The sequence below is a fragment of the Cannabis sativa genome, chromosome 8 (assembly GCF_029168945.1).
Source record: "Cannabis sativa cultivar Pink pepper isolate KNU-18-1 chromosome 8, ASM2916894v1, whole genome shotgun sequence".
NCBI classification, from domain to species: Eukaryota; Viridiplantae; Streptophyta; class Magnoliopsida; order Rosales; family Cannabaceae; genus Cannabis; species Cannabis sativa.
Window position 1 is genome coordinate 40482028 of NC_083608.1, and position 144179 is coordinate 40626206.

Sequence of the window (144179 nt, forward strand, 5' to 3'; positions counted from 1 at the left end):
AAAATGAACAATGAAAGGAGGAGTCTTCATCATCAGCCTAATAATTAAAGAAAAAGTACATGATTTGTTACGTATATATTAGAAGAAAAAATACATATCTTTGTATCCTTATCATATTATTAGGAGGAATTATCTAAAATAACTTATTTTTAATTTATTTGAATATATTTCAATATTCTTATTTATACATGTTTTCTTTTTTTTTTTTCTTCTTTTTTCCCATTTTTTATATTCTTTTTCTCTTTTTCTTTCTCTCTTTATTATTTGCCTCTCTTCTCTTAAATTTTAAAAATAATTTCTATCACTTTATTACTCTGATGACCCTACAAAAAATACCATTGTAATTTACTTTTTAATGTTAACATTTTAGATGTGGAAAATATATATTTTTTACTATTTCCAAAAAAAATCATTTAGTTACTAGTATATTGATTAGTTACTATTTTATAATTTTTTTAAAAAATATTTGTTAACATTTATTTTAGAATTTTGTTAACTGAATTATATTATATTATATATACAATAATTAATTAGCTTTCAAATAACAATAATATATATAAAATAATTAGTATATAAAATAGTAACTTGTTATCTTATGACAAATTAGTTTTGAAATTATTTTTTAATACTACTGTTATAATCTACCAAAAAATATAACTTACAAATAACTAACTAGTTACTAAGATGTATATAAACAAGTTTTTAAAGAATAACCAAAATATATCTCAATTTATAAATATGATATAAAAATAAAGTTTATTATATAAAGGTAACTAATTTTTTTTTTCATGTAATACTATTAATAATTAAAAAGTTAATTGGAAAAAAAAGGAAAACATAAAAAATGTCAAAAAGTATCAGAAAACACTAAACTTAACTGACGTGACAAGTCAATAAAAATAATAATGGTATTATTGTAAATTAGATATAAATAATGAAATATTGTAGACTTCTCTATTATTTGAGTACTATTAAGTATTTAAGGAAAATTTTAGCAAAAAAAAATGTATATTTGAGGAGTGTTAATTACAATCTCTTTATTATAATTTTTTAGTCAACTTTTAAGCCCCAAAATCAATGTAAGAATATGTTTCATAGTAGTATTAGTTATGTTTATAATATTATCCTATAAATTTTTAAAAAATGTCGAATATTTATATATATTATCGAAAACAGAACTCTTGATATTCCAGTTTACACGCATGTTTAAGAAATTTTAAACCTATTTTCGACACTGTAAACTATTCGAAATTTTTCAAAAAATTACATGAATAGTGTTGTAACTATAGCGAACACTGTCATGATTTTTTTTTAAAAAAAAATAATATTTCAACATGTATTTTCAAGGAACAGAGAAGTTGTTTAAGAGATTGTAATAAAACTTTTATGATAACAATCCTCTTACAAATTATATATTTGAATTTGATAGCTTTATTAATAATTTATGTGTAAAACATTCATGAAAATAGAATTTTGATAAGTGGGAATTTAATTGTTATAAAAATATTTAAATTTATTTTAAATAAAAATTTAAAAAATAAATTTCATTTTAGGAGATTACCATATGTACGTACTTTTGGAATTTTTTTTTCTAGTTTAATTACATCTTTTTTCTGTTTTTCATTTTTATATTTTGCTTATTTATTTTAACATTAAAATATAATATATATATATATTTCATTTTTATTATATTTTACTCCTTAAACCAATTTTCCCTTATATTTCATTATCAAATATATGTCTTTCCCATGATGTTTTAACATAAAGGGGTAACATTAATATATATATATAGGGTGGGACTATGGTACAACATGTCATTATGTCCCTATGGGTAAGGAAGGTTTTTGAGCCTTTGATTGTGCATCAGACGATCATAATGGGCTAAGGTATATATTAGTATTATAAATGTTAGGGCACTAGATAATTTGCTAACTTTTTTTTCTTTTATATATATATATATATATATTTATAAAATTTATTTGTCTTTGATTATTTTTTTGAAAGCCTTTATTTATTTATTTCATTAAGGGAGTTTGATTGTATTGTCCTTGAAACTTTTTTTTTTTTTGGGTATGATTAAAATAATTTTTGACCAAAGCAATAAGTGGGAAAAAAATTAGGGTTTGTCGTTCTTAAATCTATAACTATTTGGGGTCGCCTTTTTTGTATTAAATGTATTTTTATAATTTTTATTGGCTAATTTATTATATTTGGCAATTTCGCTAAAACTTTTAACTTAATTTTTAAATTTAGAGCTATATTGCATCTCAGCCCCAAACAAAATAGGTATGTTTGCAATTGCAACCCAAATAAAATCTCAAAATTCAGCCTGAGTGGCACGGTGGCGAGCCCTCAGCTCCTCTGCTTGCACGAAATGCATGGCTAGAAATAGGGGTGTACGTTAGTCGGTTTATGCTATATTTTATTCAATCCAATGTAAAGATCGGGTTGCAAAAATCTAAGTGCAACCCACCCAATTAAGAAAAAAAATAGTAAGCCGCCCAATAAAATTGGTCGGTTTAGTCAGGTTAACCGGTCTAAACAGACCACTAAAATTTTTTGTTAATTTTTTATTTTTATATTCAGTTGTTATATTTTAGTTAATTGTAATAATGAGATAAATATATATATAAATTGAATTTAAAGTTCAAATCAACTACCATGAAAATAAACATATTAGTTTCAACTTGATATTTTTTAAGTAGTCATATAAATTATATAATATATAAATGTATATCATAAAAATGTAAAAGTATATATATATATAAAAAAAAAGAATAAACTCTTTTAATCGGGTAGGTAGAGTTAGTTCGGATTGATTAGGCTAGTAGTAGTTGGTATTATTTTCAACCCGCCCAAATAAAAATTGGGTGGATTATATTTTCATCAGATTTTTTAGTTTGTATTTTTTATCAAATTATCTTAATTTAGTTTAGGTAGATAATTTATATTCGAGAGTATTAAAAAGTTTTGCACATACCCTTTCCACTAGCTATAATATATGAATAATCAGCTACTATAATCTAACAAAATACATCTACACACACATTTATTTAACTTGTAATTGGTCTATTTTCTTTCCTCATAGCATGAGGACAAAACTAGAGGACCCACGGTAGATTTACCCTATATATATATATATATATATATTTATAGCTGAATTTGATTTCACTAACTGCAACTTTGAGCTCTAACACATTTTGACCTTTTTGTTTTTTCTTTTTTTGGACTTTGCTCAAATATTTGATCATATGTTTAAACAATTAAAAAAGAGAAGTGACATTAAAAATAGAATCTAGTACTTTTGTGTTTAGATGCCTCCCATATAATAGACATTTGAGGCTTCGGACATCACCCTAAGGGAGACATGCTAGGAGGGATGTCCAAAACCTCAATGGCTATGGGAGACATTTAAAGTCCCTGGCAAAGCATTTGTTACACTATGAAATAGTGTAAGGGTTTATTAGTAATTTGTAAAGGGTGTGAATTACTGTAAATATGTAATTGTATAGCTATTATGGGATATGGATTGAGTAAATAGAACTTTGGTTCAATTGAGAATTTAGCACTGACTTGAAGAGCATTTCAGAGATTTGTCCTGTCTCGAAGAGAACTATTATCTAACAGCATCTCTCATATTTTTTCATTTGCACACAGGAGAAGTACACAACAACAAGAGATCTCCCACTACAAGCAGAGGAGGCTCGCGGAAGGGTGCGAAAATCACATCTAAAATTAATCTTAATATTTGAGGGATGTAAGGTTAAACTTATTTCTTCATATGATTAGAATCACATGTTTTTTTTTTTTTGGAGATTTACTGGAATTTCATGTGTTTCAGGAGAAAAAATTATGTAAATTTTAGATTTAGGCACATTGAACCTTGGGGAATTGTTCTAAAAAAACAAAGAAAACCAAAATAGAAAGGAACGAATGCGTATAAAATTTTAACATGATGGGATGACTATATATTCTTATTATTATTGCCTCGGATAGTACATAATATATGAGGAGAGGAGTAACTATATAGTTATAATAAATTAGCTATATATAGTCCCATCACGTAGGGTAATGGTGCACCTAACGATTGAGTATGAAGTTGATCTTTCATAGTATATAGTCTCCATAACAGCAAAGCCTCTATTGAATCTGAAATAGCCTGTCCCTGAAACCACAGACACTTCTCTATACCTCTCATTTTGACGGCTAACACCTTGAAGCTCCAAAGTGCTACCATCGTATTCCCTATTGGTGAACACTATTGACAGTAACACACTCACACTAGACCCATCTAAAGCCGATGTTACAAGCACTCCTTGTGCTCGACCAACCTCGTTTGAGTTTCTACTTGGGGTTTCCGTGATTGGATCATCAACAGCAAAAATGGTGCCGAACGAGTTGAATGACCACTCCTTGCCCTTGATGCCAATCACTGGAACAACCGTAGCATTGGCATTGCTCGACCCATAATCTTGCAAGAAGAATACTAAGCTGGTTTGGTTTTGATTTTGTTTTTGTTTTTGAGTCTCACATTTGCATAATGTTATTATTATTAGCAAATACGTGAACATTATTATTAGTTTAGAATTAGTAGGTGGGCTTGAAAATGCACCCGGTGGCGCCATTGCATTAAGATATAATTATAAGTAAGGATGATGAGGTTATTGTTTTGGGAGTGGCTCTATTTATTTGAGATTAGTGGGGACGGTTAAGTTGGTAAATTATAAAGTGGTATTTTTTATTAATTAATTGCCAATAAACGTTATATCATGAGGTTGGGCTTCTCTCGTGAAACCATATGAAAATTGCAAGTTAATTAGTCCAAATGGACCGGATATGAAAAGCTGACGATGAACGTGACATGGAGACCAGGGGTCACGGCATCAAGCAAGGAAAGGATTATACATTAAAATTGTTATTGTGAAATTGGTCAGTCAATGTGACTAGATTTTTGCGTTATTTTATAGGCATGCAGGAATGCTGTGAATGATTTTTAGTTTTGTTAAAAAATGGGGTACGATTTTTTTTTATTATTAATTAAAAGTTATTTCTTTTTTAAATATATAAATAGAATTATCATTTTTTGGAAACAATTATTTCTCCTTTATTTTTTTCTTCCATTTTTTCCCTTCTTCTCTCTTTTTATTTATCTTCCTCTTTTCATATTTTTTTTTTATTTTATTTTATTCTTCTATATTTTCCGTACATTTTTTTCTCTTACATTTTTTTTTGTTAGAAAGTAGATTTAAAATACATATGGATCTTAAATTTATGTCAAGTATCAAGATTACTCTATGAATTAATAAGATGAAAAACATACCTAATTCCATAATATTAGATATAATATAAAATGAGATGATGGGTATATAGGTATATGGTCTTGCACAAACTATTCTTCATCCCTATGGGTTCTCACTTAGGAATTGAAGAGAATAGTGTTGAGATTAGCCTTGAGGACCAAACTCTATATGTTCTTTATATTACACATTACAAAAATACCAAATAAAATGTTTATTGGGCTTGTTTAATTAGATCTCTTATTTAGTCCAATTTAGAATATTAGTTCAAATAAATTGTCTTAATTTATAAGAATTTTTATATGTAGCACCTTATTATATATATCTAAATTTCAAAAGGGAAATTTTATTTACACTCCAAAAAATTCTAAAGGCACCCCATTTTGATAATTTTTATTTTATACAAAATTTATATTTTTAATTGTATTAATTTTTTTTTAATTTTTTCTTTCAATTTATATTCTTAAAAAATATGCCTATCAAACAAAAATAAAGTGTATTTTAAATATTATGAAAAAAATTAAAATAAAAAATTATGTGAATTTTTTTTAGAAAAAAAAAATACACATGAGTTAGAAAAAATTATGAAAATAAAATCAAAATAAGTATTAAAATTAACATAAAATAATTTGAAGAATTTTTTTTTAAAAAAATATTAAGAGTAATTTTTAAAAATTATTTAAATTTATATATTTTATTAATAATATGGTGTATTTATAAGTTTAAGGGGTGCAAATAGAACTCCCCATTTCAAAAATAACTTTAACATCAAATTTAAGTTTCCTTTAAGTATTATTAACGTTTTTTCCTTTAAGTATTATTAACGTTTTTTTAATAGGTGAGCATATTTCAATACATGACCAAATATTTTTCTTTAAGCCTTGATTCTTTTTGTTTCTTCATTGTATTCTCTCTTTTCTATTTCTCAATCTTTTTTTTTTTACTTTTGAAAATAATTTATGGCCACATTGTTATTCAGTTGACTCTAAAAAAATACCATTGTGATTTATTCTTTAATGTAAATATTTCAAGATGTGTGAAGCATATGTCTTTTTGCTATTTCTAGAAAATAAACTATTTGGTTACTAATATAGTAATTAGTTACTGTTTTATCATTTTTTTTAAATCTTAGTTAACATTCATTCATAAATAGTATGGAAGGTAACATAAATATTGTTACACAAAAGAAAAAAATATAACATAAAATTCTTAATCAACATAATAAAAACTAAAAATCAATATATAGTTTTAACATAACTAATTTAAAAATTGAATATTATGTACAAGAGATACTTTTATTTAAAGTGGATCATTTTATGGAAAGTAACCAATTGGTATATTATCGAAATCATAATTAATTTAAATATTACTATAAAGTGTACTATAAAGTAACCAATTGGTTATCGAAATCATTTTTTTTATTTTTTGACACTCATCAATGAAGACAATGTTGTTGTTGATTTGCCAAAATTAAAAAAAAAAAAAAATTATTATCAACAACGACTATGTTGTTGTTGATATTATTAATTGTCAACGACATTAAAAGTCGTTGTTGATAATGTTTTTGCCGATGAATTATTTTCAACGATTTTTTACCAACAAAATATCCTCATTAATAGGTAATACTTACGAAAAATGAGCTTTTCACCAACGAAATTTATCCTAATTGATGCACATATTTCTTGTAGTACATGTACACTGATGTTTTTGTGAGTAAAACCTTAGTGGTTAGAAAAGGAGGAGGAAGACAATAACAAATTTGGTGGAAAAATTAATGAAGAAGAAGTAATGAAGGTTGAAGTTATTGAAGAAATGGTGAATAAATGTATAACTATCCAAAGAATTTTTTAGTAACTGCCGCATAACATCATCCCATAACTAATAGGTCCTTCATAAAATAATCCAATCCAATTCTCACGATTCAATCTAATCCGTAAAGTGTGGATATCCGTACTTGTGAGCAGATTGGATTGGATTGGAAAATCTAAAATTCAGACTTGCGTGCCAATTGGATATTATTAATTAACATGTATAACTATCTAATCCAATTCACATATATTTATATATATATTTTAAAATATATACATACAATTATTATTTTAATGTAAAATAATTATAATTTAAAAATTTAATATATATGATACAAATATATTTTAAAACATAATAGATCAAATGTATAAAATATAGTTTTAAAAAAAAATTAACATTTTTTTTACATGCAATTTTTTTTAATTTATTTGAATTTGTTATTTTTTATTATTTTTATTTTAAATTATTATTGGAGACATAAAAGAACAATAGGTTTTTTTTATTTTTTTATTTTGCTGTTAGTAGTTATGTAAAATATATATTTTCTTAGTAAATATTAAATAATTAAATCTTAAAAATGAACTAATTCAAAATAACTCATCTAATCCGTACTTTTGGAAATCAGATTGGATTAAATTTGAGTTATTGTGCATAGGGCTGCACATTTGGACCCGCACACCCGAAAAACCCGAACACCCGCCCCGACCCGCGCTGCCAAAAAAACCGACCACCGAAAAACCCGTATAGTCGGGTCGGGTTGAACCCGAAAAAGCCTAAAACGGGTTTCGGGTTCGGGTGTGGATAAACAGCTTTTATTTGGTCGGGTTGTAACCCGAAACCCGTAACTTTTATTTTTTTTTTTGAAAAAAAAATAATATAAATAATACAGTAATTACATAATGTGCAGCCCCACCATGAACTCTCTCAATGCAATTTTCTCACTACGTTGACTGCCACGTGAAATCTGTAAGGCTTAACTTGTAAGGCTTAACCAATTCTGATACCAAAACGTTTTCTTCTCCAAGGGCGGCGACTGGTTCTCTTCTCCGGCGACTGGTGGCGACTGCCGTGCGGCTGACTGTTCGACAGTCCGCCCGTGACCGGCGAGATTCGAGGTGTTAATACTCATATATTATATATATGTTATTAACGTATTATTATATATATTATATACTTAAATAATTACTTATATATTATTATATTATATAAGAATAGTATGAACAGTATTTATTATATTATATAAATACTGATATATTAACTATAAAAAAAAATCCATGTTAAAAATAAAAAAAAAATGGTATTTTTAAAAATTAAATTTTATTTCAGCCTATAAATTAAATATTCGGGCTTAGCCCAATAGGACCCGAACCCGACCACACCCAACCCGAAAAACTCGACCCGAAACCCGGCGCACCCGCACACCCGAACACCGGGTTCGGTAGTGCATTTCCAAGACCCGAAGCCCGAAAACCCGAACCCGAAACCCCGAAAACCCAAAAACCCGACCCGTGTGCATCCCTAATTGTGCAGATTAGATTGGATCGAAAATATGAAATCTCCACACTTAGTGCGAATCGGATGCGCTATGAGCAAATTAAATAGTATGGATTGAATTGAATGAATACCCCTAATAACTGATGCAGAACAATATAATGTGAAAACATCCTCACAATTAGGGATGGAAATTGGGCGGTAATAGGCAGGGAATGCTCCCTCAGTCTCCATCCCCGTTAAATATATTACCCATCTCCGTCTCCATCCCGACATATTCCTCATCGAAGGCGGACGGGAAATCCCCAATGGGGCAGGTAATACTCACATGGGACCTATTTATTTTAAAATAAAATGAAATTATGAATAAAAAAAAGTATATTATATAAAATTTAAAATATTATATATGTTTTTTATATATTGGGGGAGATGAATTTAAACTTGGGACCTCCTTTCTATGAGAAGTGTGGAACTATTAAGTTATGCATATGAGCATAAAATATTATAAATGTCAATAATTTAAAGTTGATAATGTTATTTAAAATAAAATGAAAATATTTAAATTTTAGGATATTGGCGACAAACTAATCGAACTTTATATTGTTTAACACTTAACTACAAAAATTGAAATTTTGGTGGCAAAATTACCTAAACCCCCTTTATGTTAAATATTTGCCCATTCCGTCCAAAAGACTATGTTAAGTGTCACAGTGGACATGCCACAGTATACACAAGTGTACACATGATAAATTTTTAGTGGTCCACGTAATTTTAATTATTAAAATGCTATAAAAAATAAAAAAAATAGTTTTAAAAAATAATTATAAAAAATATATTTTTTCTTTTTCTTTTTATTTTTCTTTTCTTTTTTCCTTTTTCTTTTCTTTTTTATTACAAAAATTATTTTTTTCCCTTTTTTATCTTTTATAGAAATATCAAAATTATTACAAAATATGAAAAATAAATACATTAAATATTAAAATAAATAATAAATTAATTCTCTTTTTTTCTTTTTATCCCCTTTCCTTTTCCATTTCGCCTACAAGTCTCTCTTTTCATAATCTCGTGCGACGCCTCTATCCCCCCGATGAAGCCATCACCGATCCTCCAAACCCAGATTCGCGGTCCCAACTCTCTCTGGAACTTACTCGATTTACCCTAGGAACCTTGAGCCCATCTCTTTTTTGCATTTTAAATAATAATTTTTAAAATTAATTTTTTTCTTATTTTTATAATATTTTAATAATTAAAATTACGTGGACCACTAAAAAGTTATCATGTGTACACTTGTGTATACTGTGACATGTCCACCATGGTTCTTAACATAGTATTTTGAACGAAAGAGGTAAATAGCTAACATAAAGGGGATTTTGGTAGTTTTGTCACTTACATTTCAATTTTTGTAGTTAAGTGTTAAAAAATGTAAAATTCGAATAGTTTTGCCGCCAATATCCTTTAAATTTTACTAACAATAAACTACAAGACACATAAAGATAATGTATAATAATTTAAAATAATATTATATAAAACAAAAGGGAATTACCTCATATACTGTTTTTTTAACTTTTTTTTTTTTTTTTTCAAATTTACGGTTTGAGTTTTTAAAGTGGTTAGCGTTGCAATAGGAGTTTCCATGTAAAATTTCGTAAAATTGCAAAAAAAATTGTTTTGAAGTATAAAAATGAAAAAACTCCTAAAAATGGGTCCCTGTCGGGCCGAGGGTTGCTGTTCCCATCAACGTATGTTTAACAATCGGGGATAGAAAGTTGTCCCCATCTTGATCTCATTTCCTATTTAGGCGAGAAATCCCTGGAGACCCATATCTACTGGTGCAATTTCTATCCCTACTCACAACAAAAAGTTCTTTTCTCTCTTCTATCTTTTACTTATTATTGATGCGCATTAAAATAATTACTGATTTATCATGATCTCTTTTCTTTTTTTCTCTCTCTTGTTTTTTTCTATTTTTTGATTTCTATAAAACTAAATAGTAATTATAAGGAAATTCGAGATTTTGGTATTGTAAAATGGAAATAGAAAATATAGTTACCATAAATAATAATAAATTACAAATATAATATAATAAAAAAGGAATAATTATAAAATTTAAACACACTAATTCTTTTCAAAATGTGATATTTTTCTTATCAATGTAATATGTTTTTTTCTTAACAATTACTGTAAAAAAAAAGTAATGTCTTAATTAATTTAATTAATAATTCCCCTTTTATAATGACTCTTACTGCAAAAAAAAAAAAAAAAAATCTTATTTTCTAACAATTTCTTTAGAAAAAATCATAATAAAAGGATTTACTTCTCAATGTTTAACTGTTTTTTTTTTTTTTTTAAAAAAAAAAGAAGTTATTATAGCTGTCCGAGAGTCAAAACTCATACATAAATGTAATGTCCTTATATATCTCGCTTGTTGACCCAATACCAACCATTAGTTTATTTTTCCTTTTCTGATTTTTGTTTTGTGCATTGTTTTCTTTCACATGGAGCATTATTGATTTGGGTCTAATATGTCCGTGAATTCTTATTGATTTTCCCTAAGAAATGCTGGTTTTGGCTAGACTAGCTGAAGTTTTAACAATGAATTTGTTTGTACTAATTCTTGTTATTTTTATTTTGGATGGAAGAAGCTTGACTATGGCGTCAAAAGAGAGGATTGTTTCGAAAATGGGTGAAAAGGAAATGACCCTTGATACGGTGAGAGACTCGTTGATTAGACAAGAAGATACAATCATATTTAGTTTGATTGAAAGAGCAAAGTTTCCAATGAATTCCCCTACTTACCAAGAACCCAAGTCTTGCGTTGGATTTTGTGGTTCTTTGATTCGTTTCTTTGTCAATGAAACAGAATCCCTCCAGGCTAAGGTAATAATTCCAAAAAGCATATTATTATATCTTTTTCTTGATATACATATATAGTTTGTTTGAAACACAAAAACACAAAAGAATGATACATTTTGTCGATTAGTTTATCAATAATAACTTAAGTGAGTACAAACAAAGCCAAACATGAGTCGTCACTGTTTGAAATTATTATCCAAAATGTTTATGGAAGCTGACTAGTAATTTATTACAGGCTGGTAGGTATCAAAATCCTGAAGAGAATGCCTTCTTTCCTGATCATTTACCACCCTCATTGGTGCCACCATATGCCTTTCCACCGGTAAATTATTTATTATTATTAGTTAATACCTTGGTGAGTCAATTAATAGTATATAAAAAATATTTTGGATTCTTATAATAAACTTGGACCGTAGGTACTGCATCGTGCAGGGGCTTCAATCAATGTGAACAACAAAATTTGGGATATATATTTCAAGCAATTGCTTCCTTTGTTTATTATATCGGGTGATGATGGAAACTATGCATCGACTGCCTCTAGTGACCTCAATTGCTTACAGGTAAGGTTGTTTAACTTTTCCTTTTTATTGGGCAAATACCTATTTTTCATCTGAATCATGATTTTATATCTATAAATATTTATAACCGAACAGTTTTATGCAACAAAATTTCTTTCACAATTTAATGTGTCGTCGAAATATCTCAATTCTACAAAATCATTTCAAACATGTGATTTAGTATCATTACCTATACTTTTCTTGCTAAAGAAAAACACATGCATAAATTATAGTAAAGTCAATTTTTTAGAATATTAGTTGTATATGAACTCTTAGAACTAATGTTTTGTTTGTATATATATGCTTAGCATCAATAAACTCAATTCAGCTAACTTCAATTAGTTAAATAAATAACTATGTCAGTATACCCACATTAACAAACTGCTTAAAGAAAAAGTGAACAGCGAGAGGTAACATAAAAGACAAATTTGCAGTGGTGCTATATATAGTCACTACTACAAAAAGTACAATTACCGTCAGTTTTTAAGTGTCATTTAAAGAATTTACGTCGGTTTTTTAAACCGACGTATATACCGTAGTCGCAAATAGTTTTTTTAGCGTCATTTTTGAAATGTCGCAAAAAACTATTATCTTCATTTAAAAACCGACGCAAAATATACAAACTTCTTTTTTATCTTCTGCGTCGGTTTAGAAATGACGCAAAATTATTTGTAGCATTTCCAAACCGTCACGAAAAACTTATACCGTCAGTTCTAAAATGATAGATAAATTGCTGAAATATTTTTTTTTTCATCTATTACGTCAGTTATAAAATGAAGCATAAATGTAGGTAAAGAAAAATTGTAATTTCATACAATTTTCTCCACCTACATTATCAAATTTTAAAATAATTTTATATAATAGTAAATACATAATACAACAAATTATATCCCATTTTACACATCCAAGAAAAAAATTCAAATAAATTTTTACAGTAGATATATAATAATGATGATAAAATAATAAAAATAGGACAATGTTTGGTCATGATCAAGACAATATATATAAACAATTAGTCTAAAAATAAAATCTCGAATAAACAAAAACAATATATGTTTTCATTTATTGATCTCGAAACTACACAAATTAAACTAAGAAAGTAATTAATTAAAAAAAACAAGAGAGAGCTAGAAATTCCTAGTGCTGAGTATCCAATTAACATGATCATCATCTAATTGCTTTATTTTAATAGCCTCATGTAATCTAGATGCCTCTAAATTGGCAATAGCAGAATCCACCTCATCTCTGTCATACCTAAATGAGCTCACTACAGCCACTAGAAGCTATAGAAAAACATACAAATTACTTTACAATAGATAAGCATTGAGTATTTGAGAAAGGCCTAAAGGGGTGTTTTGTTTTCACCTTTGCTAGTGAAGAAGGAGAAACATTTGATGCAATATCTTCCTCTAAAGAACAATGAAGAAGAGAAGTGTAAGCTTGCCTCACTCCCACCGAATGGTCAGGAGATGATGCACATGACATCTCAACTATCATTTTGAGATGCTCAACACTTTTCTTACTGTTTTCCAAGGCTTCCCGGGCTAATTTCGCGTCCCTTTCGCAAGGATCATATGTCCACAAAATAATCGCTTTCTGTTTCAAAAGATTGGGAGATATTTTTATTAAGCCATTCCAAATTAAAATAGCTGTAACAAAGTTCAAACCAGAACCACATTCTAATTGATTTGTTCATAATATTCCCTTTCATTGTTTTATTCCCTTTTCACCTTATCTTTTCATAGGGAAAACCAAAACAAATATTCTATTTGAACCATCATTATCTTTTTCCCAATTGATCATTTATCAAAACCCAACTTCAGTAACAAGGAAAGAATAAAAAAGTATTAACAAATAACATAGAAAATCACCAAGAACATATGAAAATTATAAACTTAGTATAGTATCATATATACAAGAAATTGAATTAAAGAAACTTGTTTTTTTAAAAAATAAAAAATAAAGAGCAGCATAAATTGAGAGTCAACCCAAAACCCCATCAAAGCAAGGAACAATAAGTATAGCAGAGGAAAAACAACCGAGAAAAGAAGATGCACCTGTGAAATTAAGCAGTGGAAAGTGCAGGAAAACAAGTTTGCCATCCTTAAACCTCCAAAAGATGCCAACTTCCACTTATTGGAACAATGAAGCATTAACATTTGCTGAATAATAATAAAAATTACAAGTAACTTTGAATGTATTTAAAATTCAATGTAACAACCAGGATGTACAGAAGTTGAAAGACATGATGAAATTAATGCATACACATATCAATTTAATAATTAATGAAAATAATACATGCAAAAAATTAATCAACCCCTTATTACCCTTATTACTTATGTGTGTCTACAAAAATAACCAACAACAACAATATAAGAAAAATGAAGTAAACATATGTAAGAAAATATGAAAGCCAATTTAAACCAAACAGCTAAAAGCAAAAGGCTTTCAAGCTTTCCTATAATTACCAAGAGATAATTATTTTCTTACTTAGTTTTTTCCTTAATAAACCTTCAGTTAAATCCTAAAATCTGGGATCATCCCTTGAGATATCTAATAAACAGAATAGCAGGGTGATTGTATATGCCAAGATTCATTCAATTAGGAGTAATCTTTCTTTATTCCACCAGTTCATAAATTAGCTATAAATTGTGCTATAGAAATAGTACATAAAAAATATAGACATTATATTGAAATTTTGGTAAAAAGAAAGAGAACCAAGCAATAGCAATTCCAAGGTAAGGAATACATTTGCAGAGAACCTGTTTTCCTCTTTTATTATAATAACTAACATATCCTGAACCTTGGCAACTTCTATATTTTCCAGTCCCCGTTATGAATTTTCTTTTCTTTTTTTTTTTTTGAAAATAAAATATCAATAACTATCATTCCACCTGAGTAAATTGTTCAAAACATTCACATGGAGCAATTGCTACAACTGCGGACAGCTTCATGGCACTGACACTCACAGTTTAAAAAATTGCAGATCGACTGAATAAGATAATCAAAACAAATATAAAATCCTTAGATTATGAATTTTCGATGCTTAAAGCCCAACGCTTTTTCAAATGCTTAATTATTCACTCATTATATTCCATTGAAATTTCTTCAATGACTATCATTAAGCATAAAAAGGAATATAAAAGCCAGCCCTAATTCAATATATACATATTCATAAAATCATTTCCTATAGAACTCACATAGCGAAAAACAGAAAAAGGAAGAGATTAGAAAGGACCTTGATTTGGTAGTGTTTGAGTTTTTGGTTTCGGCAGTCATTGCCATCATCGGCCGAAGTAAGACGTTGCTTGGCAGCCATGTCAGAAGAGCCATTAATAATGGAAGAGACGTAAGTAGAGGTTGTGGTGGCCACTGAATCAATTGCTGCTCTCCATGCGACATCTCCATCTTCCTCACCACTGCTACTATCACTCGGGTCTCCCATTACGAATTGATGACTCAGTTCAGATTGCCAGCGGCGACTCAGTTCCGATTGGCGAAGCTACCGCCTACCTAAAACCGTCAGCAGCAGTGGAAATAACAAGATGACAGAGAGACGAAGACGAAGGCTCAAGTGGGCGATTTTGAAGAAGACGAAGGGGCAGCCTGTTGATCGCCAGAGCAAGGTCGAAGAGGATGAGGGCTAGGTCGAAGAACATCTCATTTGGGATTTAGGGATATTTTAATGCTAGTTGCATTGGTTTCTCTCTCTCTCAATTGTATTTAGCGTCATTTTTTAAACCTCGCATATATATACATTCGGCGAGTGTTACCCACAGACGCAAATTGTAAAGCAGTTTTTAAAATTTTTTGCTTTATTGCGTCTGTTTGTTTTATACCATCGTTTATAAAACGACGCGAATCATATATTATTAGCGTCATTTATAAATAGACGGGTCAAATTATTGGGTACTATTCACGTCGGTCAACGCTATGAATAGTAGCGTTGACCGACGTAAATAGTGTAATTTGTAGTAGTGAGTTCAAATTGAAGAATTTGGCCATAACAAAAGTTTGAGGGGAACTTTAGTAAAAAACTTATAAGACAAAACTCTACATGAATAGTTCATTTAAATGGATATATTTTGTTTTGTCTTTAGCTAGAAAATGACAATGTAAGATAGTGGTTCTTATTACTCGCTGCAGGCTATCTCTAGAAGGATTCATTATGGAAAATTTGTAGCTGAGGTGAAATACAAGGATGCCCCACATGACTATGAACCCGCAATTCGTGCTAAGGTACGTACATTTGAATCTATTATAAGTTAACTATAGACCAAGATATGCAATTCATTGTATTTTGACTGTGGTTATAGAGAACAATAATTTAGCATTATCACATGATTATACGGCATGCATGTATCTAATTTTAATTAAATTGAAAAATAATCCAGGATAGGGATGCACTGATGAAACTGTTAACATTTAAAGCTGTGGAAGAGACTGTGAAGAAGAGGGTTGAGAAGAAGGCAATGATATTTGGGGAAGAGGTAACCACAAACACTACTTGCACAGAAAGCAATGAGGGAAATCACAAGATTGATCCACCATTAGTTTCTCGTCTCTATGATGAATGGATAATGCCTCTTACTAAATTTGTTCAAGTTGAGTACCTTCTACGTCGCCTCGATTAGTGTATAATAAGTTTAACAATAAATTTAATTACATAAGGTACTTGTATCTTCCGTTTTTATATAATAACCGAATACATAACTCCACCTTCGATTTTGGTATTTTTAAACATATGTTATCGGCTCAAATGACTTCGGTTGCGAATTTTAATAAAATCCGAAGAACAACTGGCCTAAAAATCGAAGATAAAGGCCCTTTTTCTAGTTGTGAATTATGATCCTTATAAAGTATTGTCTTTCATTTGATGATAACATGATTTTAATGAAGCTCCTTTAAAGAGTTCAGATAAAAAATAAAGAAAAATTTACATAATAAACTAAAAATTATAAAACTAATCGGTATAAAAAAAGTTTATGTTTACACTTTGAATTTTTTATTTATAAAAATATCTTTTTAATAAAAATAATAAATTCAATTTTTTTTATTATTTTATAGTATATTTATAATTGAGATTATTTTGCTGTTTATTTTGTTTGTTAAATTTATTTATAGTTAATATATAGTAGTCGTAAAATTGTGTTTTTTTTTTTTGGTAAATGAGCCACTTGCACTTCTCCAAACTTTACAAAAGTGGGACTTTACAATACAAAGGCTTACAACAAACTCCAAACAAACACAATCTCATTTAATAGACTATGAAACCAACTCATTTTATTTACATTGATTCCTTTCAACCCACTATAAAAAATTCTATTGTACATCAATTTTAACTTTTTTTTGAAAGTAAACTCAATCATACACACCCAACCCTCCCAATAAGCTACATTCCGCGCACGCCATGCGTTGTAACTTTATGAAATTTTACAAAATAAAAAGTAAAATGTGTGAGTGAATGGAGTCCCAAAAATAATTTTCTTTTAAAGATTGTCGCTGAAACAATTAAGTAATTATTTAAAATTGTTGGAAAAATTAGTATTCTCCATGATTTATAATAGTGCCTAAAAAATTAGACGACGTTCTTCATTAAGAATGCAAAAAAAAAAAAAAAAAAAAAAAACGGGGATTATGCCCGACAATTTAAAACCGTCGGGTATAGTATAGGTGACGGTTTTAGGGTTTAGGGCCAATTAAAAAATCTTCACCTATTTGTCACATTTTCCACGTGCCCACTTTTTTTTTTTTTTTTTTTTTTTTTTTTTATCTCGTACATGTCTACATATTTCTTCTCACCTATTTCCTCTCCATTTTTCATACCCTAAAACGAAAATCTTAACTCTCCAAAACCCCACCCACGCCTCCGCACCATTACCCTCCTCTCTCGCCGTCTTCCTCCTCTCTCGATCTCTCTTTTTTTTTTTTTTGTCTCACTCGTCCATCGATCTGTTAGGTTTTATGCCCTAAATAAAACTCCATTTCAATGTAATCTATTTTATTCAACATCAATAAAGAAACAGAAGTATTTTTCATTCATTTGTGTATGTTTTGGTTCACTTTATCAATTGCTTGTCTATTTGATTTATAAATTCATCTTAAACCCTTTTCACATACTTGATCATGTTTATTGTGCTGTCATCACATTGGAAAGTAAACATGACTATGTGAATAAAGTTTCCTAGATTTATCAGACACAGGGTTTTACTGATATGATAATCTACAACAAGAGTTTACTTGTATTTGGAGAAATACTATGTTCTTTCCAGAACATTGGTTAAAGTAAAGCTCAGGTTGGATGCATGAAGTATGCATCGGAAGGGACCGATATTGAACTTCGACTTAGATTTAATTAAACTTACCGTAGAATCTATTCAAGTCAATATCGCCAAGTTGATCCTAGATCAAATGATCTTAATCCTGTTATGATTAGGCTCAATCTTGAAAGGCTATTCGTGTTCCTTGAATTGTTAGTTAAGCCTACTTTTAGGTCAGGGTGATACGTACTTTTTGGGAACACGGTAGTGCAATTGAGTGGGAGCGCTAGCATAAACATGGAATCTATAGCTTCTATCTGGCGAATAGTAAGCAAAGGATGATCTCCTTCGAGCTTGACCAAACGATGGATAACATTAGGATCATTGATCACATTAGGATTATAACAATGGATAACTAATCATGTGTCTATATGGTGGAACATATAGAGCATTCTATATACTGAGAGTGCAATTCTAAGTTTTATGCGTGAATTCAACGAAGAATTAATAAGTTAGTGAATTTTAGTGCTAAATTCTTGATCTACTTATTGGAAGCTCGGTTATATAGACCCATGGTCCCCCCACTAGTTGAGATAATATTATTTGTAAGACTCATGTAATTGGTTTTGATTAATCAATTATAATTCACGAATTAGACTATGTCTATTTGTGAAATTTTCACTAAGTAAGGGCGAAATTGTAAAGAAAGAGTTAAGAGGGGCATATTTGTTAATTATGATACTTTGTATGGTTCAATTAATAAATATGATAAATGACAATATTATTTAATAATTATTTATAGTTATTAAATAGTTAGAATTGGCATTTAAATGATTGAATTAGGAAATTGGCATTTTTGAGAAAATCAGATACAAAAGGTGTTAAAATTGCAAAATTGCAAAAAGCAAGGCCCAGTCCACTAAGCCATGGCCGGCCACCTTTGTAGGCTTTTTAAGTTGATTTTTTCATTATTTTAATGTCATATAATTCAAATCTAACCCTAGTGGAATGCTATAAATAGATAGTGAAGGCTTCAGGAAAATCACACTTTCTGAATCAGAAAAACCTGAGCCTCCTCTCTCTCTTCTCTAGCCGCCACTCTCTCTCTCTCTCTCTCTTCTTCCTTAGAATTTCGAAATTACCTTAGTGATTAGAGTAGTGCCCACACACATCAAGCAATACCTCAATCATAGTGAGAAAGATCGTGAAGAAAGATCATCAGCAAAGGAGATTCAGCATCAAGGATTCAGAGAAAGAGATCCAGGTTCAGATCTTGATAATACTCTGCTACAGAAAGGATTCAAGGGTTAGAGATCTGAACGGAATGAGTCATTTAATTCCGCTGCACCCAATGTAAGGTTTCTTAAACTTTATATGTGTTTAATTTATCGTTTTAGAAAGTTCTTATTTAGGATGTTAATAAACATACTTGTGAGTAGATCTAAGATCCTGGTAAAATAATTTCCAACACGATCTACACCCACCCTCCTCCCATCGGTCTCCCTCTCCTCTCCGTTGCATACGTCGAATCACCACTACCTCCTGTCAATGTCTCTCTCATATCTCTGTCTCATACATCGGACTACTACCACCACCTCCCGTCCGTCTCCCTCTCTCTCTTTCTCTCTCTTCGAGCTTGGTATAAATACATTTATTTATTTATATATTTTTATTTATTTATTATATATATTTATTTTATTATTGTATAAATTTAATGTGTTTTAAAGTTAGTTGTTATTGTAATAAAATTAATTAGTTGTTTTATTTTAATTTAGGTAAAATTATAAAACTAATGCAGGAAAAAAATTAGAGAAAATACATATTTTTCTGCCATTAATGGCAGAAAAGTATGTATTTTTTTTTTATTTTTTTTACATTCCCGACGGTTTGAAACCGTCGCCAATAACATGGTATAGACGACAGTTTTAAACTGTCGGGAAGTTCACATTAGCGACGGTATTTAACCTTCGCCTATTTCGCTCGTTTTGCGACGGTCATATAGGCGACGGTTATAGAAACCGACGGAAATAATTTAAACAACTATTCAAAAACGTCGAGAAAAACCATATTTTTGTACTAGTGAAGGGTCAGAAAGATCTTCGAGGGGGTTTCTTTGCTACATCATCTACTGAATCTAGCTTCTTTGATTAGTTAGATTCGTAGACTTCACATATGACCACAGAACTAGATTGATCGTCATTCGACATCTTTGAAACAGAGAAAGATTAGGCAAGAAAATACTGATCTAAAGAACAAGAGAGGAAAGCACAAAGCTGATCGAGGCACCAGCTCTGGTTTAGGAGTTCGCCAGAGAAGAAAACAAAAAAACACGACGAACATGTCGAAGAAGAATCAAGATCTAGAGAAAGCTTTTCTTTCCCGCTCTGATACCATAGTATGGATTAGAAAGAAGACGAGAGAAACATTTTATTGAGTAAATTGAATGAATGAAATTACATGAATAAAAAACAGAATAAAACCAGCCTATATTCTATATATAGGTTGTGACCAAAGATCAATTAAACTGACTTAATTAACTAATTAGTCTTAATTTGTGAATTAGTTAATAACAAGAACAAGGAGACGAAACTAACATTATAACTGTAACTACTTTTTGACAGTAGGGACAAATATATAGTAACGGAAATAATAGAAGCAATTCTTGTTAATTGAGTAATAAAATGTTGTTGGAAAGCAATTGCTTGATGACTGTAATTACTAATAAGATTAGACACACCAAAGAAGAGAGTGCTGATAAAACTAGCATTAATGCATCTGATATCCCACTCTTCACCTCCTCACCATACTCCGTCGCTGCTAAGGCCAACAAAGTCAAAGGAAATGAGTAAGCCCACCATGCCACATTGAATTTCCTCATTGATTTCTTGAACAATGTCGGTCTTGAAACCTGTTGTACCATCAATTCACTTATTCAAAGTTATTAAAATAACCCAAGCAAAGAAAAAAAAAAGTTATTAAAATAGCAGACACATATAGATGATCACATTCACATTTATGAATAATATAGTAATTATATATATAATTAACGTACCAATGACATAAAAAGAAAAAGAGAGAGGAAGAATAGCATCTTGGAAGTATAGTCAAACTTTCCACAAATGGAGGCCCAAGCCAAGCTTCCCATGCTAGGAGCACCAATGAACAAGAAAAACACCGGCTTCAACATCACCGGGAGAGCGTTATCTCCACAAAACCTTTGATAAAGCGTAACGAATAGGACCAAATAGTGAGCCATGCCTAACGAAAACATGCACAAACCGCACTCAATCCACCCCATTTGCGCCGCGGCTCGAGCCGCCACCAAGTTCCCTATCACCGACAGCTGGCTCGAAGGGTTGGCTACCGTTGATAGAAACCTCTTCCCTTTGGTAGTGAACCACTGGCCATAGATCTTAATATCGAGTATTACTATTGGGATTACCAACACCCACCAAAACACTAGGTAGTAGTAGTAATACAAATTCTCATTTGGCTTGATGAACGGTGAGGATTGAAGCAAGAGAAGCCAAGAAATCCAGGGAGCAAATAGGTAGTTAACCCCCACATGGTGTAAGAACTCGGCTTTGACAATTTCGAAATGAAGAAAACATCTGAGGAGGTAGAGAAGTGATTGAGATAGTAACGTGAAAAGGGCTGAAGACCATAGAAGAATAATGAAGACCCTGCTGGAGGAGGGTACCATGTGGAATAATACTCGTTGTAAAGAATGAACGTCGTCGTTTTGCTCTAGTAAGATTTTCCATAACAAGGCTTGGCTGCTTAGAGAGAGACTTATCCGAAAGTAACCAGCATGAGATCTGGTTAAGATTGTTGTTGACCGTGTCAACCTCTTGTTGGTAGTGATGATGTTATTAGGCTTCGGTTTTTCTAACTCATTGGGTACTTCTACAACGTGCTCGATCTGGGTTTGTGTTATTTTTTGTTCCATTTGCGTTTAACGTTTTAATTTTCTTTCTCTAATTTTATATGGGAACTTATTTGGAACTTGGAAACTGAAGAGAAGGCTTTATTATGGGGCTCGATGCGGCTGTTTCAAACAAAAAAAAATTGGCGGCTCTTTTTCTTTTATTCTTTTCTCGTTTTATTTTATGGGAACTTGTTTTGAAGCCTTTACAGCTAGAGCAAGGCAGTAATAGCACCATTTATTCGGGCTCAAGTTTTTCAGATTGATTCTTTTTCTTTTTTTTGATTGGATGACAAGCTACCCCGTATATGCGTATCCCATGTTATTATATGTTTTCTTGATGGAAGTGTCCATCATATTAAGTTATCAACAGTATACCTTTTAATCGTCAAATTGACCTATTTGTAATTGACACCAAAACACAGTTTTTTTTTACGAATTTTTACATCAAAAATAAAAAAAATTAACTTTTATTACAATTCAAATTTTTTTACTCAACCAACTTATCTTTTCAATTTCTTTTCTTCTTCTTCTTCTTCTTTTCATTTTCAGCTACATATTTAAACTTCCTCACATGATGATTTAAAGAAGAAATATCTCCAAAAACAAAAAAAAATTAAAATATCACAATCTTCAACTGCTATTGAAGAATCAGCCCCAATTTTTTTTGTCTCTCTTTTTTTCTACAATTTTCTAAATATAACTCGTTCTTCATCTTCTCCATCTCCTTGTGTAAAAAAGTTTAAATTACAAGCCCTAAAACTTCAAAAATAGGGTTGAAATCTATCACCAAAAAAGGGAAATGGAAAGAAAAAATGAAATTAAATGATGGTTTTTCTTATGATAATTTTGTTGAGGCGCACATACCCAAATAGGGGAGGCTTCTACTAAGAAGAAATCTAATATCGTTAAAGGAGAGAAAATCGAGGGGAGTCCTGTTGTTGTTGGTTAAAAGGGAAGAATCAAAATTCTCGTTTGATTGAGGTTTGATATGGCATACAAGTTTAAATCAACTGCTATGCAACTATTTAAAAATCAATATGCGCAATGTATTAAAGAAAACATTTCTTCTTGTATGAGTTTTGAAAAAACTTACAAAAAAAAAAAAAAGAAAGTCAAATAAATTTCCTTTTAATATATTGTAGAACATATATCTAAGAATACTCTATTCAAGAATAACTTCTAATTTATTTTAAAAAAAAAATAAGTCCCAATTTGAGCTAGTTATAAATAAGAATAACCTCTAAATTATAATTAGTTATATATTCTTTAAGTCTCATATTAACAAAGTATACATCTATATAAAAATAATTACATTTCAATAATTTATGTACATGTATTTTATAAATTTATGTATGTTTTATTCTAAATTGTAATATATGTGTAAATATTATATTTACTCAAAACAATTCTATTATAATATAGTATTAAGGATTATTTATTGTTATTGTAGTTTAAAATGATATTTTTTAGGTTTTGAATTTTTTTTTCTAGTATAACTCTATTTACTTATAACCTCTCAATTAGAATATAATTTACTTGATCCCAAGTGTATTCTTAGATAGAGGTTCTACTGTATAATTGCTTGGATGTAGAAGAATAGGCTTGGATCGTCATTTATCTCAACGGTTAGTAATCTTTTTTCACTTAATATTTCAGTTGCAGTTGAGTATTTTTTTTTTTTTTGTTGCATTCCAACACTTGTTTCAACTTGTGTATAAGTTCTTCATATTTTTCAATCCCTTGAGATGAATTCTTCACTAACTTTATAATTTACACAATTTATTACTTGATCAAACTACCCATTGTAAAATATGAGAAATAGAATTACCTCCCTTTCCTGACATTTTTTGAAAATTCATTTATAGTGAGTCTACTATGAGAAAACTGTCATGCAATAGTTACATCTGTTGTGAGCCAGCTAATATAAAACCACAAAATAACTAATAATTTCACATATTTAATACAAACGAATAATACAACAATCGTGTTTTATCTGTTCAGATCACGTATTTGACAATTCCAAGCCTTGTTTTTATAATACTATGATATTGTAGTAGCAAAATTATTATTCAACTAACGTATAACTTAATTGCAATGAGAAATATTATATGTGAATGTGTATCTATAAGAAACTATTTGTCAATTTTTTGTTGTCAGTAACTGATAATTACTTGTACCTTAATAGTAATATGTGGAGAAACAACTATTAGACCTCTGTAAACCAACTTTATATCAACTAATTTAGTAAATTAATAAAACTAAATATGTTATAAAAGTTTCTTTGAAGAGCTTTATATTGCATGACATTAATATGTAATACTTGCAAATATGATAAAATTCATTCTTATCAATTTATAATAATTGATATTTCAATTTTTAGAGAGTTAGCAAAATGTTTATGCAACTATTATGAAACATTAAAAATCAGAACAGTGTTTCCACGTATCTAACTCTATCTACATATATATTCGTGATTTAATATATGAACAAATTCACCATTAGAATTCTAGAAAATAACGAAAATGCATCGAGAGAAACATTTAATTATAGTATTGATATAATTTTTTTTTTTTTTTGGATTATATTGAGTTGAATTGTTTGGGAATTTCAATTCAACTTTTTGACATCTCTACATTTCATGGATCTAAAAATTGAAGTCAGGACATTCAAACATTCAAAAAATTTTGCAGAACACAAATTTAGATTTATACAAAGATTCACAGGAATGAAAAGTTAGAAAACTTACTCACTGTTGATACAATGATTGGGGATGGAGGTTCCAAAGAAACATCCGCACATTACTTGATCGAAGAAAAAAGCTCAAAAACTTGGAAATTCTATCTCAATTTTTGCTCTGAACACTCAAGAAACGTAAAGTATATAATAAGATTTTTTGAGATATTTACAGGCAAAGTAAAAAAAAAGGGGAAAATTTTGGGAATTAATTTTGAAATGAATGGTTTTTCCTTGCCAAAAACCCAAAAACCTCATTTTTTCTTAAAAATTATTTGGAGAAACGTGTAATCATTAGCACAATCCCCTAAGATATGGTTTTCAAGGAAAAATTTATCATGAAAAAAATTTGAAGGGACAGACTGACGATTTGATTCGACTCGACAGGTCGCTTTGGAAGGCAGCTCATGAACACGCGTCACATACCTGAGCAAGGTGTAAAGTCATGAATTCCCCGTACGACCAAAAGTCCCCATGCGGAATTGGAGAAAAATATTATCCCAAAAATTATCCTGATGACATAGCATAAAGCGACAAGGCACGTGGTAAATATGAAGAGGTTAAAAGGATGAGAGGCCTTTGAGAAGATTTTCCAGACGATATTGGTCAGCAGTATTGATTAGATAGATCCTTCCAGTACCAGGCATGTGCTGGACGGAGCATACCGACCAATAATCTGAACAATCAAAGAATCATCTCACAAAAAATGACCAACCAGTATACCTCGCGAGAGAAAGTGTCCAAATTCATTCCAACACTTATTTCCTTCCAAATAGGCCAATCAATATTCCTATCATTGAGGGATTGCGAGAATCAGGAGAAATGAGAGGATTTTGTGGGATTGACTCATTCAAATATTAAATACTTTATTCTGTAATTAAATATAAATATGCTACATCTTTTCCCTATAAATATTGGATCATATTCACTATTCAGGGAGGGAATTCTGTATTCTCTAGAGAGCTATTGTGTTGCCAAAATATTTGTAACCTTCAGAGATACCAAGAAACTAACTTGACTAGGTTCATGTGATCTTTTTATTCTCCAAAAAAATACAACAAAATAGGAGTATGTTATTACCGATTTAGGGGCCAAACCTCTATAAATTTGGTGTCATTTACAACTTTTTGACAATCTTTATTCCTTAATTATGTGTATTATCGTTTTACTAATTGCACGTTGTTGACTAAAAATGAAGTCAACACACTTCTAAGTGAAAAAAAAAAAATTAAACCACTGAAACTACACCTCTACCAATGATACCCCCAATATTTTTGATAAAAAGTAGGGTCCATTCCATCAGGTCGAGAAGCTTTTCAGGACGCATTTGAAAAAGGGCCATCTTTACCTCATCATACAACACTGACATGATTAATTTAAAGTTGTAATCACTTGTAATCGAAAAGACTCATAAACTCCACTATTTCCTCCCACATAGACTCCAAAGTTGAAAATATTTGTAAAATAATCTAGCACAGCATCAGGTAAACTAGTTTACCAATCCACCCAATTTTCATTATTTCCTTTGAGTGATATAATCTGATTATTCCTACACCTAAAACTAACAGTGACATGGAAGTATTTACTATTTTGGTCTCTGACCTACGACCATAATTTTTTTGATCACTGTTTTTAGAAAACCTCTCGATGGGGCAAGACTCCTGATCGAGTTGCATTTCTCGATCACTAGATAATGATATATCAAAGGCCTGATGATTGGAGGCTTTTCAAAAAAAAAATACTTCAATCTTCCTTTGCTCTTGATAAAAATGAATACCTTTTTCATCAGTTCTTTGCTTTAACTGATTTAACTTCTTATTACAATCCTTGATGTGCTCTCTGAATTTTCTAGTGGCTTACTTACCCCATTTCTGAAGCTCTTCTCCACATAAATGAATTTTCTCTTGAAATGATAACCCCACATGAGTATCCCAAACATTTTGAATTATTTTTTCGCGCATTAAATCACCTATCCAAGCATTCTTGAATCATAATTTTGACATTTGCATAAGAGTTATTGTGAAGTGCAATTCTAGCAATAACAGAGTATGATGATGAAGTCTCCAAATTAAATAATTTAGCTAGACGAAATAAAGTAATCCAATCATGATTGACAACCTTCCAAATGAACTTCCACCCATGAAACTTTTCTATTATCACTCTCCCTACTGTATTAATACCCATTTAATTCTAAATCCAACAACCCACAATCATGAAAAATTTGTTGAAAACCATTCACTAACCAATTAAGGTAAGATTGATCTACTTTCTTATCATAATGACTGGCCAGAATGTTAAAATTCCCAATTAAACACCAATGCAAAATTCATTCCTTATGAAGTTTATACATAAAATTCTATGTTTCTCTTCTGAGACTTCAGTTGATTTTGCCATAAATCTAGGTCAATCTATACGCACTATACCCTACAGCAGTGATCAGTAAATCAATATAATTTTGTGAATACCCCAACAACCAAACCTTCTCATAAAATCTCCATAGAAAATCCCATCCCCCACTATACCCTTGGGCGGTGACTGAAAAACAACCCTCAAAACCCAACTAATATTTTAAAGCTTTTGTTATCCCAAATTTTTATTGATACACGTGACTTCCTAGCAGGCAGTCAAGTGTCCAGTGGGGTCTAGCTTAGACGTTACTAATGACTAATTATCTTGGGGCTCAAGAACATATAGCTCCAGGAAGAAGATAGACTCCCAGAAGGTCATCCTAATCCTATAGAGCACTTGGATATGATTTGAATATGCTTGAGCCTCCGGGAAGAATCGAGACGTCTGGATCCCCTTATCGCGTGTGGTCTCAACTTGTGTCAGACCATTCCTAGTGATAGTATTGTTACATGTCCCCTTCGTACAAGCAGCGAAATTAGTTTACCACCAAAAGCAAATATTCTTAGGGATTCTCCCCATTCCTTTTTTGACACACACATTTCCCAACCACAGACAGACAGCTCACACCCATAACAGTCCCATCAGCCACAGACAGGTATGGTCTTGTCTCACTAAACCCCTACATTGGGCCTAGATAACAAGCCTACAATGGAGAAAAATTCCCTTCTTAAGGAAACAACCCTTAGTGATTATAGCTGGAAGAGGGAACGAGCCTAATTTCCATCCAAAACTCCATTCATTCCTCTATAAATAGGGTTCAAACACCATTGTAAAAGGGGATCGAGACTTGAAAACAAAGAAAAGACTGCCAAAATATCCCTGTAAAAATATCATTATTGTAACATTTCAACGTGAATACAAGTGACTCCTGGACCAAGCTCTTTAACACTCCAACTATATTAAAATATGATCACACAAACACATTTATTACTAATTATAAATTGTTTAATAAGTTGTCAAAAAACTTGGTCAAAAGCTTTAATCTTCACTTTATGACATAATGTCTCATGCAAAAAGAAAAAAAAAATAGGCTTCTTTTGAACAGAATGTTCTTTTAGGAATGAACAATCTGTTGGTTCCCAAGCCCACATAAGTTCCAATACAACACACTTATTGATATAGGCGAACCCCATTGAAAATCCCCACCTCCAATAAATTTTTGGGGTAAGTTGAAAAATACCTCTTTCATTAATCAATTAATTAAATTTACCTATAATTTTATATTTATTTGAAATATACCTCTTTTTATATGTATTGTACCCAAAATACCCTCACATAAGAGAGTCACATGGAGAGTATCTTGAAGTGACAGGAGCAAAATTGGTACAATATTTAAAAAAAAAGGTAAAAATGATAGATTTTAAAAAAGAGGGTAAAAATAAAAGAAGACAATATAAAAAGGGTATAGAGTGTAATTTCCTCTAAATTTTTTGAGTTGTTATCTATGGACTGAACTGATCTCCCTTTTCCTAACCCATTAAGTCTTCAAATCTCTCAACCTCCTCATTGTTGGGCCTACGTCGTTTTTTTTTTTTTTTTATGAAATGACCAAACAATTTTATTTAATAAAAGGGGTATTTTCATAAAATTTGGAAAAATTAAAGTTAGTTTAGATAAATATAGTAAGAATTTAATAGGAAAAAATATAGTATTTAAAATAAAAACTTAACATATATGGGATTGAATTACCATAAAAGATATTAAAATTTCTTTCATATTTTTTTTAAAAAAAAAAATAAAACAAATGAAACTACAGTGATCGCCGAAGTTGTCACCAGTGTTCATCTAATCCAATCCGCACTTTTTTGGTCAAAAAACATCCAATCGCACTAAGTGCGGATTTCATATTTTGGATCCAATCCGATCCGCATAACAGTTTAAATCCAATCCAATCTGCCTGCAATAGTGCGGATTGGATCAGTTGTTTTTTTAATGATAAATTATTTAATATATTGTAGAAAAAAATTAAAGAAAAGAATATTGTTTCTTAATCTCCAACAATAATCTATTTCCATATCTATTTATATATAAATCAAACCAATATACATATATGTCAATATTTATGTACTCATCTTTAGATTTACACTAAAATATATATGTATTAATTACTAAAATAAATAAGTTAGTATATATATTTAAATTTATGTGTATGTATTTATGTGAATAAGAATAACTTTTTTTGGTTTTTTTTATTATAAAACAAATAAAATACACCAACTCAATATATTATTAAAAAATATTAAGAAATTAGAAGTTTGTGTCTTTTTTTTTTAATATTACTAGAAAATTAATATATATATATTATATTATAATTTTTTAAAAATATATATAATTGTGCAGATTAGATTGGATCGGTTACTTTTTAAGGTCAAACAACATCCAATCAGCACAACTGCGGATTTTAGATTTTTCAATCCAATCCGCGCAAGTGCGGATACCTGCATTTTGCGGATTGGATTGGATTGGATCGTGCGGATTGGATTGAATCGGATACTTAGTGAACACCCCTAGCTTTCGGTACCAGAAAAGTCGCTGAAGTAGCTGTCGGTGTCGGAAAAGTCGTCGGAGTTGTTGCCGACGCCATAAAAGTTGTCAGAATTGGCATTGTCGTCGGAAAAATCTCCGAAAAAAATCACCAAGAAACTGGTTTCTTCATCAAGAAATTAGTTTCTTCTTCAAGAAATTTCTTGGTAATTTTTCCAGCGACTATGCCGATTCTGATGACTTTTCTGAAGTTTGTTGTCGGTGTTAAAAAAGTCGTCGGAGTAGCTGCCAGTGTCAGAAAAGTCGTCAAAATTGACTTTGTCATTGGAAAAATCACCAAGAAAGTGATTTTTCATCAAGAAACTAGTTTTTTGGTGATTTTTTCAGTGATTTTTTTGGCGATAATGCCAATTCCGACGAATTTTCTGGCGTCGACAACAACTCCAACGAATTTTTCCGACACCGGCAGCAAACTCCGGCAACTTTTTCGGCACTAATGACAATTAAAACTACCTAAACAAATAAAAACATTAAATATATGATTTAAAAACTTAGTTTACATATATATGACATATCAAATACCATAAAAAGACCTTAAAACAAAAAAAAAAATTACTATATAAATTGATCAAATTTAAAAAATGTCATATTTAACATAAGAACTTTTAAAATTTCACAATAAGTGTAATTTCCTCTTAATAAAATCCCCTGTCCGACATCCTTTCCTCTAGAAACATTTTTTTAAATCAGTTGACTTCCTGTATTTATAAACCCACGTTTTTCTCATGAATTTCCTCCATCTTATCCACCACACTTTTCCATATTAAGACCACAATTATTGTAGCTGGCATTTGCATCTTCTTCCATTAATTCATTACCGTCAAAGTCTGATTCAAATACTATATTCAAACGTTCCATATTTGGTAAATAACTCTCCTGTGTCGGCCATTGTTCTCTTGTTCCCATCCTCAACCACTTTGCACTCTCATCCACGAGCCATATGGCTTTACAATTTTCTCTATTGGTAATTATTCAAATAAACGAGACATAACTTTTCAGCATGCCCTATTAATCTACAAATGTAACAGAATATTGGAATGTGCTCATATTTAAAATAAATCCAAAACCAATCATTGCCTTCCTGTTGTGTCTTTATCCTCTGAGGCAGAGGTTTATTGATATTTAAAGTGACTCGTACTCGTATGAATTCCCTTCAAACTCTTATAAGGTTCTTATCATATTCAACAAAATTTCAAGATGATTACCAACATCATTGGCTACTCACTTTGACATGAAACCTGATCGTAAATCAAAGATCAAAGTATCAATAACAACAGAGTGTGGGTTCTCTCCTTCGTTTAATCGTTTCATGAGCAACTTTTTACATTAAAAGTTGACGACAATACTAATCTCATGGTTAAATTGAAATAGATATTTGTTATTCTCTAACATCTTAATGAGAAGAACTCATTTACTTGGTTTTCATAGTGACGCCAACTGATGCTGCTTAATATCAAAATCAATCGCACCTTCAGTCAAAAACTTACCAACCAAACACTATCTCGTGTCCACCCCCTTAGAGGCCTCCAAAGTATAATAAGCTACCAAATCCTCTTCCTCATCGTACTACATACAAAGTTTAGTACATTGACAGTCAAAATCTGCCATCCCTAGGCTACTAGAAACCATAACAACCAAATAAAGAAAAATAAGAAAACCAACACCAAACCACAACCACAGTTTAACAAAGACAAAAAGACCCTATAAAAAGACAAGACCATATTTTAATTGTACGCTTCTTGAGTGATTATTTTGATTTATTGGGTTAGGCCATCTACAATGCTCGTATCCTCAAGAAGCTTAAGTAGCCCTACCATTTAATTTCAACCAAACAGATTTTTTAAAAAAATAAAAAATGAATTGACAAGAGTGTTTTATTTATCCCGGACAACAACTTCCCTCTCTTCCACATCACCTTCACTTAGGACCCCACAAGCCACAATGTTAGCTACCCCCACTGTTCATGCCATTTGGATACCAAGGCTAGTGGCCTATTCCTTGAAATGAGAAACGAGACAAGTTTTGGAATGATCAATCAGGATGGAAAAATTTTAAACTTATGAAGGATGGAGGTACGCAGTTAGCTACGTTTAATGGGTATACATATTTTTAACCATTGCATTTGAAAATTTAACCAAATATTGCATATATTCTGACTACAAATTCACATTGAACGAAAGCCAATTGTAAAGATTAATCACTGCCTTCCTATTGCTCTCTTTAATAACGTCATATCTAAGATACCCTCAGACAATGCTAGAAAGAGCTTTTCTTGTTTACTTCCGTCTGAAAATTCTTCACATGCTCTTTTTGTTATCATGCTGAGGGTTTTGGTCAATTGACTCTAGCTGGTTCCGAAGGTTTTGATTTTCCTCTAACAAGTGATCATATTCCATAAGCAATCCTTCAGACTGTTTTCTAAGTGCCTCAACTTTAGCTTCAGATGCCTTTGCCTCCCCTGTTTTCGCCTCACACTCAGACTCCAGCTTCTTGATCCTTCCCCTCAGTGTAACCATATCTTGTTCCAATGTCTTAAGCTCCTCTGCACTACTATTTTTCCCATCCTCGTGACTTCGGTTTTGTTTCCTTGCAGCTTCCATAGTCTTCCTCAGTAATCGAAGTTCTCTAATGTAATGATGTAGTCTATCAATCATCAAAGAGAGGAATAGCATGAATCCTGTAGTACGCAATAACATTGAGCAAACATAAGAATGGTTAAATCACAACAAAGCAAAATGTCAATATTACTGCAGCCTCATGCATTGCTTATGATTGATAGTGAAGGACTTTAATGACTATTATCAATATAACAAATGCCAATGAAGGGTGTTCTCGATCGTGATTCTCTTGTGTCATATCAAGAATTCAACACACGGATGAAGTTCCTTTCTCTAACTAGATAACATAAAGTGGTTTCTATGGCCATATGATTGCTTATATATATTATATAATAAGATCATACAGCAAGGTCAAAGTGGATAAACCACAAGGTCCTATGAAAATGAAAGGCGGCACTACTACAACTACTACATCTCCATGTAAAACTTCAATAGAAACAAATAAGTGGATGCATCAGTAAAAGTGACAACAAATTTCAATGATTTAATCAATCAGCTCAGTCCAACATAATCTTCAATGAAAGAGCCCTCATAGATCATAAAATGGTAAAATGTCTCTAAAATTTCAATGCACTCTATTATATTTAGTAGGAGTTGATGGCTCATGGCGAAGAGATCCATATTTTCGACCTCTAGAAAGTGTTGATTTGGCTAAGAGTAGCAATCAGGCATCTACTCTTCCATGAATGAAACAACTATATTGCAAAGCCACAAGTTGACACAAACACGTACTTTCATCACCTCGTTAACGAAGATGAAACGCATTTTTAAAATCGTAACTACACTTCTTTTGTCGCAGTAAAATCAAAATTAACTAAGAAAAGATACCCAAAAGACATATATGACTCCCGAGCTTCTAATCCTTATGCAACTAAGCTTTGTGTAGAGCCATATTAAGTTGCAGAGACTAAAGGTTAAGCTTGTTATTTCTATTTATACACCCCCAAAACCAGAAACATATAAAAAGTAACCAAATACAAGGCTAAATCCGCTCATTATTTGAAAAGGAAGGGAAAATCATTACCCATGAGAGAAGCTTCCAACATGTGCCTGGCCATAAGAACCTGGTCAGTCGGATTAACGGCACCAGCCTCGATCGTGCTGTTTTGGATGTTGACAATACTGTAGACGCTGAAGCTGAGCAGAACGAAGACAGTCATGGCGACGGTCTTGACCATTACGGGACCTCTGCCTCGCTTAATCTTATCCAAAGCCATGAGAACCAGCTTCCTCAAAGGGGTTTTGAAAACTAAGGTCAGAATCAGCACCATTTCGGTGAGGATCACCATGTACAGAAGCTCTATCATTGTTTTGTGATGAAACCCTAGATCTGAACGACAGAAAAAGCAGAGAGAGAAGAGAGAGATCGAGGGATGTGAGATTTTTGAGTGTTGGGACTACGCCTAACGCCTGTACCTGCGTGCCACCGCTACTGCCTTGATGTGTAGTGTGAGTTCCGATGGATTTGTTTTATCCTCTGTGGTTGGATCCATTTCAGTTTTTTTAACGGACCATTTGAATTTTACCACGTCAATAAAATTCTTCTCCTATACTTAGTATTTGTCCCAAAAATAGGTTTTTTTTTTTTTGGTAATTGGATATGATTTTGATTGAAATTTATCAAAAACAAGTCGGAACAATTAGTAGACTAGACTTTTTTTTTTTTCTTTCAATCTAATTTAGCATTTTAATAATTTTTCTTGCCGACAATGTTGAATTAAATTAATGGCAAATTAGTAGCCAAACTCAGCATATTTTAATGTTGATCTTTGTGTGGCCATACTTATTTAATTTTATTTTTTTTTATAAATTCAAAGCATCAGTTAAAGTTTTATCATTAAATACTAAATGTATAGTTATTATATATACTTATATGTATCTCACATGTTTTCATTAATTTTGAGAATTTACTGTCACGTATATACAATGTAAGTTTTTAACAATTGGCATCTTTATCGGTGCATACAAAAACATCCCAATTGGTATAAAATCCCAAAGCAAAAACTGTCAAAGCTGATACGCAAAGTTATAATGCATAAAAATATGTTAAGTTGTCTCGTCCTCACCACCACAAAGTAGACACCACAGATCATTGATTGGAATTCTAGTAGCTAAGGTCACACGAAAAGTAAGGATGTTAGACAAAATACTTCACCAAAGAACTTTATATTGAAAAAAATAATATCATGATTGTATTATTAATTTACGAGATTGAGATTGAGAGTACTTAGAGAGTTGTGGCAGCGGAATTAATGATCTCGTTCCGTTTACTACTCAAATCTTTGATTCTTATATATAGTAAAGTGTCACCAAGTATTGAACCCTACTCTTTAAACAAACGCGAACACTATCTCTTTCTTCATAGTCTTACACAAAGATCAAGGTACTAAGTCGAATAGTGTGCAAATATTTCCTCAATTACACTACATGAAAAATTAGAGAAGGAAGAAAATGGAGAGTGGGCGGCGGGTATAGAAGGAATTGGAGAGAATTTTCACTTCAATAATAAGTGCATTGAATAGAGTAAAAAACGGTTCTTCAAAACCTTAAATTTATAGCTAAAAGATGAGACAATATATAGGAAAAGAGCTTAATTTCTAAGAAATTAGTTAATTAAATAATTAAGAAAAATAAAAGATCAAATTGCTTGGTCACCAAGCAATCCCTATAGCTGAAATTTAATATAGACAGAGCTATTGGATATTGCTCTTTACTTCTTCAATGCTCATTCAACACAAAGTGTCTTCTTTTTTTTTTTTTTTTTTTTTTTTTTATCATAACTAATTTATTTCTTTTTTAATTTAATAATTACTAAATTATTAAATAAAAGCGTAATTTAAATATTTTTTATTATCTTAACAACAAACATCATAACTAATAAAATTACCCTTTTATTAATTTATCTTCTTCTATTTTTCTATTTTCTCTAAGTATAAAAATTCTCATAATTGACAACTAAGCCCACTAAGAGATTAAAATACATTATTATATTGACATTAGGTCGATTAGGTGAGGCCTGATTTGTGAGATACTCATCGTCCGTACGGTACCATTTGATAGTGACAGGTGGGCATGCGCTGTCAACAGTGTACAATATATGTCATGGTAGTGGACATTGGACAAAAATATATGTAGCTTTTTATGTTATCCGCCTTTCTCAAGTCTGGTGTAGGTCCCTAATTTTATGGGATTTGGTATTAGAGGGGTGCCATGTAAGACAACATTCGGACACCTCTTCAATCGCCTATTCTGGATTACCATGTGAGAGTATCATGATATGTTCTATTAAGCATTTCTTTCTCTGGGTGAGATAACCTTCTGGAATCTAAAAATGCTCGGCTTTATGAAGATCTGATCTAGCTTGTCATTTGATCCGAAGTCATGGTTGGACTACATTGTGGGCTGACTTATTGGCCTAATTGGGCATGTGAATAGGCCTATCTTGGTTGATTTTTTTAACCTTGAAAGTACATGTGTCGCCTTTATGGAAACATGTATAACATTTACCCCCAAGCCTTCGGGACTCAAGAGTTGCAGAGGCTTCCAGCTGTCCTCTGGATCCCCTTAGTGCCCAGGACCATGAAAAGCTTGTGCCCTACGAAATTCCATAGCAATGGGTCGCGGATTGTGGCTGACCTTTCAATTTCTATGAGTGGAGTACACATGTTGCTAATTTATTACATCTGTGCACACCACGCGACTTGGGGAAGCGTGTTAAATCTCGAATCACAAAACGACGCCTAGTCGCTTCAATGAAACTTCAGAGGCAAATGTCATCATTAATAACACTCAATCTTTTACATGGAAATCAATGGAAACCTTTGGTATTCTTGGACCGTTGGATCTTAATAAATGTGTTTTCTCAAATGCAATATGAGTCGTCGGATCATGAGCATGCGGATCACTACCTTGTATATAAATGGGGCAAAAGTCGACTAGTTACCACTTTTTCTATTTCAGCCTTTTGAGCACAAATTTTTTGAGAGAAAAATCAGACCAATAACTCAGAAACTTTTTTTGGTGAATGTCTGACGTAGCCACTGAGTGTTGGGAAGTTTTTACCATGATCTAGATTTACTAACAAGTATGTTGAATTAACATCCTAAATATGAATATCTCTAAAATAACAAAATTAAACACATAAGAGTTTAAAAAACCTTACATTGGTTGCAGCGGAATATAATCTCCTTTCACTCAGATCTTTAATCCTTGTTCCTTTCTGTCCCAGAGTATTAACAAGATCTAAGCCTGGATCTCTTTCTATCCTTTGATTTGGTTACCACCGTCTTACTCACTATGATTGAGTACTTGACTTGCTATGTGTGGGCATGGCACTCTTTCACTAAGGGTTCGAATATGATGAAGAACAATGAAGGAGGTGAAATCACTATGGAAGGAACTCTCTCATCTACTAGTTGTCTGACATAGAAAACTAGGTTTGATTTGGTTGAAGACATCAAGTGGATGAGTGAGAGCATCATGTTCCTTTTATAGTATTTAAACTAGGGCTTAGAGCTAAATTATATGGATTAAAAAAGAATAAAATATTGGGCAAAAATCAACACTAGGGCCGGCCATGTAATGGACCATTCTCTAGTTACAATTTTGCCACTTTATTTCAACCACTTATTCTTCATTCAACAATACCATATTTTCGAATTCAATCCTATAAATGTCAAAACTATTTATTTAATAATTATAATTAATTATTGAATACAATTACCATTTATGTTATTTATTAATTAGACCATACAAAGTCTCCTACTTAATAAATTGACCCCAAAACCTCTTTTCTTCGCAATTAAGCCCTTGCTTAGTGAAAATTGATAAACAAGACATAGTCTAATTTTAAAATTATAATTGATTAATTAAAATCAATTAACTGAGTCTGCAAGTAGTATTATCTCAACTAGTGAGGGGACCATGGACCTATATAACCGAGCTTTCAATAAGTAGATCATGAATTTACCAAGTAAATTGCCTAACTTATTAATTCTGCCTTGTGCCACTATAGATTTGGAATTGAATAACACTCTCAATTATATAGAACGCCCTATATGTACCACAATATAGATACGTTATGATTATCCATTGTTACAATCCTAATAGTCGAAGATCATCTATAGATGATCTACACTGAATAGGGACAAATTTACCATTCTACCCTTCAACGTATTTTATCCTTAAAATACTTAGTCACCTATAAATGATACTTCAGTAAACTAATATAATAACTGAAATGAGGTCTCAATCATTTATTTCTATTCAGCCAAGCTCGAAGGAAATCATCGTTTCACTTCTAAATACTTATGAAAGCTATAGATTCCATATCTATAATCAGTGCTCCCACTCAATTGAACTATCATGTTCCCAATATGTAAATATCCGCCAGAACTATTAGTTAGAATTCACGAACAACTTGAAGAACATAAATAATACAACTAAGCTTAGCCTAACCATATCAGGATTAAGATCTATAGACCTAAGATCAACAATTGATATTGACTTAGAAAGATATAACGGTAAGTTTATGATATCTTATCCAAGTTCAATATCGGTCCCTTCCAATGCATACTCCATACATCCGATACTGGTAAACTTTTCCAATGCCCTGGAAAGAACATAACATTTATCTAAGGTGTAAGTATACCTTAGGGGTGTTCATTAGATCACATCCAATGGATTTGGATCCATCCAATCCAATCCAATTATTTATTGGATATTCGATTTTTTTTATCCGATCCAATCCAATTGAATTGAGTCATCCGATCCGATCCGATCCAATGGATGTATTGGATTGGATCAGTTCCATCCATTGGATGCTTTAACTGGTTTTTTATTAGATTGGATTGGATCCATCCAATGGATCCCATGGATGAATCCAATCCATTTTAACCACTATTTAGGCTAATTTCATTAAGATATATATATATATATATACTATACATTATCACGTTATCATGTTAGTCTAAATCCAGTAAACTGACAAATCATGGGAATTAAACTTTTGAACATATAATCATGATTATATTCTACTGTGCTGACAACACTATAATCATGACAAATATATATATATATGTTCTGGACTTAATAGAATTTATACATTAAACATAATCATGAAACAAGTCATGTGAACTATGCAACATAAAACGATTTCTGATATTTTATTAATTAGTAAATCTGATTATATTGAAATAGATTTTATTTAGGGCACAAAACCCAACACTGAGCTTCACGACCGTCTTCTCCAACTGCGATCGAAGTTATTTCCAGATGCAGCCCCAACTTCAGAGACTTATACACCACATGTACCGTGGTTGTCAAACTTCTACGAGAACAACGACGAGTTGGTAAGACGTCTCCAAAATTTCCAAGCGAGGTTGCATTCGGTACCTAGAAACTCAACACCCCTAGTCTCTACTTTACCAAGTAAGTACTTTCGTCCTAAACTAGTAGTTTAACCTTTTTTTCTGCAGTTAAGTTCTGGGTAGAAATTATATGTTGCTCACCATGCATTTTGGGTTTTTGGATAGATTTTTCAGTTGAATGCTCTGCCGTGTAAGACGATGTTTAAAATAGTTCGTCGCAGAGCTTAGGATGTGATAGGAGTGATTAAACTTAGGAACTCTTCTCTGCCTTAGGAAAATTAGGACTTTGTGAATGTCGTTTTTCCCTATTTTGCAATACGAATAAATAAGTGAGGTTCGACAAGGTTTATGAAAGCATTGTCGTGATTGGTTTCTTTTGTCAGAGATCCTTGTGTCGGATGGTTTAACCCTTGACCCCTTTTTTATTTTTATGTTCTCGATCTATCATCCTAGATCATTTTCCAATTTGCTCCCACATGTAAGGTCCGACGAGGACCTCACTAAGCAATTATTAGAGAGGATTCTCTTGTTCCCTTGCTATTTTCTTTAGTGTGGGTACTGACTGCTTGGCTTCCTTTTTTGATTTTCAATCATGGTCAATGAAAATGTGCCCTTTGACCAGATCTGGAATGACCAAGAGGAGGAACAAGCTCCAACCGATGAAGATCCGACTCTCTAGGAAAGCAATCCATCTCACTGGGAGATGGATCATATCAAAAAAAAAAAATTCTAGAATCACCGAATTTTGGAAGGTTTCCAAGAGAAGTGCAATCTCCAGAACTCTCCAGAACATCCCATGCTTGTTCTGGAGTAGGCTTTGTTAGCCCAAGATATGTTTGCAAGAAGGGGGTGAATTGAAAATTTAAACTAATTTCAAAATTTAAAAACTCCAAAGACAATTCATGCAAATATTCAAATTTAATGCAATCACATAGATAAACACAAGTATAAACAAATAACAAACTTGAAATGTAAAGAATTTAGAGATAGAAATCGCAAACTCTCGACTTTTGTAAGGTTCAGTAGAACTAAGTCACCTACGTCTTTGGTCTTTGAAGCTATGGAACTAGCTTTGAGTTCAACTATCGAGCCAAGTTGACGAACTTGACTAACCCTTACAACTGAGAATTTTTCACCAAGGTTTTTTCCAAACCTCTCACAATAGTTTTCTTTCAAGGACTATCAACCTCATCGGATTATTGAAGTGCCAATCTCACTAACCGAGTTGTTTTTCCATTGGTGTCAAATTCACCTCAACCAATAGTTTTCCAAAAGACTATCAACATCTTTGGATTGTTAAAGTGTCAATCTCACTCTATTCAGGTTGTTTACAAAATCGGTGTCAACCTCACCTACAATCGAATTTTTTTTCTACCGTTGTCAATCTCACCTCTCAATACATAGCAAACTCTCTCTAACAAGATGAAATACAATGTGAAATCCTAAAGAGAATTGCAAAGACACTAGAGAAGACATGAACAAGGCTGGCTCAAGTGTGTGTAGTTGGAGTGTTTATGAAAGAATGATGCCAAGTAAGTTTAGAACACTTTTAGAGATGTAATATGATCAATACTAACTCAACCAACCTTAATTTTTGAGAGGAAATAGAGTTTATAAAACTAGCCGCTTTTATCTGTTGGGTACAAAAACCTAAGAAAATTTACTCCCATTCGAAATCCAAAAATTCAAATCTGTCCCAACTGGTCGTCTGATTGCCATCTGAAAGCCAGATAAGGGGCAGTGGCAAAAGTCTTAATTTTTTGACTTAAAATGTGCATAACTCTTTGCTCTTTTAACCAATTTCAAAAATTTCAATTGTGCTCTCTTAAATTATATGTGATCTTAAAAATCAAGTTAGAAAAATTATATATAATTTTTATGAAATAACATGTCGCATAAGTTAGTGATTCAAATTTTAAACTTTTAAACCCTAATATGCTATACAAATCACTTTAACAAGACTAAACTAAACCTATATTATTTGATTGTGTGTAATATTGATGTAAATGAACTTCCCAGCTCCATTTGCATCTTTAGATCCAAAGTTGACTTTTATTAAAAGTTGACTTTGACTTTCAGTTTGACTTTTGACTTTTAGCTCTTAAAATCTTCTTTTGGATAGGGTGTTGAGTTCTTGATCTCTTGATAAAACTTTTGCTCTTATGAAGTATGAAATAGTTGAAATACTTGTTGAATCCATTTATTTGATTATGTTTGACTTTATCGAGCAAATATTAATACTTTATAAATTGCTTACAAAATGATTAAGAAATGATTTGTAACAAATTATAATAAAATATTTATTTATCATCAAAATAAATAAGTGATTTGATGATATCAAAATATTTGATTATTTTAAAAAAAAAAATAATAAATTTAAACTAGTTGAGTTTAGCTCCCCCTTAATGTCAAAAGAATCATGTTAATACTTGAAAACATGATATGATTAATGTCAAAATAATCAACTCAAATATTTCTTCCCTTTTGATTTTATCAAAAAGAGTGGCATAGGAAGCAAAGTCAAACAAATATACTTCTCCTCCTTAATATACAAGGTATCACTTATACCAATTAAGCACAATAGGTAAAGAGAAACTTCAAAATGCATAAAAAAATAAAAATTTATATAGTCAAAATAATTTAAACATTCAATCTACTAAAAATCATATCCAAAACCATGAAAGCATGAGAGACAAGTAAATAATAGCGTAGTTATAATTTTAAATCTTTACCCATATCTCGAGTATGATAAAACAAATATTTTTATGCACTTATATCAATTAAAAGAAAAAAATTGTAACTTTTTGCTAAGTATTTTAAAAAATTAAACAAAAGCAACATATGTACCAAGAATGAGTTGAACCCAAACCAGAACCCTAGACCCGACCCCGACATAAACCCAAACCTCAACCTACCCTTGAACTCGAACCCAGAACGCCAAACCTGGCCCCATCCCCCACCCAGACCAAGATCCAACCCCAAACCCCGACCCAAAACTAGACCCGAGTCAGAATTAGAATCAAGTTTAATAAAGATAAAATAATTTTACATAAACTAGTAATACAAGTCAATACCAAATATAATATTATATTAAATAATATTAATACAATACAATGCAATCCAATATAATATCACACAATACAATACAAACATATTAAATAAATCTTAAATAGCATAAATAATAATTTTTAACGAGCATAAAAGTAGAGGAAGATAAAACATATAGGATTACTCGCATCAAATTCTCTATTTTTTTTTTTTGTCCACATTAAAATATTATATTTCACAATATATATCAATTCATTTTGAATATAATTTATACAAAAAAAAAAAAACAAGCATTGAATAGTACTTCACATGAGAAGCTTTACATTGATCCAAAAAGAAATTTAAAATACATCATGACAACTTTTAGCCATTTTAAGATGCAATTTAAAAAAAGCTAATTAGAATTTTTTTAAACTTTTTTTGCCATTAAAAATTCTCCCTGAACTATTAAGATTATTAGATTTAACGACTTTTATCTAATTTTAGTAAAAAAAAAAAAACTTTTCTCTAATGGATGAAAATTCAAGAATCATGATTTAGTACATATTAAAGTTTGAAGAACATGATTTGACAAATATCAAAATCTAAGAAGCATGATTTAATACATAAACAATCACTGAAACAGTAAAATTGAATGAAATTTGACAAAATTACTTAAATCTAACAATCTCAATAATTTAGGGAAAATTTTTAACAGCCAAAAAAGTTCAGTGGACATAATTTGGTATATGTCAAAGTTCGAGGAAAAAAAAATCCTAATTAGCCTTTAAAAAATGCTAATGTGAGTGCTATGTAGTTAAAACACATTTTGCAAAAGACAAATTTCTCAAGCCGATATGCTTTATCACCACAATTCGCACCCAATCACAAAAAATTGTACTTGTGACCCGAACTACAAAGAAAAATTAAATGTTTTCAAGATTCTTGGCCACTTAAATGCAACAACGCATCAAAAGAAAAAACTATATACTTACTGTGCAACGAACTAAACTATAAGCCAAAAGATGATAGGGTTCACCACTACCTAATGCCTAAGGGTGTACGGATAATTCTCTCAGGTGAAAAGAAATCTCATGTCTGCTTCTGTTAATTTTCCCAAAGCTGCTGAGCAACCACCAACAGTACTGTCAAAAGGCAAAAAGCAATGGGTCATTCTATGTGGGGAAAACATATCACGCATCACAAAACTTGCATAACAAATTAATCTTTACCCTTCAAACACTAGTTCCTTCTTTTCTTGCAGCTTCAGAATTCTTTCCTCAATTGTATTCTCTATAACGAATCTAACAATTCTGTACAGAGAGACAGATTTTAGAGAACAAAAGAAAGAGGTTAGCTTAAGTGAATATAATATTATATGATCTTAAAAAAAAAGCACAAATGCCACCTTATTGGCTTATACTGTCCTATACGGTGAATTCTATCTTGTGCTTGCCGCTCGACAGCAGGGTTCCACCATGGATCCATCATGAAAACCTATAGTGACCCAAAAATATGGGTCATTTAGTCCATTTGTATTCAAGTTGTAAGAATTACAAAGACGAAGGCAAATTCATAATTATTATTTGAAAAGGCTAGGAAATCTTCTATTTGTCAGATGGATGATATAAAACTTACATGTGATGCAACAGTAAGATTGAGAGCAACGCCTCCAGCTTTGAGACTCATAAGAAAAATCTTGCATTCTGGATCTTCAATAAATTTCTTAATAGCAACATTCCTGGCAACCATAGTCATGCTTCCATTCAACTGAACACATTTTATACCGGACTGCACAAGGTCCATCAGACTGACATAATTAATATGGCAGTTACTCAAAGGGATTTTCTTAAGAGCTCTTTAAGAATTTTTTTAGTACTACCTTCTCGAGGGAGTAGTTTATGAGATCCAAGAATGATGTGAACTGGCTGAAAACTATTCCTTTTGCGGAACCATCCTTCTCAATCATGAACCTGATTTCTTCTCTCTGCATCCCACATACTTAACTTAGTAACATGCAAAAAGCCACAAAACTGAAAAGCAGCATCCATACAAAAAACATAGCAGATAAAAGGCCTTCTAGTCCAGCAACATCAAATGAACAAAAAAACAGACTTGTACACGCAATGCCTGTTATCAGTAAAAAGATTTCAACGTAAGATTTGTAAGAAATAATGTACACAAGATGGTGTAAGCTAACAATTTTGCCACTGGAATCATGTCACCAATTTTGTCCCTAAATATATCCCAAAAATAAATGATAATAAAACCATGTTATCTGCAAACAATTAAATCATAACGATTACAAGTAACGAAATGCAATTAACACCAGCCAAACAGCTAAAGTTGATAGTTGGATGTTATCTATTTATATAAATATATTTATAACATCTAATTTTATTGTTAGTGTTAAGATACACTGGCGATTTAAAACCGTCCTCATGCCATAAAATATTCTGGGCAGCAAAACTACTAAATATAACAGGATGAAAAAAACTATCCAAGTAATTTTAAAAGAGACATAATATACATGAATACTTGTCAAATCACGTAGCAGCATAGTTATTAGGTATACATAGAACACTGTCACATCAACTAAAGAATTTCAAGTCAATACATAATTGATAAAAGTTATACACATACCAGAGCCTCAATTTTTGTGCTTGTTTGAAAATTGTCAAGTTGAACTCTGTTTAGAATACTTGATGCCCTGAAGCCCTTTATTGTAGTTTTACTGGTGTGATTCCCATTATCTGCATTTGATGTCAAATCTACAGTAAGCAATTTCGAACAAGATGGGCATGAGACTTGTCCTAAGGAAGCAGCGTAATCAATCAAACAAGCTTTGCAGAAGGCATGTTCACAAGAGGTAACCTGAAAAATAGAGGAAAAGTTCACGCAAAACTCAGTAACACTAAAAAGCAACATTTAAAATAAAAATATACACTACTCTAGGACTTAAAAAAGTAATAAAAAAAAAAAGTAACCTATTTCACACACACACAAAAAAAGGAAATCAACAAATAAACATTTAACTTCTTTTCAGAAAAGTAACCTGTTAACAACTATTCGTCAAATACTTCAACATTTCAAACCAAAAAACATAAGTTAAACTAACCATAAAAATTGTATAAATTATCTTTGAATTAATCTAACTAATCTGTATCTACTTAGTTCTTTGACTTCTTTTAACCTAAAATGAAATAACTACTGATAATTTCAACTTTAGAAGCCATAGCTGTGAATGTGATGCTTTCAACTTTAGAAGCCAAAGCTATGCATCACTTATCATCATACTTGATCGAACGCAGTGATTGGAAAATGTTGTCTCATATCAGGAGCTGAATATCCGAAACAGTAAATAAAAGGCCAGGTTTGTAGTAAAAGTAAAAAGATGAACTGACCACATGATTTTCTGCTGGCTCGTGACATATGCCACATACTCGCTCTTCATTATCGATTTCCACCTTGTTTGCATTTCTAATTGCTGCAGTTGCAGAGTATACCACAAGGTACGGATGGTCAACTGCCTGCGATAAACAAAGAGAATAATTAGAACCTATATGAATGACAAAAAGCATAATGCAGAATAGAGATAAGGATGATATAAGAGTTGTTTTTTCTTTGCACTAATACAAATCATACTTCAAAAATATGAAGTTCGAAACAAAGCAACCAGATTGCTTACTGAGAGAATCATTATTATAGCTGCTCACCTGACGCAAACGTGTGAGAAGGTCAAATATGTGGGCATAATTATTCATAAGTGTTCCTGCTTCGATATATCTGGAAGCAATAAACCATATTAAATAACCATACACACAAACTTGACATACTTACATAGTAAAAACATTCAACCAATCATCTTTATTTAAAAGATAGGTCCCACCTTTGAGGTGACTTCGCACATAAGTGTCTCTCACGTTTACGTGTAATTTGTGTGTACAAGAAATGAATTTTACATTGCAATTTAAAATCTCATTACTCATTTCAGTATATTATGAGAAGCAACCACAAGAAATGAATTTTACATTGCAATTTCAAATCTCAAGAAATTTCCATTAGACAGAATTAAGGAAAACACTTTTATATGGTGCATTAAAAGAAAAGAAAGAGATGGATTATATACGTGTTAAACTGTGCCTGACTCTCATTGTATAATGACTCGTAATAATCCTGCTCCTTGATATCGAGCACATCCCTCCTCAAAGATATCTGTGGTAGAATCAAGATAAACATTAACAAATTAAGAAAATTAAGCACATAACTAAGTGCAATAGGCAACAGAAGCCACAAATTTGGAACTTACTATTCGTGGAGGAAGAGCAAGATCAGCAGCTCTTCCCTGTTTAGTTCTTCGTAGCACTACTTTCTTTAAAATTTTGTGCTTAAGCAACATCATCGCCCTTTTCCCAGGGTCTTGATTCACATATGTTTGTATAGGTGTAGCAATAAACTTGCAAGAGTAAGATTTCACATTAGCACCTAAAAATACCTTGCCACAAAACAGCAATGAGATAATAAAAGAATATGAATTGGATACTCACTTTATTCCACCAACAAAAATGTCTAACAGAATTATGAGGGCATTTTGAACAATCTCCTGAGGAACTGCAGAAAAGCATTGAGTTGTAAAAACACATATGCATAAATTGTGACATATATACCAGATTATTGAAGTTTTGGTTATCTCTAAGGCGTGATAAAGTAATAGACAATATCCCCTTAAATCATACCTATGATCAAGAACTTTGCAATCACAGTCCTTACAGAAGTAAAAGGAGTATGGAACAATTTGTAGAAAGCGTAACTGTTCATATAAACAACTATGTAAGTGAGAAAAAAGGAACGTCACTAAGCATTATTAACATTTGTAAGCATAGAGTAAACTTACCAAAGAGTAAAGTTCACCAACACGGTTCTGAAGAGGAGTACCACTTAAAGCCCATTTGTATGAAGACTCTAAGGAAAGAACAGCTCTGGCAGTATTACTTCGTCTAGATTTGATATAATGCGCCTATGATTGAAAGACAGGTATCACATCACATTTTATCATCTGATCTTCAAAACTAAATGAAATCATTTTAAAGAAAAAAAATACTTAAATACAATGCAAACAGAGGTAATAGTAATTGCATTAATGCCAAATCACCTCATCCAAAATAATACGTTCCCAATTCACAGCATGTAAGGCCGATTCCTCCTTAGCCAATGCTTCCTTCTCGTTTTGCTTCGCTGGCTTCTTGCCTTTAGAAGATTTGTCATCCAACTTCGGTGTTGATGGCATAGCTTGAAACTTCTTCCTTTGTTGCTTAGACTGCTTTTCAGTTTTCAAAGCATTCGGGCCACAATAGTATTTCAAGTGCACTGTCAAACGTTTCTCATTAAACTTCTTTGAACAGTAAGGGCATTTCTCTTTGGCAGGCATCGTATGCCTCCTGTAATCAGCCTCAACAATTGAGTAAGTAGTTAAGACAAAATCATAATCAGAAAACTTCTTGGAAACTTTTCCTCTGTTTGCCCCATGATAAACCAGTACCTTCGTGCTCCCCTTTGATGTAAACTTATCAATTTCATTTTCCCACTGATTCACAGCAACAACAGGACAGATTACAAGCGTGCTCTTAATTCGAGGCAGGTCTGTTGATGTGCCTTCTGATGAATCAGAAGTTACACCACTTGCCCTATAAAGTTCTCGTTTGGCAAGTACAAGTGAAATGGCTTGAATGGTTTTCCCCATTCCCATCTCATCTGCAAGGATTCCTCCTCTATTTGGAGTACCTTCTTGTTTTAAAGCCCAAGCTAGCCATTCCTTTTGGTACCTCAGCAAATCCACAACCATATCCGCAGGTGCTTCTGCCACTTCAGTAACTATTTCATTCTGATTCTCCAAGTCAAGATCTTTTGAAAAATTCTCATCAAGCCATTTCTCATTCTCATTTTTCCAAATGTTCCACATCAAAACTGGCTTTGAGTCCCTTTTCTTTGACTTCTTTTTCTTTTCTTTCATTTTTTGTACTACTCCCTCAAGAGCCAGGTCTACTTCATCCTCAATCTCCTCTTTCCCTTTCTTTGACTTCTTTTTCTTTCCTTTCATTTTTTGTACTACTCCCTCGAGAGCCAGGTCTATTTCATCCTTAATCTCATCCTTTTTAATAGTTTTATCCAACCCAATCTCAGTTTTACCCCGGTTGTATCCCACTTTCCTCCTTTTGTAAGGGTGAAACTCCTCATCTACATTAACATTATTTTGAAATTTTTATAATATTATAGAACACCAAATAAATTCTGACATTAAATAAAAACTAAAATCTTTATTAGACCCAGATGAGAAGTACCTTCATCGCTACTGATTTTTTCATCATCTGAAGATGACGCTACGAAAATTTCATCATCAGAGCTATCCGAATTGTCAATATCAATCTCGTCTTCCTCATGTCCATCTCCTAGGCGAGATACGAAAATGAAATTAGTGTATGATTCTCGTCTTCCTCATACCAAACAAAAGAATTATTGCAAAACCAACAAGAATGGAAGGGAAAAGGGGAAGAAACAAAACATAGCAGAAACGAGAGAGAGTGAGGGTTTTACCATCGTTGGCAGAGTCGGACTTTGTTTTGAGGGAACGGGAACGGGAACGGAGCTCCATTGATGGAATAAGTTGAGAAAGGTACGTAGGGTTATCGGTGGACTGCCTGGCGATGATATCGAAAGGGAAGGAGGAGAAGAAGAAGCGATTGACGATTATAGTGGTTAGTCCAAACAATTCTAGGGGACTGTATATATAACCGAACGGCGGGAAAGTACTAGGAAGTGGTGGCACCCACCGAATAGCTTTTTTTTTCTTTTTTCCTTCCTAATAAAAATATTTATTTATTATGATACCTTGGTAACAATTTTATTTTTTATTTTTTTAATCATAAAATAAAATAAAATTTTTATTTTTTAAAAATAAAAATAAATTCTCTAATCACTTTTAATTTTTAATTTTAAAAATAAAAAATAAATATATATTCTGTAAAGTTTATTTTCATTTTTATTTTGGGGTAAGTTGAAAAATGCCTCTTTTATTAATCAATTAACTAAATATGCCTCTAATTTTATATTTATTTGAAACATACCTCTTTTTATATGTATTGTACCCAAAATACCCTGACATAAGAGAATCACATGGAGAGTATCTTGAAGTGACAGGGGCAAAATTGGTATAATATTTTAAAAAAGAGGTAAAAATGATAGATTTTAAAAAAGAGGGTAAAAATAAAAGATGACAATATAAAAAGGGTATAGAGTGTCTTTTATTTTTTGATTTTATTTAAGTTGAGTCTAAGCTCGAGGTTAAATTTGAGTTCGGGTCAGACGTTGGATTCAGTGCCAAGGTCGTGAGCCGATTTGGGTACGGGTCTGATCGGAGTTTAAAATATTAATTAAGGAAAAAAATTGTTTAAAAAATATTGAAAGTAACTTTTTTTTAAAAAAAAAAAAAAATTGATTCTCAATTAAAAAATTAAAAAGTAAAAATTTTATAAAATATGTTTTTGAAAAATATTTTCACTTTTTTAATTTTAAAAACTTTCACTTATATATTTTTTATTAGTTCTTGTCTAATTTGGTATTTTTTTTTTCTTTTTTGTATCAATTTTTTAGTTAATAATTTAATTTGATGACTTTGTTATTTTTATTTACATTTATAATTTTTTTTCCTATTGTGAATTTTTTTTTTTTAAGTAATGGTTAATTTTTGATTAGTTTTGTTGAATAATTGTTTAAATTATTATTTGTAATAACATCATATTTGAATACAAAGACACAAGAAAGAATGTCTCATTTCATTAGTAAAAGTAATAAGTAGAAGTGATGTTTAAAAAATTGAGAAAGATTGTTTAATTTTATATTAGTGATGTTAGTGAGGAATTTGTTAAGTTCTTTGCGTAATGTTTCTTTTTATTTTGTAAAATGCATTTTTTTATGAGGGCCTCTATATCTCACCCGGATCGCCTGTTCAATTTGGACGCTATTCCAATTAAGTTGTTGCCTAATTTGGTAACGGAGATTTTCGTTTAATAAAATAGCTTTCATTTCAAAAAAAAAAAAAATTGATAAAGATTGTTTAACTTTATAATCACAAGTGGGGTGTGCCTATTTGTATAATAACTTTGTATATTATTCAAAGAAATTTATATAAACAAATATTAAATTTTGATAAAATTATATTATTTAATTATTATTATTAAATAAAAGATACAATTTATTTTAAAAAAAAAAAAATTAAACAAGGGCAAACTATTTACTAGTTTGTAAATAATGCAACATAAATCTTAGGAATTACAATGATGTATCTCAACAATACAATAACCATTCCTTACACAAAAAAAAAACATTATATAAAAAACTACAACAACCATTAGAAAGTATTTAAAGCTATTTTTGTTTTTGGCGTATCAATTTCTCACTCCAACACTAACATAATTAATGTCTCGTTTAGCTTTGAGAAAACAAGACTAGTAGTACATTACAAGTGTTTCAACGTCCACCACCTCCACCGCTACCGGAGCCGGAGCCAGATCCTTGGCCACTACCAGCTCCAACCCCAATTCCAATCCCAATACCAATCCCAATTCCTCCTCCACGACCACCCCCACTTCCACCACCAGCACCAAAACCACCACCATGGCCCGATCCCCCTCCAACACCTCCACCACCGCCAGCACCACCACCACCACCTCCTCCAATACCTCCTCCGGCACCACCTCCTACACCGCCACCCGCTCCAAATCCTCCACCATGACCAGAACCACCTCCCGCTCCACCACCACCTCCTCCGCCTCCACCGCCACCTCCTCCGCCTCCACCACCAACACCACCTCCTGCACCACCGCCTACACCTCCTCCAGCTCCAAAACCACTTCCATGACCTGAACCACCACCAACTCCTCCTCCTCCACCACCACCAAAGCCTCCACCTCCACCAACACCACCTCCAGCACCACCGCCTACACCTCCTCCAGCTCCGAATCCTCCACCGTGTCCAGAACCACCTCCAACGCCACCGCCTCCTCCGCCTCCGGCACCACCACCACCACCCCCACCAAGACCACCTCCCGCACCACCTCCTACACCACCTCCAGCTCCAAATCCTCCACCATGACCTGAACCACCTCCGAGACCACCGCCTCCACCACCTCCAGCACCACCACCTCCACCAAGACCTCCTCCACCCCCTACACCTCCTCCAGCTCCAAATCCTCCACCATGACCCGAACCACCTCCAAGGCCTCCACCACCTCCGGCACCTCCGCCACCGCCAAGACCACCACCACCTCCGAGTCCTCCTCCACCGAAACGAGGGCCGCGTGGTCCACGACGACCGCGGCACGGTCCTCGTCGACCCCATTGACAATCATCATCTCGGAATCTTGCTTTCTCCACCTTATTATTGTCATGATCCGCAAGAGTATATGAACTCAAATGGAGACCAATGAAGAGCACTACAAGGCTCAAGGACACCGATTTGGAAGTCCCCATCCCAATCGGCCGACGATGGATAATTTTAACTAAGCTTCCTTTGTTTGCTTTGAGCTTGTTAGTGTTGCAGTTCTTGACGTACTGATCAACTAAAAGGTTCATCTATTTATATAGGCTATTGATTAATTAATCCATATTATAATAAGCCATAGCTAACTAGTTGCACTGCTACCATTGTGTAGTACTGCTCTACTAAACAGCTTTAATTGTTGCATATTCATGCGACGCGTTGGGGCCGTTGGGGAATTATTGGGTCGAACATTAAATGGATATAACTAGAAGTCAAACACGATCTGGATGATTAATTAATACACACTATAATCAAATCTGCATAATTTCTTTTTTGACTTATCTCAAACAAGCTTATATGATATGTATCATTATCAGTGTGTGTGTATACATTTCCATAGTCAGCTGTAGTCTCCACAGTACTGCTACTAGTATATTGATCTTTATACTAGTTTGCCATATTGAATAATGGCATGCATGCAGTCATATATAACTATTAGACCTTTATATATATTATTAACTATGCATATGTAATTTGAAACACAGCCAATTTATAGTTACATTATATATATTATCATATTACTCTTATAAAAAAATATTTTTGGATTTTGGTGTATTATAGGTTCCTTCTAGCGTTAGTACGTATCATGCTATGTGATAACTAATAATTTGTAGGTTGGATTATTTGTTTTCATGTGGACTGCATATATATATAGATACTTAAAAATATGAAACTTAATTTTCAAGACTGATCATCATAAGTAGCTCTCACTTATCCTAAAAAAAAAAGAGAAACAAAGAACTCACTTATCCTATCCGATCTTTATTTATATATATATATATATATATATAAATATATATATATATATTAGGTGTATCTATAATTAATTTTTTTTAATTAAGTTTAATTAGGTGATATTAAATGCAATATATATTTAATTTTTTAATTAAATAATATATATTTTTAAAAATTTTAAAATAAAATTTGAGATTATAATTTTTGAGAATTTTTTTAACTATTGAGGTAACATTAGTGTATATATGCCTCCTATATTAATAATTAGTACTTTATATAATAAGTTTGATTTACCTTACAAATATAGTTTAACTTAAAATATTTTTGATTTTGATATTAGAAAATAATTAATATAAATTATATTTTAAGATCATGTGCCTTTAAAAATTATGTGACATGTATTGATCGAAAAGAAAGAAAAAACAATAATATAAGCACACTAAGTATGACCAGAAGACTAATATATAAAATATTTATAATTAAAATTTTCTTATATAAAATATCTATAATATTTTAAGTATTTTAAATTAAAATAAAAATTTACTTATATAAAATATCTATATAATTTTTATCTTTAAATATAGATAATAATATTATAAAATTAATAAAGAATATTTGTTCAGTAATATGATATTCTATTAAAGTTAACCTAGAAAACAAAAAAGCATCGTTAAAATAAGAATTTTGTTACATACTTAAAATAATATTGATATTTTTAATTTTATTTATAAATTTATTAGTTTAACTTTAAATTAAAATAAAATGAAAAATTATGTAAATATTTTATATAAAAGAAATTTAAATTCAAAATATTATAAATATTTTTAACCATATTTTTAACTTTATTATTATTTATTTTATATTTTAGTAAATTGAATTCACACCATATTTTTCATAAAGTTTGGAAATAAAAAACATTTATATCAAATTTACGAATCCAACCTATATATAGACACACTCAAATTTGGTTATGTGAATTTTGGTTAAGAATAAATAAATTACAATATATGCAATATCAAATACAATACTTAATTGAAAAAATTTAAAATTTTAGAAAAATACATATATATAATCACATTTAAATGACACACAAATGTAGCAATAGCAAAAAAAAAATTCTTAAAATCAAAATCTCAAACTCCATTTCAAAAATTAAAAAAAAAATACATTACCTAATTAAAAAAATTAAACATACATGTATTTCACTTAACATATATCATTTTATTGAATTTAATATTAAAAAAAAATTAATTATACATACATTATTGTAGCATCAGTATATATAATATATACATATATATTCATTTTTTTTTTTTTTTGAGATTGAGTTTGAAACAGAAATATATATGATATATTTATTATATCAAATCAAATTTGTGTGTGTAATATATAATGAGATCGAACTTAGATGTATGTAAAGAGAAGAGTCAATTGCTGCCGACATTATGCAACGAAAATTCATTAAGGGCCAGTTTGGCACAGTTGTACTGTGGAAAAAGCAATTGTAGCTGTGCTGTGAGAAAAAGCAGCTGTAGCAAAACTGTGGAAAAAAGTTGAGCTGAGTGTTTGGTAAATTATAAACTTTAAAGTACTGTGAGTTGTTAAGATCTATTATAATGATAATGATAATGTTATAATCTAGTTTATTATAATCACAAATATGTAAAAACTTATTTTATATCATATTTTATTTTTTATATATATTTTTAATTTTTTTTTCAAATATAATTTTATATGCATTTGATAAAAATAATTTATAGTATTTTTTTTATTATGTTTTATCAAAATATAAAAAAAAAAAAAAAAATTAGAAACTCAAGTATATAAGAAAATTTTTAGGTTGATGTTGTTTTTTTGTTAATATTAAAATAAAATATAAATTATTTTTTTTAAAAAAAAAATAAGAGATTTAATAATTATTTATTTTATTATAATTAGTTTATTTTAATTTTTTAATATATAATAAATAAGTAAATATGGTTTTAGTACAAAAAAAAAATTATTATAGTTTTTTAATCAAAACAACTTTTTCTAAAAGTTGGGTTGGAGTAGCTTCAGCTTTTAGCTGTATTTTTTCTAAAAATTCTTCAGAAAACTATTTTTTGACTGTTTACCAAACACATATTTTTATCTCAACTTTTTCAAAAAGCAGTTTTTAGCTTTTCCAAAAACTGTACCAAATGGGCCCTTATACACGCATGTCTATTGTATACTATTTTTTTCCCTAGCTACTTTTCTTAATTAAAATTTCTAAAGGAACCTTTAAACAATACCCTCAAGAAAAAAGAAAAAAGAAAATAAAAAAAAAAGAAATTACTCTATGTACTATTTTTTTTAACTTTTTTTTCAAATTTACGGTTTGGGTTTCTAAAGTAGTTGCAGCACTAGTTGCAATAGGGGTTTCTGTACGATTTTCTGTTACAATTTAAGTTTGCAGCGCTAGTTGCAATAGGAATTTATATGTAAAATTCCGTAAAAATGCAAAAAAAAAAAAATAATAATTTAAAGTGTGAAAATGAAAAAGTCCCAAAAAAAAAGTCCACAGACACAAGGGAAGAATAATACCCCAATTAATACACCACGTACCAATAATAATATTATTTACTCTTTTAAAAATATTTATGGCCACAATTAAGAGGTATTTATAAAAATATTGGAGTTTTGACAAAAATTTATAATTTTACTGCCATACAATTTTACAAAAATATTGTCTTTTTATAAAACAAACGTAAAACAACAAAACAGAACAATTAAAACAACAGTAGAACAACTAAAAACCAACCACGGAACAACCGTGAAAAGTTAACACTGTACACAATATAAAACTTACACAGTATTTTTTAAAAAAATTCCGTCCCACAGTAAAAAAATAAAAAAATTAAAAATTTTAGTATGTGGTGTAAAAATCCCAATTAATACTGTATTTTAGCATATTATAAGAAAAAAAAAATCAAATGCAATGTTAAAAAAAATAGTATATTTTGTCCCTTGAATTTCTTACACTACTCAATTATATATGTCTTTTAAGATATACGACTCTCCTTCAAATTTATGGGGTCTTTCCCACAGAATTATGACTCTTATATACAGGTATGTCACTTTGCATGCTTTCTCACTTGCACGCTTCTTAGAAAAATTTTCCAGGAGCTCACCCATCTTAAGATTACTTCAAGTCAAACATACTTAATTTTGGAATTCTCAAGTAATGGGCCACTAAAAGAAGATACACCTTGTTGATATAGATAATAGTCATCAATCCATTTAATCCATCTTCAACTATTGATATAGATAATAGTCATCAATCTATTTAATCCATCTTCAACTGTTAATATAGATAATAGTCCATAGACTAGAATCAACAATATAATTAATTTTATGCATCTATGAATTAATTATCAAGTGTTTTTCGTCTTATCTTTTGACATGGTTGGGATGTTCTTATCAGTATTTGCTGGTGCTAGTAGGGGTGGGCGTAATCCAATCCAATCCCGTTGAACCGAATCGATCCAATCCAATCCAATTATAAAAAGTTGGATATCCAATTACAATTGGATTGGATGCTAAAAGTTAGATTCTAACTGGATTGGATCGGTTATTTGATGTCAATCTTAAAATCCAATTAAAAATCGATCCAATCCAATTACATTTATATATATTAAATAATTATTTATAAAATAAAAAATATTGAAAATATATAATATATATTTATTAGATTTTTTTGTATGTTGAATTTGTAACATTTGACTGTTTTGTGTAATTATTTTCATGATGTTTTGTTTTATTTTATTACTCAGGGTGTGTTTGGAAATAACGGTGTAATTACTAGGTAAAGTAATTACTAGGGTGGCAATTACACAGTTTAGTAATTACACTATATTTTAAAATGCAATGTGTGTTTGGATGTGAGGTGGTAATTACATATGAATTCTTAATATCTTGTTTGGCAAAATAGTTAGTAATTATATGGCAAAATAATATTTTTTAGTAGCTAATGTTTAACATGGAGAGTTTTTAGTAATTACACAGTGTAATTACATTCAATTCTCATGGAGGCCATGAGAATTGGAGGGTGTTATTAGAAGCCCTCAATTACTTTCAATTACACAGTTACAATGTAATTACATGGTCAGACAAACATGTCAAATTGTGTAATTACGTCTAATTACACAAAGTCCAATTATATTGTGGGTTTCCAAACGCACCCTTAGAAATATTGTTGATTTAATTATTTAAAAATTTTGACTACATTACACTTGTAACGATAATACGTTTATATAGTACTAAATTTAAATAAAATGTGATACTTAATTTTTAAGTATTTTTTTTTTTTTCATATTTTTAGTTAATATTGGACGCTATCTCGGCGGTCACACACGGAATTGTCAAGATAAGAATGCCGAGATTGGCCAATTTTCTTGTAGTGCATTAATTATTCTCGATGAACTTGTCCACCTCAATCTTAGCAGATGACATTGTTGCTTTTCAATCTTGATCTTCAAGATCATGTTCTTGATCAATCGGACTTCAATCCTCGAACTTTGATACCAAATGCGACCGACACACTTAAGAACTCAGACCAATGATGACACAATTTTGATTAATAAAGATAGATAAAAAGCAATCTGTTTTATTCAATACAGTAGGCAACAGGGAAACCTTTGGTACTGGATTTAGTTTACAGAAGACAGCTCTTCAATGGTGAAAAATACCAACTCGAATTACTTACAGGACTAGGAGAGACAAGCTCTAATTACATTCAATCGATCAATACAATCATAAATTGTAATAAGTAAATCTAATTATAAAGAGAAGATAAGAGAGGTTTATATATACCTTTAACAAGTGAAAGGTAAGAAGAAAAGTCATAACAGAAAAATAATTAACTAATGTCTAGACATGTCACCAAGACATGTGTGGATCTGGCTGTCCTAGCTAAGTTACACATCATTTATATATATAAAGTAAATATTAATAGTATTAATCTATTCAAATTGTGTATGCTTTGTTTCTGTTTCATTGATTTGTAGTAATAATCCAACAATTTATATGTAGTTTTTGACAAATTCTGATTGCATATTAAAACGGCAGTAAAGATCAAAAGTTACATAATAAAATACAAAGTTATAAGTTGGTGGATTATGTTTGAATTAGTATTTTCAAGATCTCATGAATTCCAATTCCCAAAATCTCCAAATGAAAGTGAAAGTTTGGTTCAGAAAAAAAAAAGAAAAAAGAGAGAGAGAAAGAAAACAATATATGGAATATCGTGTTATAGAAAAAAATAATTATAGTTGTGCTGTAAGAAAAAATATGTGCGTAATAAAACTGTAAAAAAAATTTAGCAGAGTATTTGATAAATTATAAATTTTAAAATTTGTGAGTTATTAAGATTCTATTATAATGATAATGTTATAATTTAGTTAATTATAATCACAATATATACAAAAACTTATGTTATATAACAATTTTAATTTTTGATATATTTTTAATCATTTTCTCCTAAAAGTATAAATTTATATGCATTTGATAAAAATAAATTATAGTGTTTTTAAATTATAATTTTATCATATATTAAAAAAAATAAAAAACTCAAATACATAAGAAACTTTAAGTTGATGTGGGATGTTAATATTAAAAAAATAAATATTTTTTAAGACAAAATAAAAAAAAATGAGATTTAAATATTATTTATTTTATTATAATTTATTTATTTTAAATATTTTATTTTTTTAATATATAATATAATTTTTTAATATTTTTTGGTATAGATAAATTTATTATAGAGTCTTTTAATTAAAATTATCTTTTCTAAAAGTTAGATTGTACTAATTTTAACTTGTAGCCGATAAATTAATTCTTAAATAAACTGTTTTTAAATTATTTACTAAACATTTTTTTATGATAGTATTTTCAAAAAAAGCAACTTTTTTTTTTCAAAAGTTGATTGTTAAATATGAGCTCTGATATTAAATGTGGTGTAAATGGGACGGAGGATCTACCTCCTATAAGTTAAGGTAATAACTTTTAGACACTGTAACTAATCAATGATAGGACGTTACTTTTATAAGATAATCATTAGAGGTGTTTATTGGATCACATTTAATGGATTTGGATCCAACCGATCCAATCCAATTATTTATTGGATATTTAATTTCGTCGTCCGATTCAATCCAATCGAATTGAGTCATCCGATCAAATCCAATCGAATTGAGTCATTCAATCCAATCCAATCAAATTGAGTCATCCAATCCGATCTGATCCAATGGATATATTAGATTGGATCGGTTCCAACTATTAGATGTATTGTATAGTTCTTATTGAATTGGATTGGATCCATCCAATCCATTTTAGCTACCATTTAAGTGAATTTCATTAAAATATATACATATATAACATAATTTAAAACTTTATAATCCAACATACATAATAAATATAGTTTAGTCCAACTTAATTCTCATGATCTCATAATAAAATTTGTTAAAAAATAAAATATATTCAATACACACAGGCCCGGCCCTGGGCATAGGTGGGCTAGGCCTGTGCCTAGGGCTCACCTATCCTAGGGGCCCAAAAAAAAATATTTACCTTTTAAAATTATACCATTTTTTTTACTGATTTTGAAAAATACCATATTTTTTTTTCTAAATAAGGGCCCAAAATAATTTTTTTTTTTCTATGGCCCACTAAAAGTCAAGGCCGGCCCTGAATACACATTGACAATTTTATTAGCATTTAAGTAGATGAGAATTAATATTTTAAATTTAAGGTTTTTTTTTCTTTAATCTCATGCGTTAAATGTATATTAAATATATAAAATTATAAATATATTTTAAAAATATATAAATATAATTGGATGATCATTTGATCGATTATCTATTGGATCGGATGTTCCATCCAACAATCAATTCTATTTGATTGTATTTTTAAAATTTAGATTCGATCAAATTATAATTGTATATATCTAATTTTATTAGATTAGTCAATTATAATTGGATGACTTTTTGCTCAATCCATCCATAGTCACTATTAATAAACATGACAATGAGACGTTAGCATTTGATTATTGAAAATGGAGTTGGAAGCATTAATTTGGTTAGCATCCAATTGGTGAATGGAAGAATGATAATGTCCATGAAATTATGCATGCATGTACTGGTCAGAGAGACTCAGATCAGTCAACTGCTAGGGACGCGGCAGGGTTCTCCTCCAACTACCAATAGTAATAGTAGTCCCATGCATTAATAACGCATCCATCCTAATCTATAACCTATATAAAAGTGAGAATAGCTTTTTGGGCTTTCACTAATTGAATTACATAATTAGCCTTTACTATATATTCAATTATAAAAATTTTAACTAAGCAATTGAAACATGTACACTATTTACTTTTTTTTTTTTCTAAACTAAGCTTCTCCCTAATTAACATTTTATCTTTTGTGAATATTTGTAAAAATGATTATTTTGTCTTATGTTTTTTTTTGTTGCTATCAATAAGTATATTTTCAAATAAATAATGCCTTTTTATGTTTTAAGCTAATTTTACTAATAATTATTATTTATATAACTATGCCTATATATATATAGATATTTTTTGAATGAAACCATGCCTATATATTAATAAGCATATAATATAATAAAAGAGAATTATATATGTGTATATATAATTAAATTGATAACACATATATATTTTGTGATTTATGAATATTTTTTTTAAAAGCCTATATAACCTTTTAGTATTAGAAATTATATAAGATTTTAAAAATAATACTATTATATTTAATAACTATAATTTTAAAAAGTAATATTAAATATTTAAAATTCTTTCTTTCAAAAATTAAGTTCACTTAAACAAATCAGATTTAATTTTTTTTCATATTTACCAATCATATTCATATTCTTTTCATACTAAATTGTCATTCTCAAAACATAAGAATTGAAGGTGCAAATTTCTTATATGAATCAACAATAATATATTTTAGGTTGGATTTTTTTAATTATTAGAAAAAAATATTTAATTAATTTTTTTTAAGAAGAGGCATAATTTAGTAGTGGTCAATGTTCATGAGAAAAGTAATTAATTTATAACGACACATGAACTGTGAAATGATAAAAAAGAACAAAAGTACTATATGTTTGTAAATTAAAGAGTTCACAAAATTTTATCACCATAATATATATTTTAGAGTATACAATTTGATAGTGTTATAAATTTTGTAGATAAAATATTAATTATTTTTTTAAAATAATTGTGCCTAAATGAGCTACCGTTGCGAAGCACGTGAGACTCCACTAGTAGTATAATAAATAAAATAAAAATGATAAATGACTTTTTTATTTGATTTGATTTTTTTTTATTATTTAAGAGGAATAACATCTGACGGTTTATAGGTAGGGTATTAAGTCCAAAAGATCAGGCAAAACTAAAGTTGTCCAATTCTCACAATGTGATGACCAAAAACAATAAGTCGATTTAGGGTTGAACATCGGTCGGTTTTTTCTATATAAAAATCTAAAATTCGGTTTTCGATTTGGATTGGTACAATTCGAAAACCGACCGACCAATCCAAAACCTATCTTAAAACTGACCGTTTTGAACCACAGTTTGGTCGGTTTAAACCGCCCAAACCGAACTTTTTTTTAAAAAAAAATATGATCCAATTTATTCTATAAACAAATTATTCTATATTTTACAACTGCAAACATATAAATTAATTGTTCAAAAACTAATTATCTTATTCTTTTAATTTTAATATTAATATTAATAAAATAATTATATATTATTATTATTATATATTATTAGTAACTACAATATATAAAGCAAAAAAATTTTAATAAATTAATATGTATGTATAACGGTCGATTTCGGTTTTTTCGGTCGGTTTATTACCCAAAATTAAAAAAAAAAACTGATCGTTCAATGGCAGTTTTAACCGTTAGCGATTTTTTCAATTTTCGCTTTGGTCGATTTCGGTTCCAACGGTGTTCGGTAAGTCAATTTTTTCGATTTTTTAAATTTTATGCTCAACCCTAAGTCGATTACAATAAAACCTAAAGCCAACACCACAAAATACAAGAGTGATACACCAGTGTCTTTATATCTTTATGTTCAGTTATCTTTATATTTTACCAATTATATAAGGGACTAGTATGGTAAAAATTAGGTATTTTACTTATGAATAGGTATAATAATTTCTAACCATTAATTTAATCAAATAGTTCAAATTAAATTTTAAAAACTACAACGTACTTAATTAATATTTTTTTATTTCTAATTAATTTTATTCCTCACATTTCATCATTCATATATATATATATATACTTCAAAGGATGTTTCATTTAGAACTTTAGCAACTTTGAAATCCCAGAGCAAAAAGAGAGTATTATTCAAGTTCTTGAGCTTTCTTCTCAGATCGATCATTGTGCGTACTACATCTTCAAGGATCTCTTCTTCAAACATCAAGCCAAAAAATGAGTAAATTTTAACACCCTTCCTTTTTTGCTTAAAATTATTTCATCATTTTGCATGCATGTTCTGCAAACTGTTGGTTGAATGTTCTTCGTTCTTGGATCACAAATCTACATTTTGTTTGTTCATTGTCTTGTTTACCCTGTTTGTTAAGGGTCGACCAAACTCTGGCTTCCCGTATACTTTAATTTTCAACTGTGCTATTATGATTTAAAGCGCTTTAGTAATTTAGGTTTTCAAAAAATCCTAAAAACTCTTTTTTCAAAACTTCATCAAGAAGATGAATTCTTTCAGGTTTGATCCAAATTTTTCTATGATGTTCAGTGCCTCACCTCTCTATCCTTATATTATAGATGAAACCAGGTGAATTCTGGAGAGGTGATCATCAAATAGACGACGACTTGCTTGGGCTACTTTTTGAGAACTACCCAACACTCTGAGCTACTAGTTCATCTTCATCATTAAGTGAATCTTCATTTTCTTGAGAATCCTTCGAGGAAGGATTTTCAAGTGACTTTTTGGAGTCCAAATTCCAACATATCACTATATCGACCAGTTTGGTCATGACAACTATGATCGACACATTTGGGAACTGAATTGAGGTTGGAGGCAATTCCTTCCAGTCTCGTGAACCTATATTGTTTGGTCAGACGTTCAGGATAGTAGAGCGCTTTCATAACCCGAGCCAAAAGACACTCGGGCATAGAAAGTAACTTTCAACCTTGTTTAGCTAAGATTGCCTGATTAAAATCTTCTAAGTCATGGAACCTAATGCCACCTTGCTCTTTTAGCCTACACAACTTTCTCCAATTACCCCATTGTAGCTTGTGTATTTTTGTGGAGGAACCCCATCAAAAGCGAGCAATCAAACTTTCAATATCATGAAGAATCCCTTTCATGATCCGAAAACAATTCATGACATAACACGGCAAAGCTTGAATCACTGCCTTAATTAAAATTTCCTTCCCAGCTTGAGAAAAAAGGTCCATCTTCTAACCTTGAAACTTAGCCTCAACCTGATCCCGAAGCTTGACAAAGACCTGTTTTTTGTTTTTCCCCACAAAGGTAGGTGTGGTGAATCCACAATTCACCTCATTCAAGAACACACAACAAAGAACAAATTAACATAAACCAGAAATCGAAAATGCAGTCCAAAAACCAGCAATAAATTTGAACCAGTAAGAACTTTAAGCAATCAACAATTAAAGAACTTTGAACAGATAAAATGGCACCTTTCTTTTACGAGGTTCGAACATAGATCAATGTAATCTATGCCTACATCCTCGGGAAACAATCAACATACTTCTTTATTGATTAATCAGGAATGATTACAAGTGATTAGATCACAACAGAAAGGATCAATTACAGAAGGAGTCTAGCTCCTAATCCTCTCAATCACTCAGTCTCAATTCTCTCTCACTCTCTGATTTTGTGTCTCAATTGGTGTCTCCTTAGAATTGTCTTGGTTTAGAGTTTATATATAGGTGTAGTACATGAAGAGAACTTTCCCTCCTAAACCAACTAACAAAACTAACATTTGAAACTGTCCAATCCGAGAGTGCCACATGTCCTGAATATTAGACTTATGTCTAAAAATACCACAATTATCCACCTTTTTAGTCATAAGTCTGAAAGTATGCATGCTCAATGTTTCCTGGTACCTCCGAGGAGGTCAGTCACTGCAGTGTTGTGATGTTGAGCAAGTTTAGACAATGTCTAAACTTTGCTAAAGTCACACACTTGGTCATCACATCTGCAGGGTTGTCATCTGTCTTAACCTTCTTCACTTGCACTTCACCACTTGCAATAATTTCTCTGATGTAGTGGAGTCTAATGTCAATATGTTTACTTCTTTCATGGAACATTGGATTCTTCATCAAATGAAGAGCACTCTGATTATCACAGTAGACAGTGATATCAGTGGCATTAATCTTCATTTCTTGTGCAAATCCTTTCAACCAAACTGCTTCTTTTATTGCTTCTGTGGCTGCCATATACTCAGCTTCAGTTGTAGATAGTGCAACCACCTTTTGTAGATTAGATTTCCAACAAACACATCCACCTAGAACTGTAGAACAATAACCCGTAAGGCTTCTTCTGGTGTCTATGCTTCCTGCATAGTCTGAATCGACATAGCCAGTGACATCACAGGGAGAAATGTTGTCTTTGTGAAATTTTAAACCAATGTCCAAGGTTCCCTTGACATATCTGAGAGTCCATTTGACTGCTGCCCAGTGTTCAGTGCCTGGATTGGCAATGAACCTACTTACAACACTCATTGCATAGGCCAAATCTGGTCTTGTGCATACCATAGAGTACATAAGACTCCCAACACATGATGCATATGGTATGTTATCCATGAACCTTTTGTCTACTTCAGTTTTAGGTGATTGAGCTTGTGTAAGTTTGAAATGAGGAGCAATGGGAGATGTTACCTGTTTAGCCTTGTCCATGCTGAACTTGTCTAGAACCTTTTGAAGATAACTCTTCTGAGATAGTATGATATATTCTGGTCTCTTTCTGATAATGTCAATTCCCAGTATCTTGTTTGCCCTCCCTAGATCTTTCATATCGAATTCACTACTCAGTTTCATCTTGATTTTGTCAACTTCACTCCTTAGTTTACCTATGATCAAGATATCATCTACATAGAGAAGTAAATAAACCTGATCATTGTAGTAAACACAGGGATCGTATTTGCTTTTATTAAAACCAATTCGAATCATGAACTCATCAAATCTTAAGTTCCATTGTCTTGGAGCTTGCTTGAGGCCGTATAGGGATTTCTTGAGTAAACACACTCTGTCTTCTGAGTTTTCAACTTCTAATCCTTCTGGAATGGCCATGTAAATTTCTTCATCTAGCATACCATGCAAAAATGCAGTCTTGACATCCATCTGATCCACCTCATAATCGAATTTAGCGACGAGCCATCATGATTCTTATTGATGTTTGTTTGACAACAGGGGAGAAGATATCATTGTAATCTATACCTTCTTTTTGACTAAATCCCTTTGCTACAAGTCTTGCCTTGTATCTGACCTTGCCAGTTCCATTGTCACTTTCTTTTTCCCTGAAAATCCACTTGACGACCTATGATTCTCTCGTCCTTTAGGTCTTTTCACCACTATCCATGTCTTGTTCTTGATCAAAGAGTTCATCTCTTCATTTACAGCCATTAAACATTTTTCTCTAGCCTTACCCTGAATTGCTTCGGTAACCGAGAGGTTCGTAGTTTTCAATCTCTTACGCAAAGAAGAAAGGCAAAAGCAGTACATTCTGAAGCAGAGTAATCTGCATAACCAAATCTATCTGGGGCTTTAGCTTCCCTTCTTTCTCTGTCCCTTGCAAGTTGGTAGTCACTTAGATTTTCTTGATTTACATTGTCATCCTCAGATTCAACTCGAGCTTCCCCAGTTTCTGTCAGTGGTGCTTCTGGTGTATCACAGTTTTGACATGGTTCATCTTGATCCACCTGAACTTGTACCTTTCTATTCAAAATTGAATTCTGTCCAAGTCTCATAGCCATTTCATTCTCCTTGAACACTACATCTCTACTGATAATGCACTTCTTATAACCATCTTCCAAACACCAGAGCTTGTATCCTTTCACACCATCTGGATAGCCTAGGAATAGGCATTTCAAGGCCCTAGGTTCAAGTTTGTCTTGTCTAACATGAGCATAGGCAAGGCAACCAAAAACCTTTAAGTGATCATAATTTGGTTTGTTTCCAGTCCATATCTCTTGAGGTGTTTTGAAATTTAATGCAACAGAGGGACACCTGTTGATTAAATAGCATGCAGTCTTCACTGCCTCACCCCAAAAATGTTTCTGTAATCCTGCACCCTTCAGCATACACCTAACCCTCTCTAGAATGGTTCTGTTCATTCTCTCAGCCAAGCCATTCTGTTGAGGTGTTTTAATTACTGATTTGTGTCTCTTGATTCCAGTCTTGGCACAATAATCCTTGAATTCATCTGAGCAGTATTCCAGTCCATTGTCTGTCCTCAAAACCTTTAGTTTTCTACCTGTTTGGTTTTCCATGAGCTTTCTCCAATTACTGAAAGTTTCCAAAGCTTGACTCTTGTTTCTCAACATGAAAACCCAAACCTTCCTACTGAAATCATCAATGATGCTCATGAAGTAATTGGCACCTCCAAGGGATTGTGTTCTTGATGGCCCCCACAGATCTGAATGTACATAGTTGAGTGGTTCCTTGGTGATGTGTATGCCAGTAGGGAACTTTACCCTGCAACTCTTTCCTAATACACACTCTTCACAGAACTCCAATTTCCCATTCAACTTATCCCTTAACAGACCCTGTTTGTCTAGTTCAATTAGACCTCTTTCACTCACATGCCCTAATCTCAAATGCCACATTCTAGTTTTGTCCCCAAGATCTTGTCATTTACAAGCAAAGCATTTGCTGTTCCCAACACTGCCTTTCCATTAAGAACATATATACCATTTCTGATATCACCTTTCATGATCACAAGTGAGCCTTTTATTACTCTTAAAGACTCATTAATCTTAATAGAACATCCTCTAGCAGCTAATTCTCCAATAGACAGTAAGTTTCTCTTAAGTTCAGGGACATACCTGACATTTTTGACTGTCCTCTTGATGCCATCATGCATGGTAAACAACACAGATCCAATCCCTTTGACCTGACAGGCTTTGTTGTTTCCTAGAAGTACATTTCCACCTTGTATCTCCTTGAATTCACGCACGTATTTCTGTGAGGTGTCATGTGAAATGAGCACCCAGAATCTAATATCCATTCTCTGCCTGATTCCTTGCTAGACACTACCAATACATCTGCTGATTCGTATCCATCTTCTGCAACATTTGTTTCACCTCTTTCTTTACTTTTACCTCTGGAATTCTTTGCTTTTAATGCCCTACACTCATCTCGAAAGTGTCCTTCTTTCTTGCAATAGTAATAGAATTTCCCAGTCTTGAATTTGGATTTGTTCTTGGATTGACTGCTGCTTCTAAACTTATTCTTGAATTCTCTCTTGTCAGGTCTTCCTCTTCCAATGTACAGACTATCACCATTCGAATCTCCCCTGTCATCAGTTTTCTTTTGAATTTCCTTTGAGTTGAGTGTAGCCTTTACTTCTGACATTGTCAATGTATCTTTTCCATAAAGAATGGTGTCTACAAAATGCTCATAGGTTTTAGGTAGAGAACTCATCAAAATAATTGCTTGATCCTCTTCCTCGATCTTAACACCTATGTTGTTCAAATCAAGAACTATTCTATTGAATTCATCAAGGTGACATCTTAATTCTTTGCTTTCATCCATTCTCATTGCATAGAGCTTTTTCTTTAGGTACAATTTGTTGGCTAGGGATTTCTTCAAGTAGATGGAAGCAAGTTTAATCCACAGACCAGAGGCAGTAGTTTCATCTGATACTTCTCTCAGGACTTCATCTCCAAGACTTAGTAAAATGGCACTGTGAGCTTTTGATTCTGTGTCTCTTTTGATCTTTACATCTGTTAGTTCTTCAAGTTGAGTAGGTTCGATAGCTTCTGAAATTCCCTGATGAACAAGCAAAGCTTTCATCTTGATTCTCCATAAGCTGAAGTCGTTTGTCCCTGTGAACTTGTCAACTTCGAATCTTGCTGATGACATTTTCAGGTTGTGTTCTTTGAGTCTTGAACCGGTTCTTGAATGTCAATACTTTCCTTAACCTTGCTCTGATACCATTTGTGGTGAATCCACAATTCACCTCATTCAAGAACACACAACAAAGAACAAATTAACATAAACCAGAAATCGAAAATGCAGTCCAAAAACCAGCAATAAATTTGAACCAGTAAGAACTTTAAGCAATCAACAATTAAAGAACTTTGAACAGATAAAATGGCACCTTTCTTTTACGAGGTTCGAACATAGATCAATGTAATCTATGCCTACATCCTCGGGAAACAATCAGCATACTTCTTGTTGCTATAATTTTAAACACTACGCAAGTATACGCAATCAAGTAGTAAATCTCACACAGGTGAGGTCGATCCCACAGGGAATTGGATTAAGTACCACTAAATTATACTTATGATTCTATTCGGTAAATCGAAAGCAATTATGATTTAAAAACAGTGAAATATGAAAGAAATTCAGAAAACTTAATAACACAATTTAAAGTTGAGCAAGATGAGACAATAGGGAGGAGAATCCTGTTGTTGTTTACCCAAATCGTTAATGATTAATTACTATCCTATTCTTGCAGTGAATGACAGATTATGAAATAACCTAGCTCCTTTCAGATCTTCTAGATTCTAAATCACATGTTATCTAATTAATTCCTTAATTAAACTAACATGAAATCAGCATTAAGTAATAATCTACTCGTCACATAAGTCATGCAAATACTTTCGTTTCACATAGAACATCGATTATCTTAATTTTAGCATTCTCAATTCTCACTTTTCAGATTTTGAATTGAGATCATAGAGCATGCACAAGGTGATCAATCTTAAACATGAAATTAAGAACAAACTAAGATAATTTCACACCCAAGAATTGAGGAATGGTAATTAAACATTAACTAGGCAAAACATTAAACAACAATCATCATCCTCCCTAAATGGGAAATTTAGTTCAGAAATAAATCCATAACCATTCCTATAGCAATATTCAACATAAATAAATTAAAGAGGAATAAAGAAAAGAACTGTTGGTGGATGAATTCTGGATCTTCACTTGAATCTCTATGCTCTTCCTGCCGCTCTCAGCTGTGTTTTAGGGTTCCAAATCGCTCTCCCTGACTTTCAATCGCAGTTTTCTATTTATAATTGAAATTTAGGGTTCGATGGACGAAAATGCCCCTGGTCCGTACGGGATCTCGCCGCGGCCAAGCTTCCTCTCGCCGCGGCGAGAATATTGAAAAATTAGGTGCTCTCTGTATCTCGTAACTCGCCGCGGCGAGCCTCTTCATCGCCGCGGCGACTGAAGCCTTCTGAATTCTCGAGATCTAGCCGCGGCCAAGTTGTGTTTAGCCGCGGCCAGATATGCACAAAAACTCAAAAATTGAGTTTTCTTCGGCTCAGCACGTCTTTTAACGAATTTTTGCACCCGAGATCTCTTTTATTCCAAAGAACCTGAAAACATAGAAAACAAGCGTAATTCCGTCCCAACACAGCTAAAAACGCACGTAAATTGGATCCAAAACATAGGCTAAAAATAGCCTAACAAACTCCCCCAAACTGACTCTTTACTCGTCCCCGAGTAAACTAAAACTAAACTAAAAGAAACTGACAATGATAGCTAAACTTTCCAACAATTTAATTGTTACCACCACCTGCACAACTTCAATCCAGCAATAACCAGAATTTCAACTTGCCAACTCTAAGAACTAAGTTGAATGTGCAATTTACAAGTAAGTAATTCATACAAACCTAAAGCATCGCAATTTCCATCAATATCACAACTGTTCTAACTTTCCAACATCCCACTAACACATGATCAATAAGTTTGAATGACATACCTCTCTCCACTAATGTTGACAAATTTCTATTTGGAATCAATAGGTCTTTTTCGGTTAACAACACATGGCTTAGGTACATGGGTAGGTGAGAAGTCATTTAGGCTATACTATACCATAAGCACTATTAACCAAGCAAGCCTAGACATTTATTTTACTTTCTTTCCATATATCCCAAAAACAGAAATAAGAGATTGCAATTTTTCTTGTGTGTGCACCTCATAATTTTCTTAACTTTTTTTCAAGAAGACACATTTTTTTCTCTTTTTTTTTTCATAGGCACAACACACAATATTCTTATTTTTTTCAATCTCTCATTCCTACACTTTATATTTTTTTTTTTTTCACTTACAGCACTTATTCCCCCCAAACTTGCTTCAAGGCTCATGGCATAATAAGGTATGTTCAGGGTAAAAAAAAAATAAATTCAAGATAACGCTCAGTTAAGTGGTGAAAATTTTTAAAACAGGCTAAGGCTCAACTTTGGGTATACTATGGATAAAACTTTTTTAGGTAGGCTTGAAAGGCTCAATCGATCCAAAGAAAATTTGCCTAAATCACTTTCCAAACAAAAAAAACAAAAATCATCAAGGATTTCGCTTCAAGAGAGTATGTCAAACAAATTCTATTCCATGTTCAATCAGTCATTCCACAATCCAAATAGAACACAAGTGATATGTGAGAATAGCAAATGTTTTAAATCTACATGAATCACTTCCTAGCACACATCCAATTTAATTCAAACAGTTGCAAGTCAAGCACACAGTTATGTTTCAATCCATTGCACAAGTGAATAACAACAATTTAATCCATCTTTCAATTTAGCTATCACACAAGACTAAAAAAAACGAAAACAAACTAAACTAAAACAAATAAACTAAACTAAAACAAATAAATGCGAAAAAATAAAATAAATTAAGTTTCCCCCCCCCCCCAAACTAAAATGCACATTGTCCCCAATGTGTGAAAATAAACCAGGGTGAGAGAAACTTACCTGAGCCCCTTAAAAGGGGTTTGGCGGCGGTGGCTGGTCATAAGGGTTGAAACGGGGTGGCATGGCAAAATAGTTCGGTTCTTCCACACCGATATTCATCCTTGTGACAAGTGAATTCAATTGAGCCACCTGCTGCTCATCGAAGATACTCCTCTGGGCCATGTAATTTTGCATATGCATGTTTTGCTGAATCAGATAATTCAGCTGATCGTGAGTGTACTGCATGGCAGGGTCAAGAGGCCCGCCAAGACGTGGTGGTTCGATGTCCTCACGTTCCTCTTCTTCTCTTGCCGGAGAACCTCTTTGAACTGGCGGTTGACCATGAGGATGAGGAGGTTTGAAGCGAAGAACAGTCGCCAAGTTAATAGGGCGCTGTGGCGGTGCCTTTGTATCATATGAGTACTGTGGTACTCCATGTTTCTCACATAGATCAGTGATTAGTCCAGCCAACCCAAGTCCTCCACCAGAAGATCCCTCAACCATAATGTCAAAGGTCACTCGAACAATATCCCCCACATTCAAATTATACCCTTTCATAATGCCGTAAACCCATTTAAGTCTGTCCATTTGAGCATCAGAAAAATGCTTGTTGGGGAGCATCCTTGCACTAACAAAGTAAAGCCAAGCCTTGGCCACTGGGTTGAGTTCACATCGGTACAATTGGTATGGTTCTCCATTAAGCTCATGGAACCTAAGGCCAGGATACCCTAGAGTCTCAGCAATATCCACATAATTCAAACTTCTCTCATAAAATTGTCGTTTCAAGGGTTGTTCTTCATTAGTGAAAGTTTGGAGGTCATAAAGGGCATGAATAGCGGCTGTGGTAGCAGGCACTCTAACCCCCCTAACTCTAACTTTGCCCTCTTCTCTTTCAGGCCAGTTGGCTAAAAATTCCAAAGCTAGAGTTTGATTACCACGCTCAGTGACATCTACGAACTTAGTCCACTGCCTATGTAGGATTTGATCCCTAATAGATGCAAAAGCAGGGGGAATGTTGGCAGTTTGGCTTAGGTTCACAATGTCTATCCCTCTATCTTCAATGAATGCCCTATCTTTCAATTTCAAAAACCGCTCTTGAGCCTCCATGTTGGTAAACCTAACTCTATCAAGATTAGAGCGTCCCCTAGATGGGTTGGATGATGAAGCTCCCTCCTCATTAACCCTTGACCTCTTTGGACCCATAGCACCCAAATTTTTTCTAACTCTCAAGATTTTTCAAAATTTTCGACAGCACTTCCCCTTAAAAATCGACTTCCCGGGATTTAACCCTTTCACAATCACATTCAATTGACTCACCACAATAATATTCAACAATGAATGAGCAACAATTCCAAAAATTTCAACACAAAGTCTACTACTCTCTAGCAATCCACAAATAATCCAATCAAACTTGTGTAGAGAAATTAAAATTTGTTACCTCAATGAAAATCACTCTTTAGTCAACCTCCATTGATGAGAACCTTGAAGCTTTAGGGAAGAAGAAGGTGAATAGTGATTTTCTGAAATTTTGGGTGAAAAATTAGGGATTTTGGAGTGGATTTTTAGAGGAAAAGAGTGTTAGATGAGAGAAATAAGGGATGATGATGATTTAGGATGAGAGTTTATGGATAAATTTGAGGAAAATTGGTTTGAATGGGGTTAGATGAAGAAATTAGGTTGAAAAGGGTGGTTTTCGGCTGGAGAAGGTAGGGTTTGAATGTGGGGTTTTGATTTGAAATGTTAGGGATTTTGAGTTTAAAAAGGGAAATCTGACCATTCTCGCCGCGGCCACATGTATCCTCGCCGCGGCGAGATTTCGCGAAATTGGACCCCTTTCTGTAAGTCCAATCTGGCCGCGGCGGTGTATACCCTCGCCGCGGCTAGAAATCGGGAAATTAGACCTGTTTCTGTAAGTCAAATCTGGCCGCGGCCATACATCCCATGGCCGCGGCCACTGATCAAATTTTTTTTTTTTTTGTACCGAAAAAGAATGCACAACAAGAAAAATAACCGTAAACTTAAAAAGAGTTCAACTAAATCAAAAGAACACTTGGGTTGCCTCCCAATTAGCGCTAACTTTATCGTCGCTCAGCTAGACGTTGATCGAGATCTTCAAAGTGGCGCCAGAATCATGGCGGACTTGGTTTGATCAAATTGACCTCCCAAGTAGAGCTTTAATCGCTGTCCATTCACTTTGAAAGTATTAGGACTTTCACCTTTTAGTTCCACTGCTCCGTAGGGAAACACTTTGATCACCGTAAATGGCCCTGACCACCTTGATTTTAATTTACCAGGAAACAACTTTAGTCTTGAGTTAAAGAGTAGAACTTGTTGACCAGGTTGAAACTCCTTTCTGACTAGATTTCTGTCATGCCATCTCTTAGTTCTTTCCTTGTAAATCTTGGCGTTTTCATATGCTTCATTTCGAAATTCTTCCAACTCATCCAACTGTAGTAGTCTTTTACGCCGGCGGCCTTTAAGTCCATGTTTAGAGTTCTCATTGCCCAATAAGCTTTGTGTTCTAACTCCACTGGTAAATGACACGCCTTTCCAAACACCAACCGATATGGTGACATCCCTATTGGCGTTTTGAACGCTGTTCTGTAAGCCCACAATGCGTCATCCAACTTTCTTGACCAATCTTTCCTTGATCTCTGCACCGTTTTCTCCAGAATCATCTTTATTTCCCGGTTAGAAATCTCAGCTTGGCCATTACTTTGCGGATGATAGGGGAGGGCAGTTCGATGACGAACACCATACTTTGAAAGGAGTGCTTCGAACTGTTTGTTGCAGAAATGACTCCCTTCATCGCTTATGATCGCTCGGGGAGTACCAAACCGTGTGAATATATTCTTCTGAAGGAACCGAAGAACTGTTTTTCCATCATTAGCTGGTGTTGCTGCAGCTTCTACCCATTTTGATACGTAATCCACGGCCTAGCAAAATGTATAGATTGCTAAACGATGAAGGAAAAGGACCCATAAAGTCTATCCCCCATACATCAAACAACTCTACTTCCAAGATTCCTGTCAAAGGCATTTCGTTTCTCCTTGAGATGTTTCCTGTACGCTGACAACGATCACATGCCTTCACAAAAGTACTAGCATCTTTGAAAAGCGTTGGCCAAAAGAACCCGCTTTGCAACACTTTGCGTACTGTTCTAGTTCCACCGAAGTGTCCCCCACATGGTAAAGCATGACAAAGGATTAAGAATAGAGTACATCTCCTCTTCAGGCACACACCTTCTTATTATCTGATCTGCACAGTGCTTGTAGAGGATTGGCTCTTCCCAATAGTAATGTTTTACCTCGGAAAAGAATTTCTTTAATTGTTGACGAGATAGCTCAGGAGGAGTGATATTAGCAGCTAAGTAGTTAACATAATCAGCATACCATGGTACCATAAGACTTTCCCTCACACTAAAGAGTTGTTCATCGGGAAATTGTTCATTTATTTGTACCTCTTTCGTATTCGACTTTCTTCCGGCTTCTAGTCTTGACAATTGATCCGCTACTAAAATCTCGGTACCCTTCTTGTCTTTTATGTCAAGATCAAATTCTTGCAAAAGAAGAACCCATCGAATCGCTCGTGGTTTGGCATCCTTCTTAGTCATCAAGTATTTGATTGCTGAATGATCTGTATACACTATCACTTTATTGCCAATCAAGTAGGGTCGAAATTTGTCACATGCAAACACTATAGCCAGCATCTCTTTTTCTGTAGTAGCGTAATTTAGTTGGGCATCATTCAAGGTTTTGCTTGCATAGTAAATGGTTCTGAATACCTTGTCAACCCGTTGTCCCAAAACTGCTCCAATAGCATAATCACTTGCATCGCACATGATTTCAGAAGGTAATTCCCAGTTTGGCGTAGTCACAATCGGTGCTGAGATTAACTTCTCCTTGAGAATTTGGAATGCTTCAAGACAATCTTTCCCAAATTCAAAAGGTACTCCACTAGCAAGAAGATTGGATAGCGGTTTGGCCACTTTGGAAAAATCTTTGATAAATCTTCTATAAAACCCGGCATGACCCAAAAAGCTTCGAACTCCCTTAACTGAAATTGGAGGAGGCAAGTTCTCAATTGTAGATACTTTGGCTCTGTCAACCTCAATACCTTCTTTTGAGATTTTATGTCCCAAAGACTATTCCTTCTGTAACCATGAAATGGCACTTTTCCCAGTTCAGCACCAAATTAGAGTCTTCACATCTTGTTAAAACCAATTCCAAGTTACTCAGACATTGGTCAAACGATGAGCCAAACACTGAAAAATCATCCATGAACACCTCGATGCACTTTTCTATTAAATCTGAAAATATAGCCATCATACACCTCTGAAATGTTGCTGGAGCATTACACAGCCCAAATGGCATTCGTCGAAAAGCAAAAGTACCATATGGACATGTGAATGTTGTTTTCTCTTGATCCTCCGGTGCTATAGCTATTTGGTGATACCCTGAGTATCCATCAAGGAAACAATAGTACTCTTGTCCTGCCAACTTGTCTAACATCTGATCAATGAATGGGAGTGGAAAGTGATCTTTTCTTGTGGCCTTGTTGAGTTTTCGGTAGTCAATGCAAATTCTCCATCCCGTGACAGCTTCCGGTTGGGATGAGTTCATTCTTCTCATTCTTTACCACCGTCATCCCTCCTTTCTTTGGAACAACTTGGACTGGGCTCACCCATTTACTGTCTGAAATAGGATACGCTACCCCTGCATCTAACCACTTCAAGACTTCTTTTCTGACAACCTCCTTCATTGGTGGATTTAATCTACGTTGTGCATCAATGGTTGGTTTCACTCCATCCTCCATTAAGATTCTATGCATTACAGTTGAAGGGTTGATCCCTTTAATATCTGCTAAAGTCCATCCAATGGCTTTTGAATGCTTCCTTAGAACCCGTAATAGCTTATTTGTCTCTACAGAAGATAGGGAAGAAGCCACAATAACAGGAAGTGTCTTATTTTCTCCCAAATATTCATACCTGAGATGCTCTGGTAAGACTTTTAACTCTAGTTGAGGAGGCTTTTCAGTAGATGGGGTAGGCTTTGTTGGTATGACTCCTAACTCTTCATAATATTTTCTATTCAGCGGTCCATAAGAATCGAGCCACAAAGCATATTCATAAGCTTCCTTACCATCTTGTTCCACCACCTCTTCTTGTACCAAAGTCAGATTAAGAGGATCTTCAGCATGTGTCTTTGTCTCCACCAACTGGTCCACCACATCAATTGCAAAACAGTTGTCACTAGCCGTAGGATAGGTCATTGCTTTGAGCACATTAAATACAACTTCATCTCCTTGTACCCTTAGCTTTAACTCTCCTTTCTGAACATCAATTAGTGCTTTCCCTGTTGCCAAGAAAGGTCTACCCAGGATGATAGGAACATTACTATCTTCTTCCATATCCAGAACAATGAAATCGGTGGAAAGATGAACTTGTCCACCTTTACTAACACATCCTCAATGACTCCTCTAGGGTGAGCTAGCGATCGATCTGCCAATTGAAGAGTTACAGTAGTTGGCTTTGCTTCACCTAGCTGCAATCTTTTAAACACTGACAAAGGCATTAAGTTTATACTGGCTCCCAAATCACATAGTGCATTTATTCCTTCAATTTTACCAATAGTACAAGGAATAGTGAAACTCCCTGGATCTCTGAGTTTTGGAGGGAGTTTCTTCTGTAGAATAGCGCTACACTCTTCGCCAGAGCCACCGTCTCATAGTCTTCCATCTTCCTCTTCTTTGACAAAATTTCCTTCATAACCTTCACATAACTTGGCATCTGCTCTAGAGCTTCAGCAAAAGGAATGTTAATGTGAAGTCTTTTGAAGACTTCTAGAAACTTGGTGAACTGCTTGTCTAAGCTTGACTTTCTAAGCCTCTGAGGATAGGGTATTTTTACATGATGATCAATACTAATTGGTGGAGACTGTGGTGGTGCTGCTGGGCTGTCAGTAGCCTTTTCTGCTGTTGGTGTCGGTGTTTGCACTGGTTGAGCATTTATTTCTTCGTCTATCTCAACTGGTTGTGGTAACTCGGGCCCATCATACTTCTTACCGCTCCTCAGGGTAATTGCCTTGCAATTTTCTTTGGGATTGACTTCAGTTGTGCTAGGCAAATTTCCTTGAGGGCGGGTTGCTACCTGAGTTGCTACCGGCCCATCCGAGTCTCTGTGTCTTTAATTGAAGATCTAGTTTCAGCCATGAATTGGAGCAAGAACTGTCCGCAAACTAGAACTTCCACCGCAGGCTTGTTGCTGATTAAACTGTTGGTTCTGATTTCTTTGTTGATAGAACCCACTATTTCTTCGGTTGTTATTCTGGTTGAACCCATAATTGTTGTTGTTGTTGTTCTGTGAAAAATTCCCAATGGCTTTAGCTTCATCCATTGGCAAATCATCCACATCTGCTTGACACTCCGAAAAGTGATGACTTCCTCCACATAACTCACAAACAATTTGGGCTTGCTTAGCTTGCCCTGCAATGATTTTAGTCAATGCCTCAACCTGAGCTGTTAACTTTGTGATGGCATCAACTTCTAACACACCAGCTACCTTCTTAGATTGACTCCTTTCAGTTGGCCACTGCTGATTGTTTAGAGCCATCTCCTCCAATAGATCATACGCTTCATTAGCACTTTTTCTCATAAAAGCTCCGCCCGCTGCTGCATCTATTAAAGTTCTAGTATTACCAACCAACCCGTTATAAAAGTTGTGAACCAGCATCCACTTCTCTATACCATGATGAGGACACCTCCTGATCAGATCTTTAAACCTCTCCCAAGCCTCATGGAGAGATTCATTATCTTGTTGGCAGAAATTATTGATTTCTCCTCTTAGCTTTGCAGACTTAGCTGGAGGAAAGAACTTTGACAAGAATTTTGTTGCCAGATCATTCCATGTAGCAATAGAATTAGGTGGCAAAGAATTCAACCAACTCTTGGCTCGTTCTCTGAGCGAGAATGGGAACAACCTCAGTCGAATGGCATCATCGCTAACTCCATTAACTTTAAAAGTTTCACAAAGTTCCATGAAGTTAGAGAGATGCAAATTAGGATCTTCAGAAGGGAGACCACCAAACTGAACTGAAGACTGCACCATTTGAAGGATGGCAGGCTTAATCTCGAAATTGTTTGCATCCACTGCCGGTGGCCTGATACATGACTGCACTCCCGTCAAAGTAGGGAGAATGTAATCTCTCAAGCTACGGCCATTAGCTTGATCTTCCACGGCACCTCCATTATTACCGTTATTACCCCCATTGTTTCCAGCATTATTGTTCACATTCGCAGCCATGATCTCTGATGTTTCAAATAGCTTGCCGAAACTCTTTCTTGCCTCTTGTTCTTTCGATTCCTCCTGCAAGTTTTCTCAATTTCGAGATCAACTCGGTAATATGACTGTTTGTCCTTGACGGCGCATGCACTTAGGATTCCTGAAATAAATCAAGAAAATATTGCAAGAAAAAGGTTAGAAAAATCAGCAAAAGAAAATATACCAAAGTAGAAGTTAGTATAATTTTATGTAATATTAATCTTTAACAATTCCCTAAGCAACGGCGCCAAAAACTTGTTGCTATAATTTTAAACACTACGCAAGTATACGCAATCAAGTAGTAAATCTCACACAGGTGAGGTCGATCCCACAGGGAATTGGATTAAGTACCACTAAATTATACTTATGATTCTATTCGGTAAATCGAAAGCAATTATGATTTAAAAACAGTGAAATATGAAAGAAATTCAGAAAACTTAATAACACAATTTAAAGTTGAGCAAGATGAGACAATAGGGAGGAGAATCCTGTTGTTGTTTACCCAAATCGTTAATGATTAATTACTATCCTATTCTTGCAAAGATGAATGACGATTATGAAATAACCTAGCTCCTTTCGTATCTTCTAGATTCTAAATCACATGTTATCTAATTAATTCCTTAATTAAACTAACATGAAATCAGCATTAAGTAATAATCTACTCGTCACATAAGTCATGCAAATACTTTCGTTTCACATAGAACATCGATTATCTTAATTTTAGCATTCTCAATTCTCACTTTTCAGATTTTGAATTGAGATCATAGAGCATGCACAAGGTGATCAATCTTAAACATGAAATTAAGAACAAACTAAGATAATTTCACACCCAAGAATTGAGGAATGGTAATTAAACATTAACTAGGCAAAACATTAAACAACAATCATCATCCTCCCTAAATGGGAAATTTAGTTCAGAAATAAATCCATAACCATTCCTATAGCAATATTCAACATAAATAAATTAAAGAGGAATAAAGAAAAGAACTGTTGGTGGATGAATTCTGGATCTTCACTTGAATCTCTATGCTCTTCCTGCCGCTCTCAGCTGTGTTTTAGGGTTCCAAATCTCTCTCCCTGACTTTCAATCGCAGTTTTCTATTTATAATTGAAATTTAGGGTTCGATGGACGAAAATGCCCCTGGTCCGTACGGGATCTCGCCGCGGCCAAGCTTCCTCTCGCCGCGGCGAGAATATTGAAAAATTAGGTGCTCTCTGTATCTCGTAACTCGCCGCGGCGAGCCTCTTCATCGCCGCGGCGACTGAAGCCTTCTGAATTCTCGAGATCTAGCCGCGGCCAAGTTGTGTTTAGCCGCGGCCAGATATGCACAAAAACTCAAAAATTGAGTTTTCTTCGGCTCAGCACGTCTTTTAACGAATTTCTGCACCCGAGATCTCTTTTATTCCAAAGAACCTAAAAACATAGAAAACAAGCGTAATTCCGTCCCAACACAGCTAAAAACGCACATAAATTGGATCCAAAACATAGGCTAAAAATAGCCTAACACTTCTTTATTGATTAATCAGGAATGATTACAAGTGATTAGATCACAACAGAAAGGATCAATTACAGAAGGAGTCTAGCTCCTAATCCTCTCAATCACTCTGTCTCAATTCTCTCTCACTCTCTGATTTTGTGTCTCAATTGGTGTCCCCTTAGAATTGTCTTGGTTTAGAGTTTATATATAGGTGTAGTACATGAAGAGAACTTTCCCTCCTAAACCAACTAACAAAACTAACATTTGAAACTGTCCAATCCGAGAGTGCCACATGTCCTGAATATTAGACTTATGTCTAAAAATACCACAATAGGCATGTCCAAGTACTTAGTGTGGTGTTTAGCCAATTTTACCCCAAGGTTTTCAACCAACTCTTCAGCCTTAGCCATTCCTATCATGCAGCCAACACAAAGATCAGACTTCTCAAGATTAATACATCGCTCGGATAAGTTTGCATAGAACTCCAAAACCCCTTTTAAAGCAAGATCGTCTTCCTTAATGGCATCAAGGAAAATAAGGCTATCATTCGCAAATAGGAGATGGAACAACCTTTGTTTCAATAAACCAAATCTCAGCCCATGAATTCTCCCAACCCGTTCAGCCTCATGAATCAAACAAGACAACCCTTCAGAATATAAAAGAAAAAAGAAGGGAGTAAAATTACCTCTAACCAACCATTAATACGAATAGAAAAAGAGACAGATTAGACACAATTCATTCATTACTTTAGTTATCCAGTCGTCTTCATACCCCAAACAAGACATCATAGTATCAAAGAAGTCCCATTCCACCCTGTTGTATGCTTTTGACATATCAAGCTTCAACGCCATTTTTGTCTCGTTACCAAATCTCCTTTTTCTCATACAACGAAGGCTTTCATACACCCTAAGATAGCATTGTCTTGGATGATTCGACCACCAATAAAGGCACTTTGGTTAGCCGAAATCGCAGTATTCAAACTCTACTTCATACGGTTAGCAAGACACTTCGACACCACTTTGTAAACTACTATACAGAGACTAATAGGCTGAAATTTAGACATCTTAGTAGGCTTATGAACCTTAAATATCAACTAATTTAATTTATATTAAATATGTTAACTGTTTTTATTGACTCAATTAAAATTTTAATTTTTTAATAAATAAAAAATTAATTGATGTGTTAAATTTAGATTGATTTAACACAATATGAAACACTAATTTTTAAAATTAATAGAGAAAAGGGAAGAAATAGGAAAGGAAAAAAGAATACGAGTGGTACTCTAACAATTATCTCCTATCAGTCCCACTTGGAACAGTTCAAAACAACGCTACTACAAAGTAAAAGAATGCTCACAATAAACCATTGCTACATATTCTCTTCTATAGAATTAAAATCCTCTAAACCTTGTCACCCACTCGTGACATTTGTACTCTTTTTGTTGATGAAGAAATGCTGTTTTTACAAAGGCCTGGTCCTACGACCTAATGCTCTCCCACAAAGAAGAGTATTCTTTGGGATTGGATACTCATCTCTCCATGAATTTGCAGGTGAATACACTCGAAGATAGAGTTGTTGCCCCAAGTACTGCCTAGCCCAGTTTTCAGACCTTATGTTCCACATTCCCACATTATCCAAAGGCATGTAAACTGCAGTCCATGATTTGGGATAAACCTGTAAAAACACGCACAAAACATTAACATTAATCATATTTGTGAAGATTAACAAGGCAAAGCAACATTAATTTAAGTACCTGAACAGTACAACGAGAAATTGTGTCCCTCAAATTGTATCTTAATCTAGCCTCAGGGGACCATTGCCCTCCATCCATACTGCCATATCAAAAAACTCGAACTAATCAGACAATTTTGCATTGATTTTTTCTTTGAAGAAACAAAGTTCATGATATGAGCTTACCCCACAACAAAGAAGTTATGGCCATCAATATGCCATGACTGTACAGAGTCTTCTTCATTCTCAAACACAACCTCAGCATAGCCTCTGAAATCAGCAGCCATGACAGAAGTTTGGAGATAAGCCCCGCCGCCAGTGGGGCTGTCTTGGATGCTTCCAAGCGAAAACACTCCAGAGATTTTGAAGTAGTCAGCTAGCTTGAGTGGTGTATCAGCTGGAATAAACGACACACTGTTGACTGCATATCTCTGCTTTCCATTGATTATTGGAGCAGAATTCGCTAGCCTCATTGTGTGTGTCACATTGATCTATTTGTATAATATACCCAAGATCTATTTGTATATAACATAGAACACAATAATAAGATATAATAATTAGGTATGTGTACCTGATTGGTCCATAGCAATTATCTCTGATTGATCCACAGCAGTTACTCCAATTTGATAGTACAATACTATCAACTAAGTCTTCCTCCCTAGATCTCTAAATCAGAAGCAGTTTATTTTCTCTGATTATCAAAAGGTATACAATTGTGATGAGACAATATGTATTTATAGAGTTAGGGAGGGGACTTAGCTACAAAACCCTAGTTGGGCTGGGCCTGCTCATCAAAGGCTTCAGTCAACTAGAAAAGCCCACACTTCTGCTTCACCTAGACTTTATACACAGATGCTAAGCCCATTAACAATTGATCACCAGCAACATGGGCTAACACAGCAAAGAACTATCCAATCAACCCAAGTTTTAATAAAACCAATAAAATTTAATGTAAGCCCAAATAAAAAGTCTAACATTCTCCCACTTGGGCTACATTGATTTTAATACATATATATTATATATCAAAATAATTTTGTTTGAAAACGACTCATGGGTTGAACAACAGGAAAACATTTGTGGCCACTTTAAAAAATGATAGTTCTCTGATAGCATCTCAACATACCGGTCCAATTTAACCTTTGATAATGAACTATGACAATCATATTGTTTTTAAGTCAACAAAAGACATTCATAATCACAAAATACCAAAGTATTAAATCGACATGGTCAATAAGTCTAGTAGTGTGGTAAGGAATTATGTTCAACATGTGATCAATTTAAAATAACATAATATCCTTATCAGTCCTCAATTTCACTGATACCGTGATGCTTAATAAATAAGCCAGTGAAATTAAACATACACCACTTAAAATAAGTAAGTGTCACTAAACTTGCTTAAAGAATTAAGCCAACAAAATATCATTGTCTTTTAGTAAATATACTTAAAATACAATGATCACAACAAGATATGAACTACATGCTTTCAATTCAATTATTCTCGAGAATATAACAAAGCCTAACTGAAAGCATAAACATCCAATAATAAAAATTATTGGCCCACAAAGTAGTTCATAACATCAACAAGTAAACTACATATAAATGTAATCTCAAAAGATAAAGCAAGAAACTCCCACTAACCCAAAGGAGCAAAAGATTATAAAATGCCTATATCAAAAACATGTTTATCAAACAATATGGCACTTAATCCTTTGGTTAGAGGATCTGCAAACATCAACTTGGTCTTTCAATATTCTATCACAATGTCTCCTTTCTTAACCAAGTCTTTAATAGTGAGATACTTTATTTCCTTATATTTAGAAGCACTACTAATCTCATTATTCTTTGAAAAGAAAACAACAATATTATTATCACAATAGATTAGTATAGGAGAGGAAATAGGATCAACTAGTCGTATCTCTAAAAACAAAAAATTCTTTAACCATAGAGCTTGCAAAGATGCACCATAACATACGACAAATTCAACATATATAGTAGATGATACGATTAAAGTCTATCTAACACTTTTTCAAGAAATAGCAGCACCAACAAAAGTGAAAATATAGCCAGAAGTTGACTTTAAATCATCTACATAACCACCAAAATCTGAATCTGAATAACCAACAACTTAAAGATTGTTGACATGCTTATACACAAGCATAAAACTCTTCGTTCTATGCAAATATCTCAAAACTTTATTGGCTGCATCCTAATGATCATGGCCAGGATCAGATAAATATCTCCTAAGAACATCGACCATGAAAGCAATGTCAGGTCTAGTGCAAACCTAAGCATACATCAAACTTGCATATGGGATATTCTGCATTGCTTCTCTTCTTAAGTTGTTCTTGGGACAATGTTGCTTAGTAAATTTGTCCCTTTCAAAATAGGAACGAAACCAGCTTTACACAAATCCATGTTGAACCTTTTGAGCACACGAGTAACGTAAGCTTCTTGAGGTAAGCCAAGAACTTTTCAATTCTTATCATGATGAATCTCAATCCCCAAAACTAAAGATGCCTCTCCAAGATCTTTCATATCAAAATTGGTAGATAGAAAATTTTTGGTCTCATTTAGTAATGACAAATCACTGCTGGCAAGTAAAATATCATCTACATAAAGAACAAGAAAAAATATGATGACTCCCACTGATCTTCATATAAATACACTAGTCAAACTTGTTCTCGATGAAATCCAACAGTGTCATGACCTTATCAAACTTCAAGTACCACGGGTGAGATGCTTGTTTGAGACAATAATTAGATCATTTCAATTTTCCTCGAAGCCTTCAGATTGAGACATAAAAAATTTGCTCACTCAGTTCTCCATTCAGAACAATAGTTTTAACATCCATTTGATGCAACTCTAAATCAAAATGCGCAACTAAGGCCATAATAATTCTGAATGAATCTTTAGTGGAAACAGGTGAGAAAGTTTCAGTGTAATCAATACCTTCTCTTTGAGTAAAGCCTTTAGCCACTAAACGCGCTTTAAACCTTTCAATCTGTCCCTTTTTATCCCTTTTAGCCTTTAAAATCCACTTACAACCTATTGGTTTAAAACCATCAGGTAATAAAACTAGCTCCCATACACCATTTTTCTTCATGGAGTCGATCTCATCATCCGTAGCTGCTAACCATTTTGAAGATTGTGGACTATTAAGTGCTTCACTAAAAGTGACAGGATCCACAAAATGATCAATATCATATTCTCCTTCTGTAAGATAAACAAAATTATCATGACACTTTGTTGACTTCTTTTGTCTCTGAGATCTTCTTAGAGGAGGTACTTCTGGAATAACTTCTCTTTGTTGATCATTGTTTTGAATAACATCTTCCACAACTGGAATTTCTTCAATAACAGGATTCTCATTAACAATAGGAGCTTCATCATTAATAGGCCCTTCATCAATAATAGGACCTTCATCATCTTCGATATCGGGAGCAATATATTCATCAACAATGGGAGCATTACCAACTGGAGTAGGATGGAGACTACTATTATCATCTCTTGAAAATGACATAGGAATACAAATTCCTTTAGAGGACTCCCCCATTTCAAGAGATGTTGAAGGAATTTTTTCAGCAACATCAAATTCCAGAAATTTAGCAGTCTCAGATTCAACAATTAGCGTACCACGAGTGGGACAGTAAAAGCGATAGCCTTTTGAGCGCATTGGATAACCAATGAAATAACAGCGATTTGTTCTCGGATCTAACTTTTTCAAATTAGGATCATAAATCTTTACTTCAGCTGGACAACCCCATACTCGAAGATGATTAAGACTAGGCTTCCGCCCAGTCCACAACTCAAAAGTGGGTCTTTGGGAAATCGCATTTACCGGGAACACGATTTAAAATATAAGTTGCGATCATAAGTGCTTCACCCCATAAAAACTCTGGAAGATTTGTTCTACTCATCATACTTTAACCATATCCATGATAGTGCGATTTTTCCTTTCAGCAACGCCATTTTGCTCAGGTGAACCAGGCATAGTGTATTGAGCAACTATACCATTTTCTTGTAAGTACTCGCAAAAAGCCCCATGTGTTGTCAGATTACGTATAACGACCATAATATTCTCCTCCACGATCAGAATGAACAACTTTGATGACTCTTCCTAATTGTTTCTCAACCTCATTTCGAAAAATTTTGAGTTTATCAAGGGCGTCAGATTTTTCTTTAATTAAATAGGTGAATCCATAACGAGAAAAATCATCGATAAAAGTGATAAAATACTTGTTTCTGCACAACGAGGTGGAATAAGGACCACTGATGTCTGTGTGGATAATTTCCAATAAAGATTGACTGCGGTTTGCAGTCTTCTTTCTTGTTTTAGTCAGTTTTCCACGAGTACAATCAACACAAGTATCCCAATCAGAAGCATCAAGAGGAGGAAGTATTTCAGATTTAATTAAACGATCAACCCTTTCTCTGGAAATATGACCCAATCTTTTGTGCCATAACAATAAGGATGTTATCTTAATATAAGATTTCTTATCCACAATATTCACAATATTGAAAAGGAAGCTAAGGAAGTCAATGATAATTTGAAATGAATATCAGAGTAAAAACAGTTTCCAATTATTCGGAGTCAAACATAATGTCAACACTATAATTGGCTAAACGAAAAGAAAATCATTGGTTCACTATAAGCGGAAGCGAAACTGAATTACTTTAAAAGTAGGAATCAAGTAATTACTGTTCAAAACAATCTGAATACTAAACTGTAATTCAAGAATAAGTGTGCCAACATAAATAACGTCCACTCCAATATAAGTGTCCACTGTAAGCATTGACTCCCTCTCACTTGGCTTCTTGAAATCCCTTAGCCTCTGGTTGTTGTTGTTTCTCTTCATATTTTCTTTATCCTTTGTTGGGCTTGAGTTGAGAAACAAAGTGAGAAGATTCATTCTTTTCATTTTGTTAGCTTGCTTTTTTCAGCTACACACTGAGAAATTAGATCACTAAAACTCCATGTTTTATTATAAGTGTTGTAGGTTGTCTTGATAAGACTAAAAGAGGCAGGAAGTGCATGAAGAGCTCGATGAATAATGAAAGAGTCAGGAAGAGGAATATTATGATCTTTCAACTTTTACTGAACATTAAAAAATGCAGAAAAAATCTCGCACTCCTTTTAATTCCTCATACTTAATGGTTGTCATTTCATCCATAAGATGTCCAGCTTCAGCGTTTCATAGCAATGAGACTAAGATGATTTTAAATTTTTCCATTGTGCATGAAGAATTTTTTGGGCAACAATTCTGATATTAGAATAAGATCAGCAGATTTTTCTTCTCGAAGGCATAAGTCCAAATCTATTATGCCTAAAGTAATTTTCACATCTCGTTTCCATGTCTTAAAGTTGAAGCATTCAGAATTTAGATGAAAACGGTATTGTTGTTCGTAGAAAGGAGACCGAAAAATCCAAAAAAATAAAACTTGAATAAGCAATATGAGCAATGCATTAGAAAATATTGTAGAGTCAACTGGTCATTATAAACTCCCCTTTGGGGTGAGAATATAACACACACATGATCTACCTTCATGAAGTTAACAACAAAGAAAAAAATACATATCATTTAAGAATTTTATTACCTTTGGGCAAATAAATTTCTTAAAAATATGTATTAATTCAAGCAAAAAATAATAATAAATTTATATATTTAAATTATTACCTTTGGGCAAATAATTAAAATATATACATTTAATATTAACTCATTTCATGGAATGTGAACTAATATATGTAAATACTACCTTTGGGCAAGTAATTACACATATAGTCAACCAAAAATATAATATTTTCTTCAACATGTGAAATTTGGTGATAAAACAATCATTGAAAATTAATAATTTTCAACCAAATTTCCAAAAGAGATATATAATTGCTTTTATTATATTGATAATCAAAAAATAAAGTGTTTACCATAACACATTATTTTTGTATCAAACAATCAAGTTTTATAACTTTAGAACAACAATTAATGGAAAAATGTGAAATAAAGAATATTGGTGGAGATTACATAGTCAAGATAAACGAAACAAGAGAGTGACTATGTCATATGGTACGAGAAGAAACTCAAAAAATTTTCTATGATTTACGGATTTTGAAAAATCATCAAAAATTATTTTTAATAATTTTTTAACTGCATAATTATCATTAAAATAATAATAATTATTAAACGGAGTCAAAAAATTAATTAAAAATCATAGAAAAATCAGAAATTTAATTCTAAGCACGCTGGAAAAAAAAAAAGTCGAAAAACGACCTCCGAGAGTGCCGCACGCGCCCCCACGCGCGGGCTGTGCGACTGGGATTCGCGGCTGGGCTTGATCTTCTTCCTCCAGCGGGTCTGAAACCGGGTCACGCGACCCGGTGCTCCTCCAGTCGGGTCTGCTCTCTTTTTCCGGCCAAAAAACGACGAAAACATGGGGAAATTGATGGGTTTCGATCGGTATTGGATTTCTAGTCCATCTAGACTACTAATTTCGAGTTTTTAAGGCTCAATTTCTAGATCTCTTGGCAAAAAACAATCCGAAAAAAAAAAAATAAAAATAAAAACAAACTATCAACCCGATTCTAGCATGTATGTCATACAATTCGAAAAATTAAACGTGTAGAAACATTGTAAATTAGTTGATAATGAGATTTGCACCATCAATTTTAATGTATAAACAATAGAATCAAAAAACCCAAATTTAATATCATAAGAAAAAAAATATATATATATATATAAACCCTAAAATTTTAAATTTAAAATTCTCATAATATACATAATGATTTCATGCATATAATATATGCATAGGAAGAGAATTTAATGAAGAATAAAACCCCTAAACTTTTAAGATCGAAAAATAAAAAATTCAACATAAAATAATAACGAAATTAATATGTAATTGGAAAAAAAAAATATCATATACATATTAATTGTTATAAAAATTATAGGTTCTAAATCATATACAATAGGCAATCTGATACCACATGTTAGAAAATTAATAATATACCCAAGATCTATTTGTATATAACATAGAACACAATAATAAGATATAATAATTAGGTATGTGTACCTGATTGGTCCATAGCAATTATCTCTGATTGATCCACAGCAGTTACTCCAATTTGATAGTACAATACTATCAACTAAGTCTTCCTCCCTAGATCTCTAAATCAGAAGCAGTTTATTTTCTCTGATTATCAAAAGGTATACAATTGTGATGAGACAATATGTATTTATAGAGTTAGGGAGGGGACTTAGCTACAAAACCCTAGTTGGCCGGCTCGCTCATCAAAGGCTTCAGTCAACTAGAAAAGCCCACACTTCTGCTTCACCTAGACTTTATACACAGATGCTAAGCCCATTAACAATTGATCACCAGCAACATGGGCTAACACAGCAAAGAACTATCCAATCAACCCAAGTTTTAATAAAACCAATAAAATTTAATGTAAGCCCAAATAAAAAGTCTAACAGTTTGGAGATAAGCCCCGCCGCCAGTGGGGCTGTCTTGGATGCTTCCAAGCGAAAACACTCCAGAGATTTTGAAGTAGTCAGCTAGCTTGAGTGGTGTATCAGCTGGAATAAACGACACACTGTTGACTGCATATCTCTGCTTTCCATTGATTATTGGAGCAGAATTCGCTAGCCTCATTGTGTGTGTCACATTGATCAATCCATAATGGTATGACCCTTGTGGATTAGGCCTTGGTCCGCTTGCTGTCAAATTCCGCCTGGTTTGGTACAAAGAAAAAATATTCTAAGTATCCCTGCAAAGATTTTAGACTCTCATGATAATTTGAATAAGGAAAACAGTACCTGAATGATCGGGCTTGCTCAAGGGACCAATCAATCTGAGTTGTTGGGCCACCGGGAATAGCACCAGAAACACTTCCTGCAGAGTTGCTGTAATGAAGAGTGGCGGTCGACGTGAGAATTTGAGAGGTGAAACGGGTTGAAAAGACCATTATGTAATCTTGAGGTGGTTGATCGGCTGTGACCAAGACAGATAAGGATTGCCCCAGATGAATGTCAAGAGAATCATAGGTGTTCTGGAGAGAGTGAGTGCCTTCTACCTCAACAAGAAGCAATTTGTGGCCCTGGATTCTGAAGTTAATGGAAGTTGTAAGCCCCACGTTAGATATACGGAACCTGTAAGTCTTGCCTGTTTTAGCAAGTTTTACAAGAGAAAAAAAAAACCATCAACACCATGACCAAATGACCTTGTATAGGTGTAGCTTAACAAAATGTATATTTTCAAGTTGAACTGGTGACATGTTATTATTTGTTTACCTTGGTCAACTGTGAATGTGTTCCCATTTGATCCACGACCATTGATAAGAAGCCCATCAGGGAAAGGGAGATCATGCCCACCATCCAAAATGGCCTTTAAATCCTGTATAAGTTTAAGAAAAAGTACATTCTTAGAAGCCTTGATAATTTTCTCTTATATGAGATTTGGCATCATCTATAAAATTAGGTAGGTTACTCACTGTGTGATTTTGCTTGAACCAGTCACCAGCTAGTAGGGTGAAATCACCAGCAGGAGGAGGGAAAGGCACCGGAATTCTCGGGCGGCTAAGAATTCTGATACCGCCATAGCCTCCTGCGGCTTTGTGTAAGGCAAGAGAAGGGAAGTAGAAATAGCTGCCAATCTGGTCCTTAACTTGAAGAACATAAGTGAAATTTTGTCCTGGTGGAATGGGGCAGTTTGTACCATACACTCCATCTTGCCATGAGTTCCTCCTCTGCTGTACACCATTCCTACATAAGATTGACCAAGAAAACAATAAAAGAGGGTCTTTAAGGGCTCTTACATCTTGCCATCGTGTGCACTAACTAATTACATTAGGTAATTAAAAATGTATCAAGTAACAAACAAAAATAACACAAAGTTCAACACTTCCGGGTAAGAACTAGTACGATCTGCTTAGTATGTTTAAAAAAAATTCAAGTTTTAGTGGAAAGAAGAAGACCATATTTCGAAACAGAACTCACTACATGAATAAAGAAAGGGCAAGAAGACTAACCAGGAGATGAGAAGGGGTTCGTCCAAGGCATTGAAGACACTAACAATCAGGTTGTCATTGGTAACCGACTCAATCTGAGGCCCTGGAAATTGCCCATTTATCAAGATGCCCTGAAATTCAATTAAAACATTCAATCTATCAGTAATCGTTCATTATCTCAACAATAAAACCAATATATATTACACACATTGTATATAAAGATGAAGAACTGATTACCCTTTGTTTTACTCCAAGAGGATAGATATCACCATAGGTGACATTCCAGTCATAGAACCTATACGGGCTTTCTCCATGGGTGGAGCTCAAAAGCAGGGCCAAGAATAGTAAAGAACAAATACTCCTATACTCACCCATTTCTTCCTCTCTTTCACACTATCTCCTCTGCACTTTCTTGGGAGTTTTAAGAAAAATAAAAGTGAATAATGAATATTATTAGTACCAAAATGATTGGAGAGGAAAACCTTCCTGCAAAGAAAGCAAGTCTGTAAAGTTCCTTATTTGTCGTTTGAAATTTTTTATTTCCTTCTGTAGTGGGACATGTCGGCGAAGACTGAAGGATGAGTTGAGATTAAAGGAACTAAAAAGAAAGAAAAAGGAAGATTCTTATTTCTTAGGTAGGGAAGTGTACTGTATTGTATTGTATCTCCTCTCCTTTGTTTCTTTTTTCTTTATGGACCGAAGAGTACTAGGAGAAGAGTGTGTGAGGTGTAGAGAATCTAGGCTAAACTCTCTCTTCTCTCTTTCTCTATATCCTAGTTACTTAGTTTAGTCTTAACAAAATCTCATTTCTCTCACCGCGTTTCTCGATTGGAGCGACCAAAGTTGGCCATAAATCTAGGAATTTCTTTTTAAGCTTTCTGGTATTTCCATTCAAACTTTAATTTAAATACTTATAAAATTATTTGTATTATGCTGTCCTCTTAGTCACGCGTACGTAAGTTACTAATTACACTTGAATTTTCTAGTTTCAGTAAATACAAATATCTTATTAAAATCTAATTATTATTATTTGTTCACGATTATAAATTTTTCTCTCAATAAATTGTGGTATAATATAAATATTGAATATTTTGAATTTGTTATGATTGAATACTTTTATTTTGGTAGCATAAATACTTATTGTTGACAAAAGAGTGCTTCTGTTAGTACTTAGTCGAACTAAAAAGTGGTGTTAATATATATTTAATATATCAATTAATTTAATTTACATTAAATATATTAATTATTTTTTTCACTCAATTAGAAGTTTAATTTTTTAAAAAATAAAAAATTAATTAACGTGTCAAACTTAAATTAATTTAACATAATATGAGACACTACTTTTTAATAGGGGTGTTCATTCGATCCAATTTTTATTTTTTTGATCAAACAACATTCAATCTGCACTAAGTGCGGATTTCATATTTTGGATCCAATCCGATCCGCATAACAGTTTAAATCCAATCCAATCCGCAATAGTGCGGATTAGATCGGTTATTTGGGATCAACTGTTTTTTTTAATGATAAATTATTTAATATTTCATAGAAAAAAAAATTAAAAAAAGACTATTGTTTCTTAATCTCCAATAATAATCTATTTTCATCTCAATTTATATATAAATCAAACCAATATACATATATGTCAATATATATGTACTCATTTTTAGATTTACACTAAAATATATATGTATTCATTACTAAAATAAATAAATTAGTATATATATTTAAATTTATGTGTATGTATCTATGTGAATAAGAATAATTTGTTTGGTGTTTTTTATTATAAAATAAATAAAATACACTAACTCAATATATTACTTAAAAAGATTAAGAAATTAGACGTTTGTGTCTTTTTTTTTTTAATATTATTAGAAAATTAATATATAAATAAATGTTACGAAGATGGATTATTGTTCATCTTGTTTTTCGTTTGGCAAAAGGTCAATTAAGGAAGAGGTCGACAGGCTTAGAGGACTTGGGATCGAGGTGATCTTTCTTCTTCTCAGCAATGGAGAACGACAAGAAACAGAGGCGAAGGGTCAAGGGAGATCTGGGTTTGTTTATGTCTCTGAATGAATTTTCATGTGAGATAGCTTCTATTTTAATTGATGATTGTATTTTTAAAATTAATTTTCATATGAGATACATAAAGGGGCAAAGATATGGAACTCTCAATGAAGAGAAGCTTGGAGGCTGTTTATTGTGTTTTTAAAGTGAGTACAGAAAAAAAAAATTGTTATTTTAAAAATTAATTAATATTATTTGATTCAAATTTTTTAAAACTATTTTTCGATTTATTTTTTTAGAAAAAGAAAATCAATATTTATAACATACCACAACATGAACCTATCCCACCTCAAACTAAACCCCAGACCCGAAACATTGAACTCCAAACTCAAAACACTGAACCCCGGACGTGAAACACTCAACCCGACCTGAAACCCTGAACCACACCAAAACCCTGAGCCCTAGACCTGAAATCCTGAACCTCAGACCCAAAACCCTAAACCTTGGACTTAAAACCCTAAATCCCGGACCCGAAACCCTGAACCCCACACCCAAAACCCTGAACCCCATAGCCGAAACCCTGAACTCTAGAGCCAAAACCCTGAACCCCGGACCCGAAACCCTGAACCCCGGACTCAAAACCCTGAACCCGGACCCCGAACGAATTCGGATCTTAATCCAATAAGTTCGAGATCCAAATCTAAGTATGTGAGTAAAAAAAAAGTAAAAAAAAATATGTTAAAAAAAAAATTACTTTTGAAAATAGAAAATAACATTTTAATGTTTTTTGTTTTATAGTTTTTTTAAACTATTTTTTTTTAAAAAAAAAAAAAAAATTAGCCTAGTTTTTAAAAGTTGGTTTTTTTTTAACTGATGAAAACATAAAGGGGGCAAAGATTTGGAGTTCTAGATCTTTATTTTCATGAAGAGAAGCTCCACCCTAAAGAAGGGTAATGAAGCTGCTTATTAATTATTCTTATTCTATTTTAAAATTTATTCATGTTAATTTAATAATTATTTATTTATTTTAAAATCGTTTTTAAAATAATTATTGAATTTGGCAAATTAGAGAGCACACGTGTATCACTTAACACCACCAACCAACAGACTTGTACTAACGGAAGCACTCTTTTCCCAACTATAGGTATTTATGCCAACAAAATAAATATTTAAGTATAAAATTGTAATATAAATTAAAAACATTGACTATTTATACCACAATATATTATTTTTCTTTTTTAAGACTCTGTTTTTTTTTTTTCTTCCTTAAAGCTAAATTATGATAGAGAGAAAAATAACTTCCCTCAACTTGGGTAGGTTGGAATGCAGTAACAGTAGGCATCTCCAAACCCACTTGCTCATAAATATATTAATTGGAGGTCTAATAAGTAAAAGCACATGGAAATTTACTACTATATTTATTATGGTTTTTGTGTTTGACTGCATTATTCGTCAGGATCAGTGTATATAGGTTATCAAGAAAATTGTCTACATTATTAATTATTATATTTGAAATATTGAATCCAGAGAGCTAAATATAGCCAGCCAGGTTCAGTATCTGCATGTAATAAATCTCGTAATAACTGGGCAGACTGGTGTTCCAAAAACACACTCTATCACAAAGTCACATAAAACCCTATATTTTTCTCCAGATGCATTTTTTTTTCTCCATCTTTATTTATAATAATATACACCACTAAGTCACCGACAGTACTATTAAATATTGTTTTTGGAGAGCACTTGATGATGTTCTAGTTTTCAACTTTCCATAAATCAATGTAAAAATGTAATCTTATTAACTTCACAAGTTAAGCACAAATATTAATATTATTCACATACTTCAAGCATCATGTGGTGTGTAGTGTACAACTGAATGAAAGAACGGGAAGGCCCGTGATGTGGGTATGTGGAATTAAAATTGACCAAAAGATTTGGTGAGTTTTTTTTTTTTGTTTGAAATCGATTTTGTGAAGTTAGTTAATGATATAATATTTTGTTATAAATAGAAAGGGGGAAGAGAGTTAAATAAAAACTAGATATGTGTCGATTTTGACGGTTACACTAAAACAGCCTGTTTCCCTTGAAAGTATTTATTTTGTATTTTTTTCATTTTTGTTTTGGTAACAATATTTTAAGAAATCATAGGCAAGAAATACGGTAGACTGAAAATATTCTAAATATTCATTGGATGTAGAGAGTTGGAAAGACCTTGATGGAGAATCTTGCTTCTGTTTTGTGGACAGAGGAAGAAAATAATAATCAAAAGCTACTATTAAGCAGACTAGAAAGACATAGAGAGAGGAATAATTTTGTTTTTTTTGACACGAGAACTTTATTTGAGGTTAAGCAAAAATCGAAGCTGTATAAGTCTGGCAGAGGAACTGCACAAATCTCACTAGGAGATGACTCAAATGTCGGCCAATCACGCTGATATCGAAAGGAGCATTAAGCTCATGGCTCACGTAGGAGCATCGAAGGAGACAACCCCCCAAAAAGGGCCTAAAGCCAACACCACAAAAGACATAGGGAATTCAACCCCGACAAAACTAAACAAATAACAAAAATTAAACCAAATAAAAACATAACATAAGTTAGCTTCAAAAGACTTTCCCCTCATGCAAAGGAGGTCACCCGAAGGCCCAAGACAAGCAGACCAAAGGGATAGAAACGACGCCATCTTCCGACAATAAAAGCCTACTCTCTGCCATCTAAGGGGGTTTTGAACAGTTGGACAAGGGAAGCACATCTCTTTGGGTAAAACCCGAGTCCCTTTCTCTACATCGACAATACTCCGAAAGCTAACCACGAGCCATTGTGCACCGGAGCCAAGACGCCTGAATAGAAATCCAAGGGACACAGAGATTTGAGAAAAATAGAAGAGAAACAACCACTACAAGAAATGTCATTTTACCATCACAGTTCGCTACTGTGCCGGTAAAAGTAATTTTTTCTAGTGCATTTCGCAAACTGCGTTGGCAGGTCAAAGTTTTACCAGCGCACATTGCAGTGGTTAAAATCTAACTTTTACCAGCGCATTTAGACGCTGGGAAAAGTTATTTTTGCTAGCACTTTTCATTTTGTGCTGGCAAAATTTCTAATACCAACGTTGATTTGCCAACTTCTTTTACCAACGCATCAGAAGTAAATTCCATTTTACTAGCGCAATACCAAATTTTTGCTAAAAGTGACATTTCTTGTAGTGAACACGCCAAGGCCTAAGCTCTTGCTTGAGAAGGACCACCGAAACTCGCCATCCCCCAAAATCGAAAGGAAGATAGCGCAGAGAAGTCCACCTTCATCGCCTTCCACTAATCTATGAGACCGGAGCTACCCACGACCACCAACCTCCGACTTGAGACACCTCAATAGAGACGTCCATCCACCATATTCAGCGTCACTAGTCTGAAAGCTTGGGCATCGTAGCACGAGTCTCAAGGAGAGAGAAAGATGGCAAACACTTATCACCTCCACTCACACCAGCTACCCAACGGAGGAACCTCCGCCTTCTACCTGCTGCAGCAAGAGCCAAGTCGCTAGGCGCCACCAGCTAGAACCGGCCGGCGGCGCCCAACCCAAACCCTAAAGTGTGAAAGAAGAAGAAAATGGAACAAACCCTAATCTTAGAGAGAGAGAGAGAGATATGGCGGTATTATGTTCTTAGAGAGGAGTAAGTTTTTGGAAGTGTTCGGTGTGAAAAATCTCCATCTATTTCTATCAATAGCTCAATCTCTTTTTGGATTTTTTTTTTTTATTTTTACACTTAATTTGAAACAGCTTTTTTTTTTTTTTTTCGAAATTCTACATAGAAACCCGCCTTATTGCAACTAACAGAGCAACCTAAACTGCAACAAAAAATCGTATATCAACTCACATAGAAACCAAGAAATCACTTTACAAATCTAAACCGTAAATTTAAAAAAAAAAAATAGTATATGGGGTAATTTTTTTCTTTTTTTTTTTAGAAAATAGCTCAATCTCTTTTTAATTGATATTCCAGATAACTTTCACTTTGATCATTCGGTTATCATATTGTATTGTCCATCAATCTTGTATGGGTGATGTAAAATAGCCCTAAAATTATAACAAATAATCAAAATAATCAAATATAACAAATTAATTAAAAATTATAAAAATACATTTATTATATATTAATATTTTTTAAAAAAATTATATAATTAAATTAAGTTATATAAATTTTGTTGTATTACATATTAATATATTGTAGCAAAAACAAATAAATATATTAGATCACTGTAATTAATAAATTATATCACTGAAAATTAATATGTCGTAGTAATAAAATTATGGGTCTTTTTAATTTTACATTTCAAAATAGTTTTTTTTTTTTACATTTTACAGAATTCTACATCGAAATCTCTATTGCAACTAGTGGAGCAACCTAAATCGCAACCAAAATCGTATAGCAACCCACATAGAAACCACCGGAGAAACCACTTTAGAAACTCAAACCGTAAATTTGAAATAATAAAAAGTTAAGAAAATAGTACATAGGGTACGTAATTCTCCTAAAATTATATACCACAAAAAAAATTATAACAATACTAAATTAATACTTAAAACATATATATTATACTAATAAAATTATAAATATCACTATTATAATATGTATACCATACCAATTTTTTTTGGATATAATCATTATATATAATAAAATAGAAACTAAATATCATCTTAAATAAATGATATACTATACATAACAAAAATATATACCATACAATAAAATATATATATACCACGACAAATAAAATTATATATTACCATTGTATGTAATAAGATCGAAACTAATTAAATATTATTTAAAATAAATAATATATCATACAATTAAAATATATAAAAATAATAATTAAATATATGTAGCATGTCAATAAAATTATGTACCTAAATTAAAATATGTGTATTATATATGCTAACAAAATTATAGGCTAATTAGTAATTTTTCCCCCTGAATTTTGACATGTACTAAATCGTGCCCCTTGAACTTTTTTGGCCGTTAAAAATTTCCCCTGAACTATTGAGATTGTTAAATTTAAGGACTTTTGTCTAGTTTTAGTAAAAAAATTCTAACATGGATGAAAGTTCAAGGGGCATGATTTAGTACATATCAAAGTTTGAGGGGCATGATTTGGTAGATATCAAAGTCTGAGGAGCATAGTTTAGTCAGGGCCGTTTCAAGGTGATGAGAAGCCTAGGGCGAAATTTGAAATAAGGCCTTTTCTTTTAATAAAAATTAAAATAAATTTTAAATAAATTTGGACACAATATCAATTTTAATTCTTTTATCTCTATGTAATAAATAATTTTTTGCATTAAAAATGTACGTGAATATTTTAAAATTAAAAGTACTTGAATATATTTTTTTTATATAGTGTAATACAAATATTTAAGTTATAATATTATTATTTATTTATTTTTGAAATGCTAAGTAAAACTTTTCACAAATAACTAAAAGAATAAAAAGTGTATTTTCAAAAAAAATATTAAAGATGACTAGCGTAGGGATTGAACTTGAACCTCAAGGTTAACACAAGCTCTACTTACCATCTGTGCTGGATGCTTTTCATGTAATTTATTGAGTTAAATATTTATATATTATATGTTTTTATATGTATATATTAATTTTAATTTTTTCGGGGTCTCCAAAATTGTGGGGCCTGGGGCCAAGGCCCCGGCTGCCCCGCCCTCTGGCCGGCCCTGAGTTTAGTACATAAACAATCACTGAAACAGTAAAATTGAATGAAAGTAGACAAAAGTCCTTAAATTTAACAATTTCAATAGTTCGGGGGAAATTTTTAACGACCAAAAAAGTTTAGGAGCACGATTTACTACATGTCAAAGTCCAGGGGGGAAAATTACAATCAATTGAACCGATAAATTATTTTTCTAACTTATAAAATTTATATTTTGATAATTTATTTTTTGAATGGAAGTTAATATTTTAATTGGTATATTGATATAATAATTAATTGAGATTCTATTAAATACATTAACATTAAAAAAAAAAAATAGTATGGAATGAGAAAATATTTGGCATGTGAGTGTTAACAAAAACAAATATAAAATTTGTTAAAAAAAATTAATACACAACTGATATCTCAAACTCACACACTCTTATTACAGGCAATTCTTCACTTTGGGTCAACTGTGTATCACACCTTCTTACATTATATAAGAAAAATATAATTTAAAGATCTGCCTGTATTATAGTAAATTAAAATGTGAAATTGTAAATGCTCTCTCTCTCTCGAGAAGAGCCTTCTTGTAGAGATGCTGGAAAAGCCTGATACCACCATGGATGACCTGCTTGCTAGAACTACTAATCTAACAGTGCTAGATGAGGAAGGATGGGAAGTTAATACTGTCGGGGGGACTGAAGTGGCCTCATTTTGTGCAATGGGGCGTTTGTGCTCCAACCGTCCGATGAGTCGTTCTTTATTCAAAACGATTCTGGGACGTGTTTGGGGAATTTCAGAAAGGGATTGGGGAGTGGAAATTAAACTTACTACTAAAAAATCAAGTTTTTTGGTCTTCTCCTTCAAATCATCTCAAGATTTGGATAGGATTTTGACCAAGAACCCTTGGTTCCTTAATAATGGCTTTCTAATTGTGGAGAGGCTTGATGGAATTCCTCAAGATTGGGATAAAGTGCTCACTCGTTTCCCTCTTAGTGGGTGAATTCTTCAGTTGCCTACTCGTTCGATCACACAAGGGAACTTGGAGCGACTGGCGGGTTATCCGGGCGAAGTTATTGAAGTTCAGAAAGTTGATATCTCTAAGATCGTGACTAAGGAATTTTTCACCTTCAAGGTTTGGTGTGATATTTCAATTCCTCATATGTCCAGGCTTCCTTTTTCCGAGTGAGGGTCGAAAGATTTGGTTCCCATTCAGGTATGATCGTCTACCTTTTATGTGTTTTAAATGTGGTTTTGTGGGACATGATGCTCGGGTTTGTGCAGAGCCAGTCAAATTTTTTGAGGATGGATTGGGGAATCAACTGCCGCGATATGGTTCTTGGTTAAAGGTTGATGATAGAAGAGACTTATCTGCTTCGTCTTCTCAAGGTTCTTCTAGCAGATTTGCTCAGACCACCACTCCCCCTCGCTTTCCAGTGAAAGGGGTCTCTCATTCTGATGTTTTGCCCACTAATCCTGGGAAGGTTAATGCGGGTAGCTCCTCTTCTCTTGTTTGTCCTGAGTTGTTACCAAGGAAGGTAGCGGGTTCGGTTGTTACTCCCACCATTACTGGGCTTGGTTTCGTGGAAAAGAGTAAGGAGGTTGGTTTGGCCGATCCTACTGGTTTGATTTATGCTGAGCAACAGGCTCATGATGGAAATTCTAGTTCTGGTGGACATTCTGGTATGGAAAGGGTGCGTGAGGGGCTCTGTAATGCTAAACGAAGCGGTTCTTGGAGAGATGAGAGGTTGGTTATCTCAAATTGTGAGTCTAAATTACCAGATAGCTTGTCCAACTCTTTCCTACAGGGGAACTTGGTTGACACACATCTAATTGATCCTGGGAATCTCTTGGATGTTCCTATAAGTTATGACAATAACTGTGATTAGGGGTGTACGTCGGTCGGTTTGGTCGGGTTATAGCATATTTTTATTAATCCAATATAAATATCGGGTTGCAAATATTTAATCGTAACCCGCCTAATGAAAATTTTAGAAAAAGTTCAACTCGCCCAATGATTTTGTCAGTTTGGTCGGGTTAACCCGTCCAAATCGTTCTTTTTTTTTTTTTTTTTTTTATAATTGTTATTGTTAGTTTATAGAATTCAAGTAATTAATTTTTTAAAAAATAAAAATATATTATTTATATTTCAAGTTAAAAAATGTTATAGTTTAAATTAATTTTAAGAAGTTTAATATAAGAAAAATATAATTGAGTAAATATAAAATAATAGAAAAAAGTGATAATATGGTATAGATTTTAAACTTTAACTTCAATATCTAAATACACTAAAACTTATTAACTATAAAATCTAAGTTTTAAGTTAAAAATTAAAATGTCCAAACTTTAAATACAAAATAGTTTAACTAATAAATGTAATTTATATAATATAAGATATACACTTTTATTAAAAAAATATATAAATCGGTTTAATTCGGTTTATTCGGGTTAATTACGCGGTTTAGAATAATTTGTAAACCACCCAATATATTCATTGGGCGGTTTGGAATTTCATTATATTATTTCGAGTTGTATTTTTTGTCAGTTTATTCGGTTTGGTTTAAGTGGTTTATTCGGGTTAGGCGGTTTGTAAATTTTATTGAACACCCCTAGCTGCTATAGTATAAATGCAAACTTTTATATAAAAATAGTGTATCATGTAATTTTTTTTTTATTTAATTAATATTACATCCACGTTAGAAAAACATATAACATTTATTTTTTAAATTTAAAAAGAGATAAAAATAAGAGAAAAAAGAGAAAATGGAAAAAGAAAGAGAAAGGGAATTAACTGAGTAATAGAGACTAAAAAAAATGACATAAACAGTAAACATATTTTTATAAGGGAAATTTGACATTTTATGCTTAAAAATGTGTAATGGTGTTAAATTATACCATCATCCTAAGAATTTGGTAACTATGCCAATCTTTTAATGGTAACCCCAAAATGCCCTCTCCTCAAACCCAAAAAAATCAGCCCCTCCTTTCTCTCTCTTTCCCTCTCGTTTGATCTCTCTCTCTTTCTTCTCTCACTCTCTCTCTTCTCGCACTCTCTCTCTTTCACTTTGTCTCTCTTTCTCATTGCTCTCTCCGTTGCCGCCGACTGCCGCCGCCTGCCACCTCCACGTCTTGGCCGACTGCCACCTTGAAGATTCTCACCCTCAAAGTCCACCACACTCAACAAAGCAATGGGTAAGTATTTTTCTTAGTAAATAGTGTTGTTTTTTGTTGTATTGTATGGATCTGAACGTTGTTAGTTGTAATATGTGACTTTTGTGTCCTTGAAATGGAGGTAGAGTTTGTGGCTAACAGTCTGTGTTTTTCTGGGTTTTTTTTGGTTTTGGCGATTTTATGCGACATCATGCGATGTGTTGTGCGATGCCATGAGAAATCTGAGGTTAGGGATGACATGATTAATTTTGGCGACTTTGTACGATTATTGTACGATTGTATATGCGATATTAATGTTTGGCGATTTGTGTGCGATTTATATTGCGTCGTTATGCGATTTTGTTGATTTCCAGATATTGTGCGACTTTATGCGATTTCTTTCCTTTGTTGTGCGATTATTGTGCGACATCATAACTGGTTTATTTTATGCTAGCTTAAGGCGATGTTGTGCGATATTGTGCGATAGTGTGTGCGATATAGTATGGTATTTTTAAATGTAAGTTTGTTTGTTTTTCTTTGGGACAGATTCATCTGTATTTGTGCCTGTACTGTATGATGGCGTTTGGACTTTGGAGGGTTTCAACTGGGTATTTGATTCCTCAAAAAGTAAGACATTGATATTGGACATTGACTGTACACTGAAAAAGTTGCATGAAGTTTTGCATGAGGAGTTGGAGGTGGACCCCTTGGTGTTTGAATTGAAGTTAGAAGTTCTTTACATGTACATGAAAGGCACTAAGTTTCCACCTGAGGTTTTAGTGAAAGATAGTCAACTACGAGTGTTCTTGAGCATGAAGGCAAAAATGAGTGTGGACAACTTGTTGCCACTATTTGTGACTAAGGTGAAGAAGAATGTGAATTTGGAGCAGACTCCCCGAAATGTAACCCCTAGAAGTGTTGTTGGGACCTTTGTCCCGCAAACCGATCCGGGGTTGGTTTGGACGAGCAAGTTGGCACTAATGTAGATGATGAGAGAGTGGGTATCGAGTTTCATCATTCAGATGAGTTCGATGCTCCCTTTTACAACAATGATCCTGTCATTGATTTGGGTGTGGATGATGATGTGGCTGCTGATGTACCTCCCCTGAGGATGGAACTAACTCCAAGCAACCAAGTAGAGCGACAAAGAAGACCCCCCCGTAGTGAGAATCGCCAAACACCAGGAACTAGTAGCGATCGGCCAGTCCTTCTAATAGTGCTCCCGTATCCGAATTTGAAGTTTCTACTAAATTCAAACCTCTTGTGTGGACAAGGGAAGACATAGAGGAAAATAATGTGTATACAACATCTCTTAGTGGTACGCCTTCAGGGGAGATATATCTTGGCAAGTTGTACAAAAACAAGGAAGAATTGAAGAATGTAGTTGGTAGGTATGCACTGAAAAATAATTTTGAGTGGATGGTAAGTAAGTCTGGCACTGATGTGTTTTACGTTACTTGTAAGGATGAAAATTGTAAATGGAGATTAAGGGGGAAGAAGAAGGCACTTTATGACATGTTTGAGGTTACTGTGTTTCACAACGAACACACATGTAACTTGGATTCTAGACATTCTGATCACCGCAAGCAAAGACCGTGGGTCATTGGTCACATTATTAAGAACAAGTACACATCAGATGGATCTAACTACAAGGCAAAAGACATACAGAGGGATATGTTTGATGAATATGGCATCAAGATGAGTTACGAGAAAGCTTGGAGATGTAGAGAGAAGGCAGTTATGTACAAGAGGGGTACTCCAGCAGAATCTTATACGAAATTATATGGTTACTTCTACATGCTGGAACAGAATAATCCAGACACTATTACCGACATTGTCGCCGAGGATAACCGGTTCAAGTACCGTTTACGGTCACTCGATGCTTGTAGGAAGGGATTTAAGTATTGTCGTCCTGTGATTAGTATCGACGGAACATTCTTGAAGACGAAGTATGGAGGAACACTGTTAGTTGCTGTTGCGTACGATGCAAACAACCAATTGTTTCCGGTAGCCTTTGCAATTGTTGACAGTGAGAATCATGACTCTTGGAAGTATTTCTTGCGAAAGTTGAAGGAAGCCATTGGTCGGTTGAAAATCTTATGTTCATATCGGATAGGCATCAAAGCATTGAACATGCCGTTGATGTTGTTTTCCCAGAAGCATGCCACTGTGCATGCTTCAAGCATATTACTATGAATGTCAATCACAAGTTTAAGACTGATGTATGCAACAAGCAAATATGGCTTGCAGCTTACGCATGGAACAAGACGGAATGTGATAGGCATTGTGAGGTGCTGAAACAGATGGACCCTGCCATTGCTACATACGTCGAGCAAATAGGGTTTGAAAAGTGGGCTCGTCCTTATTGTCCAGGCGATCGGTACAACATAATGACAAGCAACGCTGCCGAAAGCTTCAACAAGGTGACGAAGAATTCGTAAAATATCCAAGAACTATTTTGGTTGACTTCATCGGTTCACACTTCAAAATTGGTTTGCTTCTCGTCTCGAAAAGGCTAGTAAGTGCGCTACTCCTTTGGCTACTACTTTTGAAAATGATTTAAAGGATCAACACAAAGATGGTATGTTCAGGAGTGTCCTTCGTAATGGTGCCCAATTGTTCAACGTTGGTACGAGTCCTCAAGGTGAGAGAGGTGGTGATGTGAACTTAGTGGAGAGAACATGCACTTGCAGACTTTTCCAAATGCTGAAAATCCCTTGTCCACATGCATGTGCCGCAGCAGTTAGTCAGAATGTGAGCGTGTACACACTTTGCTCTCCATATTACACTAAAGAAACGTGGAAGAAAACCTACGATGCCACAATTAATATTGTTGGCGAGGAGGATGAGTGGGTACTACCGGAACATATCAAGAACATAAGAATCGGGGTACCAGTGGAGAAAAAACCAGTAGGTCGGCCTAGGAAGAGCAATGCAGGTAGAAGACCGACGAAGCGTCGACCTTCTAGTGGTCAGGTGGTAGTGGAACCTCGTCATTGTTCGCTATGTCACGGTTCAGGGCACAACAGAGCTACATGCAAAGCTCGAGTTTGAACCATTTCTCCAATTTTTAAATGAATATGTGTTGTATTGCTGGTTGTTGGATATTGTGCTTTTTTCTCCTAGATTAATAATTTTTTGGTTTTTTTACCCATTTTAGGCGACATTATGCGATTACTGTGCGATTTGTAACTGACAGGAGCTAGTTTGTAGTTTGTTTTGTATTTTTTGGCGATATCCTGCGATTATTGTGCGATTTTTGTGCGATGTTAACTGACAGGATCTTGACAGGATCTTGTTTTTTGGTTGCTCGTTTCTGTAGTGTCTGACGATATTTTTGCGATTATGGTGCGATTTTTGTGCGATGTTAACTGACAGGATCCTGTTTTTGAGTTTGCTTTGGTTCTGTATTTTTGGCGACATTGTGCGATTATGGTGCGATTTTTCTGCGATGTGAACTAATCTAGATTTGTTAGTTTGTGTATTTTGGCGATATTATGCGCGATGAATGTGCGATTTTAATGCGATTCCTAGTGAAATAATTTATCAAGAAGTCATCTTCTCACAGGATTTATGAAAAATTTAAAAAAGAAATAAATTGATACAAGCAACAATTTAAATAGCTTTAAATTTACTTGTTATATATAAATTTGGTGAGATTATAATACAATTACAAAAGGGGAGTTTATGTGTACAAGATTAACATTGCAAAAACCTACAAAAAACTACCACGTTAAGTTCTGGTAAAATAGGTCCACACACCACCTATGTCTAAAGGTGAGCATGTTATCATCATGCACATGCTCCAACGACCGATCCAGCATCAAGTGCTCAATGTGCTCCATGGCATACATTCCACAATTGCCACTAAAAAAAAAAACTAAATATTAGCAACAATTAAGTTAAGTAATTCATAATGGAGTGCAAAATTAAATAAATTACTCAAAATATACAAAAGAAAAAGAGATTCACCTGCTGTTCGTTTGTGGTACAACCTCCGAGGTAGCTCGTCTATAATGGAGGGGTAGGAGCTGACTGAGATCGCCCAACTCCACCGGATGTACATAATTATTATATTGGAAATAACCGCTATCTCGAATTAGATTTGCAAAGAGCTCGCTGTAAGGCTTCAAATATGACTCCATGGCTGCCTCAACGGTGGCACCGATATCAGAATCATATACAATGATCTCCCAGTTCTCGATATCCACCTCAACTGCCACCCAGTGGCGCTCTTTGGGAAGGTGCAACACAAAGTATATGTACTCCTGCTTCTCCCAACATGGCAAGTATCTGTGCGGTATCCCCTGCACGTAACTCATGACGCTCTCATCCCATTTCATCTTGCTCCTGTCACCCTCACACATATTCCAAAACATGGAAAAGAACTGTGGAGCAGATGTGTCCAAAACTACACCTTTTCGGGTGTAGACTTCTGGGTACAGGGTCCGTCTTCTTCTCAATAAGTGCGCCATGGCATCAATTTGCTGTGTTCCAAATGAAAACAGTTAGAAATAAGTCGCATAAAAGTCGCACAACGAATCGCAGGAAATCGCACAGCAAATTACCAAAATTGTTTCAAATAATCGCACAACAATCGCACAAAAATCGCACAGTAATCGCGAACCAACATAAATCAGTTTATAATCGCAAGCACATCGCACATAAATCGCATAAACCAGATTACATATAGAGTAAGTATAAATCGCATATAAATCGCATGTAAGTCGCATATAAGTCGCACAAACAATAAAAAACACAATAAATTAATTCTGTTAAGAAATAACTTACAGCATCTTCGAGCCATTCGTTCAGCACCATCAACTTCACGAACCACGATCTAGTGGCTTCGCCAGTGTGAACATCCCTAGGACGGCCATTGTCCCTAGCATAAGTGATCCACTTCTGGAAAAATTTTAACAGCCGGGCGTCCGCCGGTTTCAGGGTGTCTACTACCACGGGCCCATGTCGTTGTTTCTTCTTCCCAGCAGTGTAGTCATTCAAGAAAACCGGCTTGCGCTTTCGCCTAAGCCTACAGAACTCCACTCCATCTGGTGGCCCCTGCAACTCTTCCACATCCTGAGATTCAGTATCACCCAGCGAAATGACAATGGCGTTTGCAGGAGTAGAAGGAACGTCACATGCGTCAGGTTGCCAATCTTCTGGGTAGACATCATCATCATCATCATATGTCGGCGGTGATGGATGTACCGTCTGTAATGGCTCTGCCGTGTCTGATGGTGTGGGGTCTGATTGCTGTGCCGGCCCTGATGGTTGTGTCGGCTCCGAAGGCTGCTTCTGTAACAAACTTATCACGGTCGCAATTTGATCCATGATAAGATTCTTCATCTCTTTCTGACTTCTCTTGAAGTCAGCCTTCATCTCAGTCTGCGCAGTCAGGATCGCAACTTGTTGCGCTTCTACCTTCTCCAACCTCTTAGCCAACAAGAGGTAGTTGGAGTCATTGGCTGGAGCAGAGCTTGGGGGCACAGTGGCAGGCGTTGGGGGCACGGTGGCAGATGTGGAGGCGTCTGGTGCTTCTTTGGGTGGGGATGGTGGAATAATTTTGGACTTTTTCACATAATCCGCCACCCGTTCGGCTTGGGTCTGGAATGCGGTCGAATCTTGCGCCCCGACTTGCGTTTCTTCGACCTCATCCAACCCCATTTCCACCGTGGGGACCTCACCCTCACAATTGCTCTTCCAATAGTCCACCTCCCAATTCCTAGGATACAGAATTTGAAGAACAACCATCTGGAAAAAAATATATATTAATTATCGCACAAAAATCGCACACACGTCGCATAAAATCGCAGAAAAGACCAGGTTTGTTTAAAACACAAAAAGCATATTAAACTCGCCCAAAAATCGCAAAAAAGTCGCATAACATCGCAGAAAATAGCAGAATCCTATTCAGCATAGTGAAATCGCACAATAATCGCACGAAAATTGCATAAACTCGCAAAATAAAACAGTTGCAAATGAAATAGGTCTAACTCGCACAAAAATCGCATTGACATCGCATAAACTCGCTAAATGAAACAGAGGCAAATGAAAAACATGTTTAAATCGCACAAAAATCGCATTATAATCGCATAAAATCGTTGTAAAGCACAATTTAGCAAAAGAAATACCAAAACAACAAAGAAAGTCAGATTGGCATACCCTTTTCTCGAATAGGGTAGCGACATCGAAAGTTGCTTGACATCATGTTTCGTAATCGTGTTGGGGGTGCTCCAATTCAACATTCGAGGGAATCTAGTCCCTCCGCACCGCCCGTACTTCTTCCCCAAATCTGCATCACCTCAAAGGCCCAGTATTGTAGCGCCGGTGCATATCCGTAGACATTGTACTTCGCCTCTGGTTGAGTAATTTTTTTCTCCTTCTTCCCTTTCTTCTTATCCTTAGTAGATTTATCAAGGTAGTTCTTCCTCAGGTCAGTCATACTTTTGGCTGTGGATGACAACAACTTCTGATATGAAAGAAGGCCCCACGAATATTCGAAGAACTTCTCCTCGTTTTCTACTAACTTTAGCATATCCGACCATATATAAACACCCTCAGCCCTAGATAGAAGCACTCCTTCAACAAATGCACACAGCCCCAGCTTGTACACGTCGTCGGCCACATCGCACGCCTCAAAAGCTAGCCAAAGGGTTTTGAAAGTGACCCGTTTGGCATTATTGAGGTAGTCCCGCAATATCCGATCAGACTCACATAGTGTATTCAATTCTTCAGTCGAGGGGCCACCGCTCATCTTCAGTCCCGTAATCAATCCAAACTCAGATCTTCCAAATCTGGCCTCGGTTTTACCCACGTAAAACCACACTTCATCATTCTTTACCTCACTCACTTTCATTTTCCTCAACAGTAGTTGATGCACAATCACCCCGGAGAATTTCAGTTCATTCGCATTCCAAAAAACTCCAAAAGGAGTTTCCTTCACCCTCTCGGTCAGGTTAAAGGCTTCAAACTTTGCTTTAATAGAAGCAAAGTACCCATTTCCTCGGTAAGTGATACGCCCAGGAAAATGCTCAGCCAAGGGGAGAATGAGTTCTGGAGCCATCTGCAAATACAAACAGGAAGATTATTAATCGCATAGAAATCGCATAGAAATCGCATAACAGCCAATGAATGACATACAACATCGCACAAACTCGCACATAAATCGCACATTAATCGCAGACCAGAAATAATCCTGGTTGGCAACATATTTGAATTTAAATCGCACACCATCGCACAAGGAATCGCTAAAAATCGCACAAATATAAAAATTGCAAACACAATAGCTATAAAATCGCACAAAGTCGCACAAGAAATCGACAAAAATCGCACAAAAGACGTTTCCACATTAAATGGTAATTAATGTGACATTTATTATCCCGCCTAACCAACTACTTGATTATGTCGCTAACATGTCGCACATAAATCGCGACATGTCGCGAAAATTGCCCAGATTGCTTTTTGCATGACAAACATGTGTACAATTGTGTAATTCAATTTTTACATTTATTATCCCACCTTCCCAACTACTAGTTTTCTCTATAAAAGCCAATTGTCTATCTCATAAGTTACACATATTTTCTTAATTTTTTTCCTCTTAAGATAATTCTCTTAGCAATGTCTACTAGAAGGAACAAGGGCAAATATCCGATTCTTACTCCTGAAGAGATCAAGCAGGAGCCTGATTGTGGGGAAATTACGCCTCAAATGCAAAAAGTGCTTGACGACATGAAACGTTTTGAAAATGAACGGCTTATGAACGAGTGGAGGTTTCTAAAACTTGAAAAAAAATTTAACAAAACAGGTGTATGGCGGCTCCACCACCGGGGTTCCCCGAAGGCTGCCGTCGCTGCAAGTTAGGTTATTTAAATGGTAAACAGGTGAAGCCTGGATCTCTATGCAAATATTGCAAGGCTACACTTCGCTTTGAGTCGCAAATGTAATCGTTAAACGTCGCTAAATATCGACTTTTCACTGAATAAATAAAAGTTACATTAATGTCGCTATATGTCGCTAACTTAATCGTGAAACGTCGCTATTTTTTAATTTTTTCCAGAATTGATAAAAGTTCTTCCTACATATCGCTTTGAAATCGCACATAATCGCACAGAAATCGCACAAAATAAAAAAAAACCCCAAAATCTATCTCCCTAAACTCAGTTTCTTCCCCAAACTCTAAAATTGATAAATTTAAACAAATACATTTCAGTTATATCACAGATGCACAATGTATATGATAAATTGCAAAAAAAAAGTTAAGTTTAGCCCATACCTGGTTCGTGGATTGTGCTTGGGACGATTTCTCCTCGGAGTGGGTCTCGTGTGGGTCGTGTGGGTAACACTTGGAAATTTCTGATGTCAGTAAAATCGCACAATAAGTCGCAAATAAATCGCATAATGTCACTAAAAATTCAAAACCTTGACCACATTCTATAAATCGCTCAAAATCGCACAACATCGCATAATATCGCTTAACATACCCAACACAGAAAGTCTACAACTTAATCGCACAAGATCGCACATAAATCGCACAAAGTCGCAAAAACACAAAAACACATGAACAGATCAATCAGCACGAAACCCATATTTTTCCTACATTTTTCTTGCACAATTTATCACAAAAACACATACTAACTCAAAATTAACCACATATTCATCCACAAATTAGGTCACACTTTAAAGATAAATTAAAATAAAAATTTGAAAAAAATACCTCTTTAATGCGATTGGGTTCGTGGGATTCGAGTGGGTGTAGTTGGTCGCTGGGATCGATTTGGTCGAGAGGGTCGGTGTTCGTTGTGTCGAGAGGGTCGTTGTTCGTTCGTGAGTTCGTTGGGTCGTCGCTCGTTCCGAGGGGTGGGTTCGTTGGGTCGTCCGTCGTTTGGGGGGTAGGTTCGTTGGGTCGTCGGAGGGGTGGGTTCGTTGGGTAGTCGGAGTCGTCGGAGGTTGGCGTCGATGGTCTGGTTCGAATGGAGGGGTGGGTGGGTTCGGGGTTTTGGGTTCGAATGGAAAGGGAAGGAAGAGAGAGAGAACGTTGATAGAGAGGAGGAGGGAAACTGAAAAGCTAGGGGTATTTTTGGAACCCAATTGAAAAATGAGCATATTTACACAATGTGTAATTTTTTTGTTTAAAATAACACCATGTGTTATTTTTTAGCATGAAAGATCAAATTTCCCTTTTATAATTAAAAAACTATTTAAAAAATAAAATTATTAAAAATAAATTTTATAAAAAAAATTAAAAAACCTTGTATAAATAAAAATGTAAAAAAAATACTAAATTTGACATTTAATTTAAAAATTCCTTAATCCAGTCCAGACCAACGTGGAACTCTGTTCACCAAATACAAAGGCAGTGACTTGTGACTTGTGAGCATTTCTGCAAGAGAAGGCATCTAGTTTAGTAACTAGCTCAGTACAATTAATTATACAGAAGTAGATAACAAACAAAACATGGGTGTTCTCAAGGACGCCATGGGAGACGCAATTCTGACCTCTATGTGGATCGTCAGCATACCCCTCACAAGGATTTTGATCTCCATCTTCATTTCCTATGTGGGTATTCAACCAAAGTCTCTCTCAGGACTTTTCACATCAACCATTGCTACATCTCTTCGTCTCCTAACCTTCAACTTGTTCTCAAGAGCCTTAGGTGGAGCAAACTTTAACCCTTCTACGGCAACCGCTTTCTACGCTGCTGGCCTTAAATCCGATGCCTCTCTCATCTCCATGGCTACCCGATTCCCAGCTCAGGCTACCGGCGGAGTGGTCGGTGTCAAGGCACTTCTGAAATTCATGCCAAAAGAGTACAAAGGTTTTCTCAGAGGCCCTTCTCTGAAAGTTGATTTGCACACAGGGGCCGCAGCCGAAGGGGTCTTGACTTTTATGTTTTGCTTTTCAGTCCTTATGGTGGTGGTGAGAGGTCCCAAAAGTCCATTTTTGAAAGTATGGTTGCTTTCGTATGTGACTACTGGATTGTACTTTTTGAGGTCTGGGTATACTGGGCCTTCTATGAATCCGGCTAATGCATTTGGCTGGGCTTATGAAAATGACTTGCATAATAGTTGGGAACAGTTCTATGTTTATTGGGCTTGCCCCATTATTGGAGCCATTGTTGCGGCCTGTCTTTTTCGGGCCTTGTCTCCGAAACCAGTGATTAAGATCACTAAGAAGAAGAAAGAGTAGAAAGAGGTAGTTGAATGTGACTTCATGAATTTATAAGTGTATAGATTATGTAGGGATCAAAATATGCTGTAATAAATGCTTGGTGAAGTGTGATTACTCAGATTTAATATTGTAATATATATTTGTGTTTCATCTGCTGGTATATAGTAGAGTGCGTATGATATTTGCTTTGAATTAAAAAAAATCTAAAAAGACTTTTCTTCATTATCAGAAAAAGAAAAAAAAAAAACTTTGTATGTTGTGGGCGGTTGGAGCACAATATTAAAAAGTATATCACAAAGTTTTGTTTTTTTTTTTTTTTGGTACAATATAGGAAAATTTACAAAAATACTAGAATTTGAGTTAATTTTTACAAACATACTCTCACACGATATTTTTTTCTTCAAAAATACTGTATTTTTATAAAACAACAGTGGAACACAAAACAGAACAACTAAAAATAACAGTGGAACAACTAAAAAACAACCGTAGAATTACAGTAAAAACTTAACACACTATACAGTATAAAGTTACATAGTATTTTTGAAAAAATTTCCGCCCAACAACAGTGAAAACTTAACACAATACACAGTATTAAACTTACACAATATTTTTGAAAAAAATTCTGCCTACAGTAAAAAAGTAAAAAAAGTTAGAAATTTTAGGATGTGGTGTAAATAATCCTACAAAATATAGTATAATTTTTAAGATAATTATTTCATATATTATTATTATTTTTTTTAATTTTACGGTTTGGGTTACTCCGATAGTTGCTTCAGTAGTTTCTATGTGGGCTGCTATGTAGATTTTAGTTGCGATTTAAGTTGCTCTGTTGGTTGTTATGTGGATTTTCGTAAAAATACAAAAACAAAATACTTTAAAGTGTAAAAATAAAAATAACCATAATATTTATGGTCTTTAAGGTGTTTAATAGGGTGGCATTTATGACTGTTAATGATTTTTTATATATACCAAATTAAATATGTGTGTTTTGTTAGCCAAAGTTAGTTTTGAATCGAAATGTGTATTTTTTTCAAAATCCAAACGTGTTCTTCGTGTTCTTTATAACTCAAAGTATTAAGAATCACAACGAATGTCAAAATCGAGTCTTTTCTATCAGGAAATAACACATTATGCAGTCTAAAATTGTCATGCGAACCTAAAAGATTACAATCTAACGTGGGAATTAAAAAGTTTCTTAAAGCTTGAAACTTATCAATGACAGGTTCAAAGAAGAGATGTCAAAGAAGAGAGGATAAGACATATATGGAGAGAAAAGATCAAAGATCTAAAAGCATGTCATGCTAAAAGCCAACACTTGGCTAGACAAGGCTGCTCGACAAAGGCTACTATAAGCAAGACGAGAATGAGGAAGTTCCCATTCGACCAAATGTTAGAATAGGGACTTGGGGAGCAAATGTTATCTTAAATTTTGTCTACCTAACGTGGCATGTTCACGTGAGGACACGTGGAATACATCCTTGCTAATTTCAAAATAAAGTATCCTTAGAAGGTATGGCAAAACTGTCAAGCAGCAAGTGAAAGGAGTTAAGCGAGCCGTCAAGGAGCTATACCACCATATCTGGCCGGCTAAGGAGAGTACATAGGCCGGCCAGGATGAGCTTGTAGGGTCAGCTAGGGTTTGACCACAAGCTGACCAGCTAAAGGTGTCTTTCAGACCAAGGGAGAGTCTGTTTGACTGAGGAAGCCTCACCTCTATCAAAAAAAGGTTGGCCTCTACCTACAAAGGTTGGCCTCCACCTACGAAGGCTGGCCAACACTTGCCAAAGCTGGCAAGAACACGACCTGTAAGATCCTAGCCGACCAAACCTCAATATACATACATTGTATGGCCCACCAACTTTTGCTTGGTAGGCCTTTGATGCGCAGACACTAAGCCAAGTTGCGAGTTGGGTCTTGACAGCCCACAAAAATAGGGTAAAATATTAGTAACTTTCCCATTTGTAAGGGATAATTTAGTCATTTATTATTTATTAATTAATTATGTAAATAATAGCTTTATTTTACCTATTTTTGAGGGATATTAGGGATGTAAGCTCTACTATATAAAGAGCATTAGCCTAACCCTAATTCTCTAAGTTCTAAGGGCTAAGTCATTAAGCCTCTAAGCTCCCTATGCTCTCAACTCTAACTCCTTAAAACCCTAACTCTCTTTTCTCCTCTCTTCTACACGCCTCGAAGGCTCTCTCTCTCTCTCTCTCTCTCTCTCTCTCTCTCTTGATACTTGCCTACTTGATTCATAAATTGTAATCTTAAGAGAGCTACTGCAGATTCCACAACACTTGTGATTTGAGTAGTATTCTCTCTGGTATCAATAATACCAAAAGGGAAGTAGGTCATTACCGCTAACTAAGGAGATCGAACCTCTATAAAATCTTGCGTCTCATTTACTTTTCTATTCTTATTGTGTAATACGTAGCAAGCATCAACATTAAATAGACTCCGCTGTTGGTTGACCAAATTTAAGGTCAACATATATATAAGAAATTATTTGAGGTTACAACATATTTATTAGTAAGGCTATGAAGTTTATATGCATCAATCAGCATGTCAATGTGGGGCAGTGGGAAACTGTCGTTAGGGCAGGCTTTGTTTAAGTCGGTGAACTCTATGTATACCCTTAATTTTCCATTCTTTTTCGAAACTACCACTGGGTTCAAAAGCCAGGCCGGGTATAGTACTTCCATGATGGTGTCATTTTTCAACATCTTTCCCACCTTTTCATTCACAACTTTGTTCCTATCTATGCCAATCTTCCTTCTCTTTTGTCTGACGGGGATGCAATTTGGGTTCACATTTGTGGGTGATGGTATCAGGATTTATGCCAGTCATGTCAAAATCATCCCAAGCAAATACCTGGTAATAAACTTTGAGCAAAGTTGTAATCTCCTCTTCTCTCGTGTGAGATTTGCATCTATGAATGTTGTTTTCTTTGGATCTATAGGATGGATTGATACTTCTTGCAACTCTTCGATTGTAGGAGTTTAGGTGTTGACGACATTCAAAGAGTTAACTAATTGCTATAATTTTGTCTTGCATCTCAAGGAAGAGGTATAGCATTCTCGAGCACTTTGTTGGTCTCCTTTATCTCTTTTATCTTCCCCTTGCATGGAAACCTAATCACCTAATGGTAGGATGATGCTACAACATTCATGGCATGAATCCAAGGGTGACCTAAGATTGCGTTTTATGCAAATGGACAATCCACTACCAAGAACTTTACCAGTTTTTTCACCCCGTTTGAGTACACTGGTAGTTCCACATAGCCTTTTTTTACTGCACTTTCCCTGAAGAAACCAATCAACGTCACTTGAGTGCTCTGGGTTTTCATATGCTCAATTTCCATTTCCTTCAACACTTCTACAAACAAAATGTTAGCTGAACATCTTGTGTCAACTAGCATCCTTTTCATTCTCACATGGGCTACATCCAATGTTATGATTAGTGCATCATCGTGGGGATGGCTTAGCTCAGATGATTCACTTTGTTTGAACGTGATTTGCACATTTGGTCCATCACTATCAATGACTGACATGGGTCTTATGGAGTGAACTTGTCAGACATGGGCTGATGAGGCTTTTACTGATAATCTGCTTAAATCTGACCCTCCAAAAATTACATTCATAGTTTTCTTGATGTGCGACGGTGGAGACTGATTCTAAGCTCTTTTGATACTTTGTTGGACATGCAACGCCGTATATGTTATTAAAAAATCTTGGAAGAAACCTTGTTTTACCAACCTATTGACTTCTAGTTTCATTTGCCTGCATTCGTATGTCGCATGGCCATGCTTGCTATGAAAAGCGCAGTACCTTCCCTTGTCTCTCTAATTTACTGGATTGGTTATCATTTTGGGAGGTCATCTAGTCTCTTTCATTCCCTTAAAGCGTCTCATCAACTCTGTTGAAGTTATTCTCATTTGTAAGAGCTCTTTCTCACTCCATTGTACTCCTGCCTACCGGTTCTCTGTCGGGTTGCTTGCTATTGCTACTCTCAACGTTCCTCGGTCATTACCTTGACGTGCTAGGGGCTTGCAATTGTTGATCTTTCATTTGCTTCGTATGCTATCGAATCTTCTATGGTCGAGGTTCCTCTAAGTACTTCTTTTGTGTGCTGCTTTTCTTCTACCTTGAGTGCCACATAACCCCTTGCCATTGTCAGAACCCTCCCCAGGGTCAACCCTAACTCTACTATTATTGCCTTTTTTAGTCGAGACCCATGGACAAGCCTTTGCATTAGGGCTTTATAGTTGAAGAGGATGGTTGTGCATCCCATGCATGTATGGTTGTGCTGTCATTCCTTAAATGCTTCTACGGACACGTGTCTTTATGAGGTGCTAATTTCTAATGATTAGTTTTGCATGGGGGTTATTTCTTCAGGAAGGTTAATTTAGTTTTGACTGGTTCGAATTCGTTTCTTTATTGGATCGGGAGGTAATGATCTTTCTATCTCAAAATTTGTTGGTGTCCTGTCGTATCCTTGTTTCTAGTTATTTTATATTTTTAGTGTGTGTCTATCTCGTGGGTTCGAGATAAGTTTGTGTCTCGACCCCGATGTGTCTTGATCTTGCCTGTGTTTATCCCGAGGTATTATTTATTTTGGCACTGTTTGACTTGATCTTGCCCTGGCTCATTTCGATCTAGAATCAAGTCGGCTTTCTCTTGAGCTCGGTCTGGTTTAATTTTATCTTGGATTGCTGTTGGATTGGGCTTGAGTTTTGTTCCTTTCTCCTTGCATGATAGTTTGGGGGTCCTTGTCATGTTATCCCATTTTTCGCGATATGGACCTTAGTTCTATTTTATTGGTTGGGATTTTCTTTTGTGGGCTTTTATAAAGATTAATTTTACTTCTTTCTTCTTTTTATGGGCTTTCACAAAAACAAATTTTAACCTCCCAATCAATCATTCAAGTGGAAATTGCACCATATACTCTTTTTTTGTTAATCCATTTCATTTTTACATTTCTTTTCTATATATTTAATTTATATCCTCTTATATTTGTTATATCCCGATTATATCCTAATGTAATGAAAAAACGTTCCTCACCTCCTTGACAGTACCCTTATGTAGGGGTGTTCACAAAGTATCCGATCCAATCCAATCCGCACGATCCAATCCAATCCAATCCGCAAAATGCGGATATTTGCACTTGTGCGGATTGGATTGGATTGAAAAATCTAAAATCCGCACTTGTGCGGATTGGATGTTGTTTGACCTCAAAAAGTAACCGATCCAATCCAATCCGCACTTAATTATATATATTTTTAAAAAAATTATAATATGTAATATATACTAATTAAAAAAAGCCACAAAGTTCTAATTTCTTAATTTTTTTAGTAATACATTGAGTTGGTGAATTTTATTTATTTTGTAATAAAAAACACAAGAAAAATAATTCTTATTAACATAGACACATACACATAAAGTTTAAATATATATATACTATCTTATTTATTTTAGTAATTAGATACATATATATTTTAGTGTAAATCTAAAAATAAGTATATATACATTGATATATATGTATATTGGTTTAATTTGTATATAAATAGAGATGGAAATAGATTATTATTGGAGATTAAGAAACAATAGTCTTTTTTTAATTTTTTTCTATGAAATATTAAATAATTTATTATTAAAAAAATAACTGATCCAAAATAACCGATCCAATCCGCACTATTGCGGATTGGATTGGATTTGATTTAAATTCTTACGCGGATCGGATTGGATCCAAAATATGAAATCCGCACTTAGTGCGGATTGGATGTTGTTTGACCAAAAAAGTGCGGATTGGATCGGATGAACACCCCTACCCTTATGTGAGGGTATAATAAGAATATAATCGGTAATGTACTTATAAAAATAGTACATTTCAATTAAATTTAATATAAGGTTATTTTTTTGATTAACTGATAAAAAAAATTGGTATATTTCAACTTACCACATCATTTAAAGTGTATTTTTTTTAGTTTGATAGTAACCCTCCTCCCTTAAGGGTATTGGAATATTCTCGAACACAAGCTAAATAATTTATGTTATATCGATTCATTACTAATTATAAGAACACTTGAACATTATCATTCGAAAATAAAAAATAATTGATACCACACGAAATCAATTCCCATAAAATATGCACTGAAAATTAACATTTACAACCATTTTGTACTCCCGGTCAGCTTGTTCGCTTAATTAAATTATACGTACTCAGATACCATATACTTTTTCTCATTTATTAATTGTATAAAACATATAACAGAATCCAAAGCAAGGAATGATAATCGTATCCAAAACGACACGTACATAAAATTTTGAAGTTTCAAAGGGGAACTCGTTCCAGAATCAGCAATGATCTCTAGCTACCTATTTAAACCCACAATTCGTACTTGTAATACTAGTACGAATTATAAGGTCTTTAAACCACGACATCACACCGCAACAACGACGTCGTTTCTTGCTTCACGATCTCTCCAGGTTTGCTTGTATAGATTTTGTTCCATAAAATTAATTAACGCTGGGCCCAGCTCCAATAATCTTGTTTCATGCACTTCTACCGTCGCCTGCTGTCATTTATTATTATTATTATTATTATATTAATTATTAACAATATTATTCATTTGTGTAATTGACTGACTAAATATGTTGACCATATATATATACTAATAAATATTATAGTTTACGTATACGTACCTTGATAGAGTGGTGACAAATTAGAGCAAGGAGCAAAGCTAAACATGGCGCAGCAGTAGTAGTAGTGGTGACAATTATTTCTTTTGGGCATAAAACTCCATTGCTGAAATAAAAATAATAGAGCTCAGTGAGCTTAGTATGTTTCCACCAACACCACATCTTTTCCCAGGAGACCACTACTTGGAAATTAGTAGTATTAGTTAGCTCAGATGCGTTGCTATTCTCACCGTTCTCAGAACAGCCACCCATTTTTTCTGCATTAGTTTCCATCCAAACCAAAATCAACTACCACTATAATACATCAGCTCTACTCACTGCATAAAATGAATATTTCTTCAATTTTTAATCAGAAATAAATACATTTTCCCCCTACGGATCACATCAATATATAGCATAGATAATTTTATCAAGTTTTATTTGTTCAAATATAAGAAAATTATTTATGCCGTATAAAATTAGAAAGAAAAAGAATAGATATAGTTACCTGTTAGGAGGAGGTGAGATAGAAAAAGAAGCGAACGATGAGATGTAGTTGAGGCATTAAGAGAATGAATATTGATAATAATAATAATTAATAATTATGATCATAAGGAAGAAAGGGATGATATATAAATGAGGGGAAGGAATAAAAATTAGGCCACATGATATGACGTTGGTGATGGAAAATCACTCATAAACGTCACTTTTCTTTTCTATGTTTGGTTTGGGTGTGATGTCTCATCTGACCATGTATGGGGCTTTTTAATAAGAGTAGTAGTGAGCTGGAAAAGAGAAGGAAAATAAAGGTTTGGTAATTGGTTCACTGAACCTGGTCACTTTTCTCGTCATATATATATAAGCACTCTCACAATAAAAGGATATATGTTATATTATTATGTATAAAAAGGAGGGAATATATATGTATCGATGGAGTGCTAGGACACGTTGATAGTCACGATTTCCAACCATGCATTTACTCAATGTTTTTTTATATCAAAATTGCTAGTAGAAACATTAGGGTATTCATTGTTATATCGATGTAATGTGTTATAATATGTTCTGACTAATTTTTTATATTATTTATTGAATAAAAGTACTAAAATTTAATATTAAATTGTATTAATAATAATATGTATTTTTTGTGGTGTTTAACAACTTAAGGTATCTCTCTATTATTATTTTTTTTATATATTTTTTTAAATAATTAGTAGGGAAACTCTTTTATGTTTTAATTTTTATTCACTTAATTCTCTTATATTTTTTTTCGGTAGCAAAACATTTTTAACTTTTTTTTTTTTTTGTAAATTTAAAGTGTGATTAATTAAATATTATTGTTAAATACTAACTGAATGATTACTATATATATTTGTGTATATGTGAAAATAAAACTTTGAAGATAATATAATAATATCAATTAGTATTTAACGATAATATCTAGTTGACACTTCAAATTTTTTTTTAAAAAAACAAATAAATAAATATATAAAGGGGATTTTATAACAAAATAAAATAAAATAAAAAGATTAAGTATATAAAATTAAAACATTTGCCCGCAAATAACCTTATTTTTCTCTATTGCTTTTCTTTGTTTCTTTGAGGGGTGTCCCAACTCTCTATAATAATGTGAAAAGTGCTTGAGCTAGAGGACGGTCCAAATTGATTGAGATCTTTTTTTTTTTTTTGAATGGAAATGGAATACTTTATTAATAAGGATAATCGTTCTTAACAATCTCTACTAACTCAGAAGGTGAGTTGTAGTCATAAAAAACACGAACTGACGAAAAACAGGAGCTTCGTGCAAGAAAATGCGCGACCCTGTTAGCAGATCGTTTGACAAAATAAATCTTAACATTATGCAACTCAGCCAATAGTTGCTGGCAATCAAGAATCAGCAAGCCAAAAGCTGAAGGAAGAGAAGCCGAACTGTGTAAAGCTTGAACAGCTACTAGACAATCGGTTTCAAGGGAGACTTTTTCCCATCCTTTATCCTTTATCCAGCTGAGGGCTTCTTTAATGCCAGTTACTTCAGCAATCTCAGGAGCTACGCGACCAATTTTATAAGTTGAAACACCTTCTATCAACTTACCATCGCTGCTCCTAGCAATAAAACCAAACCCGAAGGCATTTGAAGCTTCAAAAATTGCTCCGTCTACATTGACCTTAATCGTATCGTGCGCCGGTGAAATCCAATGCTCAACCTCAGCATCCTGTTCATTGAACAAAAGCAAAGGCTCCATTCTTCTTTGGTGAGCAAAACTCCATTGATTAAGGGTAGATCTTGCAGACAAAACTACTTCAGCAGCTATCATAGTTTTTCGATTCCAAACAAGTTTGTTTCTTGCATTCCAAATAGCCCAAGCTATCATCAAGATCTCCTTCTGAATGCTGTCATTATGCCGTGCTTTTTTTTCTTCAAACCAGGTTCCAAAATCAGCAACGTTGCTGGTGCAAGAGCTGATGCTCGATCTGTTCCAGCAGGAGATTGCAAAGGGACAATAAACTAGCACATGTATGATAGTTTCAGCAGCATTGTTGCAGAAAGGGCAGGTACTATCAACTGGTACATGCTTTGTTTGAAGCTGGATTTTTGTAGGGAGACATCCAGTTATAGCCTTCCAGCCGAAATGAAGGACCTTAGGAGGAATCTGAATTTTCCAATACACTTTCCAGAAGTCAGAATCACTTTGGGTATTGTTTTTGGACTGTTGAAGAAACCTGTAAGCACTTTTTACTGAATAGATACCAGTTCTCTCAAGCATCCAACTCCAACAATCATCCCTTTCAACATGACTTAGAGGGATTCCAAGAATGAGAGCTTTATCCCTTTCTTCAAATAAGTCGTCCAGGATTTCAGGATCCCATTTAGGCTCATCAATACACATTAGACTTGCTACTTTCTGATTGATAATAGCAGGATGTGTTGATATGACTCTGTGATTATGTAAATCCGGAAGCCAAGGATCTGAAGTGATACTTGTTTTTAGCCCATTTCCAATATGGATGACAGCACCTGCTTCAATAAGAGACTTGGTTTCAAAGAGGCTTTTCCAAATAAAACTTGGGTTATTTCCAAGAGAGGCAGAGAAAAAAGAAGCATGGGGGTAATATCTTGCTTTATAGACTTTTGAAACTATAGAAGCATCATTGGTTATCAATCTCCAAGCTTTCTTACCAAGCATAGCTAAATTGTAGTCTCTTAAGTCTCTAAAACCCAACCCTCCTTCGTTTTTGTGTTTACTGAGCCTATTCCAGCTTGCCCAAGTTACTCCTTGACTCTGTGATGAAGATTTCCACCAGAATTTGCTCATGATACTCTCCATGGACTTACAAGTCTCAATAGGTAGCAAGAAGACAGACATTGCGTAGCTTGGGAGAGCTTGTGCAACTGTCTTTAAGAGGACTTCCTTGCCTCCCTTTGATAAGAATCGACTCTCCCATTGTTGAACACGTTTTTGCATTTTGTCCTTCAAGAAACCCAAAATGGCATTTTTATTTCGACCAACCAAACATGGCAGTCCTAGGTAAAAACTGTTTTCATCAGCTTCAGCAATATTCAACTGTTGGCAAACTCTATCTCTAGTAGTCCTTATAGTATTAGAACTAAAAAAGACTGAAGATTTAGCAAAATTCACTTCTTGGCCAGAGGCAAGTTGAAAAGTTTGAAGCAAGTTGAGAACATTAGAGACTTCTCTGTCGTTTGCTCTACAATAGACATAGCTATCGTCGGCGAAGAGCATGTGGGAGATGATTGGAGCTCCATTAGCCACTCTACATCCTCTTAAAAGCCTAGATGATTCAAACCGCTTAATGATAGAGGAAAATCCTTCGGCACAGATTAGAAATAAGTATGAAGATAATGGGTCGCCTTGGCGAATACCTCTGTGGGGAGTGATAGGGCCGACTTCTTTTCCACTATTAAGAATTGTGTATTGAACGGTAGAGACACACTGGAGAATCAGTTGCACAAAATGTTCATGAAATCCCATCTTCTTCATCATAGCTTCAATAAAAGACCATTCGACACGATCGTAAGCTTTACTAAAATCAAGCTTCAAAGCCATAAAACCTTCCTTTCCATGTCTTTTCCTCTTCAAGTAATGCATAACCTCATATGAAATCATGATATTGTCTGAAATCAAACGTCCCGGTATGAAGGCGCTTTGATACTCAGAAATAAGCTGCGGAAGTACCTCTTTGAGCCGATTAGCCACCACTTTAGAGATTATTTTGTATAAGACATTGCATAAAGAGATTGGTCTAAGGTCACCCATGGTCATAGGATTCTTTTTCTTGGGAATTAAAACCATGTTTGTGTGATTTAAACCAGCAGGTAACAAACCAGAAAAGAAGAAGTTTCTCACTAGTTTTATGACATCCGTGCCTACAACATTCCAATTACGCTGATAAAAACCTGGTGTCATGCCGTCTGGACCAGGTGATTTATCGGGGTGCATTTGTTTCACAGCTTTACTCACTTCCTCTTCGGTAACAGGTGCAAGCAAAAACATATTTTGGGCAGTCGAAATTGTTGTGGGAATGCTGTCAGTAATAGCATCAGCTGTGTGTGGTGAGGAGTTGAATAGATCAGTAAAATAATCTTTAATTACATCAGCCAAACCACTTTGCCAATCCACCCAATAACCAGCTGAGTTTTGAAGCTTAGAGATAGAGTTAGTTCTTTTTCGAGTAGTAGCATAAGCATGAAAGAACTTACTATTTTGATCTCCTTCCCTCAACCAAAGTTGTTTTGATCGTTGTATCCAAAAAACCTCTCTTTGAGTATAGACTTCAAACAAATTTTGTTCAGCTTCTTTGTGTTTATTGACAGATAAAGCATCCCTTCCTTTCTTCCAGTATTGAACCTCTTGTTTGAGATGTTTAATTCTGTCCTTGAAGTTACCCGAGTAGCTATCTCCCCAAGTTTGTAAAATGTTGCTGCAGTGTGCTATTTTTTCAGTAATGGCATCAGAAGGACAACTGGACCAGCTATCTTTTATGACTTGGGCACACATTGGTTCACGGAGCCAGCAATTTTCAAAACGAAACCTTCTTTTTGGGGCAGCTGTATCATAAGAGCAGGGGACTAGAAGTAAAGGAGTATGATCAGAACTAGTGACATCGATATTGAATAGTTTTGCTGAATGATAATGGTCTAACCAATGTTGAGAAGCCAACGCTCTATCCAATCGGACCTCGATCCAATTGTCCGTGCCTCTTCCTTTTTCCCACGTAAAGGGGTAGCCAGTAAGCTCCAAATCCCTCAAATTGCAGTCCGATAAAGCTTGATTGAATCCATCAATTAACCAAGTAGGATATGGATTACCACCTCTTTTATCTTCAATACAGCACACATTATTCAAATCACCTACTATACACCACGGCAGAGTATGTCTAGTAGATAAAGTCCTCAATAAATCCCAAGTTTTGTATCTAAAGTTTCTGTTGGGTTCACCATAGCACCCTGTTAATCTCCACACCAAATTATTATCATTGTGGATACTAACATCAATGTATGAGTTGGAAAAACCAAGCACCTGAACGTCTTCCTCAGTTTTCCACAGAAGAGCAATTCCCCCACTTCTACCCACAACATCAACAGCAAGTAGACCTTCAGACCCAAGGCTTACACGAAGCCTTTCCAGGACATCCTTTTTACTTAAAGTTTCACATAGAAAAACGAATTTGGGCCTCTTTTGGATCACAATATCCTTTAGGAATTGTAAAGCCCGTGGGTTCCCAAGCCCACGGCAATTCCAACTAAGAATACTCATGGTCCTAGGTGGGCCTGGACCCCAGGACCCACCCTTTGCCCATTTTTTGACAGCCCATCAGTAACATCTACATTCATATCTCCATCATCCTCGCTCAAATTTTCAATCCCATCCGTATTTGTTCTTCTACGCTTGGAATCCGAGACAATTAATGTATGATTGTCTGAGTGGCCCTCAATCACGGTTGATTGCTGATTAACTCCCTGATTCTTCCTTAATTCCATGATACTAGCAGTGTCAACTCTAGCATTAATGGTATTGATACTGTGATCGTGAGCATTAATCACATTGATTGTTTCCATGTTCACACCTTGGACTGTTGATTCATCGGAGAACTGGGCATCTGTTTCTGTCCCAGTACGCAGCCACCGTGATCCAACTTGATTGTGTCTTCTCCTTGGCTCAGCTTTCATCCATATGCCATATGGTTTCTCTATTTCTTCCAGTGGTTTTTCAAATAAACGCGAACAGAACCTTTCAGAGTGTCCTATTAAACCACAAATGAAACAAAAAGTTGGGAGAAATTCATACTTGAAATTGCACCAGATCCATTCCCCATTCGGCTTCGTTAACTTCATCCTTCTCTTCAATGGCTTCTCAATATTGATGGTTACTCTAACTCGCAGATAATCACGCCATATTCCCATGAAATTCTTGGGGTCAGACTTGACAAAAGTTCCTATATATTTAGCCACATTCTTCACCACTGTATCTGTCATGAACCCTGTTCTAAGATTATGAAGTTGCACCCATAAATCCAAACAATACAGAGTAACATTCTTAGGGTCTTCACCTTTCTTAAGACGTTGAATGACTAACTGATTTCTATTAAATGTCCAGGGACTACCCTCAATCACACGCTGGATATCAATTTCGTGATAAAATTGAAAGATGTAACGATTGGGCTCCGATTCCTTGATAAATACTCCTTTGCCTGGCTGCCATAGAGAGGCCATTGTGTGCTTCATCGCATCAACATCAATAGATCTTCTTGTCAGAAATTTCCCCACTAAGCACCATCTATCGTCTATTGGTTGCCCCACATCTTCTATGAAATCACATAATAATTCTTCCTCATCTTCTTCCTCTAGGTGTACAGAGTCGTACTTTTCATTCAAGGAATTACCATGCTGACTCGTAGACGCCATAAGACAGAATAAAACAAAACACTCCAAAACTTCTCAGAACTTTTTACTCATGGAACACTCCAAGACTTTATCCATGTTTTTGAGTTTTTTTTAGTTCCTGATTGAGATCTTTTTTGTTTGTAACTAAATGAGCTTTTGCTAATTAATTAGAGAAAACTGATTATAAAAGGAAATAAATAAAGTTCATAAATATATGAAATGACTAAGTTTTTATAAAAATATGGATGGAGTTGGTTTTTTTTTTTTTTTTTTTTTTAAATAATGTTATTTTGACATTCTTATACGTGAAAGTAATTTAATTTTTTTTATAATAGTAGGAAACAGAAATGGAGACAAAAAAATGTTTGTGAAGGGGTAAAGTGCAAAAAAAGGTAATTTGAGGGAGCCAAAAAATAAATTTTTAATAAAAAATAAAGAAAAATAGAAAATTATAACTACAAAAACTGTAAAAAAATATATATTTGAGGCAGAACGCCCCCATAAGGTATATGCATAACTCTATCCTTGATGTGGAGTGTTTTTCTGTTATTTCAGAACAATGTTGTTTTAGAACAATGTAGATATAATGTTTTGTTTTTATATTTTTACAGCTTTTTTAACAAAATACAAAGTGTTGTTTTTGAAACAATATTATTTTGACATTGCTACTACGGGAAAGTAGCGTTTTTCTTTGAAAAGAACAAGTGAAAACCTGTAAAAAGAGCTTGCGAATTTAGAAAGGATGGATAAGGAAAACCTAGAGGTGGTCCTGAAGAGAATCCTTGGAACTGATTCAATCTATAAGAGCTTTCTGTAACCATGATTTCCAGAAGATCAAGGTAGTTGTTGCTGCTCTCTAAAGTTTTTATAATTAGCTTCAATCTGATCCAAATCTTGGATTGCCATGTGTGCATTGAGATCAATTTCAACATCCTTCTTCTCAATCTTACTCTCTGATAAGAGTAGAAGCTTCAATTTCAGCTACAGAGTAGCCTTCAATTCTAGTGTTAGATGAGATGACAAAAGTGTCATACTTACTAGGTAAACCTTTAAAAATTGTAGCTATGTGATCCCAAGGAATAAGAACTTCTCCAATAGATGCAAAATGATTAAGCATTTGTTTAACTTTCAAAAGATACTCATTCAAAGACATTCATCCTTTCTTGATCTGCTACAATTTAGTCATGAACTGAAGAATCTTGGAAGAAACTTGAAGAGAAAAATGCTTCTCAAGAGTGTTCCAGATCTGTCGAGCCATTTCGCACCCTACCATTCGAGCAGAGACTTTCTGTCATTGAAGATAGGAGCCAAGAAACAAAGAGTTGATCCTTCACCTCCCATTCCTTGTAAGCAGGACTTGTGTTATGGATAACATGATCTTCATCGTTAGGATGATTGAAGATAAATCTTTGTAGCCTATTACCTTTGATCGCAACCAATACTTTCATAGCAAGAAATTATAATCATTGAGTTGAATTGAAAAATTGTGATTGAACGAGACAGGAGCTACATAAGTAGTGGCTCTATTTCTTAGTTAATTAACAAGTTTGTTCGTCGAGGAAGGCCCTGACTGTTTGATGGCGGTTGATTCCCAAGCTGTGCCATATTTTCCATCCATGGAAATTCTCGCTTTGATACCATATTAGATCTTTGTGACACATTGAATAGTAACTAATCAGACTTTAAGAAGAAGAAGAAGAAGAAGAAGAGTGGAAAGATAGAGCAAAGGAAAGAGAGAAAGAAAGTGAAAGACTGAATCAAAAAGATTAATTATTTTCATTACATTGATCAACTAGTTTTTACATGATTTATATATAGTAGAGTTAGTTAGTTAGGAAAATAAAAGAGGCTTAACTAACCATAACAGATTCCTAATCATTTGGAACTAACTAACTAAACTCATAATGACAGCTAACGACTAACTTAGTTAACTATCAATGCTAGATTTGAAAAATGTCTCCCTCACTTTCGTCAAGCATTAGATATAAAAAATGTCTAGCCCAATAGTGGAGATCAAAGCATCTCATCTCATTGCCCCCTCTTGATTTCTCTCCTTATCTTTCACATATTCTCTCTCGCGCACAAACCAGCGTACCAGCACTCCTTGAGTCGTCAAACCGACTGGCTCCTTGAATGGTGTGAAATGCTAGCTTATCGACTCCTAAAAGATTTTTTTCTCGACAGATCTAGTTTTATTTTGTGTTTATAATTTATGTGCTATTTGGGTGTTTTTGATGAGTTGTTAGATGAGGATTTATTTTTTCAGTTTGAATTTTGTTATGTTTTTTTGGTGTTGATATAGATCTGACAAATAAATAGGTTACCATGGTGGTGAATGGTGATTTTTGGAAGAAGAAGAAGAATCTACTTTTTAATTTATGATTTTTCTTTAATTTCAAATTAGTTTTTTTAAGTTTTAATTTTTTTTTTGAATAATTTAATTAAAATGACTAGTGTAAATTTGCTACAATACAACCCACCCCTAGCAGTTAACGGAGGAAATTGGATGGAAGACTAAATTTGTGATCAGAAGTAGAGTTTGTGATGTTTTCTCACTAAAATTTGAGCTTCTAAGATTAAGTGCAAGTGAAATGAGAGGTTAGAAGTAGGGGTAGGCAATATTCAATCCAATCCAATTGAACCAAACCAATCCAATCCAATCTAATCCAATGACAAAAAATTAGATATCCAACTATAATTGGATTGGATTGGATTTGAAAGTTAGATTGGATTGAATCGGTCATTAGATATTAGTCTCAAAATTTAATTAAAAACTGGTCCAATCTAATTACATTTATACATGTTAAAAATATTATTTTTATTTATTTATATAATAAAATATATTAAAAAAATAAAAAAATATATTAATTATATTTTTAGTGACTTTTTTTTTGTTGATTTGTTATACTTAGGTGGCGTTTGGTTGGAGGTAATGAAATGGAATGGAATGGAAAGGAAGCAATTGTCATTCTATTCCTTTATTTGGTTGCATATTAAAGTATTGAAATGTCATTCTAATGGAATGACCTTTCTACTATTTTGGTGGAATGACTATTCTATTTTGAATGGAAGGAAAGACCATTCCGATGCATGATGAGAAAAAATTTAATAATTTTTTATGCATTTTAAATTTTATTTTATTCCACTCCTATTTTTATTTCCATTCCCATTCATATTCCTATGTTTTCATCCTCCCAACCAAACACCACCTTAGTTATATTGTGTATTTATTTACATGATGTTTTGTTCTATTTTAGTACTTGTTAATGCTGTTGTTTTAGTTATTTCAATCTTTTAGTTGTGTTACACTTGTAACGATGTATTAAACTTAAATAAATAGTGATATTTCAATTTTACATATATTTTTTTAATTTTTTTATGTTAATATTAAAAATTAAGTGTGTAATTGGACATGTAATTTAAAAACCAAAGATTAGATTGGATTGCATTTTAAGGTATACTTTGATTTAATTGGATGAAGATTTTCCAAATCCAATTATTAATTAAATTGGATTAGATGAGAATAAAAATGTTGAATTAGATCGAATATTCAACCTGGCCTAGTTAGAAAGTTTAAATGTCAAAAACTCAAAAATGTGTATTCAATTATGCCCCTCAAAATTGTGCCATATACTTATTGATTTTAAAGGTCTAGAAAATTGAAACAAAAAACCTTTCGAAATTATTCTAAAAAAAGTCCCACAAAAAGACTAGTGTGTTCATAACATGACAATCTTAACCCAACTATAAATTACTAATGTAGTAATTTTTGCATCATTATTTTATTAGAAAAAATTACTTCATGGTTCCGGCTCACATTTTACTAATAATTACATAATTTGTGATCATATTATAGATATATTTATTCATCAATATACTGTACATTTAAATATTAGCCAACTAGAAGAGTTTATGAGCTGATATATGCTCTTTACGAAAAGGACAAATGATAAATGACAAGAGTTTTCTCTCTAAGGCAGGACAGAATAATCTCTTGGTTTGCCCCATGGGCCAACCATATCACAAGGTTTAAACAAGTTCTACTCTGAAACTCACTTAATTGAGATGACTCTAATGGCATGAGGAGCAAGCTTTTTCTAGTATATTAGATCAGATTGAAGGGCCATATTCTCTCTTAAGCACATGGAATAACCGGCGGCAGCTATAGAGTTGTATCCATGGCATAACAACCAAGTACCCGAAGAAAAGTTGTAAGTTCCTGCTAGTAAATAACAAATTTGGTTTACATAAGTCCCAATAATTAGCTAAGAGTATATATATTATATTCTAAAGAATAATATTATGAAAATAAGAGGGGAGAAGAAAACCTGCAACTGCTCTAAAGCACTTTGTGCACGTGGTTCTGCCATAGATGCCTCAAAATCAATATAGAAAAGGTAATCAAAGTACCTACAACCAAATAAATGTCGAAACGTACATATACTCTTATTTTCACTTAAAGAAGATGTTAACAAAGCATAACAATTCAGTATTAAACATATGTTTCGAACTTCATATATTTGAAAAACTAGGAGGGACTGGTGATAGTTTAATATATCTGCACACATTAAACACACACATAAGAGTGTCATAATATAGTTAATACATAAAATAAAGACTCATTTTACAGTCACTACTCTCTTGCCATGTACTGAGGCACTGCAAGTTGTGTTCAAAATATGACTTCACACTTTCAATCTGGTTTAGAAGAATCAGATATTATCTGCATGAACATTATATACTAATTGAATTTGTAGCATAATAAGTGTAACTGTTTCATTTTCTTTTAGTTCTTCTTCTGACTTTATCTGAAGAATAAACCTACACCAAATTTGAGATTTACCACCATATACAACGAACATAGTGCAGGGACAGAATAGACTAATTTAAAGATATCACAGAAGACTTAAATCATGGATATGATAGATAGTCACCACTGAGATTCTTAAGCATAGAAACCTCTCCGTAGAGGCAGAAAGGATCACCCCAGAGATATGTTAAAATTCCACTGACACCCTTCCTAGACATATAGATTACACCGCTAGTTTAAATAATTTTGGTTCCTGGATCACATGATATCAAGGTCAAAGATAGTAGTGGTTCCTAGGTACAGAAAGTGGCTTGTTAATTATTCGCATTATTGCCTACTTTAGAATATCAAAATTACAGTTGATAATGCATTTAAATGGGTGACATATATTTGTGGCCTATTTCTTAAAGTAGCTTGAAAATGATACTCACTTAGCTTTCCCCATGTTGGAGTCATCAACCACTCTTACTGGCTGCTTTATTTGAGGTCGACTTTCAATCTAAAATTGCACCGAAATTAACTTCATGATCAAGTTCTACTTCAGTAAAGCATCTTGAAAGATCAGACTTTTGTTACCTTTATCAAATTAATCTCCCTTAGAGCAAATACAGCCAATGCTTTAAACAAAATTCCAGGGCCTTCATGTAAAGTAAACACAATGCTTGTCTGGAATAGGGAAAAATAATATGTTAAAATTGTTTAAAGTAAAACAACCAGCATGAGTAAATAAAATTTCTTACTTTGTATGCCTTATCAAGTTTTGGAATAATTGGTTCCCTTGCAAGCACAAGAAAGCGAGTAATATTTTCAGCATCATCCTGCATATAAATACCACATGGGAAACTGATGCAAAGTGAGGATAAAATTTTACAAGGAGAATTATATTGGTAACAATTGACATCTGTAACACAAATTCACAAAGTACTGTCTATCACATGTTTTCAATATGAACAAATAGAAGTTGGGAAGTATTGACTCTCGATAATTACAATGCAATTAATTTGACTGATTTATATGTTTATCATGACATGTAAAATCAATGCAAGTATAACAATTTCTAAGTAATATTTCTTTTGGTCATCAAGGATAATCTCTTTCTAGATACTAATGTTCATTATAAAGGTGTAGATGCCAATTATAGCTGTTCATACATTTAAGAAGTTAGTTTAGAGTATTTAGTGTTTCTTTGGTCAATACCGACCATTTTTCTATTAGTTTCCTTAGGCATATTTGACCATTTTATAAGGTCACTACCTAATCATTTGTAAGGGACTTATATTGAGATACCACTTGTACTAAGAGACTCTTTAACACAATGAAGACTTGTTACTTCTGCCTTCAGTGGATTAGGTTGAGTAATCGACTGAACCACGTAATTTCTTTGTGCTCTTGTTGTTTAATCTGATCTAGATGTGTGCTTGTGTGTGTGAGTCAGATCAAGCATTCTTAACAAAAACACTAATCTGAGTTTTCCTTAAGCTTATGCAAGCAAGAAAAGAGAAAGAAAGGTTTCAATCAAATTAAATGAAACCAGGTCATTTGGTTGCTCTGCCACTGATGCCTTTTCACTTTTTTTTCTTTTCTTTTCAAAGTATACAAAGTTTCTAGCTATGCAGGTCATTGGAATCTCACAGATTTTTTTTTTTTTTTTGGGTTAGAACTTGTGTAGATATATGAAAAGAAAAGAAATAAGAAGCGTATGATTGACCAATTGGAAGAAAGACTTCACCTGGATTCTTTCTGCAAGTATGTTAAGCCCATACATTGCTGCAGCTCTTGCACTAGCAATTGCTCCAGCATCCCTCAAACCCTCCAATGCTACGTACTAAGAAATGTTGTGAATGAGATACTTATATTAGTATGTCCTAGATCAGACAACCTGACATGAGGAATTACCAAAAAAACAAGTAAATTACCTGAGCTGCACCAGCTGTATCATCAACATCCTCTTGGATTGTGCCTAACTTACTTAGAAAAGCATCACTTGAGGCAAGTGCCTGAAAACATGGATTGTCAAAATATATTTTAAAACTTCAGCAGTAGTGAGAGGTTTACAGATATGGCAAATGCAAGGGCCAAATTATATGCCACACATATGTATGCATTTTCTATTAAATTACCAGGAAGCTTATTATACAATACTGTTCAGAATTCCTTTAAAGAGAAGAAGAACAAGAAGATTTTTGGTTGACCTGATGATGGCTTAAAACTCGTCTTAACTGCTCTTCTCTAATTCCTGGAAGAGCGAGAAGGCAGAGATTGGCAGCCAACTGCACCTCACCAACAATGTGAAGCCTATGACAGAGTAGTAAATCATAGTTCCAGTAGATGCTTCCACCAGCAGAATTCTCAATAGGAAGAACTGCCTTATCAGCCAGCCATAATTCAACAGCCTGCAATAAAAAATGCAGAATGAACAAACTAGTTTCGTGAAAAATGTTGTTACCTATACTTCTTTTACACACCTAAAAAAAAGGCTAAAAATCATAAGTTAATGTCAATAACTCTAAAACCGAAATTGCCTCATAGATAATAGAGTTCACAAACTATGATAATCTATCACATTTCTATGTTGCTCCATAAATATCAAACGATATTAGAAGTTTTAAAACCGTTTTGGTTTGCTTACATACTGCTAAAACTACAATCATACCATACCTTAAACGTATCTTCAAACCTATCACAAGGAACTGACTGACATTTTGGGTACATTTTGAGTGCAGCATCCTCACTGTAACATCCTGGTAAGCCCTGCAACAATTAAGTTTTAACATCTAGAATGCAGCAAAAAAATAAGACATTCTCTTACATCATTTCATCTGGTAACGCAATACCTTAAACGCTATTCGTATATTGGGATCATCCTTGGGATTATTAGACAAAACAGAGTCAGTTATTGATCCTGCAATTAAGTACAAATGACAAAAAAAGCATATAATCCCACAAAATCAGCTATGACGAAATTATAATATGTCAAGGTAAAAATTTTAAGCAGCAATTACAGTAATCTTCTCATCTTTGATTTAAGATTATAAGGCTAGTACATAAGAAGGATATACAGGAATTGGGATCTATAGCTTGTGATTTGTAGCAGAACCAATTGTTTTTCCCATGTATTCTTCTATTGGTTTTAAGGTCTAAGTTAAAGGTTTACTAGAATTAATCATTGTAAATTATATCCCATCTCATTCAAATCTGACTGTACCTTTCAGAACTTCACAAAATTCTTCATCATAAACATCCTAGCATTCCTCTATTATCTGGTTTCAGCTGTTTGGGAACACTATTCCTATCCTAAGAGGTGGTGCCTAAATAAACCATATAAAAGTAATTTTCTGGCTATCTTGGCAAATTTACATGATGGCATAGTTAAACAAGTACAATCTTAAGTATTTATTTGGCCAAGACTTAATAACCACATTAAACAAGACATTTTTCATAGTTGGAAGGAAAAAATTCTTATATCTCACTACACACCTAACCACATTAAACAAATTAAGTGGAAGAAAAAAAGTATGTAAAAATTACGCACTTGGGAAAAAGCTCAAATCCTTATGCAATCTCTTTGAAACATTATGATCGTCCTCCTGACTAACAATCTGCTGTTGTTCTTTCTTTGGCTCAAATGACTTTTTCACACTACCATGGAAAGCTAAAGTACTACCAGATGAACCGGAAAGGCAACCAAATGATTTGGATGGGAAACCTCCCAATCCCAATTGGGATACACAGTTTCCCAGCACAGCTAAAGAATTCATACCCATTAAATCATTCAACCTTTCATAAATGTCTGGAACCCTGCGTCTGAAATGTTTTGGAGAATAAAGGTTGTCTTTTGATGAATGAAATTGGTATTGGTAAGTAAGGTGGCATTGGAGTCAATACGAAAAAATAAAATAAAATATGCTGACAAAATATGCATATACAATAATAATAATATTTGATTGAGTGGAAGAAAGTTACGAAATTGGTTAAGACTTTTCACCGAACATTTACAACGCAGAACCTTGACATGGATATAGCGAATTAGCTTCTTTTTGCATGGTTTTTCAGATTTTTCAATGTAAGATAAGAGTGAGTCTGACTGAGTTTACCATTGTTATATTTGAAACTGAAAGACGTTACATGAAAAAGAAAGAAAAAGAAACACACACACCCTTACGTAATACGTACAAAGATACCGAAACAAAGTTTGGTTTTTTTTTTTTTTTTTTCTGAAAAAAAAAATCTGTTTTTTTTTATTTGTTGATATTGTTGGTTCGATGAAGTTATTAATATTATTGAACATCACCATATGAGTTAAAGTATACAAGGCAATATTTATACTTTTTACCTAACTAAAAGTACCATATATTATTATTATTCTAAAAAAAAAAGTACCATATATTATTATTCAAAAAAAAAAAATACTATTATAAAATAATATAAAATAATATAAAGTAGATGAGAAGAAAGAAGAAGATGAAGAGAGAAAGAGAAAGTGTGAGAATTTCTGAGTTATTTATTCCAATGGGGTGAACCCCTATTTATACAAATACAACAGTGAGATATTAAGAAACTGAGAAAAAGGGAAACTAAGAAAAAGATAAATGTTGATTACAATTAATGGTAATAAATAAAAGATTTGGACATCCACATAATTAATAATATTTATAACAAATACCATATATTATATTCAAATATTCATAGTAACAAGTCAAAGACAACGCTATATTCTTTAATATAATATGTCGGGTTTTATTAAGGAAGATGTACTTGCACGATTTGTATTAGTCTTTGTGTTTCGTGAATACATGTTTTATAATGATGCACGGTAACATTAAAATAATAGTGATATAATGTAAATAGAATCATTGCTACACAAAAAAAACTTTTTACTTCACTGAAATATAAAGAATTTAATTCAACTGGTATAACCGCTGCTATAGTCGTAAACGTAAATACTATTATTTTTGCTTCGGTTATGAACCGACACTTATTGGTTTTTTGCTTCAATTCAAAAAGGTTTTTGTTTCGATTCATAACAGAAGCAAAAAACTAGTGCACCGTCGCTAATTGTATTTGTTTCGACAAAAATATTTAAAAAAATTAAAAAAAAAAATCTGAAAACAAACAATTTCCTCCAAAAATAAATACAACATCAGATCACTCCTTTAACGAAAAATGACATGTGGTACAGTTCCTTCAAATGAAAAGATCTCAAGTCGAGTCTTCAAGAAAACTATATGTCATCCGAAAAGCTAGCTTGTCCATCCGAAAGTAGTCTTCTGGAAACCTAGTCATCATCTGAAAAAAAGTTCAAGAAGGTTAGTTTGTTTATCCGGAAAGAAGTCTCGTGGATCTTGTCGTCCCTCTAGGAAGTGGTTCAGGAAAGCTAGTCGTCCTTTAGAAAGGAGTTCCAAAAGGCTAGTTGTTCATATCAAGAAGGGGTTCCGGACAGTTTGTTCTAGTTGGCTTTGTGCCTATCTGGGATGTCCTTTCAGATTACGCTTCATCAGTTTGGGACGTCCGTCCAAGAAGCATGATACATGTCTACATAGAGCTTGATGCCAAGAGTTAACTTGGAGATCTCATTGTAAGAAGTCGATTAAGTCTTAATCAAATTAACTACTTAGATGTTTGAAGCCACCGCCTTTGGGATTCATATCCTCGATCTATAAATACAACCATCCTCTTCATTTTACAAGTGACTAGAAAATAAAAGAACAGTACGTAAGTGCTTTGAGAGAGTTTTTTGATTGAGAGGTAGAGAGAAATGTACAGAGAAAAGAGAGGATTGGATTTTGGGTTTTGTAAAAGGGAGGCTTTATAGATGAAGAAGTTTCTCAGGGAAGAGTGTTAGAGAAAAAACACCTTTAGAGAATCCAAACAAAGAATCACTCTCAGCTGTATTGTAATTGTGTTACTCAATCATTAAAAGAAGTTAGTGGTGTTCTAGAACTGGAGTAGAGCCACATATCACATCGATTTATCAGAATTGAACTAGTATAATTCTTGGTGTTGATTTTATAATTTTCTTGCATTGTTTATTTCTTGTTTTATCGTCTATGTTATTCTTCCAATTCTGAACTATGTTTGGTTATTTTGTTATTGCTAATTGTTTGTTGATTCAATTTAAGTTAATTTTGATTCTGCAGAATATTTGAAATTTCTCACAAATCAGAGCTTGGTTATCAATCAAGATCGCAGAATGAAGATTCTTTCTACTGCAACTTGAAGAAACAATCAATGCTATCAATGGTAAGATTCAAATTGGAGAAGTTTGATGGAACAGGAAACTTCACACTATGGATAGAGAGTCTAGAAGAGATACTAGTGCACCAAAAAGTCTCTAAAGTCATTAGAGATGATAAGTTACTAGTCGAGAAGAAACTAGAAGAGAAAGCCAAAATGGAGGAGATGGCTTGTTACATGATCATTATGTATCTGTCCAACAATGTTAGTTTGGAACAAGCTGGAGGAAATCTACAAGAAGCCATCAATTACTAACAAGATTAATTTGCTAGAAAGGTTATATGGTTTTAGAATGATTTCTTCTCTTTCTTTAGATGATAACATTAACAGGTTTAATGAGATTATTGTAGGATTGGCTAACATAAATTATAAAATTGATGAAGAAAGCCAGACCATCATTTTATTGAGATGCCTCCAAATTGTATATCAAGAAGTCAAGGTTGCCATCAAATATGGTAGAGATGTAATTTTTTTGGAGGATGTTATTGCTGCACTCAAGTTAAAGGAATTTGAATTGCAATTGGAGAAGGAATCCAAGAATAACGAAGTGTACATAGCAAGAAGAGATCACCAAAGAGAGTAAATTCGAAGAGTAAACACCACATCTCTTAATCAAGATCGAAGTCCAAGGAGGAGTCATGGAAGTGTTACTTCTGCGGAAGGCCCGAACACTTACAAAGATACTCCAAGAAGTACAAGGAGCAACAAGGCTTCAACAAATCTTATAATGTAGATAGGAAGGACTACAAGCATAATCACAAGAAGAAAGATTTGGTTACAATCACATGGGAAAGTGACGACTGCTCAAGAAATTGGAGAATTGTTTTCTATCTTAAAATCCTCAATGAATAGGGAGATGATTCTTGATTTAGGATGCACTTATCACATGTGTTTGAATCAAGAATAATTTTTTGATTATAAATCAGTTGATAGAGGTAAAGTTCTAATGGAAAATGAATTTTCTTGTAGGGTCATTGGAATCAGAAAAATTTCCATCAGATAGTATGTTGGTCGAATGAAAGTGCTAAAAAATGTAAGCCACATTTCAAGGTTAAGAAGAAACCTCAAATCCCTAGGTGCACTTGAAGATGAGGGTTATAGATACAAGTCCATGAACAGAAACTTGAGGATCACCAAAGGTTCTTTGATAGTAATGAAAGGTGAAAATATCAACGGTTTGTATGTACTTCAAAGAGAAATTGTTCATGCCAGAGAAACTAGCTTAGTGAAGGGGCAAGAATCATATATGCAGCTGTGGCATCACAAACTTGGGCATATTAGTGAACAAGACCTCAAAGAATTGTACAAACAAGGTATCATTAAAAATTTAAATTCTTGTACCTTACCATTTTATGAAACTTTTGTTTTAGGCAAACAACATAAGTTGAAATTCACACTAGCAAGGCATACAATAAAGAAGATACTTGAATATGTGCATGCTGATCTCTGGGGGCATAAAAAGTTCTTACTCACTTCGGTAAGTAATACTTTCTTTTTATAGTTAATGATTTTAGTAGGTGTGTTTGGACCTATCTGTTGACAACTAAGAATGAATACCTAGAACAGTTTAAGATTTAAAAAACTCAGGTGGAAAACCAAACCGACTTGAAAGTTAAGAACCTTAGAACTGATAATGGTTTGGAGTTTATTAACTCTAAATTTGATAAGTTATGCCAAGAGTATGGGATTATAGGCACAAAGCCATTGTGAAAACACAAAGCAAAATGGCATTGTCGCATGGATAATTAACAAAATTAATTTTCTATTATTTGATTTTTTTTCAAAATTGAATAATTATTTTTTTAAAAAAAAAATAAATTCTGAAAATATATTTTTTTATAATTTTTAATTAATTATATTAGGTGAATCAATATAAATGTCCCGCGTGTACATAATGGTACACATAGACAGTCCATGACATCAGTTAACTGAGATAAATTTGGGTGACACCTTTGCTAAGAGCTCATTTGGTACATTGTATTAGGTCGTATTGTATTGTATTATATTGAATTAATTATATATCATATTTTTATATAATACTATGTTCAATTTTTTTTTTTTTTTTGAAAAAGAGGAAACTTTATTCAAAAAACAAGCAAGTTACAACCAAACAAGGCACAGGCCAACCACAACAACATGGCAGCCACTTAACAGCCAGCAACCACCAAAAAAACAAAAGGACTACCAACTCTTAATTACATTAACTAAATATAAGTTTCTTTGGCTCCTTTTAAAAGGACTTTTACTCAAAACTCTAAGCTGAACAACATGTCTAACTTATAAACTAAGGCTTTTAGGAGCAGCACAAGACAAATCGAAGATACAACGATTTCTATTTATCCAAAGCTGATAAAAAATAGCTGCTGTCACCATATTTATGAGCCGGTTTCGGAGATCTTGCTTCTTGAAATCACACGTGTAACTGAGATCAACATTTGAGTTAGGCCAAACGTGAACTCCAAGCCAAGAGTTCACTTCCTTTTGCACCTATTTGGTAAAGATGCAGCTGTAAAAAATATGTTCGTGAGTTTTAGCCTCACTTTCACACACTGGGCACATAACGTTTTGCAGCAGCAAAAGCTTACTAAGGAAATCTCTAGTGAGCAATTGGGAGTTGATAATCTGCCAGTAAACAAATTTATGTTTAGGCAGCAACAAGTTGTCCCAATGCCTCTTGAATACTTGACTTTCGGCTCCTCTAAAAGCAAATTATAGAATGTCTTCGCTTTGAGTTTTGTACCATTCACCGTAAGCCTCAACATGGCCTCATCTGTGTTGTCCCGAAGCTTCAACAATTTCTTAAAATACAAGCTGGTACCATGATTTTTTGGGAAGCTCCATATGTCACCACCCTTCAAATAGATGGAGTTTATCCATTTAACCCATAAGCAATCTTTTTTGTTGGTACTATGTTAAATTTTAATTTATACTAAAATATTATATATTTAGGTGCCCATAAAACTCAATACCACATATAGTTTTACATAAAAATATTACATGAAATACAATTCAATATAATACTATACAATACAATACGATATAATACTGCATACCAAACGAAGCCTAAAAGTTTAGCAGTTTGGAAGGTTTTACCACCAAAATGAGGTTGGAGAGTTAAGTGCAAGTAAAATGGTAATTGGAAAGGTTTAGCCGCATATTACTCATAATATGAGGATAAATTGAAAATAAAAAATGTGTGCAAATTACGGGAATATTTTGTTAGTACTGATATGTAAGGTTGTTATTCATTCTGTTATTGGGTTAGTTGTACAGTTAGGATGTTAGTTATAACTGTCTGCACATTTGTCTTTCTGTTATAAACATTGTATTTATATATAGAGCTTTGGCTCTCTTCAATGGATGTACAGAATCATTCCATTCAATCTTTGTTATTCTCTCTACTCTTTCCTCTGTTCTTACATGGTATCAGAGTTGTTCTTGCTCAATTTTTTCGTTGCTTCCGCATTCTCTGATTCTTCCAGTAATTTTTCTTCATCTTCATCATGACGAACTCGTCTGCATCAACCAATTCTACTTCAGCATCATCGTTTCATCCTGTAGTATTTTCTCATAAGATCTCTGTTAAGCTTGATAACAACAAATTTCTTCTATTGCGTCCTCAAGTTCTTTCTGCCATTCGAGGTCATCAACTGATTGATTACATCTCGTCCACTGCTTCACCACCTCCCAAGTTTCTTTCTGACAATGATCGTGCTACTCACAACATTAATCCTCAGTATGTTCAATGGGAGCAGCAAGATCAACTTCTCTATTCATGGTTGCTATCCTCTATGACTGAAGGAGTCTTAACTAGAGTGGTTGGCAGTGAGACTTCAGCTCAAGTTTGGAAAACTCTCGAGGTATATTTTTCTACTCAAACCTCAGCTAAAATTGATCAATTTACTAATCAATTGCAGACTATAAAGAAAGGATCTCTTTCCATCAATGAGTATCTTCTTCGGATCAAGACTATTGTAGATCGTCTTGGATCTGTTGGCCATGTTGTTTCTGTTAAAGAACATATAGCAGCTATATTCAAAGGCCTTCCGTCTGAATATGATACGTTCGTCATCTCCGTTAATTCTCGAAATCAACCATATACGGTTGCTAAAATTGAGTCGCTTTTGCTCTCTCAAGAACATCGAATGGAAAATCATCATCGTGATCTTGATTCTGTCAATCTTGCTACAAATCGCAATCCAAAAGGTCGTGGATCTGGATCTGGTAATTCTTACTCTCCTCATTCTGGCTTTGATTCAAAACAAAACATCAATTCTTATGCTTCTCGAGGGGGTCGCTCTGTTTGGAATCCCTATGCTGTTAATCCTAGAGGTGTTGCGTCCTCTTCAGCTAGTTTTCGTGGTCCTCCACCAATCTCACAGGGATCTGGTTCCTTTGTTCCTTCTAATTCCCCTAGTTCTCGACCTATCTGTCAGTTGTGCTCTAAACCAGGCCATATCGCAGCAAGGTGTTATCAAAGATTTAATTTTGACTTTCCAGGGGTTGGTGCTGCGAATGTAGATTAGTATGTTGCTAATATTGCTACTTCAGATACGGTTTCAGATCCTGCGTGGTATCCTGATTCAGGAGCTACTGCTCACTGCACTGCCAATGATATCAATTTCACCCAGAAAGAACCATATTTTGGTCCTGAGCAAATTCACATGGGGGATGGGGTTGGCCTTGATATTCAACACATTGGTAAGAAACTTTTTACCACTCCTTATTCCTCCAACACTCTTGCTCTTAATAATCTTCTTCATGTTCCACATATTACCAAAAATCTTATAAGTGTAGCTCAATTCACTAATGATAACCATGCATTTTTTTGAATTTTATCCTGATCATTGTGTTTTCAAGGATCTGGACTCCAAGCAAATTCTAATGGAAGGGCATCTTAGTCATGGACTCTATGTCATTCCTCCAAATCAGCTTCAGTCTACCAGTTCTCACTCTTTAGCACCTGCCTTTACATTTTCTGTAAATAATGCTCAAATGAGCCATTGTAATAATCCCCCAACCAACTTTTCTTTGGCATAATCGGTTGGCTCATCCCTCTGCTAGAGTGGTTAAGCAAATCATGTCTTTGTGTAATGTTTCAGGCAATAATAAAACATATGTTGATTCCTGTGATGCTTGTTGCAAAGGAAAAATACATAAGTTTCCTTTTCCCATTTCTCAAACTGAATACACAAAGCCTCTCCAACTTATTCATAGTGATCTGTGGGGACCTTCCCCTATTCCCTCTACTAATGGATATAGATATTATATCCATTTCATTGATGCCTACAGCAGATATACCTGGGTTTCTCTATTGAAAAACAAATCTGAAGCTATTCATACTTTTGTTAATTTCAAAACCCAGGTTGAAAAAGAGTTTGAATGCTCTATTAAGGCTCTTCAGTCTGACTGGGGAGGAGAATACCAAGCTTTTCAATCCTACCTTTTAACCAATGGTATCTCCCATAGACTATCTTGTCCTACAACACATGAGCAAAATGGTGTTGCTGAACGCAAACACAGACACTTAATTGAATCTGCTCTTACCCTTTTTGCCCATGCTTTTATGCCTTTGTCCTTTTTGGGATGAGGCTGTTAGAGCATCAACCTTTACTATTAACAGGCTACCCACTTCTGTTCTTCACAACAAAAATCCTCTTATTGTGCTGTACAACAAGACACCTGATTACTCTCAATTGAGAGTCTTAAGGTGTGCTTGTTATCCCAACATTCGACCATATTGTTGGAAGTTATTTTACCAGGAACTTAGTATTGGAAATTATTTTACCAGGATCTTAGATCTACTCACAAGTATGTTTATTAACACCCTAAATATGAACATTCTAAAACGATGAAATAAACACGTATAAAGTTTAGGAAAACTTACATTGGGTGCAGCGGAATATTATAACTCCTTCCGTTCAGATATCTAGCCCTTGATTCCTTTCTGTAGCAGAGCATTATCAATATCTGAACCTGGATCTCTTTCTCTGAATCTTTGATGCTGAAACTCCTTCTTGCTGAAAGTCTTTCTTCACGATCTTCCTCACTATGATTGAGGTATTACTTGCTGTGTGTGGGCACTACTCATACACTAAGAATTTCGAAATCTCAATGAGGAAGAGAGAGAGAGTGGGTTTGGCCAAAGATAGGGAGAGAGAAGGCTCAGTTTTTTCTCTGAAGGAAAAATAGAAAATTTAAGTGTAATTTTCCTGAAGCCTTCACTATCTATTTATAGCATTCCACTAGGGTTAGGTTTGAATTATTTGGCATTAAAATAATGAAAATGTCAGTTTAAATTTCCTACAAAAGTGGCTAGCCCTATACTAGTGGATTTGGGCCTCACTTTTTGCAATTTTGCAGTTTTACCTTTTCTGCATCTGATTTTCTCAAAAACGCCAATTTTCTAATTCAACCATTTAAATGCCAATTCTAACTATTTAATAACTATAAATAATTATTAAATAATATTGTCATTTATCATATTTATTAATTGAACCATACAAAGTATCATAATTAACAAATATGCCCCTATAAACTCTTTCTTTACAATTTCGCCCTTACTTAGTGAAAAATTCACAAATAGACATAGTCTAATTTGAGAATTATAATTGATTAATCAAAACCAATTACATGAGTCTTACAAGCAATATTATCTCAACTAGTGGGGGGACCATGGGTCTATATAACCGAGCTTCCAATAAGTAGATCAAGAATTTAACACTAAAATTCACTAACTTATTAATTCTTCGTTGAATCCACGCATAGAACTTAGAATTGCACTCTCAGTATAATAGAATGCTCTATATGTTCCACCATATAGACGCATCATTAGTTATCCATTGTTATAATCCTAATTTGATCAATGATCCTCTATATGAATGATCTACACTGTAAAGGGATTAAATTACCGTTACACCCTACAATGTATTTATTCCTTAAAACACTTGACCCCGTATAAATGATATTTCAGCTTATGTGAAATGAGTACTCCACCATTTATGTTCGTTTGGTCAAGCTCGAAGGAGATCATCCTTTGCTTACTATTCGCCAGATAGAAGCTATAGATTCCATGTTTATGATAGCGCTCCCACTTAATTGCACTACCGTGTTCTCAAAATGTATGTATCACCCTGACCTAAAAGTAGGCTTAACTAACAAATCAAAGAACACGAATAGCCTCTCGAGATTGAGCCTAATCATATCAGGATTAAGATCATTTGATCTAGGATCAACTAGGCGATATTGACTTGAATAGATATTACGGTAAGTTTAATAAATCTAAGTCAAAGTTCAATATCGGTCCCTTCCGATGCATACTCCATGCATCCAACCTGAGCTTTACTTTAACCAATGTTCTTGAAAGAACATAGCATTTCTCCAAATGCAAGTAAACTCTTGTTGGAGATTATCATATCAGTAAAACCCTATGTCTGATAAATCTAGGAAACTTTATTCACATAGTCATGTTTACTTTCCAATGTGTTGACGGCACAATAAACAGGATCAAGTATGTGAAAAGGGTTTTAGATGAATTTATACATTATGTACATATAATCATGAAATAAATCATGTGAACCATGCAACATTAAATGTTATTTCTGATCTATATTAATAAGTAAATCTGATTATATTGAAATGAGTTTTATTTAGGGCATAAAACCCAACAAACTCCCACTTGCACTAATATAAAACAAAAAGTGCGTTTCAAATAATCTCAACACCTTGATATACAAATCAAGTGTAGTAGTAGTAAACTCCTCGTAATAGGATCTGAAAGGTTGAATTAAACACAACCTTTTCTCCACCATTACTCTTCCTTTAATCACAAAATCATTGATAATGTGAAATTCCTCTCTATATGTCTACTCTCTTGGGATACTGGATTCTATATCTTTGGCAACTACTTTTGGTTAATCAAGAAATTAACACTAGTAGTTTAAGGCAATTTGGAATGATGCCAAAGATGTATAGAACTTTCCTTAGACTGAATAAGTACCTTTCCTGCAGCTTTAACATTCAGTCCCTCTCTGGTAGACCTAGAGACTTCAGATAGGTTTTTACACTTCTCCAAAATCACTATTCCACCCCCAGAGTAACCACCATCTTATCAGAAATATTTACTAGCACATAGGCAAATTTTGAAATCTGATGTGGTGTAGTCTAAGAGTTTTAAACACACTCTTATAGACTAACATATAGTTCCTCTTCTTAATCTTAGGATTTACTTGATTGTCTTCCAATGTTCTTCTCCGGGATTAATTTGATACCTACTCATTACTCCCACTCAACAGCAGGTGTCTGGTCTAAGACATACAAAAGCATATCTAAGACCTCTCACTGTTGATATAAGAAATTCTTTCATGGCTTTATCTTTTCTGGAATAGTTAAGACTTTTCCTTAGATAAATAAAATCTATACCTAAGAAGTTGTGAATCTTCTATAGATTGCCATTAGAAAGAAAATGCTTCAGCATCTTACTAAAGTAAGTTGCTTGCATTAGAGTAAGTAATTACCAGGTATACCACAAGCCATAGGTTTAGATAAACTCAAACCTATAATACTAGGAACAGGAAGTTTGTTAAGTCCATTGAATAGACTTATTAACTAAAATTTCCTTTTATTTCCTTGTAATAAAAAACTTTAGGTTATTCCATGTGAATGGATTAAACCATAGTTCTATTGGCTTTTCTTCTTAGTTTCTTATCTTGACAATCCATTATTTGTTTAAACTCACAATGGATTTAAATCACTAGTGTCTCCCAAGTCATAAGAAGGTGAGTTCCTAGAAATTCTCCCACTACGACAAGGTACCGTGAATTATGTCAAAGAAAACTAAATGGTATTGACCTCTT

General features: G+C 33.6%; 14 protein-coding genes, 1 long non-coding RNA gene and 1 other non-coding gene across 23 annotated transcripts; 4 read left to right on the forward strand and 12 right to left on the reverse strand.

Annotated features, from left to right (window-relative positions):
• Nucleotides 1–2874: 2874 nt before the first annotated feature.
• On the reverse strand, nucleotides 2875–6837 carry LOC115700250 (dirigent protein 2-like). Its single transcript, XM_061102949.1, has one exon. It carries the CDS (start codon nucleotides 4623–4625, stop codon nucleotides 4041–4043), a length of 585 nt encoding a protein of 194 aa, XP_060958932.1. The 5' UTR covers nucleotides 4626–6837; the 3' UTR covers nucleotides 2875–4040.
• A 4202-nt stretch (nucleotides 6838–11039) lies between these two features.
• LOC115699048 (chorismate mutase 2) lies at nucleotides 11040–16767 on the forward strand. The gene is made up of 5 exons (XM_030626256.2): nucleotides 11040–11474; nucleotides 11686–11772; nucleotides 11867–12010; nucleotides 16154–16246; nucleotides 16402–16767. Exons 1-5 carry the CDS (start codon nucleotides 11154–11156, stop codon nucleotides 16639–16641), a joined length of 885 nt encoding a protein of 294 aa, XP_030482116.2. The 5' UTR covers nucleotides 11040–11153; the 3' UTR covers nucleotides 16642–16767.
• LOC133030315 (annexin D3-like) lies at nucleotides 12918–15805 on the reverse strand. 2 transcript variants are annotated; one of them, XM_061102950.1, is made up of 4 exons: nucleotides 15246–15805; nucleotides 14065–14169; nucleotides 13373–13603; nucleotides 12918–13290 (listed from the first exon to the last, which is right to left on the reverse strand). In XM_061102950.1, exons 1-4 carry the CDS (start codon nucleotides 15450–15452, stop codon nucleotides 13135–13137), a joined length of 699 nt encoding a protein of 232 aa, XP_060958933.1. In that variant the 5' UTR covers nucleotides 15453–15805; the 3' UTR covers nucleotides 12918–13134. The 2 variants fall into 2 exon arrangements, with proteins under 2 accessions (XP_060958933.1, XP_060958934.1); XM_061102951.1 differs by lacking the exon at nucleotides 14065–14169.
• Nucleotides 16768–20643: 3876 nt separating the features above from the next.
• Nucleotides 20644–22308, reverse strand: LOC115700252 (S-type anion channel SLAH1-like). The gene is made up of 2 exons (XM_030627820.2): nucleotides 21320–22308; nucleotides 20644–21175 (listed from the first exon to the last, which is right to left on the reverse strand). The coding sequence occupies exons 1-2, from the start codon at nucleotides 22214–22216 to the stop codon at nucleotides 20933–20935; spliced, it is 1140 nt and encodes a 379-aa protein (XP_030483680.2). The 5' UTR covers nucleotides 22217–22308; the 3' UTR covers nucleotides 20644–20932.
• A 9658-nt stretch (nucleotides 22309–31966) lies between these two features.
• LOC115699049 (uncharacterized) lies at nucleotides 31967–35019 on the reverse strand. The gene is made up of 2 exons (XM_030626257.2): nucleotides 33524–35019; nucleotides 31967–32558 (listed from the first exon to the last, which is right to left on the reverse strand). The coding sequence occupies exons 1-2, from the start codon at nucleotides 33804–33806 to the stop codon at nucleotides 32179–32181; spliced, it is 663 nt and encodes a 220-aa protein (XP_030482117.1). The 5' UTR covers nucleotides 33807–35019; the 3' UTR covers nucleotides 31967–32178.
• Nucleotides 35020–42737: 7718 nt separating this feature from the next.
• On the reverse strand, nucleotides 42738–48688 carry LOC115699045 (DNA repair protein RAD16). 2 transcript variants are annotated; one of them, XM_030626254.2, is made up of 16 exons: nucleotides 48486–48688; nucleotides 48233–48337; nucleotides 47047–48128; nucleotides 46789–46911; nucleotides 46631–46704; nucleotides 46442–46505; nucleotides 46204–46350; nucleotides 46024–46109; nucleotides 45611–45680; nucleotides 45299–45424; nucleotides 44538–44768; nucleotides 43777–43881; nucleotides 43533–43685; nucleotides 43303–43391; nucleotides 43127–43207; nucleotides 42738–43039 (listed from the first exon to the last, which is right to left on the reverse strand). In XM_030626254.2, exons 1-16 carry the CDS (start codon nucleotides 48541–48543, stop codon nucleotides 42970–42972), a joined length of 2664 nt encoding a protein of 887 aa, XP_030482114.2. In that variant the 5' UTR covers nucleotides 48544–48688; the 3' UTR covers nucleotides 42738–42969. The 2 variants fall into 2 exon arrangements, with proteins under 2 accessions (XP_030482114.2, XP_030482113.2); XM_030626253.2 differs by having other exon boundaries at nucleotides 48233–48340; nucleotides 48486–48687.
• A 1729-nt stretch (nucleotides 48689–50417) lies between these two features.
• On the reverse strand, nucleotides 50418–51521 carry LOC133030616 (glycine-rich cell wall structural protein 1-like). Its single transcript, XM_061103413.1, has one exon. The coding sequence runs from the start codon at nucleotides 51519–51521 to the stop codon at nucleotides 50418–50420; it is 1104 nt and encodes a 367-aa protein (XP_060959396.1).
• Nucleotides 51522–76894: 25373 nt separating this feature from the next.
• LOC115701596 (small nucleolar RNA R71) lies at nucleotides 76895–77001 on the forward strand. Its single transcript, XR_004008590.1, has one exon. It is a non-coding gene; the product is annotated as a small nucleolar RNA R71 (small nucleolar RNA).
• A 3146-nt stretch (nucleotides 77002–80147) lies between these two features.
• On the reverse strand, nucleotides 80148–81210 carry LOC133030317 (L-ascorbate oxidase homolog). Its single transcript, XM_061102952.1, has 3 exons — nucleotides 80868–81210; nucleotides 80704–80782; nucleotides 80148–80624 (listed from the first exon to the last, which is right to left on the reverse strand). The coding sequence occupies exons 1-3, from the start codon at nucleotides 81152–81154 to the stop codon at nucleotides 80412–80414; spliced, it is 579 nt and encodes a 192-aa protein (XP_060958935.1). The 5' UTR covers nucleotides 81155–81210; the 3' UTR covers nucleotides 80148–80411.
• A 6871-nt stretch (nucleotides 81211–88081) lies between these two features.
• LOC115699046 (L-ascorbate oxidase homolog) lies at nucleotides 88082–90557 on the reverse strand. The gene is made up of 6 exons (XM_030626255.2): nucleotides 89920–90557; nucleotides 89704–89813; nucleotides 89167–89437; nucleotides 88967–89069; nucleotides 88493–88838; nucleotides 88082–88407 (listed from the first exon to the last, which is right to left on the reverse strand). Exons 1-6 carry the CDS (start codon nucleotides 90055–90057, stop codon nucleotides 88101–88103), a joined length of 1275 nt encoding a protein of 424 aa, XP_030482115.2. The 5' UTR covers nucleotides 90058–90557; the 3' UTR covers nucleotides 88082–88100.
• A 12164-nt stretch (nucleotides 90558–102721) lies between these two features.
• On the forward strand, nucleotides 102722–103583 carry LOC133030617 (uncharacterized). Its single transcript, XM_061103414.1, has 2 exons — nucleotides 102722–102952; nucleotides 103044–103583. Exons 1-2 carry the CDS (start codon nucleotides 102722–102724, stop codon nucleotides 103581–103583), a joined length of 771 nt encoding a protein of 256 aa, XP_060959397.1.
• Nucleotides 103584–104254: 671 nt separating this feature from the next.
• Nucleotides 104255–106715, reverse strand: LOC133030618 (uncharacterized). The gene is made up of 4 exons (XM_061103415.1): nucleotides 106695–106715; nucleotides 105321–106283; nucleotides 104502–105016; nucleotides 104255–104396 (listed from the first exon to the last, which is right to left on the reverse strand). Exons 2-4 carry the CDS (start codon nucleotides 106281–106283, stop codon nucleotides 104255–104257), a joined length of 1620 nt encoding a protein of 539 aa, XP_060959398.1. The 5' UTR covers nucleotides 106695–106715.
• Nucleotides 106716–106770: 55 nt separating this feature from the next.
• On the reverse strand, nucleotides 106771–107595 carry LOC133030619 (uncharacterized). The gene has a single exon (XM_061103416.1). It carries the CDS (start codon nucleotides 107593–107595, stop codon nucleotides 106771–106773), a length of 825 nt encoding a protein of 274 aa, XP_060959399.1.
• A 2260-nt stretch (nucleotides 107596–109855) lies between these two features.
• Nucleotides 109856–110834, forward strand: LOC115700882 (aquaporin SIP1-1-like). The gene has a single exon (XM_030628546.2). It carries the CDS (start codon nucleotides 109986–109988, stop codon nucleotides 110715–110717), a length of 732 nt encoding a protein of 243 aa, XP_030484406.1. The 5' UTR covers nucleotides 109856–109985; the 3' UTR covers nucleotides 110718–110834.
• Nucleotides 110835–116901: 6067 nt separating this feature from the next.
• On the reverse strand, nucleotides 116902–118121 carry LOC115698673 (uncharacterized). Its single transcript, XR_004008218.2, has 3 exons — nucleotides 117888–118121; nucleotides 117404–117657; nucleotides 116902–117273 (listed from the first exon to the last, which is right to left on the reverse strand). It is a non-coding gene; the product is annotated as an uncharacterized LOC115698673 (long non-coding RNA).
• Nucleotides 118122–128118: 9997 nt separating this feature from the next.
• Nucleotides 128119–133264, reverse strand: LOC115698788 (arogenate dehydratase/prephenate dehydratase 1, chloroplastic). 6 transcript variants are annotated; one of them, XR_009684169.1, is made up of 12 exons: nucleotides 132623–133264; nucleotides 131925–131992; nucleotides 131749–131841; nucleotides 131283–131483; nucleotides 131007–131087; nucleotides 130820–130915; nucleotides 129831–129908; nucleotides 129667–129756; nucleotides 129522–129589; nucleotides 129215–129383; nucleotides 128609–128690; nucleotides 128464–128499 (listed from the first exon to the last, which is right to left on the reverse strand). XR_009684169.1 is itself a non-coding variant. In XM_061102953.1 (11 exons), exons 1-11 carry the CDS (start codon nucleotides 132852–132854, stop codon nucleotides 128443–128445), a joined length of 1149 nt encoding a protein of 382 aa, XP_060958936.1. In that variant the 5' UTR covers nucleotides 132855–133264; the 3' UTR covers nucleotides 128119–128442. The 6 variants fall into 6 exon arrangements, 5 of the variants coding, with proteins under 5 accessions (XP_060958936.1, XP_030481824.2, XP_060958937.1 ...); XM_061102953.1 differs by lacking the exon at nucleotides 129215–129383 and having other exon boundaries at nucleotides 128119–128502; XM_030625964.2 differs by lacking the exon at nucleotides 129215–129383 and having other exon boundaries at nucleotides 128119–128499; nucleotides 132623–133263.
• Nucleotides 133265–144179: the final 10915 nt, after the last annotated feature.

Excerpts from the sequence above, each read along its gene's own strand:
- LOC133030618 (XM_061103415.1), bottom strand. The coding sequence starts at position 106,283 with ATGGTTGTTCTTCAAATTCTGTATCCTAGGAATTGGGAGGTGGACTAT. Across the intron at positions 105,017-105,320 it reads ACGAATGGCTCGAAGATGCT|CAAATTGATGCCATGGCGCA; the intron begins GTAAGTTATTTC and ends TTTGGAACACAG. Across the intron at positions 104,397-104,501 it reads GTACCACAAACGAACAGCAG|TGGCAATTGTGGAATGTATG; the intron begins GTGAATCTCTTT and ends TTTTTTTTTTAG.
- LOC115700250 (XM_061102949.1), bottom strand. The coding sequence starts at position 4,625 with ATGGCGCCACCGGGTGCATTTTCAAGCCCACCTACTAATTCTAAACTA.
- LOC115699046 (XM_030626255.2), bottom strand. The coding sequence starts at position 90,057 with ATGGGTGAGTATAGGAGTATTTGTTCTTTACTATTCTTGGCCCTGCTT. Across the intron at positions 89,814-89,919 it reads CTCTTGGAGTAAAACAAAGG|GGCATCTTGATAAATGGGCA; the intron begins GTAATCAGTTCT and ends ATTGAATTTCAG. Across the intron at positions 89,070-89,166 it reads GGTTCAAGCAAAATCACACA|GATTTAAAGGCCATTTTGGA; the intron begins GTGAGTAACCTA and ends AAACTTATACAG.
- LOC115699049 (XM_030626257.2), bottom strand. The coding sequence starts at position 33,806 with ATGATAGAGCTTCTGTACATGGTGATCCTCACCGAAATGGTGCTGATT. Across the intron at positions 32,559-33,523 it reads GTTGGAAGCTTCTCTCATGG|GATTCATGCTATTCCTCTCT; the intron begins GTAATGATTTTC and ends TGCGTACTACAG.
- LOC115700882 (XM_030628546.2), top strand. The coding sequence starts at position 109,986 with ATGGGTGTTCTCAAGGACGCCATGGGAGACGCAATTCTGACCTCTATG.
- LOC133030616 (XM_061103413.1), bottom strand. The coding sequence starts at position 51,521 with ATGAACCTTTTAGTTGATCAGTACGTCAAGAACTGCAACACTAACAAG.
- LOC115699048 (XM_030626256.2), top strand. The coding sequence starts at position 11,154 with ATGCTGGTTTTGGCTAGACTAGCTGAAGTTTTAACAATGAATTTGTTT. Across the intron at positions 11,773-11,866 it reads CACCATATGCCTTTCCACCG|GTACTGCATCGTGCAGGGGC; the intron begins GTAAATTATTTA and ends CTTGGACCGTAG. Across the intron at positions 16,247-16,401 it reads AACCCGCAATTCGTGCTAAG|GATAGGGATGCACTGATGAA; the intron begins GTACGTACATTT and ends AAAATAATCCAG.
- LOC115698788 (XM_061102953.1), bottom strand. The coding sequence starts at position 132,854 with ATGGGTATGAATTCTTTAGCTGTGCTGGGAAACTGTGTATCCCAATTG. Across the intron at positions 130,916-131,006 it reads ATACAGCTGGTGCAGCTCAG|TACGTAGCATTGGAGGGTTT; the intron begins GTAATTTACTTG and ends AACATTTCTTAG. Across the intron at positions 128,503-128,608 it reads GTGCTTTAGAGCAGTTGCAG|CAGGAACTTACAACTTTTCT; the intron begins GTTTTCTTCTCC and ends GTTATTTACTAG.
- LOC115700252 (XM_030627820.2), bottom strand. The coding sequence starts at position 22,216 with ATGGAACAAAAAATAACACAAACCCAGATCGAGCACGTTGTAGAAGTA. Across the intron at positions 21,176-21,319 it reads TTTTTCTTTTTATGTCATTG|GTTTCAAGACCGACATTGTT; the intron begins GTACGTTAATTA and ends ATGGTACAACAG.
- LOC133030619 (XM_061103416.1), bottom strand. The coding sequence starts at position 107,595 with ATGGCTCCAGAACTCATTCTCCCCTTGGCTGAGCATTTTCCTGGGCGT.
- LOC133030315 (XM_061102950.1), bottom strand. The coding sequence starts at position 15,452 with ATGGGAGACCCGAGTGATAGTAGCAGTGGTGAGGAAGATGGAGATGTC. Across the intron at positions 14,170-15,245 it reads TCAAACACTACCAAATCAAG|CAAATGTTAATGCTTCATTG; the intron begins GTCCTTTCTAAT and ends ATTATTATTCAG. Across the intron at positions 13,604-14,064 it reads TCCACTGCTTAATTTCACAG|AAAGCGATTATTTTGTGGAC; the intron begins GTGCATCTTCTT and ends CTTTTGAAACAG.
- LOC115699045 (XM_030626253.2), bottom strand. The coding sequence starts at position 48,543 with ATGGAGCTCCGTTCCCGTTCCCGTTCCCTCAAAACAAAGTCCGACTCT. Across the intron at positions 48,129-48,232 it reads AAAAATCAGTAGCGATGAAG|ATGAGGAGTTTCACCCTTAC; the intron begins GTACTTCTCATC and ends ATGTTAATGTAG. Across the intron at positions 43,392-43,532 it reads ATCTTACTGTTGCATCACAT|GTTTTCATGATGGATCCATG; the intron begins GTAAGTTTTATA and ends GGGTCACTATAG.
- LOC133030617 (XM_061103414.1), top strand. The coding sequence starts at position 102,722 with ATGAATGTCAATCACAAGTTTAAGACTGATGTATGCAACAAGCAAATA. Across the intron at positions 102,953-103,043 it reads CTGCCGAAAGCTTCAACAAG|GCTAGTAAGTGCGCTACTCC; the intron begins GTGACGAAGAAT and ends CGTCTCGAAAAG.
- LOC133030317 (XM_061102952.1), bottom strand. The coding sequence starts at position 81,154 with ATGAGGCTAGCGAATTCTGCTCCAATAATCAATGGAAAGCAGAGATAT. Across the intron at positions 80,783-80,867 it reads CATAACTTCTTTGTTGTGGG|TATGGATGGAGGGCAATGGT; the intron begins GTAAGCTCATAT and ends TTGATATGGCAG. Across the intron at positions 80,625-80,703 it reads TTTCTCGTTGTACTGTTCAG|GTTTATCCCAAATCATGGAC; the intron begins GTACTTAAATTA and ends GTGTTTTTACAG.